Source organism: Malus sylvestris, chromosome 17 (genome assembly GCF_916048215.2).
Source record: "Malus sylvestris chromosome 17, drMalSylv7.2, whole genome shotgun sequence".
NCBI lineage: Eukaryota > Viridiplantae > Streptophyta > Magnoliopsida > Rosales > Rosaceae > Malus > Malus sylvestris.
The window spans coordinates 6,497,756-6,641,934 of NC_062276.1; the positions used below are offsets into that span (position 1 = coordinate 6,497,756).

The 144,179-nt window shown below is 36.9% G+C and overlaps 8 protein-coding genes, 7 long non-coding RNA genes and 2 pseudogenes across 25 annotated transcripts; 10 read left to right on the top strand and 7 right to left on the bottom strand.

The window, feature by feature from the left end:
• Positions 1 to 6,017: 6,017 nt before the first annotated feature.
• On the top strand, positions 6,018 to 9,350 carry LOC126610069 (uncharacterized). The gene is made up of 2 exons (XR_007618364.1): positions 6,018 to 6,689; positions 9,190 to 9,350. It is a non-coding gene; the product is annotated as an uncharacterized LOC126610069 (long non-coding RNA).
• Positions 9,351 to 24,492: 15,142 nt separating this feature from the next.
• LOC126610061 (uncharacterized) lies at positions 24,493 to 31,188 on the bottom strand (annotated as a pseudogene).
• A 1,939-nt stretch (positions 31,189 to 33,127) lies between these two features.
• On the bottom strand, positions 33,128 to 33,742 carry LOC126610064 (uncharacterized). Its single transcript, XR_007618360.1, has 2 exons — positions 33,572 to 33,742; positions 33,128 to 33,426 (listed from the first exon to the last, which is right to left on the bottom strand). It is a non-coding gene; the product is annotated as an uncharacterized LOC126610064 (long non-coding RNA).
• A 5,895-nt stretch (positions 33,743 to 39,637) lies between these two features.
• Positions 39,638 to 40,583, bottom strand: LOC126610063 (uncharacterized). The gene is made up of 2 exons (XR_007618359.1): positions 40,403 to 40,583; positions 39,638 to 40,318 (listed from the first exon to the last, which is right to left on the bottom strand). It is a non-coding gene; the product is annotated as an uncharacterized LOC126610063 (long non-coding RNA).
• Positions 40,584 to 45,305: 4,722 nt separating this feature from the next.
• On the top strand, positions 45,306 to 48,973 carry LOC126610065 (uncharacterized). Its single transcript, XR_007618361.1, has 4 exons — positions 45,306 to 45,592; positions 46,528 to 48,408; positions 48,499 to 48,572; positions 48,666 to 48,973. It is a non-coding gene; the product is annotated as an uncharacterized LOC126610065 (long non-coding RNA).
• A 16,103-nt stretch (positions 48,974 to 65,076) lies between these two features.
• LOC126610070 (LOB domain-containing protein 41-like) lies at positions 65,077 to 66,505 on the top strand. The gene is made up of 2 exons (XM_050278033.1): positions 65,077 to 65,409; positions 65,528 to 66,505. Exons 1-2 carry the CDS (start codon positions 65,220 to 65,222, stop codon positions 66,253 to 66,255), a joined length of 918 nt encoding a protein of 305 aa, XP_050133990.1. The 5' UTR covers positions 65,077 to 65,219; the 3' UTR covers positions 66,256 to 66,505.
• A 5,039-nt stretch (positions 66,506 to 71,544) lies between these two features.
• On the bottom strand, positions 71,545 to 74,835 carry LOC126610071 (uncharacterized). The gene is made up of 6 exons (XM_050278035.1): positions 74,478 to 74,835; positions 74,217 to 74,349; positions 73,601 to 73,704; positions 73,324 to 73,495; positions 73,096 to 73,227; positions 71,545 to 72,981 (listed from the first exon to the last, which is right to left on the bottom strand). Exons 1-6 carry the CDS (start codon positions 74,516 to 74,518, stop codon positions 71,767 to 71,769), a joined length of 1,797 nt encoding a protein of 598 aa, XP_050133992.1. The 5' UTR covers positions 74,519 to 74,835; the 3' UTR covers positions 71,545 to 71,766.
• Positions 74,836 to 79,514: 4,679 nt separating this feature from the next.
• On the bottom strand, positions 79,515 to 80,793 carry LOC126610072 (NDR1/HIN1-like protein 6). The gene has a single exon (XM_050278036.1). The coding sequence runs from the start codon at positions 80,512 to 80,514 to the stop codon at positions 79,783 to 79,785; it is 732 nt and encodes a 243-aa protein (XP_050133993.1). The 5' UTR covers positions 80,515 to 80,793; the 3' UTR covers positions 79,515 to 79,782.
• A 3,640-nt stretch (positions 80,794 to 84,433) lies between these two features.
• LOC126610073 (protein EPIDERMAL PATTERNING FACTOR 1-like) lies at positions 84,434 to 85,229 on the top strand. The gene is made up of 2 exons (XM_050278037.1): positions 84,434 to 84,609; positions 84,703 to 85,229. Exons 1-2 carry the CDS (start codon positions 84,516 to 84,518, stop codon positions 84,960 to 84,962), a joined length of 354 nt encoding a protein of 117 aa, XP_050133994.1. The 5' UTR covers positions 84,434 to 84,515; the 3' UTR covers positions 84,963 to 85,229.
• An 869-nt stretch (positions 85,230 to 86,098) lies between these two features.
• On the top strand, positions 86,099 to 90,534 carry LOC126610074 (uncharacterized). 10 transcript variants are annotated; one of them, XM_050278045.1, is made up of 11 exons: positions 86,099 to 86,458; positions 87,631 to 87,733; positions 87,842 to 87,934; positions 88,075 to 88,184; positions 88,258 to 88,326; positions 88,661 to 88,776; positions 88,900 to 88,954; positions 89,049 to 89,169; positions 89,350 to 89,397; positions 89,535 to 89,629; positions 90,034 to 90,225. In XM_050278045.1, exons 4-11 carry the CDS (start codon positions 88,092 to 88,094, stop codon positions 90,133 to 90,135), a joined length of 699 nt encoding a protein of 232 aa, XP_050134002.1. In that variant the 5' UTR covers positions 86,099 to 86,458; positions 87,631 to 87,733; positions 87,842 to 87,934; positions 88,075 to 88,091; the 3' UTR covers positions 90,136 to 90,225. The 10 variants fall into 10 exon arrangements, with proteins under 10 accessions (XP_050134002.1, XP_050134003.1, XP_050134004.1 ...); XM_050278046.1 differs by having other exon boundaries at positions 88,084 to 88,184; XM_050278039.1 differs by lacking the exons at positions 86,099 to 86,458; positions 87,842 to 87,934 and adding exons at positions 86,892 to 87,202; positions 90,275 to 90,534 and having other exon boundaries at positions 90,034 to 90,147.
• Positions 90,535 to 101,799: 11,265 nt separating this feature from the next.
• LOC126610076 (xanthohumol 4-O-methyltransferase-like) lies at positions 101,800 to 103,934 on the top strand. The gene is made up of 3 exons (XM_050278049.1): positions 101,800 to 102,508; positions 102,717 to 102,802; positions 103,466 to 103,934. The coding sequence occupies exons 1-3, from the start codon at positions 101,800 to 101,802 to the stop codon at positions 103,763 to 103,765; spliced, it is 1,095 nt and encodes a 364-aa protein (XP_050134006.1). The 3' UTR covers positions 103,766 to 103,934.
• Positions 103,935 to 106,561: 2,627 nt separating this feature from the next.
• Positions 106,562 to 108,763, bottom strand: LOC126610077 (uncharacterized). Its single transcript, XR_007618365.1, has 3 exons — positions 108,620 to 108,763; positions 107,791 to 108,330; positions 106,562 to 107,665 (listed from the first exon to the last, which is right to left on the bottom strand). It is a non-coding gene; the product is annotated as an uncharacterized LOC126610077 (long non-coding RNA).
• A 4,339-nt stretch (positions 108,764 to 113,102) lies between these two features.
• Positions 113,103 to 115,043, top strand: LOC126610078 ((R,S)-reticuline 7-O-methyltransferase-like; annotated as a pseudogene).
• Positions 115,044 to 115,145: 102 nt separating this feature from the next.
• On the top strand, positions 115,146 to 116,824 carry LOC126610079 (uncharacterized). Its single transcript, XM_050278050.1, has 2 exons — positions 115,146 to 115,751; positions 116,078 to 116,824. The coding sequence occupies exons 1-2, from the start codon at positions 115,238 to 115,240 to the stop codon at positions 116,104 to 116,106; spliced, it is 543 nt and encodes a 180-aa protein (XP_050134007.1). The 5' UTR covers positions 115,146 to 115,237; the 3' UTR covers positions 116,107 to 116,824.
• A 5,887-nt stretch (positions 116,825 to 122,711) lies between these two features.
• On the bottom strand, positions 122,712 to 126,554 carry LOC126610080 (uncharacterized). The gene is made up of 6 exons (XM_050278051.1): positions 125,444 to 126,554; positions 124,993 to 125,213; positions 124,348 to 124,570; positions 123,853 to 123,938; positions 123,467 to 123,558; positions 122,712 to 123,331 (listed from the first exon to the last, which is right to left on the bottom strand). The coding sequence occupies exons 1-6, from the start codon at positions 125,531 to 125,533 to the stop codon at positions 123,072 to 123,074; spliced, it is 972 nt and encodes a 323-aa protein (XP_050134008.1). The 5' UTR covers positions 125,534 to 126,554; the 3' UTR covers positions 122,712 to 123,071.
• Positions 126,555 to 135,474: 8,920 nt separating this feature from the next.
• On the top strand, positions 135,475 to 136,799 carry LOC126610082 (uncharacterized). 2 transcript variants are annotated; one of them, XR_007618367.1, is made up of 3 exons: positions 135,475 to 136,039; positions 136,123 to 136,220; positions 136,396 to 136,799. It is a non-coding gene; the product is annotated as an uncharacterized LOC126610082 (long non-coding RNA). The 2 variants fall into 2 exon arrangements; XR_007618368.1 differs by lacking the exon at positions 136,396 to 136,799 and adding an exon at positions 136,304 to 136,340.
• A 322-nt stretch (positions 136,800 to 137,121) lies between these two features.
• On the top strand, positions 137,122 to 137,421 carry LOC126610083 (uncharacterized). Its single transcript, XR_007618369.1, has 2 exons — positions 137,122 to 137,198; positions 137,269 to 137,421. It is a non-coding gene; the product is annotated as an uncharacterized LOC126610083 (long non-coding RNA).
• The last annotated feature ends 6,758 nt before the right edge of the window (positions 137,422 to 144,179 follow it).

The following is a 144,179-nucleotide window of genomic DNA, read 5'->3' on the forward strand; positions in this document are numbered from 1 at the left end:
AGAGGTGGTCATGTACATATAAGGCATAGAGGATCCACTCCCTTGGGTGATGTGGGATCTAACAATTCACCCCCCTTAGGGGCCCAATATCCTCGTCGTCACACTCACACCGAACGGCAGCGTGACTCTGATACCATTTTGTCACATCCCAGTTCCGCCTCCGCCATAACACGATATTGTCCGCTTTGGGCCCCGACCACACCCTCACGGTTTTGTTTTTGGGAACTCACGCGAGCATAACTTCCTAGTGGGTCACCCATCCTAGGAATGCTCTAGTCCATGCTCGCTTTAATTTTGGAGTTCCTACAAAACCCGAAGCCAGTGAGCTCCTAAAAGGCCTCGCGTTAGGAAGAGGTGAGCATGTACATATAAGGCATAGAGGATTCACTCCCTTGGGCGATGTGGGATCTAACAAGCTAGCTAACAACTAATTTCCTACAATCTAGTAATTTTAAATTCGTGGCTTTTTTATTAAAAATATTTATTTAACTAATTCCTCATTATCACTAAAAAAGAGGTAATTTTTTATTTCTATTGGTATATATTAATTAGTCTCTTCCTACATTAAAAATTTTCATTAATACTTTCATCATAAAACTTCATTAATTTATTAAAATTTTACATATAGTTATATAAAAAATGTGTTTAAAACTTCTGGTATATTTGAAATAAATGTACCAACTTTTAGTACGTTTAGATTCTAAATGTACCAAGAAACAAAATGTACCAAAAATCTAATGTACCATAAAACTAAATGTACCCATATTATAGGTAATCAAACGTACATATATAATCAAACAATCATACAATCAAATTTACCTTTACTATGGTTATGTATGTGATAATGAGTTTTGAACATTCTATTTAATTCACTAAAATAAATATTATTGTAACATCCCACATCGCACAGGGAAGTGGATCCTCTAAGCCTTTTATGTATATTCCCATATCTACCTAGCACGAGGCCTTCTGGGAGCTCACTGAATTCAGGTTCCATCGGAACTCCGAAGTTAAGCGAGTTCGCACGAGAGCAATCCCATGATAAGTGACCCACTGAGAAGTTCTCGTGTGAGTTCCCATAACAAAACCGTGAGGGCATGGTCGGGGCTCAAAGCGGACAATATCGTGCTACGACAGAGTCGAGCCCGAGATGTGGTAAGGGGCTGAGTCACGATGTGACAGAATGGTATCATTGCCAATCCCTGGCCAGATGTGTGCCGACGAGGACATTGGGCCCCAAGGGGGGGTGGATTGTAACTTCCCACATCGTCTAGGAGAGTGGATCCTCTAAGCCTTATATGTATATTCTCATATCTACCTAGCACGAGGCATTTTGGGAGCTCACTGGCTTCGGGTTTCATCGGAACTCCGAAGTTAAGCGAGTTTGCGCGAGATCAATCCCATGATGGGTGACCCATTGGGAAGTTCTCGTGTGAGTTCCCAGAAACAAAACCGTGAAGGCGTGGTCGAGGCCCAAAGCAGACAACATCATGCTACCGCGGAGTCGAGTCTGAGATGTGGTGGGGGCCTGGGACGGGATGTGACAATTATAATAAACAATAAAAAGTTCTAAAATTGCCACAATGAGATATGCATATAACTATAACAAATGCACAGGTAAAAGAATAAGAGAAATTTTATTTGAACCCATATAATCTATTTTTACACCCAGTTTTAGCTTTAACTATGAATTGTCTCTTTTACCCTATTGCATAATTACCATCATGTACAAAATGAAATTAACAATAAAGTTAAAATTTATCAATAAACCCACACCCAATAATTTTAGAGCTTGTTCTCTAATTCGATAATTCGGCACCAAATTGGCTTTGGAGTAAATGATTTCCTCAGCTTTGACAAAAACCAATAAGGAGCTTCTCTTGCCATTCTTTGTTCTTCTTAGTAGCAGGGCTAGGCTTTGGCAATTCCTGACACGACACGATACGAAATTAACAGGTGTTCGGGTCGACACGATAACGAATCGGGTCATTATCGAGTAACCCGATAAGCACCTGTTGATAACGGGTTGGTTCGGTTATACACGTGTGTAACACAATACACAATAAGCAGAATATTAATTTTATAATTTTATAACCTTAAAAAAATACTATAATAATTATATATATTAATTTAACAATTTTATACCCTAAAAACTATAATAAATAAATATATATATTAAATTAACTATAATAATTATACCCCCAAATTAAATTTTATACCCCTAAAAACTATAATAATTATTAATTAATATGCATCAACTATTCTACCCTTTGAAGAAAAAGGGAGGGAAAATGAAAATTATAAGAAAATGAAACAAAAAAGAGAATGAAAGATGGGAGTAAAAACTATAATAATTAATATGCATGATGATGCATCCGCCATTTGAAGAAAAAGGGAGGGAAAAATGAAAATTATAATGAAACAAAAGAGAGAGGGAAAGATGGGACCTAGTGGTATTTTGCTTGCAACTAGTAGTAGGGTGGGTTTTTCCACCGTGGTTCTCTCATTCTCAAGTGTGTACTTGTTAATTGTTATTGATAGGATAAGATCTGACAGCTGTGTTCCTGACACGTGTACATCATTTACCTCTCTCTCTCCTTTTTTTTCTTGAGAAAAGTTTTAGTAACAGGAACACAAATTACACCATATGTTTTAATAGAAGTGGTGATAAATCTTATTTTTTAAGTTATTAACTTTTTATCACACATATCCCACTATTTTTATAATGACACGTGATGTACTACTCCATGTACCAGTCAATTATACGTACAAAATAAATAGATTTAAATCAACATAATAAATATATATATATATATATATACACACACACCATTGAACTTGATGGGATGCGAATTATAGGAAACTAATTTCAACGATCCAACCGGCAAACTTGTTTGTATATGCTTCAAGATCGCATCAACAAAAAATCGCAAAAAACAAACATTCAGAGATCAAGTAACTGAACAAAACTTTTTGATGGTTATAAAACGAAAAATCACGATTTAACTGTTATTTTAACTCCGATTTTGATTATGTTTTATAGCTACACTCCTTAATCTTATATGAATACAATGAATGAATTTGATCTTCAATTTAAAATATTTACAATAGTGGATACCACAAAATCTTATGTTATACTTAATGAAAGTATAAATAAACTGTAAGTGTTAGTGAATCTACCGTTTTGATGGGATACGCATCCTATGAAACTAATTTCAACGATCCAACCGTCAAACTTATTTGTATATGCTTCAAGATTGTATACGCCAAAAATTGCAAAAAACAAACATTCAGAGATCAAGTAACGAGACAAAACCTTTCGACGGTTATAAACGAAAAATCACGATTTAACGGTTATTTTAACTCCGATTTTGATGATTTTTTACAGCTACACTCCTTGATCCTATATGAATACAATGATTGAATTCGATCTTCAATTTAAAATATTTACACTAGTGGATACCACAAAATCTTATGTTATACTTGATGAAAGTATGAATAAACTCTTAAGTGTTAGTGAATCTATTGTTTTGATGGGATACGCATTCTACGAAACTACTTTCAACAATCCAACCGTCAAACATGTTTGTATATACTTTGAGACCGCATACGCCAAAAATTACAAAAAACAAACATTCAGAGATCAAGTAATGGAACAAAATTTTTCGACGGTTATAAAAAGAAAATTCATGATTTAACGGTTATTTTAACTCCGATTTTGATGATTTTTTACAGCTACACTCCTTGACCCTATATGAATACAATGATTGAATTCGATCTTCAATTTAAAATATCTACACTAGTGGATACCACAAAATCTTATGTTATACTTAATGAAAATATGAATAAACTCTTATGTGTTAGTGAATCTATTGTTTTGATGAGATACGCATTCTACAAAACTAGTTTCAACGATCCAACCGTCAAACATATTTGTATATACTTCAAGATCGCATATGCTAAAAATTGCAAAAAAAACAAACATTCAGAGATCAAGTAACAGGACAAAATTTTTCAACGGTTATGAAACGAAAAATCACGATTTAACGGTTATTTTAACTCTGATTTTGATGATTTTTTACAGCTACACTCCTTGACCCTATATGAATACAATGAATAAATTCGATCTTCAATTTAAAATATGTACACTAGTGGATACCACAAAATCTTATGTTATACTTAATAAAAGTATGAATAAACTATAATAATGGGAAGTGTTATTGGCACTCCAAAAATCTCATTCTACACTCCTCACAAGTGTATTTTTCTTTCCCAATATAGAAAGTTTGGAGTGTAGAATGAGATTTTTGGAGTGCTAATAACAATTCCCATAATAATTATATATATTAATTTCCTTGAAGGCCAAAGTTTCAATACAATTTCCTCATGATGATCGATGTAAATTAAGGATTTTGTAAAAAGAATGACATGCAAGTTTTGAGTTCCATTGACAAGGTTTAAACTTTTGAGAAAGGCTTCACAACCTTGAAAACAAAAACTCTTTCATTTTGCATACCCTTGCACATTTAATATTTGTACTAGATTAGTAGTGTACAGGGCCGGTCCAGAGATTTTTGAGGCCCGGGGCGACGTAAAAAAAAGTGCCCTAACTTCATGTAAGAAAATTATTTATTTTCACACATAAGACATCGAAAAAATTATACTTAGAAAAACACTTCAAACTCAATAATTTAGAAACACAGAAAAACTAATTTATTTTGTATTGAGAGAGGGAAACAAAAAAACTTCGAGCTTACAAGTAGATAGATGATGAGTTTTGTTTTCCATTTGAACTTTGAATGTGTTTTTGAATAAATCTTGAGGTGTTTTTTTCTTATTTACTAACCTTGTCAATATGGGACTAAAAAATAATGATGTTTTCGAGTCTTACTAAATTAAACATTTTGATGACACGTCATATAATTTGCAAATTTGGTCTACGTATTATTCTTTGTTGAAGATTAGACTTGAATTAAAACGAATATTTAAAAATAACAATTCACATAGCTACTAGATAGTAACTAAAAATAAATTACCAACCAAACAAAAATTTGTAAAAATTGAAAAGAATAAACATGCACATAGCATTTCGAACTTAGGACCTCTTGTTAATTTTAAACAACAAAAATCATTGTTTCTAATTAAACTTCTTGATCCTTTAACCAAATTTTCTAAATTTATACTCTTATAAAAAGAAATTTGTAAAAAAAAGGAAAGTAAATAAGCACACATGGTGTTTTGAACCCAAGACCTCCTTATTATTTTCAAATGACAAACCACCACTACTAGTGTATGTATTATTTTTTTATTAGGCTCTTATTTTCAAATGTAGATATAGTACTTAAACTACAAATGTGTTTTAATGTTTTGAAGTAATATTTATGTGGCAATGTGTGGTATGTGCAAATTTAAGAAAAAATATATATTTTTCTTAACAGGTCATAACGGGTCGGGGCACTTTACCCGTTGGGTAAAGTGACCCGACCTGTTACGGACCCGTTAAGATAACGGGTGTGACACGACACGACCCGATAAAATAACAGGTGTTACACGAATATGACAGACACGACCCGTTTGTCAAGCCTAAGTGATAGGAGCATATTTATGCGACTTAGTTGGCTTGTTCTTGTGCATTTATGTCGTGTTTCCTTAGTTATTTTAATGTTTAAAGTCATTTTCGTGTGTTTTCAGATTTTATGGACAAAGTATGCAAGAAGATGCATTTTGGAGGCCTTTGGAGCATGTTTCGGGCTTGGAATGGATAGCAAATGCATGGGCCAAGTGGATGGACGAATTTGAGAACTAAAGAGGCCAATAATATGAAGAATTATGGTCCAAAAGATGAAGAAAACAGCCCAAAAATCTGTCACCCCAACTTGCATTCCTTGCCATGCAAACCACATAGAATTCCCTTTGGATTCCATGCCATGCTTGATCACTCTTGTCCCCTACATAATTTCTAATTTCATGCTTCAATTCATTTAATTATTACACTCAATTGCTTGATACATCTTGTTCCCTTCACTCATTAGATTTTAGACAACATTTACATCCATTGCATGCACCAATTGATGCTCCATCATTCACATTTGGAATCCAATGCCATGTGCAACACATGTTGTTGCACCTTTGACCCATTTGTTGACACATTTCACCTCCCTTTCCATCTCTATGCAATGTACACAATCATTCATGCTCCCTAGCTACAACACCACTCCATTTTACCCTTCACACTTTGCATCATTACTTCATTTTCACCCTTGGACCATTGCACACCACACACACAAATTGCCATGCATTTCATCCTTAACCTAACCTGATTTTCTAAGGTTTTTGGGGCCTATAAATACATGTTTACACCCCTTGGCAAAAGAACAATCCCCCATATTCATCATTTTATCACAGAAATTCGTCCATACACACCCTAGGAAGCAAAACACCCCAAAAACACCATTCTAGTGCCTAGAAAACATAACAGCCACTCCACCTTCTTCCACCCTCTTTGCCTAGTTCTCCACCACCTTCCAACCATCAAACACTCTTCCACACTCACCCTAAACCCCTCCATATCATTCCCCATCCATTCTACACCATAAATCCACCCAAAAATCTGTCCACAAGCTTCATGCCGCAACAAGGAGGAAGGGAGATCCATTGATGCACTTGCTTTCCAAGTTGGAGCATTTTAGGTGTTTTCTTTCCTTTGATTTTAATGTCTAATTTTATGTATCTTTGATTTTAATGTCTAATTTTTTGGAGAAGCGGAATGCACGTGGAAACTACTGTTAAATTATCCCAGGCTTGCCGACACGAGTAATGGAACAATGCTTTCCCAGCCATTAAGAAAATTCTATAAATGTTGAACTTCAAAGTGAAGCAGTCTCACCCAACTTTCAGCCTCACTTAACCCTTCATCCTCTCTGAAATGGCTTTCCAACAAACCCTCTCGAGTCACTCTGTATTTTTCATCCCCTGGGATACCCCTGCAAACAACCCATCCAGAGCACAAGTATTTCATATCATAAAGGCTGAGAGCACGAGTATCTCATATCATGCTTTCTCCCTGTCCTTTCTCCAGCCAGCACCTGCTCTCGAGTACTCATCATCTTGTGTTTCCGCTTCGTCTCTCACGTATAAGGGAAGTGAAGATGATACCTCGAAGCATGTGGAGACAACGTGCTGATTCATCCTCAACTAGGGACAAGGAGAAAGAAAGCAAGAGGTGGGCACTTGGAAAGATTGAAGAAAGAAACAGACTAACACCTTTCCCTCGTGCCTGCCCGTGGTGCAGAAGAAACAAGCAGAGAAGAATGCAGCTTGCACAATCATCCCAGCAGAAGGAGTCTGAGATGAAGAACTAGAAAAGCTGCCACATCTGCTTGGAGAACAAATAAGGAACTGCAACATCACCAAAGAGTAAAGCTTCGCCGTAAAATTCCAATCCAGTTCAAGTTCAAAGCTGTGGAAAGTCAACAAGATCAACTATCTCCAAAACCAGATTTGCGTTCTTAAACTCTACTCTGTCTGGTTTTTACTTTGCCATATTTGTCATGTTTATTTGTCGTTTATTATTTGCTTGTTTTTGGTGTGAGTATATGCTTGAAACATTGAGGACAATGTTTGATTTAAGTGTGGGGGGGTAACCATTGTTTTGCATGAAATTCGTAGAAATTTATCACCCATTACTTCTAGTGTTGTTCCTTGTTGTTTTAAGTATTTTTTAAGCTGTTTTGGAGTGTTTCAGTGTGTTTTGACATAAAAATCCGAAAATTCATAAAAATTTGAAAAATTGTTTTTGAAAATCCAAAAAAGAGTTGTTTTTGTGTGCTTATTTATGTCTTAGGGTACCTTCCAACACAATGATGAGGATTCGGTTTGTAATTGCATGACTGTTAAAGAGAGTTATAAACATGGATGAAAGTTTGATTTACTCTTTATTTATGCGTGGTTGTGGTTATAACTTATGAAATCACATGTAATCATAAAAGAAAAAATTAGTTTTTGTAACATGCTTGAAGGAAAGAACTCAAACTAACGCTACAACCTTGTGAGACTTGAGCTTAAACGTTTATTTGGAGAGTTAAAATCTGTGCATTCTTGTTTTCTAAAGTTGTTGCATGATCTCATTATTCTTTGCTTGGTTATTACTTAGAAGGCGTTTCATCATTTAGTTCCAAATGCTAGAACTCATGCCTATTTCATTCAAAGCATGCTATTGATTTGCATAAAACATATTCAAGATGAAGTTGTGTAGTTACCACCACCAAAGCCAAACTGCCATGTATCCCATATCGCTATATGTTTAAGTTAACCCCATTGAGCCTTGATAGCCTACATTCTTTGTTAAACCACATTATCCTTACCTAGCCTAGTTTAGGACCATCCATACCCTTGTTCTTGAAGCATAGTAAAACATGATTCAAATTGAATTTCTTTTGATTAATGTATGGCAGAAAACAAGTGTGGGGGAAGTGTGAGTTATTATGCTTGTTGAAAAGAAAAGAAGAGTTGAAAAAAAAAAAAAAAAGAGTTGAAAAATATGCGAAAAAGAGTTTTAAAGTGCTGCTTGTTGAAGAAAGGGTCCAAATCATAGAATTCGGCCCTAATTATTGCTTGAATTTTCCCTTCGTGTCTAAAAGCTGATTTCTGCAATCTAAGTGAATTCTAAGTTTCAATTTCATTACTTTACTTGCTATTGCTTTAAGAACGATTGTTATCCTTATCCTTCATTTGTTAGCCATCACCCCAAGCTCCGTTACAACCCTTAACTTCATCTTGAGTGTCATGCGTTTCAATATGTGGAGTTTGAATTTGGTATGAGCATATGGTGTCACTGGTTCTCGCATCTAAGTAGTAGCATTCCATTCATGAGATCATATCTAAACATGCTTATTAACTCCAGAAATTGCTTTCTTTGTAATACATATATGTGAGCGTTCGTTTTCATATCTACATCAATCTTCTCACATATAACTAGTATAGGGTGTGTAGTTAGAAAATCTGAGTGAAAATTGAGTGCATATCTTTGTAATACATATATGTGAGCGTTCGTTTTCATATCTACATCAATCATTCCCCATCCATTCTACACCATAAATCCACCCAAAAATCTGTCCACAAGCTTCATGCCGCAACAAGGAGGAAGGGAGATCCATTGATGCACTTGCTTTCCAAGTTGGAGCATTTTAGGTGTTTTCTTTCCTTTGATTTTAATGTCTAATTTTATGTATCTTTGTATTGCAAGAATGAGGAACTAAACCCCCTTAGTTGGGGGGTGATTCGAAACCATGTACATGCTTGCAATATGATTTGATTACATTAAGTTGTTATTTCATAAGTTGCGGATTCAATTCGTTCATCTACTTGATTGATAACTTATTTGTGTATGTTGATTGAGAGTGCACGCTTAGTTTTCATGCATGAATATGATGCTAGATTATGAGGGAGTTTCACCTAATAGTTACAATCTTATAATCACAAGTAGTGAAGGTCGCTTGAAAACGATCGTGTTGAATGAATTCTTGGCACTAGTTTCATGCTCATCATAGTAACGAATGCCTCGTCAACACTTATAGTTCTCATTGTGCTTCATGATTCTTGATTGTATCTTTATTGTGCTCATCACGTAAGGAACCTTTGAGGAATGCTTTGAATTGTTGTATGCGCTTTTCCATCCAATTCATTAACTTAAGGAGAACTTGAAGATTAATTTAAGCGTATCTAATTAACTTGGGGTGTTGAGTTTCATAATTTATTGAAAGAACAACTGAAAATCATTTTGTTTGCAAGTGTGTCATGTGTGGAGAAGAACCTCCTAACTAGCCTTTTATCCATCATTTTCATCCAAAAACGTTTTACAATCTGTGTTGTTTTAAAGTTTCTGTTTTGTTTTCAATTTTCGTCCAAAACAAATCCCCCTTTATTTTGAAGTCTTAGATTAGTTAGAAAGTGTTTTGATTCAAGTTTTCATCCAACTTCGTCCAAGTTCTTGTTAGGTTCTCAAAACTGCCCAGAAAGTGGTTTTTAGGCAGTTTTGAGTCATTAGGTTGCTGTTTTGAGTTTTATGTTTGTTTAAGTATTTTAAAGTATAGTTTTGCATTTTTTGAGTCTAGTTTAGTGTTTTAAATTTTGTTTTTATGTTTTTAAGTCAGTTTTCAAGTGTTTAGCAATCCCTCCTAATCCCCGGCCTAGAACGATCCCTACTTACATACTTTACTACAATTGATAAAAAGAGGGTTTAATTTTGTGTGTTAACTTATTTTTCACATCACTAAGCAGAGCTATGGATCTCATTTTTACAACCCTAATTGATAACTAATTAGATTGGGTTAAATTTTTTTTTCTTTCTACTTTCTGCATTTTATGAGTAGGAGAACATAATTGTGGTGTATAATGTTGAATTTTTACTTATTTGGTTTTTTTTTAAATTGTTGTACTTTGCAATATATGTTGTTTTATGGGCAGAATACATGGACTGTGAAACCCTTTGGAATGGAACTAATTATTTCGTAAAACAACCCAGTTGCTCTCAATTTGGGGTGCATAGCGAGAAGAGCTACGACGAGTCAACAAAATACTAATCCAAGGTGTTATCTGATACCCGTCACTTCCGATGTCCCTAGCGTTTCTCCTAGTGTAGTAAAAGATGCTACTCAAATGATCACACATCTGATTCACAGTATAGGCTACATTGTTCAAGTTATGTGAACCCCAATAATATGGAAGATTCATAAATAAGTAGAAAATTCATCAAATTATTTAACTTGTCCTTAGAAGTCGAACATCATAAAGCTTTCATTCCCATAAAGAAGTAGAAACTACACCAAATTATTCAATTTGGGATTTTATTTTCTAAATAGGTGTAAATATAAATTTACATTATAAATTGGGTTTCTGAGGATAGTTTAGGTAGTAAATTTGGATTTGAAAAGATATTAATTCTTTAATTAAAAATAATATAGGTGTAGAGAGTAAATTGAGTATAAAAAAATGTTATATGGGTTCAAATAAAATTTCTCAAGAATAATAGGGAAAAAAAGAAAGAAAATGAAAGTAAGTAAAAATCTTCTATTATAATTAAAAAAAAAGAATTGTTATTAGCACTCCAAAAATCTCATTTGGCACTCCAAACTTTCTATAATTAGAAAGAAAAATACACTTGTGATGAGTGTAGAATGAGATTTTTGGAGTGCTAATAATAGTTCCATTAAAAAAAAAGTTAATAATTATTAGCTGGATTATAGGTGGTACTAAAAAAAAATTCAATATTTAATCTCACACCCATCTGTAATGAAAAATAGATCTTATTTAAGGAAGAGGATTCTCTCCGGATCCACTTTGTGGGGATCTTAGGGATCTCCACATCCTAACTGTTCATTATACATCGTGCGGTCAGTTTTCGTCAGGTACTATTTGTGTTTAATTTTAAATAAAAAAAGTCAAATTATATTTTACCACACAATGCACGATGAACGGCTAAGATGTGAAGATCTCTAGGATCCCCACAATTTGGATCCAGATGGGATCCAAATCCCTTATATAGGATTATAATCTAGTTTCCTGTACCTTTATTTTGCGTCCACCCATTTAACATGGATTTCTGTACGCTTTTCTTAAGCTGTAATACAATTAACACTCTTAGACCATCTTCAAATGATATGTCAAAAATGCCACATAAACATATAACGGTAACAAATAATGTACCATTTACTCCAACTGAGATGTCAAAGATGACATGGAAAAGAAAGCTAAGATGACATGGACAAAAAGATGATAAATTTGAAGCTACCTTCAAATTGATTTTTGATATTTCCAAAGGGATTCCACTTGCCTTACCTTAAATTCTAGCATATTTAAGTATTATTTTATTATTTTTAAACCAACAACTCAACTTTTATTATTTTTGTTTTAAAAAAAAACATAAATGAAGCAATAAATTTGGCATACGGGATGAAAGGAAAATATTAACAATATGTCAAATTATCAAGTTAGCCAACAAATTTAAATTTGATGTTTTGAATTTGACGTCTCTTTTGGAGATGCTCTTAGGTCAAAATCCTAGGTGGACTGTCACTGTGCATATTTGACATTAAAAGACTTTCCAACTGAAGTGTCATCTGCTGACTGGATTTGAATGTTTTGTGATTATAGCATCTTCAAAAAAGATGTCAAAATGACCAAATCAGCAATAACAGTAATAAAAGACATCAGTAGTATTTTCCAACCGAGAAACCAAATCTAATGTGACATGATATAGAAAGACATATTTCGTCTTGCTGTCAAATTTGACAGCAGCTTCAAATATTTTAAAGTTAATTATTAAATGTCCTTTTCTTAATTTTTTATTGTTTTATTCTCTTCTCTATTTTCTCTTTCCTCTGTGCTTTCTCTCTGTGCCGATCCGGTCCCTTCCCACATCCACCTCTATCTCAATTCTCCTCATCTCAATCCCTCTTTTCGTTGCCCACCTCTTAACCTAGCATGTCCAACCCCCGTTAGAACCAACTGATTCATCTACAATATCTTTACTCTAATCTCCCATCTGCTTGCTAAGTTCCCCGCCACTTATTTCCCTGCCAAATGAAAATGCTGCGTTCCGCCCCCATCCTCGCCCGTTGGTCTCTCCGAGTCTCTTTCCACACGTGTTCAGGTGGCTGCTGTGGTGGTGCTAATCTCAGTGGCGGCAACGGCTGCTAGTTCTTGAAGGTATTTTGGTGTAGGTATTTTAGGGTTAGTGCTAATTTGGGGCTTCTTGTACTTTTGTTAAATTATTTGTATTTGTATTCCATTGTTAAATAATATGAATTTTTATTATCAATTATCTATATATGTAAAATTTTGAAATACATTATGAAAAGAAAATAGTGCAATAAAATAATAATTTAATTGGGTGGAGAGCAAAATTTTAAAAAAATGTCAAAATGTCAAAATGCCACATAGGCTGTCAAATTCAAAATTTATTTGACTCTCCTTTGGAGATGATCTTAGGAGTCAAATTTGACATTGATGTCAAATTTATTTTTAATTAATTTTAATGGTGGGTCCTTCCATTAACATTTCAACCAATAAAAAATTTGTTTCAATATTTTTTTAATAATTACAATCATTTAAAAATCTATTTTAATAAGAAAATATTATTTGACAATTCGGTTGAATAAGTAGAAAAATTGACATAAGACTTCAAATTACTTAACCATCAATTATAATTTTATTCTTATAATTTGGCATTTTTTTTGAAGATGATCTTATTTGGTATTATATTTTTTCACCAAAGAGCTGTTTTAAAGTTACGCACTAAAATATTTGGTAAAAGTAAGCAGCTTTGCTGCTTTCATAAAAAGTAGAGCTTAGCTCATTTAATAAATATTTTCAATTCCTGTAATAAATTTTTTAGTTACTTAAAAAGAGCGATTTTTCAGTATGACTAACACACGAGGTGGTACATCACGTGTCATATAAATTGTGGAATTTGTGTATCAAAAAGTTAATAACTTAAAAAATAAAATTTTACACCACTTATATAAAAATACATAGTGTACCACTCGTATTCCTATCATATTTAAAAATTTCTCCTTAAAAGACGTATATCCTTTTACACACACATTCTCTCTCTTAGAAAACAAAGTGAGCATCATTACCTACTGCTTTACACCACTACCGCCATTACCACCATCTTCACAACCACAACCACAACAACCGATGTTGCCACCCCTACGACCATTGCTGCCTCTGCATCCCCAATTACCATACCCCACATTAACACCGCCACCATAATCGCTACCACCAACACCACAACCATCGTCACAACCACCTATAACTGCAAGTCTGTAACCACCACACCAAACATGGCAAACAAGACGAAGGATTTTTTTTAAGAAAAACTAATGAAAAGGGCTTGAAAACTTTGAGTTTTAACGATAATGACAAAATAAAGGGTAAAGTGAATAGTATCATGATTGACTTTTTAGTGTAAAAATATAATTTTTCATTAAAGTGAACGGTACCGGGAGCTTTTCGTTAAAGTTCTCATTTTTTTTAGGATTGAAGTGCAAACATTATTAGAAAACACTCAAAAACACAAATATTAAAAAATTATCTTAGGAGTTCCTAGAAATTTTTTATTCTAAGTTCCTAGAAATTTTTTATTCTAACCATGCTCTTTAATTTAAGAAATTAAGTGACTACAAACTAATAGAAATATAATTTTTATTTGTCGATTAGTGTAGAATATCACTTAAAATTTAAAAAAAAAAATTAACAATGAAAGTGAGAAGCTCCTCTCACTCCTCAAACGTAAAAAACTGAATGCGATTTTGCCATCTTAAGTGCATAATAAGGTGCACGACATCGAGTGATTAGAGAAAGATTCCTGACTCCAAATCTAAATTATATCCCACGTGAACTTGATGATAGTTTTTAGGTAAAACTTTTGACATGTACTACTGTTAATCCTAAAAATTACCAAGCCTATGTGGCGCGCAAGTCGAATAATTAATGAGCTAACTACGTCATTCGGTTGTGTGCGGGGCATGCCAACTCGTCGGCCGAGCTCAGCCGGAGAGTAAAATGTGTTGATGTCGCGTTGAGCGCGCTGTTGACTTCTTGATATTGCGACTACGGCCGAGGAAGGAACACGTCTCGGCCTTCGGGTTCTAGAGCCTGAAAACAAGGTTGCTAGTCTTGCGAAGTTAACGGATCGTCGTCACCGGGTTCGGTCATGGTGATTATATTCATAAGAGTATAAGCACGCCGAACTGGCACCAAACTATATAGACACAAGTACTCAAAAGAGATGTATGTCTTGATAGTGAACGTGGTTTGGCCGTCAGAATGCCGAACTCTAAAACTTACTTGTGAATATCCAATCATAAAACAACTCGGTGTTCGATGTGCCAAGCCCAGTAATCTGTAACACCTCACTTCGCCGAGAAGACTAATGAGATGATCTCTGCCAATAAGGAATTGAAAATCCTTCTCGACCGAGACTTGGATAGATAATCAGTCGGCCTTAACGTAGTGATGTTTATCCAAACTGAAGGTGCTCCGTGGTCGGCTGATTCTACAGCAGCAGTGCTGTTTATCCAAACTGAAGGTGTTCGCCGGTTGCCTTCACAATGCTGTTTATCCAAAATGAAGATGTGTCGACAAAAAAGAAAATAAAAATCTCAAAGTTGTTGAGAGGTTTCGCATAGAGTGAGAGTTTGCGCATGTCGATTTGTGTGTTGAATTGCAGGGGCTTTCTATGTCGCACGACCTCTGTATTAATAGGGACATGCCTTAATGAACACACTATGAAGTTGTTGCCGTGGCTTAGAGTATCCAACCGAAATAAATAATATTCCTATGAATATTATTCCAAAGGAGCAAAGCCACACTTTAATAAATATCGTCCACTTTTGATAACCATGCAATCAAATCAATTTACAGGCACATGAAACTCTTCCCATAGCATTCTAAATAACCGTGCAATGTTTAGACCCATATTCACGTCCAACTACATGCATTTGGAATTACCATTCCAGATAATCTTCATTAAACTTCCACGTGGAGACCATAAAAAGCTCCTTTTTTCATGTTGTCTCATCCATGCAAACCATTTGCAAATCAAATTCTCCTCTGCCATTATCACAAATTGTTGCTGATCCTGATCACCATCATTGTGTCATTTCACCTTTATCCAATACATGCATTGATTTTAAATTAATCCATTGTATTGCCGCGTGAATCGTATCAAACATCCCAAACTCGTTTGAATTGTACTTCTAAGTTGGAAATATGATTTGCCTCATCACTTATCTTTAAACAATCAGCTGGATGTAGCTAATATTAGGCTTAGATAAGCTAATATATATCAAGAGATGATATTATGATTGAAACCATAATATTAATCCTCAATAATAATTGAGAATCATCTCAACTACTTTGTCATCAAACGGTCTAAAATTCTGCTCATTTAACGACCTCAATTGTCGGACTGATAGTGTAAAATTGGGTCCAAACAAAACAATCCACATCAGACGCGGTTTTTGTGGACACTCTCTCTAGTCTTCGCTAATAGAATTGCCCACAACAGACACCATTCTTTTGGGCACACTCTCTAGTCACCACTACTAGAAGTTCTCTCACTCCTCAAACGTCAAAACGTACTACGCAATACCTAAACGTCCACATCAGACACGGTTTTTTTTGGAACACTCTCTAGTCACCACTACTAGAATCTCCACAACAGTAATCAGACAGTTTTTCTTGGCCATACTCAATAATGGTACCCTTTTTCTTTTTGGAACACTCTCTAGTCACCACTACTAGAATCTCCACAACAGTACTCAGACAGTTTTTCTTGGCCATGCTCAATAATGGTACCGTCATACCCAACAACGGCACGGACAATGTGGTTGATTGATTCAGTGAGGGTTAAAAAATAAATATATGTGAGACCGCCATTGCAATGATTATTTTGCATTCACACAAAGGGCAGGCTGGTCCTTTTCTTGGTGGTCAAGAATGTCTTATTTTTTGTTTTCCATCTGTTTCTTTCTTCTTTTCCCACCACAAACCGATGGCCACTCAAAATCCGCGAATCACAATTCATATCTTTTTTGTCTGAAGGAATGAGTGGTGCCGTCTGTATCAAGCATGATTAGGGGTGGACACAATTTTGTTCAGTGCGGTTTTGAGTGAAATCGAAATTTTTTGCGGTTCGGTTCGATGCGGTTTCAAACGATTTCGGTTTGGTTTTAAGAAAAAATGTACAATTTGCAATTTAATATATTAATAAGCATTTCTCAGTAGCAATAGAAAAAAACATTTGTTATGTTAACAATTAGCATGTTGCATGCAGTTGTGATGTTAAAATATGTTAAAATACCGTTTTCTATGTTGCGGTTCGGTTTCAAAACCGAAACCGTTTCAAAACTGCAAAACCAAATCGTTCAGTGCGGTTTGATTTGGTTCGTGTTTCGGTTCTAAGTGCCCACCCCTAAGCATGATTCTCAATTCATACACCTTTTCAGAAAGCCAGAGTTTACTGTGCACATAGTTTCCGAGTGATCATTTTCTTTTTAAATGAATATTAGGACGTCTCTTGCAAAATCTATGCTTGTTCTCATCCATAATTGAGTTAAATTTTGCATATTGAAGATTGTAATTAAATGACGAACATAGATCATAGCTAGCAAAGTATTTTGAGTAAATTGTAGTAATGATCCCTCAATTTTAATCAAATTGGAGCAATGGTCACTCAATTAAAAATCTATTACCATTGGTCACTCAACTTATCAAAATGTGTAACTATAGTCATTTTCATCGATTTCGTCAAAATTTTGTGAAAATAAGTTATGTTGAAATAACCGTTTATATAATTAAGGTACCTCAACTCATTAAAGTGTGTAATTATGGTCATTTTCGTCAACTACGTCAAAATTTTTGTCAAAACGAATTATGTTAGAAAAACTATTGCTACAATTGAGTTAAAGTTAAGGGATCATTTCTTCAGTTGAATTAAAGTTGAGGGACCAATGGTAATGGATTTTTAGTTGAGGGATTATAGCTGCACGTTTTGATGAGTTGAGAGACTAATGGTAATGAATTTTTAGTTAAAGATCCATTACTCAAATTAAGTTAAAGTTAAGAGATCATAGATACAATTTATGAGCTAGTGGCAAAGCAATTTGTTGGGTGTTCAGCTTGAATCCCGCACCCTAGCTAGGATCCCGAAACCAAAGCATACACAGCTCAGATAAATGGAAGCAAAAAGGAAGCCCTTAGAGCATTTTTTCCAATTTTGAAAGATTTGAGTCTAGGAATGGGGTTGGGGCGGTAACTATTCATTTGAAAATTTGAATGGTGAACTGCTTTAGCCCCTCAAAAACCACTCTCCCATGCACCCATTTTGAATAGTAAGCAGCTGTTCTTTACAATTATAATTACTTTTCATGTTTGATTTAATAATTTAATAATTTAATAATTATTCAACGAAAAAGATTAATATAGAATAAGTTCATATTTTTTTTTCGCTAAATAATATTATTTATGATGAATGGTGGTTTCGGTTTTTGTTTCAAGATCATGATATCGTTCTAAAAAGGAACGACAAGACGAATCAAACTCATCACGTCGTCACGATTGGAAGATGGATTTTGGCATTTTAACTTCGTTTAGAGAGTTAAAAACAACTTTTTATTTTGTGTTATGCATATTTCATGTACTTTTATAAGTCACATCGTTAATTTCTAATAACATTTTCAGTGACTATGATTTGGCTATGTGTATATTTATCCGAAATCTTGCTGAGATTTTGAATAAGATTGAAACGTAGAAAAAAAGATATTTTAATAGAGTTTTGGTGTGAGGAATGAAGAATATAATTTAATATTTATAGAAAGAAAAAAAATGTTTTTCAAAGTATTTTTCTTGACTCTTTTTTTTAATTTTTAATTTAATTTTATTTCAAAAAATTGTGACCGTGAGGTTGAAGTGTGAAGATTGGTACTTACTATATATATTTACACATTGATAGTTTACATATTTTTATCAAATTTTTATGTATTAATTTGTTCATAAATGTTTGAAACTTCCACACATCATCCTATACGTGCATTACATTTTTCTTGTTGTCATCAAATTGGATTGGTTATCCAACCGTACAACCCCATCTCCAAACTGAGCAAGAAGGCACTTGTACTGTTGTACACTCAACTGTCGAACTCTATTTCATTTAGCCACGTGTCCATGTGTTAGGATGATATTTTACACATATTTTGTACCCTTTTTGTCTATTAAGTAGTCATGATCATGTATTAAATTGTTGAGTTTAATGCACTTTGTGTATGTATTGTAGAAACTACAGTTTTGAGAACAAAAGATGGGATTAAACGCCTAAATACAAGAAAATCCGACGATTGCCAAGTTAGACCATGCTATTATTTTGGGCTAGAAAAATAAGAGGCAAATTATGAAGTTGGACCGGTCATAGCTTCAAATAGTTGGCCCATTCGAATGGACTTGTGCAAGTTTGTCCAAGGTGCGAGTGTCCTATGAACATGTTAAAGTTCCCTATTTTTTTTTCCTAGAAGGGATTTTATTCTTTTTGTTGGTGGTAATTAAGAGACGATGAGTATTAGTAGGAGGCTGCAGCACAAATAAAAGAGGAAGGGTGGAGACCTAAAAAGAGCACAGCGCAGACACATACACAATCCGAGAGAAAGAAGAAGCAATTGGAGAATTCTAGCTTTGCTGTGGAGTGGAGAATGGAATTTCAGTTGTTTCCTTCTTTGTTTTCGAATTCTAGCGTGGTGTATTTTAATTCGATCATGAACTAAGTCTTTTTGCTAAGACTAGGGTGTACTCTCATCATGAACATATAATTCTCGTTATTTTATATTAATCTCAGTTTTTTTCCATGTTGAGTAATTTGTTATTGTGCTTTGTCGTTATCAAATAACTAGTGATTATTTGTGTGAAGAACTAAATTGTGACTGACAGGTTGAATTTAGTAGATTGCTTCTAATAACAATTACCATGAATTACATAATTGAGTAGACATATTGGTTATGATTTGTGTAGTATCGTGTAATTATCCATTTAGCTTAAAGGCTTTCGATTATCTATATCTATGGCTACACATAGCGTGGGTAGATAGTTAGAAACAATGTTAGTATATTCTGACATGAAATATTGACGAATCAAGGGATAATTGCTAGCAACATGGGAATAATTTGATGTTAATATGAATAACGGGATTAGATGTGATTGAGAATGAGGAACCTGATGTCCTAGAGCTTCCATATATTAATCTTTTATAATTCATTCACTTTTACTTCGTGTTCGATCAATTGTTATTTTTACTTTCGTTTCGTTTCTTTGCATATTTGAATTTGTCAACGTAATCCTTCTTTCATTTAAGTTTAGTTTGAAGTCAATCTCAACAGTAAATTAATTTGATCCTTATTTGAACGACACTCTGCTTATTACTATATTACTTGAACGATATTGTACACTTGCAATTATCAACAACACCATGTCCATCCAAAAGTGTACCATCTATATTACTTGGCCAACTCTCTTTTGGTTGGATGGATATATGTGAAAGTTAATATTCATCCTTTTATTGTATTTTAACTTAGTTCCTAACTCTAGTGCCGGACTTTATGTGACAATGAAAATCATTATGTTTAGATGAGAGATGTTAACCATTCAATTCTTAATGTGTGTTTTCCTTTTCCTTCGTACAAATGCATATGTGTGTAAAATAGTAGTGAAAAAATAATTGTTATGCATATGATACATTACATTTCAGTGCATCTTAATTATGTAACAAATCAAATGAAAATACTATAATTCATAATAATTACTAAATATTTCTCATCAAATTTTAAAATAGATCACCAAGCTGCAAGGTACAACCACTGCCGTATGTTTAGCAGTTTTTTTTTTTCCAACTTTTGATGTATGTACGGTACTTCTCGTAATTGTTGATTCTGCCTTGGCTTTGAAATTTTAAACAAAGTATCCCATGCTTCTCTGGATGTGGCTTTGTCCTTTATAAATTTATATGTTTAAGAACTCTGGATGGGATATAAGGCCTTGACATCCTCCTTCTTCCAAGCCTTACGTTCTTCTTCTTCTTCTTCTTCTTCTTCTTCTTCAAGAGGTTCATGGGTGCCTTTCACAATGTCCCAAAGATCTTCGGCTAACAAGTAGGTCTTTACCCGAGAACTCCAATCGTCATAATTTTTAACGGTTAAGCATTGTAGGAACAATTTTAGCTATCATGTTCAATCTGCCATTTATTCAACGAGATTTCATGTCAACCGAGCATATGTAAATAAATAAATAAATAAAGCAAGAAAAATAAAATGAAACAAAGTCAATCTGTCTAACAACACTTGAGGAGGGCTAGTGTCGTATTGGAAATCAAGCACTCTTGTGACCTTCCTCACCTATAGGTTTGAGGCTTCCCGTCCCTTTTTCCCCTAGAACCCCCACCTAACTATTGAAAAACAACGACACTACATATTGAATTGGGGCAATAAGAGTCTGCAGTTATTTTCCTCAAAAAAAGAGTCTGCAGTTATGAGCTTTCTAATTAGTAAATTGGTAATTCTCCTGCACGTTTGCTCATAGATTATTAGTCAGATGACTTCCTTTAATTGCAGCTGAAAGAAGCACTTATCACACTAAAGTCATTAATATCTCCTTGATAAATAATCGAGAACCCGATACGCAATCAAATTCAAGTATTTTGGATTCTGGGAAGATGCTAGAGTTGCTGTGTAAACACTTTTTGCAGATTGCTTGATTGTCAATTTTAATTAAGTCTTATCGAAAATCATCCCATTTTCTTTCAAATTCTTCTCATAATTAACTACAAATCAACATATAAATACTAATATGGCCTCCAAGTTCAATTGCTTAATCTGGGTATGAATCTGTTATTTTGTGCAGTGGAAAAAATCAAACTTAAATCGAGCTTCGCCACAGTGAAATCGAGCTTCAGAAACTATTGGGTGCTCTAGATACGAGCCTAATATGGCTGGATCGATTGGTTTTGAATTTTCCATCTAAAATTTCCTACCCTAATCATCTATTAAGCCTTAAAAATAGAAACTTGAGTTCTACAAATCAAATTGAGCAATTTAAAATGGAAGATTTGTAAAGAATTAAATGAGAATTATAGACGATATAAAAGTTTGTACAGGCCAATCACAAAACCAAACAAATAATCTAATATGCGGACACACTTATTTTTATTTATGGGGTGTGATTATCATCCATCTTTGAATTCATACAAACCCTTGATTCTATGTCACTAGTTAATTACACAAATTCTAATTAATGGTTAGGCAAAGAAACAACCGTCAGTACTGCTGTGCAGCGCTTGTTCAATATTCAAGAAGCACTAAGGCCTCGTTTGGCAGTTCGGACTGTACTGACTATTTCTGTCGGATAGGATAAATAGTCACCAGATAGTATTGACTAAATTAGTCTGGCGTTTGGTGCAGTATCAGACTAATGACCGTATTATCTATACTGTGTTTGGTACTTAACCGGATAAGAAAGGGGAAAATTTTTTTTGAGAAGTTTCACATCTCAAACACTGATCATGCTTCTCATTCAAGTTGTAGAACGCATTAATCTCTATCAAAAACATCTGCCTGAATTCTCACAAACTCTTTTTCTTGCTCGTGAAGATGATGAGTTTCACATTTCAAACACTGATCATACTTCTCATTCAAGTTGCCCTTCTTTCAATGCTGCTCCATTGCAGGGGTTTCTTCCCAATGGATGCCAATCTCATCACCCAAACATGCAGAGTCAATCCTCTTTCTCTTCCACTTGGTGGGTTGGGATCGAAATTACAGAAAAGGGTTTGAAGGTTTTGGATTAGAGAATCGCAGGAATTCAAGAAAAAAGGAAATGGCCTTTGAGAGATTCGAGTCTCACGTATTCGACCCCAACAACAAACCCTAAATTCGAAAATTCTAATTAAAACACAAAATTACATAATCAATTGCATAATTACAGAGAAAACAATAACTAGATTCAAACAATTGAAAGAAAATTGCAAGAAAAATAGAAGGAGCGGGAAGAACAGAGGGAGGGGCGGAACCTGGGAAGAAGAAAAAGAATAAGAAGACAAACCTGGGAACGGTGCGTCTGGAGAGGACCAGTGTGGCTGGAGAGGAAGGAGAGAACGAGAGATTTTCTTGTACCGTCTGGAAAGGAAGAGAGAGCGAGAGTGCGTTTTCAGGAGGAAAGAAAGAGCGAGGGTGCGTTCTCAGGAAGCCGACTAAATTGTACCGTGGTTTTAGAGGGGATAAGGAAACTGGTGCTTACCGTATAAAATAAGTGGGCCCGAATTATTTAATCTAGTGGCTATCTAATACGAACGAACATCAAATATCGTACTCTGTATTATTAATCCTATCCGGTGTCCCATCCGGTGTACCAAACACGGCCTAAGAGTCTATATGCAAAAATGTTCTCGCTGGAGAATTAATTTTCATATCATAAATATAACAAAATAATACACAATTTATATTTGGAAGATTTCATTTCTAATATTACCGAAGCTTTTGATAAACATAATAATATGTGATTAAGTAAAGACAATTTCAGTAACGTTGGTGGTAACTCACGCTAAGCCAAAAAGTTTATTATAGCCTTAGAGCATGTTATTCTTCCAACGCGTTTTAGGCTAGATTTATTAGGGGTTTTCAAAAAATTGCGCTAGCTCCAACTTAAAGGTATTGATTTAATGACCCGTCTTTCGAAAAGATGTGTGTTGACTCCAGTACTTTGGGCTGTAAATAAGACTGTTGTTAGAATCAATACAATGAATAGACTAGTTTTTTTTTCTTTGGAAAAAAAAAAGAAAGAAAAAAGAATAGATCAATTTTTTATGTGAAAGTCACTCGTGAAGAGGCGTGTTGGAGAATAGAGTTTGACATCGGAAACCGATGCATTTCATAATAAAGTCCCATACCAAATAATAAGTGATTGACTAAATTAGAAACAATATGAATGATATTGGTGGTCATACAAAACCTTTAGGTTAGAGCATTGTTTATTGATGCATCGTTGGTACTCTTATGTTTTTACATATTTTTTTATATGCCACCAATTCATTACAGAATATTTACGTACGAAGATTTCGGTACATTAGGTTAGTATAATATGTTTAGATACGGACAATTCGGTACACTAGTTTAGTATAATATATTTAGGTACCAGCATTTCGGTATCTTAGTTTAGTATTATATATTTAGGTAAGCAATTTTCGGTACACTTCTGTTTTTGCATATTTTGTTATGTGCCACTAATTAACTACAATACATTTAGGTAGTACAATATATTTGCGTATAGACATTTCGGTACACTAATTTAGTACAAATATATTAAGATACAGATGTTTAGGTACACTAATTAGAGGAAGTTAAATAAAATTAATGAATTAAAATGTGTATAATAATAAATTTAAAATTTCATGTAATGACATTAAATAAGATATCTATTAAATATTAAAACAAAAACATAATATGAATTTGAATTAAGTACACATTAAAGGACTAAAACCAATATCCAATCTAACACCAGGTTTTTATTAAATTTTAATCTTCTTTAGGGATTAAAGTTTAAAAACCCTTTTATTTTTTCAAAGTAGAGCTAAAGGACTTTTATTGTGGAGGGTAATAGGTAATTTTAAAAACTGAAAATATGAGGAGAAAATAAAAAGCAGCGTTGAACCAACCGTAATAAATCAACTTTTCCCAGAAATTGAGTCGGCTTCCACTTTTGAATGCAGAGCGATCACTTACCAATGTTACTAAGGGGAATTCTCTGTCGTGATTTTTAACCATGGGTAGTTGTGGGTAGCGCTGAATCAAATTCAACGCTATATCTATATATAATAGAAGTTTGAAAAACAACAGTGTAAGTATGCAGATAAAATATTTAACCAAAAAAATCACACACGGGCAAAAGAAGATATAGCTAGGGCGTCGACATTAATAATTGGTCATGTTTGAAAGTCAGTCGATTCCCTCTCTTACCAAATCGTTTGTAACGAAAGCCGAGAGAAATCAGTTGAGAGGCATCGGTAACGTGCGGTGTTTGGCGTGGAGTAACGGAATAGAGATAACGAGACATTCTTTCCCCATTTGACAAACTCCGAGCGTAGACAACTAGAGGCGTCAGTGCTGTGGACCGAATGTGTCTTGAATTTCCAAGTCTTCCTTTGCCATTAACTCCACCAATTGTTCTATATTGCGCACGCTGCAGTTGTTAAGCGGCCGGACTGCGTAGCGAAGAGCTGTACCGCCAATTGAAATTCTTTCACTTATTTGACGAAAGTTGCATGGATATCGTTTGCATTGCTCTCATGTCCTGCATGCCATATTTTATTGGGGCTTTTAGATTCAGGTCTGTTTTTAAGAGTGAGTCCAGTTATCTAATTATATGTATTTATTTCTTTTATACTCATTTAATTTTTTCTAAAAATATTAAAAATCAATTAAAATATTTTATTATTATGCATTTTCCAACTCCAAAATATCTAATTAATATCTTATAACAAAAAAATTAATATACTAACATAAATCTATTTGCAAAACATTCTACCCTAACTCAAGTAGCAAATTTATGGATGTATATTATACCTATAAGTGTCACATCCTGGCCCGGGTCCACCACATCCTGGGCCCACTCTACCACCGTAGCACGATATTGTCTGTTTTGGGCTTATAATTCCCTCACGGTTTTGTTTTTAGGAGCTCACGAGCAACTTCCCAGTGGGTTACCCATCTTGGGAGTGCTCTGGCCTTCTTCTCGCTTAACTTCGGAGTTCCTACGGAATCCGAAGTCAGTGAGCTCCTAAAAGGTCTCGTGCTAGGTAGGGATGCGAATATACATTTAAAGATCACTCCCCTGGGCGATGTGAGATGTCACAATCCACCCCCCTTAGGGGCCCGACGTCCTCGTCGGCACACTTCCGGCCAGAGATTGGCTCTGATATCATTTGTCACATCCTGGACCGGGTCCACCACATCCCGGGCCCGCTCTACCACCGAAGCACGATATTGTTCGCTTTGGGCTTACCATTCCTTCACGATTTTGTTTTTGGGAACTCACGAGCAACTTCCCAATGGGTCACCCATCATGTGAGTGTTTTGGCCTCCTTCTCGCTTAACTTCGGAGTTCCTACGGAACCCGAAACCAGTAAGCTCCTAAAAAGCCTCGTGTTAGGTAAGGATGAGAATATACATTTAAGGATCACTCCCCTTGACGATGTGGGATGTTACAATCCAACCCCCATAGGGGCCCGACGTCCTCGTCGGCATACTTCCAGCCAGGGATTGGCTCTGATACCATTTGTCACATCCTGGCCCGGGTCAACCACATCCTGGGCCCCCTCTACCACCGTAACATGATATTGTCCGTTTTGGGTTTACAATTCTCTCACGATTTTGTTTTTAGGAACTCACGAGCAACTTCATAGTAGGTCACCCATCCTGGGAGTGCTCTGACCTCCTTCTCGCTTAACTTCGGAGTTTCTACGGAACCCGAAGCCAGTGAGCTCCCAAAAGGCCTCGTGCTAGGTAGGGATGAGAATATACATATAAGGATCACTCCCTCCCACATCGCCCAGGGGACCGATCTTTAAATGTATATTCTCATCCCTACCTAGCACGAGACTTTTTGGGAGTTCACTGGCTTTGGGTTTGGTAGGAACTCCGAAGTTAAGCGAGAATGAGGCTATAGCACTCCCATGATTGGTGACCTACTGGGAAGTTGCTCGTGAGTTCCCAAAAATAAAACCGTAGGGAATGGTAAGCCCAAAGCGGACAATATCGTGCTACGGTGGTAGAGTGAGCCCGGGATGTGGTGGACCCGAGCCAGGATGTGACAAATGGTATCAGAGCCAACCCCTGGCCGGAAGTGTGCCGACGAGGATGTCGGGCCCCTAAGGGGGGTGGATTGTGACATCCCACATTACCCAGGGGAGTGATACTTAAATGTATATTTCCATCCTTACCTAGCATAAGGCATTTTGGGAGCTTACTGGCTTCTGGTTCTGTAGGAACTCCGAAGTTAAACGAGAAGGAGGCCAGAGCACTCCCAGGATGGGTGACCCATTGGGAAGTTGCTTGTGAGTTCCCAAAAACAAAATCGTGAAGGAATGGTAAGCCCAAAGCGGACAATATCGTGCTACGGTGGTAGAACGGGCCCAGGATGTGGTGGACCCGGGCCAGGATGTGACAAATGGTACATTGTGACAGCCCGTTTCTAATTTTACGAATTTATGAATTTTAGAGGCATGATTTTACGAATGTGCCCTTAAAGTTAAAGGTTTTGATTTTCGTTGATCAACATATAGTAAGGCGTATGAAATTTTGCTTTAGCGTATCCCTGAAGTATTCAACAACACGGGCTCGTAGGCATAAGTAGAAGAGGATTTGGAGTTACGGTTAAAGTTTTACGGAACTGTAAACCCAAGAAGTATTTTGGTTTTAGTTAATATTTATACTTATATATATATAAGTATTTTTATATGAGTATTGTTAGAATATGGGAAAAGAAAATAAGAGAGCCGAGGAGGAAGAATGAAGGGCAAACGAGATTGGGAAAAACTGCCCAATTTGGAAGAAAGAAGAGAAGGCGAATCAGGAGAAGAGAGAAGGAAAGGACGGCCAACCAGAAGAGGGAAATGAGGGAGAAGGAAAATGAGGAGAGCAGTTAGGTCCTTTTAACCCGCGTGAAGACCAGGTTCTATAGGGTGTTTTCCCGACGGTTTTTCGTCCAAATTTCCAGTTTTCTTCAACCTCCCATCCCCTCAAACACCCTCAAGATATCCCAGCATCCAATTTGACCCAAAAATCAACGAGTTTCGTTGTGATTTCGCAAAGAACACCCACACGGGTGCCGTGAGGTCTTTGCTCCAAATCTACCATTTCTGAAACAATTTCTTCCAATTCCCACTACCCATACACTTCCCTTGAACCTAGAAACAATGCCCAATTGTTGGTTGGAGCGGCAGAGTTGAGTAGAGGACGAATCGATCACACTAAAAACTAGGGTTTTCGATGGGTTTTGATGAAATTGGAGCCTTTCCAGGCCAAATTGACCTTGGTCACAATATGAAAGTTGTTCTACTCATTGAGATCTTCAAATCTGCAAATTTTGGTAATTTTTAGAGATAGTTAATTTTTCCGGCGAGTCGGGGCAGCCAACCGCCACCCACGGCGGTGCGTGCAGCAGCGCGTGGCCAGGGGGCCGCCAATGCTATTTTTAGGCTATATTTGATGACTTGAATTCAGTTTTGAGAATTGAATGATGTAGATTGATCGTTAGAACCAAAAGTCTCTAAGATACGTTAATAAGCCATTATATGAATTGACAATCCGACCGTTGGATGGTCATCAAACTTTAATAGGTTATTATTAATAATATTTGAGGAATATAGGAACTTACAGATTTGGAATCCAACATACGGATCTTCTTGAATTGGATTTGTAAGTTCATAAAATAAAATGTTAACCGCCACTTGGTTTTGGCAATTGGCGGAGATCCGACCGTTGGATCGTTCTGAAACTTTAGTATGTTATTCTAGAAACATAATGTGTATCCTTGGAAGTTACAGATCAGAGATCTGATTTGTAGATCTTCTAGACCGAATTACATAGATTCATGTGCGATGTAAGTTACGTATTGTATCAACGAGAATTCTGAGATATGGTTTGATAATTGGTCATAGGAGCCGATCGATTGTGACGCCTCGATGTTTGTGCTAGGAAGTTATAGCACGGACTCCAGGTGAGTGGATCTTTCCTTGCTTATCATATTTTTTTTTATGATTGATAATTCTATAAATGCTTTTAAATAAAACTGAGAAATTTATGCCATGACATATATATATATATATATATATATATATATATATATATGTTATAAAATACTATGAGATGGTTGAGTTTAGATTTCATCGTGATATATCCATATGTGAACTACGAATAGATTGATCCCTGTTTAGGGTACGTAGGCAGTCTAACGAGACGTTAGATGCAGCCATATAAGAAATGAGATTATATAATCAAGACAATATCCTTTTTTAAGGAATTGAGCAATGTGAGGGATATTGGTGAAAAATGTGGGTTTTAACTTTATGTTTTGGTGATTAATAGTTAGTACATCGTATTATATAATTGGAAATACTATGATTACTGTGAGGCATATCCATACGTATATTCATTGCACATAATTATTGTGAACGCTCTGAAGTGCAAAGGTGAACGCAGGACACACATGTAAGTTCAGGTAAGTTTAGGTAAGTTCAAGTAAGTATACGGTATTAGTTGAATTGATGGGGTTATTATATGACTACAATTATGTTTTTAAGCAACTCTGGCATTGTCGAACAGGTTGCTTATGAATCGTATATGTTGTATTAGATGCATTTAAAGCTCATAAACCTGCACCCCGGGTGATTGTGATTTAGCCAGAGATATGGTACAGGCTTGTTTATAATGTCACCTCCCACACCCTATGCTCACATTGGATCCAATTTAGGTGCACATTCTTGTCATGCAGACCATTATAGGTGGTTCCGACTCGTAGGTGACTAGAGATATATCGCACAGCTATCATGAGAGAGTAGCATTGAGCATAACTATATTACACCCAGTCTTGTGGCACAGACCCTTCCAGTGGTTCCGACTCGTGTGCAGGCGTTATGCCGTATAGGTCACTATAGGTGACTATGGCTAGATTGATTGATGAGCTATGAATATTCCGTATAGGTCACTATAGGTGACTCCGGCTAGATTGATTGATGAGATATGAATATGCTGTATAGGCCACTATAGGTGACTCCGCTAGATTGATTGATGAGCTATGAATATGCCATATAGGTCACTATAGGTGACTCCGGCTAGATTGATTGATGAGATATTGATGAGATATGGGTAAGTTGTATAGGTCACCCTAGGTGACTCCAATTCACTTACTAGTATAAGTCATTAATCGCATGATTATTTGATATTACTGATGAGATGCTGTGTTGTGGTATATTAAGATTTTTCTGGAAATTATACAGGTGTTGCAGCGAGGGGTTATAATGTTCTATATGGCTTCCATAAAAATCTTACTTACAGGGCCACTCACCTTTGTCTTGTCTTCACCCTTCAGGTTTTATCAGCTAAGCTTTCTTGTCGTCGAAGGTTCGTGGCGATTCTTAGTACTAGAGATTATTTAGAGGGTACGATTCCCAATTCACTCTTCTGTACTTACTTATGCTCTAACATCACGTGTGCATTGGGTTTATTCCTGCTCACCAATGCACTATGGTATTTAGGCACTCTTAGGTTTAAATTTATTTACAATTTTTCCACATCATCACACTTTATAGTTTCGTCACTTTCCAGGTGTTGGACAGCACAACTCGATTCGGAGTCTTAGTGGACATTTCGGGTCGGGGTGTGTCAATAAGTGAGATATGAAACCTAACTAAAAGGTAGAAAAAACATAATATATCTACAAGCAAGACACATTAATCTGTGGCAGGTTGACTATGAAAAAAATATGTCATATAGGTAGATAAATACAATTCACCTGTAATATAGGTTAATTATAAAAATTAAAATAAAATCTATAAATAGGATAAACCAAGAGGAAGAACAAGAAATAACAAATAAATAAATAAAAAGAAATAACCAAAGAGATAATTAGGAAGAAATTTGATTTTTACAATAAATTTTTTCATTGAAAAGATAATTATTGATAATAAAATAATTAAATTTAAGAAATTGAACTTATTTTATTAAATTGGATTATTCCTACTATTGACTCAAAAAATTGAACTTATATCAAGTTTCCCCTATTTTATTTTAACTTTGTTAACTGCTAACTTTCCCACGCACTATGTTAATTTGTGAGGGATCAAGGTATATATACACTACCTGCATTGAGCCCTCCTTCCATTGCGAGCTCTGGCCTAGCTTCACGATCAGTTGGGGTTGGCCCATCATCATCGGGGCTGGATACGCTTGAAGAAGTGACCTCTCATTTGAAAATGGAAATCTTGATGGTCAATGTTAGTATCAATTCTTAATTTGTCTTTTCTTTTCCTTTCTTACAAATGCCTACGTGTGTGAGAAGTTCAGCTACTAATCAGAATGCTTTATTAATCCATAATAAATACAAAATACTAGGTAATACGCCTACTAATAAGCACAAGTAAGATCCCTATTTTTTCCGATGTGGAATTCACTCTCAACAAGCTTCCTCATATGTGGTGAATTTATAAGCTTAACACGTGGACAACACAAATCGGATGACATGGAGCACGTGTGACCATTGTCGTGTGTTGATCAGCTCCATCCCTCCCCACCCCCTCCCTTTTTCTCCGCCCTCCCCTCTTCAATTGTCATAGAAAGTTAAGATTCCACCGTAAAACCAACTGGTAAATGAGAAGGCAACGCAGCTACTAAAAAGCACAAGCAAGGTCCCTCTTTTCTCCGATGTGGGATTCACTCTCAACAAGCTCCCTCATGTGAATTTTCAAGCTTAATACGTGGACAACACAAATCGAGTGAAGTGGAGCACGTAAGATCGATGGGCTTCACACATGATACAATATGCTCTGATACAATGAAAAAAGTTAGAGTTCCACCATAAAATCAATTGGCAATATGAGAGTAAACAAAAACAAAAGCGTAATCTCACCTTTGATGAGTTGTCTCTCTTTTTATGGTGTACTCGGCCACTCATCTTATCTCTTTATAAAGACATACATAGACACTAGCCTTCATGCACGCGTTCATGCGTGTGCAGAAGACATTTTTTGAATCATGACGTACTACGCGTGATTTACACATTTTAAATGTATTTATATGCGTAAATTAATAAAAGGAAAGTCAAATATTTGAAGTAAATGAATAATGTTAGATCATGCTAGAATAAACCCCTCATAAACCAATTAAAGCAGCTGAATTCATATAATAAAATCGGTCTCTATAAAATTTACATTAAGAATAGAGAAAATAATATTTAACAAACAATTGATTGAATCACATTATTGCTAACTCATTGTGAGGCTAAGCTCACCCCTCCCATTTAGTGTAGATAATATCATTTGTTTAAAAAAAAAATAATAATTTAACAATTAATTTAATCACATTATTATCCACGTGCGAAAGACCTTTTTTTATAACCTTACTAGATTTGTGCTTATAAGCACAAGAGGCTGCAGCTATGGGCTATCTAAGGTTTTTTTTTTCCCTTTATATGTTCGTTTGTAATAAAAGATTAGCAATTAAAAAATACTTGGAAAAAGACCAAGAACGATAGAAATGTACAAAATTATAAGCTTTGTAAGACAATTGTTGGTGTCAAAACTCAGATAGAATCTAAATTGAGTACAACACATACTGCTACGAGTGTTATTTTTGGTCTCAGCGTTACAGGATGGCTCGAGAGAAAGAGAGAGGCTTGTCAGTGTTAGAGGTTGCCAACAACAATGTTGTGTTCGCCCGTGTGTGAAAGTTGTGTTAAATTTAACTTCTTAACCAAAAGATTGTGTATTGAGTAGGACACTGATTTGGTTAAATTCTTTTATGTGTATCGAGCGAACAAGGACTTAAAATTCAGTGTAACTTCCTGTATGCTTGCCTAAAAAGTAAATGAAAGCGAAATAGAAACTAAAATGAGAAACATAATGCAATTATTTCATGATGAAGTCAAGGTTACAAACGTTTACAAAAGTAAAATTTAGGCAGATGAGCCAAGCTACATGACTTGAAATGTAAATTGATTGGAAATGTAAAGAAAGCAATTAAACCCTAGCAAAATTCAGGCCATAAAGAGCAAGATAATGCTAGAGTAGTCCATCGAGATCACTAGTATTAGACTGGACTTAGTACAAAACATGCGCCTTAGAGAGAAAATCATGGTGGTTGGAAATGCAAATCAATCGAATTTTATTACAGGGTGACTGAGCTGTAAAGGTTTTGGATCACAAGGATCATAGGCAATGTTTGCTTCTAAAGAAGGCTTGATATTGTAGCTAAAAAGCTAAAAAGTTTTGCTGAAGAGCAATTGGGTTTGTGCTGGAAAAACATTTGGGTTGATTAAATTTGACAAAAGTCCTGAGCTTGAAGGCATGTGGCTCTATTTATAGGCACGGGAAAAAAAAACAACCTCGATCACATTGGTAAGCTGGAGCAGGGGTAAATCGATCATTTGATGCTAACAGTGACTGTAATTTCTAGGTGGTGGTAGTGACATATCGTGTCGGATGACGTGTTTGTGACATCAACATGTGGATGATGCATGCATAGGTATTTAAGGAGACGAGATATTTTCAGACCTGGGTCGCTTGCGTGGAAGAAACACTTCGAAGAGATTTCTATTCAAGCCTTAGACATGTTGGAGTTAAGTGAGATGGTCCTCTGAGCATTGGTTTGAGCTTCGAAGTTGGTGGGCTAAAGTCATGCGACTTTCGCGTGAATAAAATGGATAGGCCTTAGCAGGCCTAATTTATGGCTCAAACAATAATCACTTCAGTTAAAAAACTGAAAGCCAAATAATTATCAAATAATATCCTAATATGTCAACCAGAGAAAGAGTTTAAACATTTTTCAAAGAATTGCTGAAATTAGATGGGTAAGCTTCTTAGAGCACGGAGACGTGTAAAGGCACAGCAATAAGATACCATGCGAGACGCCGATTCAGAAAAAGTCATATAAGGATTACCAAGCTAAGAACGAACAAGAGAAGAAATTACAGTATGCATTTTCATACTTTGAGTGATTCAGCTTCCAACTCAACTCACCTTTTAGCCAGCCTTCAGCAAAGGGTTACCAAAGAGGAAGCAACAAGATCCAAGAACGAAATCAAACCAACGCCCCGATCCGATAAGGAAGAACCTGCAATCTATAAAGAAATTCGAAAATATGTAAGCAACATGGTTAAAATACCACGTATTCAGTCCCAAAAAACTGTTCAATCTGGATAAAGAAACAAAAAAATAAACATCTACTAAGAACCAAATGAGACAACTGGGGAGAAGTTTAAGAACCTGGCAAGAAAACAAGAGAATGTTGCGACCTTGAACGAAGAGAAACACAACTACCATGACAGCTAAGAGAAAGGCCTCTGAACTTTGGTTGATTGATAAGTGTAAATTTAATCGTTGTAATCTTTATTCTAACAAAACAAAAACAAAAGCGTAATCTCACCTTTGATGAGTTGTCTCTCTTTTTATGGTGTACTCGGCCACTCATCTTATCTCTTTATAAAGACATACATAGACACTAGCCTTCATGCACGTGTTCATGCGTGTGCAGAAGGCATTTTTTGAATCATGACGTACTACGCATGATTTACACATTTTAAATGTATTTATATGCGTAAATTAATAAAAGGAAAGTCAAATATTTGAAGTAAATGAATAATGTTAGATCATGCTAGAATAAACCCCTCATAAACCAATTAAAGCAGCTGAATTCATATAATAAAATCGGTCTCTATAAAATTTACATTAAGAATAGAGAAAATAATATTTAACAAACAATTGATTGAATCACATTATTGCTAGCTCATTGTGAGGCTAAGCTCACCCCTCCCATTTAGTGTAGATAATATCATTTGTTTAAAAAAATAATAATAATTTGACAATTAATTTAATCACATTATTATCCACGTGCGAAAGACCTTTTTTTATAACCGGTATTACACGCCTCTTAAGATGTTTTGAACGTGTTTAAAAATAGAGAAAATAATATTTAATAAACAACTGATTGAATCACATTATTGCTAGCTCATTGTAAGGCTAAGCCCACCCCTCCTCCCCCTTAGTGTAATTAATATCATTTGTTAAAAAAAATTCATTTGACAACTTATTTAATCACATTATTATCCGCGTGCGAAAGACCTTTTTTATAACCGGCATTACACACCTCTTAAGATGTTTTGAATCACATTATTGCTAGCCTATTGTGAGATACTAATTATAAAAAAAATATAAATAATATAAATAAAAAAACTGTAAAAAAATTAATTATTAAAAAATACTGTTAAAATGACGAAAATACCCCTGTCTTATTTGATGCATTATTTTGGGATGCCTTTGAAGTTTTTTGTCTTGGGGGCATTTTTGTTCAAATATTTTTGTTGAAACTTGGTGACACCAAAATCACTATTCACTTTTCCATTGGCTTTATATATCATAGATAGATATAGAAGAATCTAAACACATGAAAACATGTATAAAAAACAAGGTTTAAAAAGTAATTTTGCATGTGTGGGGAAAATTATATGCCATGTGAAATTGGTGAAAGAAGTGATGAATTAAGTAAACACTGTGTCTGATATGTACAACCTAACTACCATGTCCTTGTGTTCTAGTCAATCGTTTCTACTGAAGAAAGTATCATAAAATTAATTGACAATATGAGAGTGGCTCAACCTCTTATAAGTTAAAGTCTCTTTCTATCAATGTGATGGTTATTCTCAACATCTACTCACTACTATAATGCTCCACAATTTACGTCTTGGACATATAATTGATTGTCGTGTTAGAATATGAGTCTAAACATGACATTAAAGCCTGTTATAGTGTTAGAATTAGATATGGAAAAGTCTTGTTAATAAGCTTTGAGTAATCCTAATTCTTGTAGGATTGATAGTACTAATGATAGTTTGAGTTTTGAGGACTTAAATATGTGCTCGGATTGTGTATATTCACATGTTAATATGAACTGGATAGTTGAGTCCTATGCTGATTTTAATAGGAGGTCAGTAAGGAAAACATTCAGTATATAAACACTAGTCACTGCTCTTGCAATTCTCCTGCTCGTTTCAATTCAAAGACCTATTCTTTGAGAGCACTAGTTTTATTGCTAAAGAGGAGAAGGTAAACTGTTTGAAAGGCTTTCATGACTTCATCTTCTTCATCTGGTGCTGAAGGTATTCTTCTCGTTTCATCTTTATAGTTGCAAAGTTGTTCTTATCTTTTGTGGCTCAATGGCATACCTATGGTCTATAATATGGTAATTATATACATATACATCTTACATGTCGAGCCATTAGAAATTGAACAAGGGTTGGTCTTCTCTATATGTACAATAAAGATGAATAGAGCTAAGTCCTACAGGATTCAAAAGGCCAGTCATTATGTGATAAAAGTTTTGAATACTTTTATTGTCAGTCTCTAATTGGTATCGTCTAGTAAATTTAGATTTCATATACAACATTGCTAAACAATCCCAAACTTTTTTAGACGTAGAAAATTTTGCAAGTTGCATGTCAACAGAATTGTTGATCCAAATAAATAATTTTAGAATTGTTCATCCGCCAAGAATCTAGCAACTCAACATAGTTTTTCTCCTTAGAGCAATTCTACCTCACTCAGACCATAATTGCACAACTAATTATGCAAAGGTAATTATTATTTTAATGAATAGTAATTATCCGAATGTATCTGTGCTTCAAAAATGAATAGTCAGGGCAATTGGTATTGAACTTTTTATAAACGTTAATAAAAAAATAATTTTATGCTTAATTTCAGATAAGATTTTTAACCAATCCTATCACGCCACGTGTTATTCTCCAAGAATTACAATTTTTGTGGTTTGATTTTTGATTAAATGTTCAATCAATTATGTAGCACTACGTGTTATTCTCTGAAATTACAATCTGTGTGGTTTGATTTTCGATTAGATGTTTAATCAATTCTACAGTGTCACGTGTTATGATCTTGGAATTTTTAATATTTTAATATTTTGTTCTCACCTAACTAATATGGATAGTTGGATTACATTTTTTTTTTTTTTTGGTAATCCAACAACCCATACTATTGCAATCTAACGACAGTTGGGGTGAGTGCACGGGACCCAACGCTTGGGTCTTCGTCGGCTGAATTGCCGTCAAGCACGTGTAAAGTAGATGTGCCTGACGCAAAAAAAAATTATAACGTAAATGACGTCAACTTTACATCACATACATATACTAAAGCACACACAAGAGTAGAGATTGCATGATTGCTTGATACGAAATGGATGGGCTCACGAATAGCCTGACATTTTGGGCTTGGGATGGAGAGGATTTTTTGAGTTTTAGTGGATTCGATTGCCTAATTTCCTTGGCAATTAATGGGAGCAGAGTTGCTCTTAATATCTGATGGAACGGTAACATCTTCATGTACATAACCACACATTGATTTTTCATCAAAAAAATCTTCATAACATTTGTCAAATGAGTGTAATTACTTTCATTCAGTCTCACACAAATAGCTTGAAGAGAATCATCTTTCGCACCCACCATATTCAATAGACGTTAGAAACGAACAGGTAACCGATAAAAAACTAAGCAAACATTAAAATTGAAAATGCCAGAAAAGTAGAATGCTTAGCACTCGAGATCGTGGGTGTACTGAAAACATGTACAAAAAGAGCCAAAGCCAAGATGAACCAAAAAACAAAACAAAACCAAATCAAACCGACCCTGACAGTTTGATTGTGTGAACCAATTTGACAAAACAAACAAAAAGCTCTAATCCAAACCAAACATGGGAAACCATTTCAAAACAAGGAAATGAAATTAATTAATTTGCAACTTTTAGGATTATGTGTGGAAGTCCACTCTTCGTAGTGATTTTGGTTAAGAAGTGGATAAAAATTGTGCCAGGACTTTAATTCTCCATCTGTCAACTTACATAACGTTATTTAAAAACAATCGATCGAGCTCTCCCCAAGCAGCTAATTTGTGGAGAGCTCGGGTGATGGAAACAATGGTTGATTTCTTTTATTTACTTTCAAACTTTCTTTTATTTACTTTCAAACTTCTTAGTCCTTATAGAAATAACTCGTGAATCATCCCGTTAAAACACCACTCTGAATTATCTACGTCAAATTCGAGAGTGTAAACTCTAATAATACATACTGACCACATATTGACTACATGTCCGCATTTAAATAATGTGATTAACCGCAAAGTAGAAAAACCATGTGTGCATATACATATGTTTGTGTATATTCAAGCCAAAATAGATTGGACTCGTCCTTGTTAAGCTTGCAGATATTTGCTTGATAATTTTGGAATAGAAGAGACCATATTCCAAATCTTCCAACTTCGAGGAACCCATCCGAATCAAATTCATGCTTGTTATTTCTTTGCCCCTTGGGTCAAGAAATTCAGTCCGTTTGGGTACAATATAAAACTCAAATTATCTACATGTTAGTGGCGTTTCTTTGGTACTTTCAAGGGGTCTTTGCAAATTTTTTTACTCATAATTCAGTGTTTTGGTTTGGGATTGCTTAATTTTTTTTAAAGCAACTTCTTTAAAAAGTTAAGAACCCTTAATTGTGTTTATTAAGTGAAAAAAAAAGTGCTTTCTTATTCAAAATTTTGGGTCCAAAACAGCAAAAAGCAGAAGTAGCTATACACCTAATTCTCAAAAATGTGTTTTTTTTCACTGAAGGCAGATGAACAATACTAATTAATGAAACTTTCATATTAGTAATCATAACTATTCCATCCTTTTTTTTTTTTTTTTGCTAAAAACACTTTTAGCACTATATTTTACCAAACACTTACTAAGCTCTTTTCACAGCTATTTATTCTCAATGTGCTATGGATGCCTATAGTCTCACTCCCTTTTAGCATAGATGGAGGCCAACAATTATGAACAAAAAGGAAGTTCTTTCCACTTTGAGACTAAGTGAAGGTTCAACTCAAACACTTACAAATTTCAACATGCTAGGACAGAGCGAAAACTTTAAAAACTCTAATTTTGTGGCCCGCGTTTAATATTTTCTTTACCTGTTGTATTCATAATAACACTCACTATCGTACAAACAAAAATATGCAACTCGACATAGTTTTAGACATAAAATTGAGTGAGAAAACATAATATGAAGGAAGACCAGAATTTAATAGAAATTTTGTAAATACTTGCTATATTAATGTAAAATTTTCTAAATAAAAAGGGTGAGAGGGGAACTTGAGCCTATACTTAACTTATAGATTGGATTCATTTTCGTATAACAAATAAAAATTCCTAAATCTTAAAGCCTTGTTGGGTTTGAAGGATTAGATTGAAATGGATAAGTATCTATTTTTAAAGTAGGGTGAATCTCAGTTTACTACCCTTAAGTTTTGTGGTTTTCAACATTTGGTACATGAAGTTTTTTTCGTCCCAAAGTTATACCTAAAGTGTTAATTTTGGGACGGTCTCATATATCCGTTAGTCTGACTGTTAAATCTTCCGTTAATTGATGATGTGGCACCCATGTGGACAATGATTAGGCGTCACGTGTCATTAAAGGGTCCATGTGGAAATTAAAAATTCAAGCTGCCCCACTTGGACATTAAAAAATAATAAAAAATTAAAACTAAAAAAAATTAAAATAATAATAATAAAATAATAATAAATTAAAACTTAAAAAAAAAAAAAAAAATAAAGAAAAAAAAAACTGCGGGTTTTTCCCATCCCCATCCCCATTTCGAACTTCTGTCTTCACCATTGCAAATAGGGGTGGGCATGGGCCAGGCCGGGTATTGCAAATCTGATCACTGGAACTAGACCCTCTATTTTTTTCCCCCCACCCAAACCCTTTTTCCGTCCGATTTCCCTTGCTTGTCAACTTTTGAGTAAGATGACGCTGGCTGCTCGCCATTCAATCCACCATCATAGAAAACCCCTAAATTAATAACTCTAGGCCCTAAAACAACACAATTGACCCCAATTCCCAAATCAAAAAAACCTTAACCCAACCGAATCCCCAAATTCTGAAACCCTAGAATCAAACCAACTTCTGATCCCAGGCCTTGAGATCGTACTCGGAGATCTTCTCATCGAGATTGGCGGCGTCGACATGCCGTTGTCGGCGCAATCGTCCTCGATCATGTGCTTGATGGTCTGCGATTCCAACGCCACCACCTCTTCGACCTTGAACGACTCGCCATTCGAGCTCTTGAGGGTGATCTTCTTCAACAACGACGACATGGTTGTTGACAGTGACAACGATGGTCTCGAAACAATGGTGCCAAATGGTGAGAGAAGTGACTGATGAGATTCAAGTTTGATTTCTTTCTAGTGAGAAGGTGAGGAAGAAGTGAGAGAGAGTTATGATGGAGACTGATGTACACGAGGCCCCAGCTAAAAAATAAAATAAAAAAAATTGAAATAAAGAAAGAAAACAATGAAGTATAATTGTACTACCACTCGAGAAAACAATGTAGTACAAAGGTACACGGGGCCACAACATATATTTTTGTGAGAATTGGGAGAAACGGGTCCAGCGGGCCCTCGTTTTCTCAAGCCTTTGCACCCGCCCCGCTCCTATAATTTTGAGATCCTTGCCCCGGCCCGCCCCGTTTTGTCTTTACAAATTTCAGACCCGCCTCGAACCACATGGAATCGGCTCGCCCCACAGGGCTAGGGCCAATTTGCCCACCCTTAATTGCAAATCCCCAACAACCTCCTGCTCCAAACCCTCATCATCCTCATCCAAAAACCTAACCCCATCCTCCACACCCCAAAACCCAACCTCAGCCAAGAGATGTCGCCGCATGAGTTATTCATGGAGCCCAATCCTCCAACATGCCAAGCCCAAGGCGGCATATCTTTACCTTCCTCCTCTGGATTCGGTCGAGGCCTCCAACCCTTCGCTCGAAATCCAACACCGACGTGGATCTTCCCGAATCCAACCCAGAATTCATATCGTTAGGCACTCCCGAATCGAACCCCTACCCATATCTAGCTTGGAGACCCTGACGTCCTGCAAATCCACTTGTTCTTAGCGGAGATTTGATTCTGAACTTCCTTCAAATTCACAAAAAATGGAAGAAAAAAAATTAAAAATCATAGAGGTAGAGAGAGATAGATCGAGGAGGAGAGAGAGAGTACCTGCAAGATTTGGGTGTCTTCGTGTAGAGAAGAATAATTGAAAGCAAGAATTAATTAAAGTGGGAACTAGAGGTAGAGGAGGGGACGATGGCCATCGAAGTGGGAGTTGGGAGAATTAATTGAATTTAGGGTTGGGTGGGTGGAGAGGAGAGAAATGAGGGAGGGAAGGAGGGAGTGTTGGGACTCGGGGGGGGGGGGGGGGAAGAGTAGGAGATAGCCCAGAAAAAAGAATTAATTTTAATTTTAAATTTTTATTATTTTTTAATGTCCAACTGGGGCCAACTTGAATTTTTAATTTTCACATGGACCCCTTAATGACACGTGGTGCCCATTCATTATCCATATGGACGCCTCATCAGTTAACGGAAGACTTAACAGTCAGACTAACGGATGTATGAGACCGTCCCAAAATTAACACTTTAGGTATGACTCTTGGACGAAAAAAACTTCATATATCAAATGTTGAAAACCACAAAACTTGAGAGTAATAAACTGAGATTTACCCTTTAAAGTATGTTGAAGGAAGAAATGAAAAAATTGTGATCAAAAGGAGCATGATTGTTCGAGAAATAAACCTTATATATTCCAATCATCCCTAAAATAAAAGAATAACAAGGAAGAAGTTTTTATTGTATCTAATCCTCTTATAATCTCCTCAAAATGAAAAATAGTTCCCATCTACCTTTGATATTCTTGAATTTTGTAGAATGATTTGTTCCAGTTACATCGATCCTTTATACCAAACGACTTAGAACCACACAATTTTCATACAAAAGTCCAATAGCAACACATGCATGTATGAACCAGATAAGTTGAATGCATTGAACCTTGCTTCAATCAGCACAGTCAACATGTTTTTCTAATATGTAACTAGAAGTTTTGTATTCAACAAAACCAAATATTGTGTGCTTAGATTCTATATGGCACACAATAATGTTAAGCTAGATTATGAACTAATAAACAATGAGATTATACTTTTGCAGTTGCTTCACGTTAATTTAAACACGAAGACACAAAAAGAACATATTCCACAAATAAAAATAACAGTAAATAAACAAATGAAACAAAGGCAATTAGGTTTGAGAAGCGCCCACAGATTCGATGGCGGTATTGCAAAAAGGCCTCCTGAAATTTAGGAGTTAAAATTGTGATGGAGAGAGATAAAGCAGGTGACGTTTTTCCACGTAACGTGGGTGGAGTCTGACATTCCGGAGATCAGAGGAAACGTGGTGGTCACGCGCTGTTCTCGTGGGGTTCATGGGTTGTTGCAAGCTACTCGCATTTGCATGGATGCCACATTTTCCGACCTTTTCTTCTGCGTCCTACACGTGTCATTGTGTTTCAGAAATACGTACACCACTTTTTCCTCGACGTTCTCGTGTCCATCCCCTCCTCCTCGTTTACTTTCCGCAATGGCAAGGTATGGGTTAACAATAAAGAAGAGTTTATATCTTCAAAATTGAGGAGCTACTCTTCAAGACATTTTATTACTAATTTTATGAAATTTTTATATATAATTAAAACGGTTCATATTAAGAAATTATTCTGTAATTATTATTTAAAAATTTATTTAACATAAGGTTGTTTGGCCAATTAATTGTAGCAAATAAAGAAACAATTTGTATATTTTTATTGTATCCGCCATTTTTTATACATTTCAATTATTAAAGATGTTATTTTTTATTAATTTTTTGCATAAGTGATTTTTATAGAGTAATTTTTAATAAGAATTATTTCGTCTATAATCATCAAATTCCTTCAATCGGTAACAAGAACTTATCCCCAGTCAAGTTACCTTTCTAACAATATACCCTCTTTTCTTATATATCTTTCTTTTGAGTCATGGCACATGATTATTAGTTCATCTAGAATTAATTGAGGTTATTGCCATCATTGGTTCTTGTTGTGTTAATTGAGGTTTTTAATTTACGAGTGAGACATCTCAAATTTTAGTATTTAAAATTCTTGTTGTGTTAATGAGGTTTTATTAGGTTCTAGTACTTTATAATATATATGTCGTTTTATTTTGTAATACGAACAGAGTGTACGAGGCTCGGGAACAAAATCGTCGTATGACTGACCGACGATTACTAGTGATTTCAGCTTCATGTAGGCATGTTGCAAACTACAATCCAAAACTAAGGACGGGTTTTTGGAGTTAGCTCACCCTCGCGGCATCGCAACTCTTTGTCCTAGCCATTGTAGCACGTGTGTTGCCCAAGACATAAGGGGTATGATGATTTATGTATTCCAATGAAATTATATACTTCATAAGTATAATTAGGCATTTATTTATACGTTATAATAAATTTGCTTAAATCTTCCTAGTCCGCTTCGTCCTTCGCCCAAACACCTAAACGCTAAGCGCCAACCCGCAACCGAACTAACGACCAGTGTCTTTTACAATCTTACATGTACTCATCAATTAAACTCATCCATATTGAAGTCAAATATTCCCAAATATTGTGATTCCAATTTATTGGAATCCAACCTAACAGGCCAACTGCCCTTATGTTTAATTGATAATGTATGGTACTCATCTAGTTACGTAACACATGAGTTTGTAGACCATGGATTTCTTTATTAACTCTTTCTAGCCAGCTTTTCAATCATCATCTTAAATTAAATATAACCACAGATTAATAATTGGATCGTAAACGTGTTAAAGAAATGTATTCTCTGATCCATTTATATGTAAACACACATTGTTTTATAGGTAGAGCCACTCCCAAAAGCCATCAGCCGCGAGGGCAAATATGTTATATTAACTTTGTTGTTGAGTGCCCCACGGGCTAGGCCATGGATTATAAAACCAAAACTAGGGGAATTGGGGAGTGGTATTTGAGAGTCTATCGACCATTTGGAGATGGAGAGTTGAACAAACGACTTCTACCATGGAAATTTGAGAAGTTTCCCAAAAATTTAGGAGCAAATAATGTGGATGTGGCTTGTGACCAAAATTGGAAAATGAAAATGGTCATTTTTCAATTTCACAATACTTTTTTTGCACGACCAAAACACATGGCTGAATGGGCATGCAGCCAATTATCAACTCATTGTCATTCCTCAGAACCTAATCGCCACGCGCACTGTCTTCACTTCTCGTTCCTGTCCACAACCTGTGCATGGAAGGCACATTTTAACAATGATTCTATTTATCCCACACGTACCGTGGTGCTCCAGAACCAGAAGAAGCTTTGGTGCTTTGTTTGCTGTGCCTGCCAGTGCCATCTGATTCATTTTAGATAATACTTAAAAAGAGAAATTTCAAAGGATACTTTTTGAAAAGATAAATCACCAAAATGGTTCCTGAGATTTGCATAACTCATCATTTTGGTCTCTGAGATTCCAAATCGATAAAAGTGATCCCTAAGATTATCCACCATCCATCATTTTGGTCATTCCGTTAAAAACTTTGTTAAGTGTCCAGGAGCTCTTGGCCGGAAGTTTGGACAATTTTCAAAGCTTCGTAATTCAATCGTTTCTTAACTAAATTCGACCCATAATATATCAAATGACGATAGGAAAGTGTAGAATAAGATTATACCTATTTCAAAGCCCAATGGTTGCCGGAGATTGCCAGAAAATGGCCTCAAAGTTGACTGGTCCGAGTGAAAACTTGAAAACTTGCCGGAAACTGGGTAAACTTTAAACGTTCATAACTTCTTCAATACTCAACGAAATCAAGTGATTCAAAACAAAAATCACACTTCTCAACGAGATGAAGAGAATGATACTTTTTTTTACGGCTAACTCGCTGTGGTTTGGCCGAAAAACGGCTTGAAAGTGGCTGTTTTGGTCTCAAGTTAGCCACTTTCGAACCGTTGTTTTGGCCAAAACACATTGAGTTAGCCATCGAAAAATGTACTATTCTCTTCATCTCGTCGAGAAGTATGATTTTCGTTTTTGAGTTACTTGATTTCGTTGAGTATTGGAGAAGTTATGAACGTTTAAAGTTTACTCAATTTCCGACGAGTTTTCAAGTTTTCACTCGAACCAGTCAACTTTGAGGCTATTTTCCAGCAATCTCCGGCAACCATTAGGCTTCAAAATAGGTATAATCTTATTCTACACTTTCCTATCTTCATTTTGATATATTATGAGTTAAATTTGGTTAAGAAACGATTGAGTTAAGAAGCTTTGAAAATTGCCAAACTTCCTGCCAAGAGCTATGGGACACTTAACGGAGTTTTTAACGGAAGGACCAAAATGATGGATGGTGCCACTTTTATCGATTTGGAATCTCAGGGACCAAAGTGATGAGTTATGCAAATCTCAGGGACCATTTTGGAGATTTACCCCTTTTTAAAAAAGAGTAATGTTATTCATATCATGTTTTTGTACCACATTTTCAAACCATCTTAGGTGACATTTGATGTGGACAGCTACATCATTTGAATTAATTACATTTTTAAATTTAGTTCATTATTTAATAAACTAATAATTAAGAAAAACTAATTAATTAAATTATGATTGTGGTATACGAGGAGTATTTCTCATTCCTTTCCTTGGATTTTGCAAATTTTTCAAATGATGTTGTTGTCCACATCAGATGTCACCTAAGCTGATATATAAATGTGATATAAATACATGGTATGAATAACATTACTCTTTAAAAAATAGAATTTTAACAGATTTTTTATAAACTCATATTTTTTTTTTTGGGTTGTGATTTTCACACACCCTTAATTATCTTTCCCACACCCCTTCTTATTTTTTAATACTTAATTGATATCTTACTATTTACTCTTCCATATATACCATTTTTACTTTTTGACTTTTAAAAGTTGTTTTTTATTTTTGATTTACTTGGAATGAATCTCCCCCACTCCCCCATTCTTCTCCCGCTTCTTCCCCAAACCTAGACACCTCCCGCTTTTTCCCCAAACCCAAACACCTCTCGTGGCCCGATTCCCTCGCCGTCGTAAATATTTCCACTGCTTCTTCGGAGCCTCCCACTCCCTCCGTCGAGCCCAACGAGACCTATTCTGAAATTTCCACTGCTTATTCTCTTTCCGTTCCCCTGTCCTCTTTATTACTTCTTGTGAAAAACCACAATGGATGACCTGATAATAACAGATGAAGAGCTCCAGATGGACATTGAGTTGCAGAAGATATTGGATATGGCATGCAAGGAGGATGGCATGGAAGAAATTTCAGAATGCATTCCTCCTCTTAACACTTTTGATGGTAAGTTTCTAAAGTATTTTCTCAAATTATTAAGATTGATTTTGGAATTTAGGGTTTTTGTTCTCTTCTTGCCTCAATTTGTTTTTTAGGTTTAGTTTTTTCTTTCCCTAATTTGTGGTTCAAATGTTCATTGAATGAATGAATACTGTTGGTTTAAGATAAATGGATCATGTAACAATGAAGTAACTGAATCTAGGGGAAGAAATTTAGAAAAATGCGTCAAGTAAACAGAAAATCACGAAACTAAGTTTGTAAATGTTTTTGACATCAGAATTTTTTTTACAAGAATAACGAAAAATTAGGCAATGCTCAGAGACTAAGGAGCAAAAGATTAAAAACTACCATGCTTACGTGAATGCACCGGGCAATGCCCTATAACTGATTTTTCTCTCATGTACACGGTACACATGCTATTTACACATCTAGATAAGAACCGTTAGATTGAAAATGAACACACGAGATAAAAAGTATTATTAATATATATTTTTTGTTTGAAATCTCTAACTTAAATTCTTGTGTCTTTTGCCCAAAACAAAATCTCGGTGTCAACTCTGTAATCCAAACACTTGAACTTCGAATGGAGCAAAAAATTACCTATTCCTCATAAAAACTGGAGCAAAAATGTACTTTAACTAGTGGTTTGTGTTGGGGTTTATAAAAACTGGAGCAAAAATGTACTTTTGCCCAAAACAAAAACTGGTGTCAACTCTGTACTCATAAAAACGGAAATAATAGAGAATATTGATTTGTGTTGGTTTTGGGGAAAAAATTGGAATTAGGTTTAATTGTTGTGGTTTTACCTAGGCTCCATGTTTTGGTGTAAACTTGATATAATGCATACAATGCTTTGGTATAAATTTGATACTTAAATGTCTAGCCCATTGATAAAAAGTATATATTCTACATATATAAATGTGTTGGTTTGTGATATATAGGAAGTCAACAAACGATTGATGAGCCCGATAAAATGCTCTCTTTGTTGGCGAAATGTTTTGAAAGTCGAGAAGACCTCATCGGGGAAGTTCGTAAGATAGCATTAATGCAAGGGTTTGCAACCGTTATTAGAAGATCTAAGACAAATACATATGTTGCTATTGGTTGTGATAGAGGTGGGGATTATCAAGCCTCTAAAACTTCACTAGATGAAAGAAAAAAAAAAATCAGGATCTTGCCTCATAAATTGTCCATTTGAAGTCAGGGGGCGTAAAAAGAAATGTGAAGAATTTTGGAAGCTAGAGATAAAAAGTTTATTGCATAACCATGAACTTTCAAATGACATGTGTGGACATCCTTCTTGTCGTCAATTTTCACAAGAGGAAATTTTACGAATTAAAGAAATGAGCAAGGCTGGTATACCACCACGCCAAATTCTATCTTCGCTTCGGCAAGGCAATCCTCATCTTCAAGTAGTTTCTCGAAACATCTATAATCTAAGAGCTAAGATTGTGAAGGAAAGTCTGGCTGGGCGTCCAGTTATTCAAGCATTATTAGAAGAACTTGGTGAAGGTGGTTTCACTTATAACATTGAGTATGATCATGAAGGCCACTTGACTCATTTGATCTTTGCTCATCCCTTGTCTATAGAGTTGACCAAGAGCTACCCATATGTTTTTGTGATGGATTGCACATATAGGACCAACAAGTATAAGATGCCATTATTGGATATCATAGGAGTTTCAAGTTTCAACACATCCTTTTATTCTTGTTTTGTTTTCATGCAAAATGAGAAAGAAGAGGATTATGTGTGGGCTCTAAAAATGTTTAGTAAGATTTTGGGAGTTGATAATCATCCTATGGTGATTATAACGGATAGGGAGTTGGCATTAATGAATGCTATACACATTGTCTTTCCGAGTACTTCCAATCTTTTGTGCGTGTGGCATATTGAGAAAAATATACTTGCAAATTTATAAAGCTCATTTTGAGGAAGAAGTTGATTGGATTGATTTCATTTCTACTTGGACAATTTTAATCCAATCTCCTAATGAAACATCATTCAATGAAGCTTGGAGTCGTTTTGAAGTTAAGTACGAGGAGAAGAAATTTGTTTTGAAATATATTCTTGGTACTTGGCTTTCATATAAAGAAAAGTTTGTAAGTGCATGGTCAGAGAAAGTTACCCACTTTGGTAACCGTGTTACTTCAAGAGCCGAAGGTGCACATGCAACGCTAAAAAAATATCTTCAAGTTTCAACTGGAGGTCTTCGCGAGGTAAAAGAAAAAATATGCCTTGCTATTGAAATCAATTTCAAGAAATCAAAACTCAACTTTCAAGTGAAAAAGTTAGAGTTTCACACAAGTTTCGACTTCCCTTCTTCAAAGAGGTTGTTACTCATGTATCTAGATTTGCATTGAATGAATTATATAATCAATATGAAGCCTCAAGTTCTTCTGATCTTCCATCTCAATGTAAGGGTCATTTTCTCAAGACAATGGGTCTTCCTTGTGCTCACATGATTAGAGAGATGAATATTGAAGTCTTGCAACTAAATGACATACATCCACAATGGAGGATTGATAGAAGATTGTTTGTCAATGATCGTCATGTAAGCTTGGACAATGAACAAGATCAAATAAGCGGCCTTCTATTGGAGTTTAAAGATAAGTATGAAAAGTTGCCTCTTACTCAAAAAGAGGATACCAAAAGGCAACTTTGTGAATTTATTGATACTTCTCTTCCATTAACTCTTGAGCCTAATGTTAAACCTCACAAAGGTCGTCCAATGGGTTCTAAAAATAGAAAAGAATCAAGCTCTACAAAGCGTGGTCCTTCAAAGTTTGAAATAGTGGAGAAGGCTCAGAAACGTGCTCGACGGGTATGTCATTTTTTTATTTATCTTTTAATATTGTCTACTATGGTCATGATTATTTATATATACGTATAACTTAATGTTCATTGTTTATAGGTGTGATGAGCATAATGATTTGCCAAAGAAACTTTTTGTTAATAATAGCTTAGATGTGTAAAGAACACATTAAGGTACATATATTTTTGTTGATTTTTCCCCATAAAAATACTAATTAAGTTTGTAATTTTCTTTCCTTTTGTTGACATGTTTTTATTTTCTTGTAGGTTGGAGTGCATGGGTTTCCTATCTTTTTGGTAATATTGACATCTCCTTTTGAACACAAGATTAAAGGCCAAACATAGTGTAGGCAGAATGTTAAAGCTTGTAATGATATCTGATGTATTTTTTGGGGCATGAGGTTACTATTATGGGGATTAAAGTGTATGTGGATTGCTTACTAGTATTTTGTACAATTCATGTAACTTATGCATATATGCTATATCATTAGGTAATCGTTTTATTTTTATTTATATAATAGGTGTTTTATACTTGTTTTGGGATCTCTCAGATTAGGCAGTAGAGCTTGAGTTACAAATGGGCATATACGGTTGAGTGTTAGAAAAAAAAAACAAGTTTAAAATAAAATAACAAAAGTATTCTAAAATTCCAATGGTCAAAAAGTAAAAAGGGTATATATAGAAGAGTAAATAGTAAGATATCAATTAAGTATTAAAAAATAAGAAGGGGTGTGGGAAAGGTAATTAAGGATGTGTGAAAATCACAATCCTTTTTCTTTATAATGTTTTATAATATTGATACGAAAATTAATATTAAATTGTGAGATGACAGAAAACGAATATTGCAAGGACAAGTTGATATTTTATAAACTTCGTTCGGAAGTGTATTCGTCCTGCTTGCATTACAACGAATAAGAAGTATATATAGGCAGATAACGAAATAGCTTTATATGATTATTTAACAACCAAAGAAATGAAGCAAGTTGGGTCAAGATAAAAAGATAACAAAATAACACAGGGAAGTGAATGTCCACAATGACGATTTTATGGTCATTTTCTAATGAAACACATTACACTTATTTTGAATGAAACCAAATAAATCCAATGAATAAATCACATTGGATTTGGACAAGATAGGCAGGACGCTGGTGCAAGTCTCTTTCTTCCAAATAAGGTCATTTAGATAATTATTTATTTTTTGTCATCATTTAACTGTGAAGTTAATCAGAAGAATAAATTTCCGTCTCTGGGTGGAAAAACAACCATGTGTTTTGCGTGTGTAATGTGTATACCTAGCTTTAAAAAAAAAATTGGGTAAAGAATGCGTGCATACCATGTGTAGAAGGTATAATTGGATAAGGGGAATGCTAGCAAACCTTTCGCTTAAATCTTCTTGTTTTATTTTGTTGGCTCTCTTTCTCATTCTTCAATGTTGTTGAGTTCGAACCATTTACTTTTTAGATCACCGTTTAAAGATTAACTTTGCAAAAATCAATCAAATTAGAAATTTCAATGTTTAAGTTTCTCATGGTTCATCTATTTATTAGATAATCATTAGATGACTAAATAATTTCAGATTTAGTGAATATTTTCACACATTATCTTAAAAGGGTGATCTACAATGTAGAATTTCTCAGAGCAAATGCATGGGGTTCCCTTATCATCAAGCAACAATCCAGAATAAGAATGAGAGCTAAGAAGGTAGAACGAGAAAGTATAAGTGAGAAGGTTTGTAGCATTCCTCATTATGGTAATACCTAATTGGTATTCTTATTTTACACACACACACACACACACACGTACACTCAACTAAGCTTATTTAAGGGACACGCTTATAAGCCGTAACAGATCTAAGACTCTAGCCTTATGGGGTCATAGTGTAAAAAATCCAAACATAGCATGTAAAAGTTATCCAATTTTTTGCACAAAGGCATTTAATCGAGCACTTAATAGGCATATGTCATCATTGTGCCTAGATATGTCGATGGCTTCCCAAGCCCGATGCCGAGACATGTTGAGCATCGCCTACCAATGTGTGCTTCCAAGGCCTACCGAGCATGCATCACTTGCCAAGATTTGTCAAATTATGCTGAAGAGACATTTCGTCGAATAGTTTGGAGGCATTCAAGTCCAATACCAAATGGCCATAGGGTCATCCTACAAACCTTCCCCACATATTTTCCGACTTCCATAGGGTGCCGAGATCTAGTAGAACCCTCATGGCATACTAAGTATTGTATTTCAACGATCCCAATTATGTATCTTTTAGGTACCCAAATCGAAAACCATACATATGATTGTTAGATTTAATGGTGGTCATCTTAATGTTCCTTGGAGTATCGTATTCATCTATTTGGTTGACTACAATTTGTCGTTAATGATTTTCAATTTATCTAATTATTTGCATATATAATCTATGATTAACGATATCAGATCATACTTTATACAATTCACTTGTAAATAGGGCAACAATGCTAATCACTTGTTCATATATCTATTTCTATGAGAATTAGGTAACTAAATAATTTTCGATTTGAGTGAATCTTTTACTACAATGATTCAACACAAGGACCTAAAAAATAAACTATTCGGGTCATGATATAGGGTTTAAGAATGGACCTAACTATTTATTAACATTGTATTACCTTATTAACTAGTTAGTACTTGAGCATTACTATATTACATTTTTACATAAAAGATGCTCTTGATTAGCTCTTGTTTAATTTCAATTAAGCCATGTGGGATAGTACAAGCCTGGATTATGAAATTGCATTGCATGTGCATCATCTTTCACGGAATGTATACGATCGAAAAGCTTGATAAGTAATCTTGCTCGAGACTATAATTGTGGATCAACTAACCTAAATTCATACTAGGGTTCAAAATTCAAAGGGTAGCCAAGTTGAATAAACATATTAAAGTCCTAAAGGCTCGTAGAAGTTCGAATTTTGACAAAGCCAAACTTAATTAAACTAATGCAACTATGCCATTAATCGTCCCAATTTACCAGCAATATAATATAGAATAATACTTGCATTCTTCGGAAGAATGGATGTATTCTACCTTTTGCAAATAGTGTATATCTATCGTATAAACTCTATAATTGGAACAGTTTAGTTTCTTAATTTTTATTTGAAATCCCCATGAAAATATCATTCGAATTGAACATCGTGTATGTAAACCATCATAGGTTCTTGAAGAAGAGGATTATACAGATACAAGAAAGAATGAAGAAAGAAAGACAGAGAGAGAAGTAGAAGAATTAGAGTTTAGAGAGAGAAATCAGTTATTCAATTGTAATATTCTTTTCTTATTAGTTACAATGATTTGTTACAAGCTATTTATAATAACCCTTTGGTAGCTTACACTCTAAGTCACAACATAACCAACTCAACTAACTTCATACTCATTTGACACTTGTCCATTTCATAACCATTGGATCTTAGTACTCCTAACATCCCCCCTCAAGCTCAGGGGCAGAGAATTTGAGCCTGAGATTGTCACAATGAGTCTGAAAGAGAGGAGCAGACAAGCCTTTTGTCAGTATGTCAGCAAACTGCTCGGCTGAAGACACAAAATGAACCTGCAATTGCTGTGTTGCGACCCTCTCACGAACAAAATGCACATCAACCTCTATGTGTTTCGTTCGCTGATGTTGAACTGGATTTAAAGTCAGTGCTATAGCAGATAAATTGTCACAAAAGAGGACCGGCTTTTCTATAACTGGAATATGCAGAAAAGCCAACAATTGGTTGATCCAATCAAGTTCAGCAGCTGTAGTGGATAGAGCCCGATATTCAGCTTCTGTGGAGGAACGAGAGACAGTATTTTGCTTCTTGGATGACCACGAAATAGGATTAGAGCCCAAAAATACAACCATTCCAGTGGTTGACCGGCGATCATTAGGATCGCCAGCCCAGTCTGCATCACTATATGCAGTAATATCCAGGGAACCCTTGACATAATGAATACCACAACCTTGAGTAGCTCTTAAGTACCGAAGGATCCGTTTAACTGCCATGAAATGAGAGTCCATAGGGTGCTGCATAAACTGACAAACCTGATGTACTGCAAAAGCGATGTCAGGTCGAGTAAATGTCAAGTAGTGTAAAGCTCCAACTAAACTTCTATAAAGAGTCGGATTATTAAAAGGTTTCCCATCATCTTTGAGCAATCGGTTATATGGCAAACAGGGAGTGGCACATGGTTTAGACAGCAGCATTTCAGACTTAGTTAACAAATCTGTAACATACTTATCTTGAGAAAGAAACAGGCCATCCTTCTTTTGCAAGATTTGAATCCCTAGAAAATAATGTAAAGGGCCCAAATCTTTAATATCAAATTCCTTAGCAAGTGACTGAATAACCTCAGTGATTGCTGTAGTTGCACTGCCAGTAATAATAATGTCATCCACATACAGAAGTAAAATGACCACATAATTGTCAACCAGTTTCACAAACAAAGAAGGATCAGTATAAGTAGATGTGAACCCCAAAGATGGTAGAAAGGAGGTAAATCTCTCATTCCAGGCTCTAGGTGCCTGTTTCAAACCGTATAAAGACTTATGTAATCTGCAAACATAGTCCTCATGATGAAGATCAACAAAACCAGGTGGTTGGGCCAAGTATACCTCTTCATGCAAAATCCCATGAAGAAACGCATTTTTCACATCCAACTGTCGCAATGACCAACCAAAGTGTGCTGATAAAGCTAAGACTAACCGCACTGTTGTTGGTTTAACAACCGGACTAAAGGTTTCCCCATAGTCAATCCCTTCTTCTTGATTAAAGCCTTGAGCGACCAGTCGGGCCTTATACCTCCCAATTGACCCATCAGCATTCTTTTTGATCTTAAACACCCATTTGGAACCAACTAAATTCTTATGTTTTGGTAGAGGAACCAAAGACCATGTACCCTGAGAGTGTAAAGCAGCAATCTCCTCTTGCATAGCCTCATACCATACTGGAGTCTTTAAAGCAGATTTATAAGTGGCAGGTTCCACTTGAGTCAAGTCAACACCTCCATTGTCATGAACAGCCGCAAGAAGAGCAATCTTCTTAATAATACCACTTTTAGATCTTGTCTGCATGGGGTGGAGGTTAACAGGAGGTATGGAGAGAACCACTTGCAATTGGTCAGGTTGGAATTCAGGTACCACATGGAGTATGGAAGACAAGGGCTGTGTTGGTGATGTAGCAATGGATTGACTGCAACCTGGAGATTCTGTATCTGAGATTGAAACTGTCCCTGGATGGGTAGTAGACCCTTCTGAGATTGGAATAGGTACAGTATTTAGCATGACATTATGTGATGAGGAATTCATATGATGGTTATGGTGTGGGAACACAAGAACATTATTGTGATCTGGAACTGGACTTGGGGTTTGAATGACTGATGGCAGTGTTGAAGAAGTAGAGTGATGTGTAGTGTGAAGAAACCGATAAGGAAACTTTGTCTCATCAAAAATGACATGTCTAGATATATAGATTTTGTTTTTAGTCACATCATAGCAGATATACCCTTTATACTTAGATGCATACCCCAAAAATACACATTTGGTTGTTCTAGGGTCTAGTTTAGTGTTGGTGTAAGGTTTTAACCAAGGATAACAAGAACAGCCAAAAACTTTCAGATGTTGGATCTCAGGTTTTGAATTATACAGCAATTGGAATGGAGACTGGTTGTGTAAAGAAGGAGATGGCATCCTGTTGATTAAGTACACTGAAGTTTGACAAGCAACTGACCAAAATAGGGATGGTAGAGATGCAGTTTGTAACAAAGTGATAGATGTTTCAATGATGTGTCTGTGTTTCCTTTCGGCAATGCCATTTTGTTCGGGTGTATGAGGACAAGACACTTGATGATGGATGCCTTTATCAGATAAGTATGTTTGAAATGCCTTACTAACATACTCACCACCACCATCACTTTGAAGAGTTTTAATGGAGACTTGAAACTGATTTAGAATAAAATTGTAAAAGGCCCTAAAGATTCCAAAAACATCACTTTTATTGCAGATAGGAAAAATCCAGGAATATTTGGTACAATGATCAATGAGAGTGACATAGTATTTGAAACCGTCAAAAGAAATACACGGAGCAGGCCCCCACACATCACTATGAACAATATCAAAAGGTTTGACAGACTTGACTAGGGAAGAAGAAAATGGCAATTTGCTAAATTTGCCCTCTAAACAGGTCTGACACAGAGATGGGTTTGTATCAGTAACACAGAAAACATTTGACGATGTAAGAACCTGAGAAACTATTGAATTTGAAAGGTGACCTAATCTCTTATGCCAAATACTGTGAGGAACTTGCTTTCCCAGAAAGGCTGCAGGATGTCCTGTGAAGCTTGCTGCAGGAGATGTTGAAGAGATGATGGGGTACAATCCATTGTTACACAGCCCTTTGTAAAGTATCCTCCCTGTGGCTTTGTCCTGAATCCAAAAAGAAAACGCATCAAAAATCAACCAACAATTATTATCCAGACAAATCCTATGCACAGACAACAGATTTTGAGACAATTTTGGTACATAAAGAACTGAAGTAAGTTTAATAGGCTGCTTTGAAGTTCTGAGAAGTGTAGAACCAATATGAGATATTGCTAAACCTTCACCATTCGCTGTCTGAATTGTCTCATGTGATGGATATGGAGTTGCCAAGGAGAGATTACTCAAATCTGAGGTCATGTGATTATTGGCACCAGAATCAGTAAGCCATACTTGTTGCTGGGATGGTGCAGATGGCACTGGCACTGTGAATGGAGAATATGGACCACTAGGTGTTGCAGCATGTAGAGCATTGAGTTGAGGATTAGAATTCTTTTGAAAACATGTGTCTGCACTGTGATATTGATTTCCACATATAGTACAACCAGAAGGAGCACCAGAGTTGCGAAATCTGCAAGTATCCGCAAAATGGTTGTTCTTTCCACAAATTTGACAACCCTGTACAGAGTTTGTATTACGAAAACGACATGTTGATGCCAAATGATTGTGTTTCCCACAGATTTGACAAGGTTGAGACAGAAATCCATAATTGTTTGATCTTGGTGGTGAAGTACCGAGGATTCCAGGAGCAGGACTTGAATGAAAATTCTTGTAATTGCCATACTTGGGATTGAAGTTAGGAGTGAACCGATTCCTGCCTTTGGTATTATTGAAAGACTTGTATGCAGTCGAATTCGGACTAGCATGGTTATTGTTACCATAATTCCCAGAAAAAGACTGATTCTTGGAAGGTAAACCATTACTTTGAGCCATTAATGCAGACAACACAGGTGAATGAGAACAATTTTCAAGCAAAGTTTCTTCAGCAAGTAATTGAGATCGAAGATCTTTCAGTGCTATCACACTCTCCCGACCCCTGATCACAGACCTTATGGTATTGAATTCAGCAGGCAAACCATTTAGTGTAAGAATCACAATGTCATCATCATCAAAGAATACACCAGCAGCAGACAACAAATCTCTTGCTTCCTTAATTTTCTGCAAATATAATGTGACAGAATCAGTACCCTTCTTTATTGTCTGAAGTTCGGATTTGAGTTGGAAAATACTCGTTCTTGTGACTGTAGAAAATTGATCTTTAAGACGAGTCCACAATTCTTTGGAGCTAGTACTTCCAATGACACAAGAAACTGCAGCAGGAGATAGAGTCGCAGTGATCAATTGCATTAATGCCTTATCATGCATCTTCCATATAGTGTAGTCATCAGAAGGAATCCGTGTAGACGAATCACCAGACAAAACTGCAGAAGTAGCCGAGGAATCTTGACTGAATTGAGCAGGACACGGCATTGAACCATCAACAAAACCAATGATGCTATGGCCTTCAAGAAGGAGCTGCATCTGAAAATGCCAAGCCAAATAATTCGTCTCGTCCAATTTCACATTAACCGAACTGGAAACAGACGAAATCAACGAAGTAATCGGAGACTGTAAGATCTGTAACTGAGCTGCTGTTACCATTGTTGCAAATTGTAGAGAAATTCCAAAGAATCTTGACTGACACCAAATCACAAACAGTTGGTATGCACCCTTTAACGAGTGAAGAACCAGACGAAGATTTTCAGAAAAAAAACACCCCAATATATCAGAAACACGATCAACAATAACCCAATATTCCAGAAAACCAAAGCAAAAGAAAAAGCAATCACAGTAGCGGAAGCAATCGAAACCAAGATCGACAAAACCGGCAAGCGTTTTACGCTTGTTCGGGCGATGATACCATGTAAACCATCATAGGTTCTTGAAGAAGAGGATTATACAGATACAAGAAAGAATGAAGAAAGAAAGACAGAGAGAGAAGTAGAAGAATTAGAGTTTAGAGAGAGAAATCAGTTATTCAATTGTAATATTCTTTTCTTATTAGTTACAATGATTTGTTACAAGCTATTTATAATATCCCTTTGGTAGCTTACACTCTAAGTCACAACATAACCAACTCAACTAACTTCATACTCATTTGACACTTGTCCATTTCATAACCATTGGATCTTAGTACTCCTAACAGTGTAGTCATCCAAATGTATCAAATAAATTAAGGGTCATTATGGATATGTTAGTTGATACTCACATCGTCGATTTGTTTCCTACATTTGGATGACTATCTAAACGATCTCCAATTCGAATGATTTTTTGTAAAAATAATCTTCAAATGAAGATTAAAAATTTGACCGATTCCGATTATAAAATTTATATGATAAATATACATTATTAAAAAAAAAGGATATGTGCATTCCTCCGAAACTCAAGTATCATCCCTTGAGATACATGAAGGTTTATGTATATATTAGGATAATTTATATATATTAATCTGTGTTGTTGTGCGTCCATCATTATTACAAAGAATATTGTCAATTATTTATTAAGAAAGACCATCATTAGGGTCACTGCAATAAGGTCCAAATAAGAAATGGGACGATCCAAATCTTGTGTTCGAATTCACATGAACTTTGAACTAAGTCATGTACGAATCAACATATCATAATGCAAGTTGTGGGTAATAAAACATAACATTAGTAAGTTTGTTCGCACAGATACATAGTGCTATTAGGTACCTGAATTATTCCCCCCAATAATATAAAGCACCTGTGTTTCCTAACCCAACTTGTCATCTTTTGCTTAGCAAAATACTAATACTTTTAGCTTATGATCAACTCAAATATAATGTTTAGTTGTTTTGGTTAGCTGGAGGCTTGATTTATAAGAGTAGTGTTACGGAAACCACATTTTTATGTTAAGTTCGATTAATGTTGACTATTATATACAACTAAACATCAACGAGTTAAAATATTAATCAACGTGTTATATATGTACATACCACTATCGATGGTAACACATTAATTATATGATATTAATCTTATATATGGTACTAGATTTGTGACACCATTTTTTTACACAACTTTTAACACACGTTTTTTGGGCTCACTTTGTAATGTAATGTATTTTGACGATTCAAACCGTCTATCTTTTAGAACATATTCATCTAGTATCCTTGCAAAAAATTAGACAAATCGAAAATCATTAAAACATTCATTTGTAGTGAAGAAAATAGATGAATACGATTCTACAAGAAAGAATCCTAAACCTTTAAAATAACGGTCATATGGTTTTAGATTTGGATGACTTTTGATAGACATGATTTTTTAGGGAAGACCTAAAAGATAGACAAATCAATTCGTTAAAATACATTATAAAATGAATCTCACAAAAATATGTGTAAAAAGTTATATAAAAAAATAATGTTAAGGATTCGTCCCATATAATATTACAAATACGTCGTATTCCTAAAATCATTGAATTTATAATCAATTAATCACACTTCGAGTCTTAATTAATAGTTTGTTGCAAAGTGCAAACATTTTTTAATTAGAGGAAGATAAATTTCCCAATTAGGAGTCTATGCATCCAACAAACCTTTTCCTTTTTTAGGTAAACAAACTTTTCCTTTTAAGAAGTGTATATGGCCGGATGGCCCACGTCGTTTTCAATAAAACTAGCATTTGTCTACACATTTTTTTAGAAAATGAGAAGGAGAGAGGGAGAGAGAGAACATGGGGGAGTGTAAAGTTTTTGTTTTTATTTTTATTTTTTTATAAATATTGGAGGTATTTTAACATTACATGTAGGTGAGGCTTTAATAAAAAAATGTAAAATTTGGACCTGTGAAATTACATTATTGCCCATCATTTTTTTGTGTGATGGAAGACTAATTTATCTTTTCACCATTTTTTGGTTGACAAACAGAATTTTATTAATTAGTAGAGATGAGGAGGTAGGACAGAGATTTTGCAATAGGTGGTAAATGGTTTTTTTTTTTTTTTTTTTTTTTTTTTTTTGGGAAAGATAGTAATATATTGAAATCAGCTAAGTGAAATACAAACAGGAGTCACACTTCGACTCCCAGTCCCTCAACGGGGAAGAAAAGTGTTGCCTAATAATCACACAAGGAGCATCAAAGAACTAGAAAGAAGAGGCAATTAAACATCACCATAATACCTTATAGGAAACAAAAAATAGGGGACAAGCCCCTCAAAAATTACACAATGGAGGACAGGGTAGACCGTCACGAGAGAGGACCATCACCAGTGAGGGTGGAGGCATAATTGCCCAACTCATAAAGCCCCTCCTAAACATCAGGATTGACGCTTTATCAGCATATCTTTGGGGGCTTGTGCATGTAATCGATCGATTAACTTTCCAAATGATTCGCAAGTGCATTTACCCTTTTAAATTGAGTATTAACCGTTTATATTACGGTTTAAAAATATTCTTTTTTACTTGTAAGTAAATTTGAATCACATTATTACAAGTTCATTGTGATGTTTAACCCACTCCCTTCAATGTGTGGATAAATATTTAAAAAAAAAAAAAAAGAGTATTATGTCAAAATTTTCATAGACCGTAGCCACTACTAATCGACATTAGTACTATCTTCGATTTAATTACTTGAACAATTTAATATGTGGGCAATTTTATACAAAATCATCGACATAATTAGTAGTAAAACAATTCATTATAAAAAATAAAATAAAAAAATTAACTTCACACGATTTTCAACGAAAGAGTACATATGCTTCAACATAATTTGCTCAAGAAAATAAAAATGATTACTAATTTCAACAAAGAAACTAAAAAACTAAGAAAGCTGAGGTTTTGTAAAATGAAGAGCATATCAACTTACTTATAAGATCATGTAACTTCTTTTTTTCCAACGTTTTTCATGAAGCACAATACTCAACTACTGGCCATACCTACTCAATCAATTTTCAACCAAATGAAATTGGCATCCAGGAATCTCATTAAATTAAGTTTCCTTTTTCATGATTTCGAGACAATATGTATCATGTGGTAGGAAAGTGGAATAAATTTATTTCCAATTCTTTGTAGCCGCCCACTAGTGATTGCATGCGGTGAAAAATAGATAGGACTTTACCCTTTATGTATACATGCATTTCACCTCATGCTTTTGGTATATACTAAACAAAGAAAACGACAACTATTTATCATTTTATTTACTTTGTTTCGTACACTGTATCCCTATTGCATTACGAAATTACTCACTCTTGAAGAAAGAGCAAGAATTATGATGAAACGACGTTGACGGAGGATTGGCTTTCAACCAACTTTGTCCTCGCCTCATTGCCTGCAAAAATTGATCGATAATATTTATGACTCCATCATAAGTTGGAATTATGTTCATGTCAATCACAATTAATATGTGCGTAAAAATGTATTTATGCACGCATGTTAATTTGTGGATTGACAATAGTAGTAATAATAACATAATAATGTATGAATTGTAATGGGTAGGGCAAGCATTTCAAAGAAAACTAAGAATTTCGACAGGCTAAATAAGGATTTTGTCGTTAAACATTTTACAAGATTTCAAACAGGTCTAAGATATTTTTATTTTATTTTATTATACGAAGTTTAAATCTCTAAAAAAAACCAAAACGTTAACCATTTTTGCCCAAAATAATGTTTTATTTCGTCAGATAAAGTTACTTTGTCTGACTAAAGTTGGTTCAACAGACAACATATAATTTTTGATAGTGCATCATGTACTTCTAACTCGGTATTTTCACTGGAGATGAGTATGATGACTTTATTGGAATGTCAATAGTAGCAATCAATTAATATGAAAGTACATAAACATAAAATCAATAAGACCTTTGGGTGTAACAATCAAGTTTTATTAACTAATTATGTATTACAATGTAATAGATACACGTATTTGAATACAAATGACGTTGTAATACTACAATGTATAGTATGACGCTCCCACCTAAGAATTTTCTCATAAAAACGAATTAATAGTGTTAGTATATGAATGACTTGATAACAACATGTTGATTGATGTTAAGGTAGTATGACACTCACAACCGAACATTTCTCATACAACCGGATTAAACCATTTTTTTTCGAAAAAATGGCTGAATCATTACAAGATTAATGAAGAACAATCGAACAATCGTATAAATAATTTATATTTGGCCTTTAGCCATAATAAAGTTGGATAGTTGTTCAATCCTAGAATACATTAAACAAGTATTCTTTAGCAAATTCACCTCAATCCAAAATCCAGAACAATAATCCACACTGGTACCTATCCATTTCTAACTTAGTATTGAATACATAAACCGGCTGAGTGAAATGGTTGGTGTAGTCTTTATTTTCCACTAATGAAAATGAGATTTTCTGTCGACGAAGATTGATTGAGTTGGTAATGATCATTTTCTTCGCTAGATCAAGGTCAAAGTTTGAATCCTGTTGCCGGCAATTCCTTAAAAGAAAAAAGACGACGAATTTGCTAGAAATTGACTTTTCAAACTTAATAATTCTTTAGAAAAGATAAAATGACTGAACAATTGCCAAATCAAGGAGCAGCCACATTGGCTTTTTATGAAATACTCATGATAACTGTTTAGCAGCCAAACTTTGTTCATTACTATCCTAAACTACACTAAGCTTAAGAGATGAGTTTGATTTCGGAACTAGAGGAGGATACTTTAACCACCGGTTCACGACTTGCAATTAGAATTTTTGAGGGAAAAGTATGATATTAATTGATAGAAAGTAGAATACGTACAATATTGAGGATAAGGTATATAACAATGAGCCTCGATACAAATTTTGTCAGAATTTTAACCTGATCGAAGAAAAAAAAATGTCTTGCACCGTAAAAAAGTTAACTAGTACTATCCTCGATAAAAATATCTGCAATTATATGGTTTTTTCAAACTAAGTTATACAATCATTGGAACTCAGACTAAACCGTGCAATCCTGTGTGCAATTTTGTTTGCCTACCTTTCAATTTTCAAACTGTTAAATTTATTTTTTATTTTTTTTAACAAACAATATTAGTTACACTATGGTAAGTAGAGTGGGATAAAACTCATAATGACTCAGTAATAATATGATTCAAATTCATCTTTAACAAGAATCAAATATAAGATCGCTCATTTACTAATGAAAAGAAATACTACTAATTGTAATACTAAGCAGCTGTTAAATTTGTTAAGAAGGAATAAAAAAATTTCAACAAAACAAAGAATAAAAAAATGAAAAGAAACCCAAGAAACTGAAGTTGCGTGTGGAGTGGTGTTTGGACCCAGGTGTTGGCAGTGTCTACGTAAGAAAGAAGATTATCTCCCCTTTTATTTTCATCATATTTCTTCCCATCTTCTCATGTATTATTTTTTGTTTTATTATTTATATAAAAAAATCAATATAAGATGTTGACGTAGTTAAAATGTAACCGTTCAAATAAGAGGGAAGGGAATGAGAGAGAGATTAGGAAAAAAGAGAATCCTCCTCCCTACGTAAAATAATCCAACTAGGATAATTGTTTAGCAGCCAAACTTTGTTCATTACTATCCTAAACTACACTAAGCTTAAGAGAAGAGTTTGATTCCGGAACAACTAGGGGAGGATACTCTAACCACCGGTTCACGACTTGCAATTAGAATTTTTGACGGAAAGGTATGATATTAATCGATAGAAAGTAGCATACGTACAATATTGTGGATAAGGTATATAACAATGGATCTTGATACAAATCTTGTCGGAATTTTAACTTGATCGAAGAAAAAAAAAAAGTTCTACACTATAAAAAGTTAACTAGTACTATCCTCGATAAAAATTTCTGCAATTATATCATGTGGTTCTTTCAAACTAAGTTATACAATTATTGGAACTCAGACTAAACCGTGCAATCCTCTGTGCAAATTTGTTTGCACACCTTTCAATTTTTAAACTGTTAAATTTATTTTTTATTTTTTTAAACAAACAATATTAGTTGCATTATGTTGAGCAAAGTGACTAAGCTTCACAATAGCTCAATACTAATGTAATTCAAATTCGTTTTTAATTTGAATCAAACTTAAAATCCCTTATTTACTAATGAAAAGAAATATTATTATATTGTAGTTCTAATTCTAAGCGGCTGTTAAATTTATTAAGAAGGAATAAAAAAAATTCAACAAAACAAAGAATATAAAAATGAAAAGAAACCCAAGAAACTGGAGTTGCGTGTGGAGTGGTGTTAGGACCGAGGTGTTGGTAGTCTCTACGTAAAATAATCCAACTAGGACGTCCTGCCTTATAGGATAAGCATGATATTTTAATTTCATAAACAAAAATAAAACCCAAAATAAAACAAAGCAAATGTAAAAGATTAAATACTTAATAACTACGAGGTGGTCCAGTGTTCGGAAAAGAATTTTAGATTTGTATTTTACATGGTACGTTTTGAGTTCAATTTTTATTTTTATTAAAATCGTACGATGGTGGCCTCCTAATTAAAATTCTTCTGTGAGTCTTTTCAGTTCAGCTCTTTGAAAAGGTGGATTGATACGGTGAAACCACCAACTATTCCATTTAAAAAAATAGATAATATCACATGTCATTACATAAATAGTAAGATATGTGTGTCAAAAAGTTAATAACTTAAAAAATATAATTTTCTACTAATTACATAAAAATAGATGATGTACCATCCGTGTTGTCGTCACAATTGAAAATTTATCGAGTGAGTTCAGTCGTGAGTGAGAGATCCCTCCAAAACCGTTGGCGAATAGGTCATGTACTCTCCAGGGCGCCCACAGTCCCTACCAAAACCGGAAACCGACACCCTGTTTTTAATCCCCTCACCCGGTTTTTTCCGAAACCAGTACGACCTCCCGAAAACCAGGAGCTTTTTTCACCCTTTTCTACTCCAGCTTCTTCTATAATTAATTTCCCTTTTCTTTTTTTTTTTTAAGAAAAGAAATTGAGCTGTTTCCTTGGACCCCACCCCCACTGATATGTGGCGATACGACCGCACCCTTGCACCTCAACGTGGCTGCCACGCGCCACTTCCTTTTTTTAATTAATTAATTTCTTTTTATTTTTGTTTCATTAAAACAGCGGGCTCTTGGAACCCACTCCACTGATATGTGGCGATTCGACCGCACCCTGACACTCAACGTGCCTGACACGCGCCGCTCTCTTCCCTCCTCTGGTTTTGTTCCTATTTGCATGCCTCTCCACCCTTTTCCCCACCTGTCTCTGCCTCCGCCTCCGCCATGCATTTACCATCTTACCCTCACCACGACAATCGTAAATTTTTTTTGAACTATTTAAATAAAAAGTTCTTGAGAGTAATAGATCAGTGTTACACTTACTATTTATTTGTAACATTTTTATAGTAGAGGTAGGATCCACCGATATATGTGGATCTCATCTATATCAATGATATGATACAAATAAATGATAAGAATTGTTTCAGAAATTCTCACATTTCACAATGTACACTAAACAACGAACATCATTATAGAAGTTAACTGATAAATTTATCACCTAGAAGTGAAGAGATCACTAATATTACAATGGACTACTAATGTGTCTCTAATCTTTTGTTTATGATGAGGTTCTCCACACATTTCTTTTTACATTTGACACACATCTCTTTATTTTGATTGTCGAATTTAATTCATTGAAAAATGATCAAAGTACAAACATAATAAAAATTATGTGAGACATACAAAGAAATGTGTGAATCACACTATTTTATTTAGGGTAATGTTGGAGAGACAAATGTGAGAGGTACAAAAAGTGCGAATACACTATATTTTATTTAGAGTAATGCTAGGAAGATCAAAATTTTAAACTAAAATTTACAAACCAAATGATGTATTTTCAATAAAAAATAAACACGTTAATCAACGCTTAAATAGTAATTCAATTATCAGTAACCAAATTATTTAGTTTATAAATTTAATTTAAAATTTTGAACTAAAAAATGTAATCTCCATACTATTATCCTTTTATTTATTTATAATTTCCTACCAAATATTTCAACTTAAAAATTCTTGAAATTAAAAAACCAAAGTAGTTTTCCGAACTGGACACTCATCCCATCAAAAGGGTGAATCCCAAAACCCAAGGGAAGGAAGCAAAGGCTCCCACTAATTGGGAGTAAGTTTCACGCGCTGAAATCGAGAGTGATGAAAGAAATTAGTACAATGGATTAAGCAATAATAAAAATGATTAAAATATCTAAACTAATGAATCTTAATCCTTGAGTGTGGAAACCAGTGTCTTATTTTGCACACAATTAAAAAACAGCTGCGTCCCCCACCAGCCAGTGGGCAGAGAGAGAAAAATAGTAAACCCAGCAGCTCACCCCATAAACCCAACCGCGCACCCCACTTAAATACCCCACCCTCCTCCTCCTCCAAAATCCTAAAACCAAGAACACCACTCTCTCTCTCTCTCTCTCTAAATACCCAGAAAAGCCCATCTCTCTGTTTTGAAGAAGAAGAAAGCGAAAATGCGGATAAGCTGTAATGGATGCCGAATACTCCGCAAGGGCTGCAGCGAGAATTGCAGCATCAGGCCTTGCTTGCAGTGGATTAAGAGCCCGGAGTCCCAAGCAAACGCCACCGTCTTCCTCGCCAAGTTCTACGGCCGCGCCGGACTCATGAACCTCATCAACGCCGGCCCCGAACATCTCCGCCCTGGTCAGTCCTCTTTCTCTTTTGATTTTTCCGGTTGCATGTCGTTATTTTCCGGCATTTTGTTTTCCCGAGAAACAAACACAAAACAGGGGGCTAATAGTTTTTGCTTTTGGTAATACAGCGATCTTTCGGTCTTTGCTATACGAGGCATGCGGTCGGATTGTGAACCCGATTTACGGGTCGGTCGGGTTGTTGTGGTCCGGGAGCTGGCAGCTCTGCCAAGTCGCCGTTGAAGCCGTGCTGAAAGGCCAGCCGATTACGCCGATTACTTCCGAAGCGGCGGCGAATGGGCATGGTCCGCCTCTCAAGGCCTACGACATTCGCCACGTGTCCAAGGACGAGAACTCGGCCGCGTCTAACGATCCTCAGAAGGTTAAGACCCGGTACCGCTTCAAGCGGTCCGCTGTCAAGGCAAAGACCAACAAGGTCGGTTCCGGCTCGGGCTCTGGCTGTGGCTCGGGAGCTGATGAATCGGCCAAGCCGAGTTGGACTGGCTGCTCTGCGGACAAGTTCAACCGGTCGATGAGTCACGAGTCATCGCTGAGTCACCAGTCCGAGGCGGCTGCCAACGTGGACGGTGATAGCAAGGAATCGGAGAGCATGATTTCGTCAGAGACGGCTGAGGCTGAGCTCTTTTTCCGAGCCGAGCCCGAGTCGGCTCGCAAGCGGACGGAGTCTGTTCAGGATGGGGAGCTAGCTTTGGAGCTGACGCTTGGGTTGCAGCCGCAATCACGTGCCAACCACGTCGTTCCGGTGAAGAAGAGAAGAATTGAGGCTGGATTCGGCGCCGTATCACCGGCTGACGACGGCGCGTGTAAAATGGAGCTGGGGCTGGATTACGTGGCTTGAACGGTGGAAAAAAACGGAAACGATAAAAACGGTTCAGTTTTGATGGCTCAGATCGGCTCTTTTGTTTGGCATTGAAGAGATCAAGACCCTTGCTTTTGTTCAGAGTTGTTATAAGTTTCTAAGTTTTGGTTTATTACCTTTTTACCCTTTGTGAAGCTGAGATCAGATGTACAAATGTGGTTTTAACTTTTAACCTTGAACTTGCGTATAGAAGAAGATGGTAAATGAACAGGGGGACAAAATCTCAAAATCTTTGTCTTCGAAATTTACATTTTACCAGTCTATCGGCCTTGATGCCGAAAAATCTACAAGAAAACAAATACATGATGTCGGAACAACGTTTTCATGAGAGTAGAGTAGCCTAGTAAGAACAAGTAGAGAGATGAGTAGGGTACAGTAAAGTACTAGGTGGGCATTGCATGAAGCCTGGGTTTCCCTTGGACACATGGCATTGCGCATGCAAAAGGGGGTTTTGCTTCGCCAAAGTGAAGGATAAGGATAAAAATCTCGAACGGATACCATCTTTTTCTTCTCTTTTCCATCTATTATTAGTCTCTCTTTTCCATCTATTATTTTGAGTGCTGCTGATAAGGAGAACTTGAATGGTGGGACGTCACATCGGCGATGTACTCGTTGTATAAGTTACATCGTATTATATCACTTATCTGGTTGTTAAATTGGTAAATATTTTTTATAGATGTCTATAGTCTCGTTTGGCAACTCAGACTTTTTCAGTTAGATAAGATAAATAGTCATCGGATGGTAGTAACTAAATTTATTTGACGTTTGGTGCAGTATCGAGCTAACGATTGTATTATTTATACTGTGTTTAATAATATACCAAATAGGAACAATTCAAAGTATTATTCTTTTAAGATAAAAATTGATGATTAATGGTAAACAATGGAATTTTTTTTTTTTACACATTCAAGACCATAAAGAGCAAGTCCACCGGGGCTTGATAGCCCGGCACCCAGCTAAAACTCTACAGCCCAACCTAATAGGTTGGCACCCAGCCCAAGCCAAGCCATAGGCCGCCCTAGAATCGACAGACCAAAGAGCTGGCCTATATGACGTCATGTTGACACCAACGTGACGTCGCTAGGCATTTGCAATTTTTTTGCGTTAGGCATGTGGGAAGCATGTGCGACTGGGCATGCGTTGCTGACAAGAAATCAGAGGCGGGGCCTGCATACACAAGCGCACTCACCGATCAGATGGGGAGGCCACGTGGCCCTTTCTGGGCTGTTGAATTTCCAATGACTAGTTTTCTGCTGTTGGATTTCCAACGGTAAAAAATTTTTGATTTTGAAATCCAACAGCTAAATAATGTGGCGCGTTTTGGGCCGTTCAATCCAAAGATCAACGGTCCACGATTTTCGGGCTTTAAAAAAAACCCAACTGTCAGAATTGTTACCATTTGCCACGTGTCATACTTTAGGCTGTTGGATTTGAATCTTTTTTCAAATCCAATAGTCCAGATTAATTCACTTAATAAAATTATTAAAAATTGTTAAAAAAACAGAAAAAATTTAAAATTTTTTTTCCTATAAATACCTAACCATCATCTTTCACCTTACACCATATTTCAATATTTTCAACACTTTCTACCAAAAGCCTTCATATACTTTTTGTGTGAAAAAAAATACCTAAGAACCTCATCCTTTTTTTTTTGTCCATATGAACCCTACATCCCTACATCCATCCTCACACCAAAATCAATCCTTCTTTTTAGCTCAGAATCATTCTTCATTGTTTTCAAATCTTGAGTTCTTACAATGTTTTCTTCAATGAGAGTGTATAAACAGTTTGAGGAGCAACAAAAAAAATTGTTGGCACAACAGGAAGAATTGGTCAATCTCGAGGAAGGTGGAGGTGGAGATGAGGAGGATGAGGATGATGACCATAGAAGGCAAAGGGCCTTACATTCTCGCCGTGTCATGGAAGTTGTGGGTTAGATATCCAAACCCAGATGTGCAGCAAACTTTGATAGAAAAAGGGAAAAACGAGATACAAATCTGTTGGAAGATTATTTTATCCCCAACTGTGTATTCTTTGATCATGTTTTTAGATGTTGTTTTAGAATGCAACAAAGTTTGTTCGACAAAATCATGAATGCTATTTGCAACCATGATCAATACTTTGTGCAAAAAATTGATGTTTTTCATGTTCTAGGTCTTCTTCTTGAGCAAAAAGTTATTGCTGCCTTGTTGATGCTTGTATATGGAGTATATGTAGATCAAGTGAATGAGATAACGAGGATGGGAAAATCAACTTTTCTGGAGTCCCTGAGGCGGCTTTGCTCCGCAATCGAAGCCTTCTATACGAGTGAGTACCTCCGGAAACTGACGCATAGGAATCTGCGAAGGCTACAGAGGAAGGGTGAGATGCGAGACTTCCCTGACATGATTGGAAGCATCGACTGCATGCACTAGACCTGGAAAAACTGTCCAAGTGTGTGGCAAGGAGCGTAGGACGACAGAAAAGGAGCCAAAAGTATCATTTTGGAAATGGTGGCTTTATTTGATACATGGAGTTGGCATGCATTTTTTGGTGTTCCAGGAGCTCAAAATGATCTGAATGTCCTTGCCCAATCTCCAGTCTTCGACGAAGTGCTGCAAGGAAAAGCACCAAAAGTCACATATTCAATCAATGGCCATACATACGACGGGTGCAGATGGCATTTACCCAAAGTGGACAACGTTTGTCAAAACAGTCCCACATCCACAGAGTGAAAAAGAAAAACACTTTGCAAAATGTCAAGAGTGGTGTAGGAAGGATGTAGAGCGTTGTTTTGGTATCCTGCAGGCTCGTTAGGCAATTTTCAGGTCAGCTGCTAGAATGTTTGATGTCGAGGTACTTCGATCCATCATGATGACGTGTATTATTCTCCACAACATGATTATGGAAGATGAGTATGATTATGATGCCGTCAACGAATACGAGCCGAACACAATGAACAACTCAGGAACACGTATTTATTGTGCTCATGATGGCACCGAAGATCCCGTGCAACAAGAGCCATTAGAACTGGATGGATGTTACAATCAATTGATCGCTGAGCGGTACACTTCATTGCAAGAGCCATACTGGCATTGTACCTATCAAAGTGACTTGATTGAGCACCAATGGGGATTGCAACAAGGTCAAGATAATTAAAAGGAGCTTGTGGTGGAACAATAAAGTTCTTAGTTTATTTAGTGTGTTTTTTTTTTCCAGTTTATTTGATGAGTTTATGTAATTTTATTTAGTGTGTTTTTTTAAGTTTATTTGATGAGTTTATGTAATTTTATTATGATAATGACATATGGTGTGACGAGGTTGGTTAAAAATTCTATCCGAAATTAAAACTATTTATTTATTTATTATTTTATAAAAAAAATTAATAATATTTTAAATGGGCTAGGTGCCATCGCATTTTATAGGTGTGGAGATCGTTTGTGCCAGCGTATTTTTTAGGGGTGAAGATGCATTTGGCCTATTACTGTTCATTGAAGTCTATGACTATTCACTGAGTGGATTAAATGAGCTGGGTGCTGATACATTTTTTTTAGGGGTGGACTTGCTCTAAATGGGTCAAATTAAAAAAGAACAAAATCTTCCCTTATTTAAATCAAACTTAAAATAAAATTAAAAAAAATATTGAAATCATCTTTTCAGTCTCGTCTTCCCAAAATCTCTTCACCACTTCATCCACAAAACCTTCGCTTAATCAAATATAGAAGTGAGAGATAAAGAGAGACAAGCTCCATGGACTGCCATTGCCTTCTGGTCTCATCTTTTTCCCTACCCCCATACCCCAAACCAATACCTCTCACCAAAACTCCTCCCTTCCTCCGCCCTCTCTTCTTCCTCCTCCTCCTCCCACCTTTCACCCACTGACGATGATGATGAAAATGATAAAACCCACAAACCCAATTTCAATTTCCTCAAGCTCTATAACTCTCACCGTAATCTCCATCTCCCTCCCCTAAATCCCCACCGTCGTCACCGCCATCAAGGAGAAAAAGCGCGCGGCCAAGAAGTTTACCCCAAAAAAGTCCGAAGCTTTATCTCCCCAAGAACTCGAGTCATGGTCCCATGGACTCCCCGTCGTCTCCAATTGAATTCCGTACACCCAGCTGTTGGCGCTCAATCAGATGTCGTGGAGAACGAAGTGCGAGAGAGAGGGAAGGGAATTGAACTAATAATCCACTCTTTTGGAAGGACTTATTATGCAGGTGTATACCCTACTAAATAAACTAAATTAATCCGGTGACTATTTAATACGAGAGAGGATATCAAACGACTAGGTCGTATTATTAGTCCTATTTGGTTTCTTATATGACCCACCAAACGAGGCCTATGAGTATATCATGTAGGTGGGTTTAGAAGTACCCGTTGCTTTTGTCTTGATGGTTAATACAAGTGAAAAGATCTTAAGTTTGATTCTCGTTAAAAGTGAATTTTGAACCACATTATTACTAGTTCGTTATAAGATTTAGCCTATTTCTCTACCATTTTAGTGTAAATAATATCGTTTGTTAAAAAAAGTTGTACAGTGAGGCTACAATGCTCTGGTGTATTGAATATTTTGTCATTTAAAGCCTTTAAATCCACGTCAACGGCTTTTCAATTTTCTCTGGCTACAATATTGTAAAAATTTGCAAGTTGTGAAGTGTTTTGTTGTGTGTGTGTGTTTGTGTTAATTGTAACACTCTTTGAATTGTTAAATTTTGTTGTCTCCTATTTTGTCTGTTTTTTATGTTGATATTCAATACTCTGGATACTTCGCTGCTTTGAGCCTTTTCTTTGACAATTATGTGATTGGATCTAATAAGGCTCTAAGTGACGGAGTAATCAACACTTCAGAGTTATTATAAATTTTCGTAAGCTGTGAACTACTTTTCGTGTATGTGTTAATTATAGCATTGTTAAATTTTGTAGTCTCTTATTTTATTGCGTTTCGTTCTTTAGTCTCCTTACATTCTGCCTATTTGTGACGATAAAGTGTCGTTCCTTTAGCACCAAGGTTCAAATTTCATTTGATGTAAAATAGAGTATTTTAGAATAGAACATCGCCTTGTTAAAAGGAAAAACCACATAAAACCCCAATTCCCCAATTTTTAAGCACCGTTTCGTCTGAATTGTATGTAGAAATTATGGGACTAGTGAAATACCAAAACTTTATTAAGAATTGGCCACTGAACCAAAACAAATGGAGGAAAATGACGGAGGAGGATAGTGCGACACTGACCAATTGGGGTTTGAAGGCCCAGCTCACACATAAATCAATATCAAATGAGTAACTGCGTCCCAAAACTTAGAGTAGTAATATTGCTCATAACAAAAATGAAGATTAACCATAAGAACAAGTTGTTCTAAACGTTGTCTAACAAGAGAAAAAAAAAATTCTACTTTCTATTACATGGAAATTCTAAAGAAGAAATCCTCAGAGACTTGAAATGTGTAATTGAATTGAAAGATTACAAAGCTAGGGATCCTATATAGTGAAAACTGCCTTGTTCTAAGCTAAATTTTCTGGTTGCTGCAATGAGGCTTATTTTTCAGACGCTCTTTCTTTAGTGCCATGAATTTAGCTGCTATGTCATCATAGTCAGGCAGCTTGGGGTGGACGTGAGTAGGATACTGGAAGGCGTTGGAATATGATCGTTGGAAGTCGTCTTTGTGATTGTCCTTGGCTCTTTCAGGCGGCATTGTCACGGTTCTGAAATAAGGAGGCACCGTTTCCTTTCTTGCACTCCAAGAATTAGTCACATTTGGAGATGTAGGACTATATGAGGCACGCCTGCATCGAAAATGCGATTCCTCCACTCTTCCTTTGATCACCTTGTTTTGCATATTGGGATGCTGATGATCCGGATATGTGAAAACATTGTACAGCATAGCTTCATTGCCATAGTTCTTCCTCCTCATTCGCTCTCGAGGCACTGCACTCCATTCGACTCCCCTGTTCAATTGTTCATGTCCATGAGTTGGAAATCCAACCCTAGTTGTAATCCCTCTCTTTAGCTTCCACGGTTGAACTTCACAATCAATATTTTCGTCGTTTCGGAAGGAAAAATAACATGGATTTCCCAGGGCGCAGCCACAGCTTAATATCCTTGTATCAGTTCCACACCTACTTTGATTTTTCAGATGCTTTCTGCCATAGTAACTTTGACATTCATTATCCTTCAACCATTGATTTTCCTGAGAAACCGATCTCTTCCTCAGTCTTTTCCCACTTCCCTTCCAACTTGATCTCCTAGGGCTTTTTGACTCGGAATTCTCACTCCACGTCTCATAACAATCCACATAGCTGAGATCACAACTGCTTACGGGAGTCTCTTTCTTCGGTGCTATAGCTTTGAATTTGAAGAGTCTTTGGTCCTGGGAGTCTGCATCTCTTGTTGTAGAAAACTGAACCTCTTCTATGTCATCAAGGTAAATCACAATATCTTCATCTCTTGTTGTAGCATGACTTGTGCTGCCAGAAGTACTGCCCCGACTTTCTTCAGTGCCCGGGGTAGATATATTTGGAGAACCAACTTCAGAAAAATTCCCTTCAATCAGTGGCGTAGCTAATGAAGAACTAGCAGAAGTTCTAGATACAATAGAATCAGCATCTACGGGTTCTCTTTCGATTTCCTCAACATTTAAAATTTTCCTTTCAGATGTTTCGGTTTGTTCATAACAAGTCTGGACATATGCATCCAGTGCTTGATGTCCACTGATTTCCTTCACCTAATGTGCATTGAACAAGGGACTCAAATTCGAAATTTAAGTATGATAAAAGCTATATAATGGCATAAATGCTCTATACATATATATTTATTGAAGTGTGTAATTTGTAATTACCTTTTGTTGCCATTCTGAATAGTACTCAATAGCTAAAACCTCTGGTTTGATGCAGTAATTTCTTGCTATTTCACTGACCAATATATGCTTCATATCATCTGTTACCAACTTTTCGGAGAGTTTCTCTATTACCTGTAGTTTTGGATTTTGTTAGTTCACACCCTTATGAGATCAACAGAAACACCCTTTAAAAAATTTGTTGCAAAATCGTTAAACTTGACATTGTACCTCACGGTTCACCAGATTCCCAGGGAGTAGTTCAAGAGCACTCATTTTGAATTTCTGCCCGTAACGTTCTCCGAATAGCTTCCTGATCCTCCTAAGCTCAGGCAGATCCCCACATCTTGCAGAAGCATATATAAGACTTGAGACCGCCTCATTTATGTCATTTGGGCAGTCCCTGAAAAACCACCAAATTGCAGCACAAACACAATTACTTGAGATCAAGTGGAGGAAAACACAAAAACTTAGGAACAAAATAGGAAAAATTCAGATCAAGGCATACTTGCGTCTGCGGATGTAAGGAAAGTGGATGAGGATGAATTCACAGAAATTGTCCAACAATTCATACAGTGCCTCTACGGATTCGTCTTTGATTATCTGCTCAACCTGAAAAGGTGAGGAATGTGATATTAATTTTCCAGGCAGCAGAAATTCTCCAACTTTGGGTAATAAAATGGCCCAACCTGTTAATAGTAACTTGTAACACAAGCACATCTAAAGTGTTCATAGTAATTTGGCATAAGTTTTTCTTGGTAGCACTTTAATTTAACCGCACCACTTTTGTCACCCAAAATTAGAGAAATGAAATCAACGAGAAAGAAAAGTAAAAGAATCCCAGAAAACACAGAATTGTTGGCAGCACAATACTATCAAGAAATTCCAACAAACGCATATTTTCTGGTGGTTGTACTTTTATGTTTTAACTAACAACTTTCTTAACCAAAAGTGCTTCTGGGGGAATCACGGAATTCAGAATCATAAAAATGGTAACAAACTCAGCTGCCAGATTAGTTCAACCAACTATATTGTACTATGAAATAATTAACTAAAATATTCATGACGAATTAAATGAGAAAAACAGAGAAGATGTCACGGGGTTTCAACTGTTACATTCATACCCTGTTGAAGGCCTTGTCTTCGTGACCATGTTTGATCAGCTCCGCAACATCTTGGCGTAGTTGCCTCACAATTGTTTGCCTCTTGGTTTTTAGCAACTTGAGCCGGCACTGTACCTCTTTGATCAGGCTCTTGCTGTAACCGAAAAAACAAGCAGACACAAAACAAAACAATGAGTTTGGTTTATAGAAGACGAAACCATGATACAGTTCCAACAAAAAACATAAAACAGCTTCAAAATTGCAAGTTTTGTAGTAAATTACCACTTCGAAGCCTTTCGCCACCCGAATAAGATGTCAAACATTTCTACAATCGCAGAACAAATTTTGGGCTGTTTTGAAGGTGAAAGAACAAAATGGTAGCAATGAAAACCATCTTCATTTGCAGCTAAAGCTTGGAGGAATAATGGGAAAGAGAGAAAATGTGAAGGAGAGAAGTTGAAGAACTAGTAACCACCATGACAGTTGGGTTGATCACTTTAGGAGTGGGTTTGAGAAGGTTTATAGAGAGAGAGAGAGAGAGAGAGAGAGAGAGAGAGAGAGAGAGAGAGAGAGAGAGAGAGAGAGAGAGTGGAGGCACGAGACAGTTGTTGGTCTCCTTGAGAAACTGCTCCCACTGCAAGTCTTTCGGGACACTTGTGAGGCCACTACGGAAATCCTCGTTAATAGAGACTAGGCAACTGGACATGGGGCTAATTTTTTTTTGCAAAAGTCCCCTTTTTAATATAATTTTGATAAGGAAATTGTTATTGACATTCCAAAATTCTCATTCTATACTTCAAACTTTCTATATTTAGAAAGAAAAGTACATTTGTGATGATTGCAGAATGAGATTTTTTGAGTGCTAATAACGCTTCCCTCTTGATAATTGTGTGTTGAAAAGGAAAAAGGCTCATTGTTGATCACTGAAGAGACAACCTAGGAAAAAAGATTGGATAATGATGACATTTGATGACTCCAAGAGGACACAAAATGAGAAGTAAAAAAAACCCCAATTGAAGCTTCTTGATCAATGACTTACTATGGATTATAGTTTTGATTTATTTTATTGATATGCACACTAAATAGACAATAAAACATGTTATAGACTTGTTTGAAAGTGCTTCCTACAACAATTATTATTCTTGCAAGAAGCACTTTAAGAGATTTTCTAAGATTTACTTGCATTTTTGCTAAAATTTGGTACCAAAAACATTTTTACTTTTCAACTATTTTAAAAGCACTTCCAAACATAATAATAGTAAAAAAGATTTTAATTTTAATTGTAAATTTGTTCTTTTTAGCAGAAAAGGTCCTATTTAAAAAAAAAAAAAAACTTATCTAGGTATATTTCCTTGTTTTCTTTTTAAAACAAAGAAATTGTTGATCAAACCAAATCACAACAATCTCTGAAAATTCATCTTGAATGAAGTCAGCTGGCTCCAAGAAACCAGAACAACGTGGTCATGAATCAATTAGAAAGTGGCAAAATCACAGAAACACAAAAGCTATATAAACACGGGCTGAAAAGAAAAAAAAAACGAATTGGACGAAAATTGGTTACAGAAACTTCGATAGCAGAAAGTTTATATAGCCATTAAGATTCCAAATTTCAGATAAAGATGAAAATATTGTGTAATGAAATTGTGCTCTTTAAATGGTAGGTGTTTATTAAAAATTCTCAGGTTTGACTCACATGAAAATTTAAAAAAGATGTAGAAGTTGTGCTTTTGGCCTATTGTGTGGCTTAACTTAACTATGTGTATCGTTCTAATTTTATCGGATGTTCCAAAAAAGACACTTAATGACTCTCTAATACATTAAAATATCGTTGAAAAAACATAAAAAACATAAAAATAAAATGTTCCAAGTGTGAGTTTTTGTTTTTTTCGTTTTTTGAAAGAACAAGAGAAATCTTTTAACCGCGAATAAAATGTACAATAGAAAGAGGTATTACTCATAACATTATTGAGCCAAAAAATTGGTATGGTTGGGGTAGTTTGTGCACTGACCCTTGTAATTTGTATAAGTTGAACATTATTGTATTTTGGGCACAACCTTAACACACACGCATTGACATTGGACCCCATCTGCTCATTCTCCTCCTTGTCGGATAAAAGTGATAAAAGAAAAATAATATGTAAACGCAGAAGCTGCTTCACCTAAACAAAAGCACAAAATGGCTGCGTGGTTGGTTGTTTTCCAGGAATAGGTAATCAAACCCACCTCTCTCTCTCTCTCTCTCTCTCTCTCTCTCTAAAACTAGTAATTTATGAGTAAATGTTGAGCTGGTGACCAACTGATGCCACAGGGGCATACTGCATACATGATGAGAGATGGCATGCAATAAGGTGCAGACCTGCAGTGTTGAGTTGGGGGAGCAAAGCATGGCGTGGTGGATAAAGGCAAAGCTCCAATGATGGATAATGATGCTCAATATATAAGATAACTAAAAAGGTGGCTTGCTTACTCTCACAACATTCTTTTTGTAGTGTTTCTTTTTTTGATAATCATTAGTGCACTCCGCACATTGGAATGGATTCCATTCCTCTTTTCTTCTTTCTTTTCTCTTCATTTCTCATATCCTTCAACGTAGTTGATATAGTATCGGTAGCAGTCATGGTTTACGTTATTTTGATCTCGTTTGCTTGCAAATAGATTGAGTTTTCCTTCTGTTCTGTGAATTTGATTTGCTGATTTCTTGTGTAGTATCAAGTCTAACCAACTTTGTTGTAGCATGTACGTAACAGTAATGTTTGCAAAGGTCCACTTCCCCAGTTTTTATTTTATTTTTATAGTACATTTGAGATGTAAAAGTCATATTTACATCTTATTTTACATTTTCAGAAAAAGTTGCATATGAGTTTTGCTCCAAAGGAGAAAATATAAATTTGGTATCCGATGTACTTTTTTTCCATTTAACTAGTTGGGTCCAGCTCATAAAGATGTAAGAAAAATAATTAAATCTACATGTTCCAACCAAGATGTGTATTTTATATCTCATTCATTGAAACGTTTTCCGACAAACAAGAAATGTAACCTTGCACTTACAAGCGGTAAGGTGGACTGACCCGACTACACAAGGATCTCCCAAACATGAACAAACAACTAAACCAATCCCAGCAAAAAGAAAGAAAAATAAGCTCCACAAGTTGATCCAAAAATGTCTTTAGTTATGTTGTTTTTAAACATCGTGTTGTCTGAATGTATTTTTTTAACAAACGATATTATCTATACTAAGAAGAGGGGGTGGGCTAGCCTCACAATATGCTAGTAATAATGTGGTTCAAATTCGACTTTGATGACAATTGAACCTAAGACCTCTCACTTACAAGTGAAAAAAAAAATTACTAAATCATATTATTAAAGGGATGTGATATCCACATACCCCATTTTACTTCTCACACACATTTTTAATTTTCGGTCGTCGGATCGGATGAATTGAAGAAGATCAATGAATATAAATTATCAAAAGGTGTGTGAGAAGTAAAATGAGGTGTGTGGATAGCATATCCCTTATTAAATAGCATCGGAATGTATTGTTTACTATTTGATAACATAAACATATCTGACAATAAGGACAATACTTATATACACATTTCTTTTGGGAAAAAAAAAAAATATATATATATATATATCTCACATATTTGTAGGATCGTTAATGGTTTGGGCCGGGCTTTCACCCATCGAGTTCCAGCCGACCGTCTGCAGCCCTACAACCAAATGATGACCCTTACGTGTGTGTTGAAAATTATTGATGAATCCCAATAGCTAGGGAGAGGTCAAATATGACGTTCATCATAACGAGTGTTTTTAAGTAGAACAACGTGGATTAGATGTTAAGTGAGAAGGAACTTGGTGGGGATCGAACCCGCATATTCAAATTTGACACAAATAGGTTATTGTATATGGTTTACAATCCGATTGATCCAATCCCTGTTTTCATGATCAATTTCCTCTCGATTTGAAGGGAAAAAATATGTACAAAACTATTCATGATCTGTTAATTAATTACATGTTTCTGACCCCATGAGCCTTCCTACATTAGTGCTGTAACACTTATCTATACCAATGCATGCACCCACAGAGAGCAAATTAAAATTTGGTCAAGGTGGTTCTTGAACAAAAGCACCGATAAACCATGCACGTACGTCCAAAAAACGTATTTGCACATGGAAAAATTAGTATCTAATCCTTATTTACTAGTGTCTATTGACTAAAACCTTATTAGTTTTAATATTTGGTCGAAATCTCCTATCCTTAATGTATTAATGAATTTACATGTAAGTTACATAATTTTTTAAAATAAAAATTAGTAATTTGAAAAAAGATTAGTAACTGGTATAGAGTTTTAATACCCACACCTCTATTAAACTCCCAACTGGTATATGCCCACACAAAAAGTGTGTGAAATTTCTACTTCTATTTTTACAATTGAAGGAGAGAGGAAGAAGTGAGAGAGGACGTGGGAGTGGGAGAGAGATTGTGAGAGGGTTTTTTTTTTATTTATTTTTTTATTTATTTTTATAAATTAGAGATGATAAAATTACCTACAGGTGATGCCATAATTTTGCTTTGTGAAATTATGTTAATGTTCTCAACTTTTTTGTTATGATAAAAGACAAAAATGTATTGGCACCCTCTTTTGATTGATAAAGTGAGTTTCGTTCATATGTAGTTTAGATTAATTTTCAATTCAAAACATTTCCAAATAAAAAAATAAATTAGAATAAGTTTGATAAAGTGAGTTTCGTTATAAAAATATTTTAATCTTAAATGCACCTTTTCATACAATTTTTTTAATCTTAAATGTACCATTTTTAAATATATTAATTTTTTATATGTAAAATGTATCATTTTTTTAAATATAAAACGTACCCATGTTTTATATAAAATCAATTAAATTTTTTTCTAAACCATTTTTTTAACTTATATAGGTACATTTTATTTCGTTGATTTGAGAATGTATCCACTACTATCCATGTCAAGTTTAATCGCAGAAAATTAATAATGTTATTAAACCTAATATCTTTTTTTTTTATGGGTTTTGAAAAATGTACCCATGTTTTGGTACAATATTTTTTTGGTTAATTTTGATGAATGTACTCATGTTTATATATAGATACAATACATTGGAGAGCATAATACCTTTAATATTTTTAATCCCACAAATTACCCTTATGAGTTTAATTTAAAATCTCCTTAATTAATATAGTCAATTACAAATTTCAATTTTTTATTTAAAAAATATAATAGCCTACTTAGAAATACACTATTACATTAATATCAAGGGCTTCAATAAAAAACTGAAAACCAACAAGATTTCGGTTAAAGCTAGGGACCACATTCAAAGTCTCTCTTTACACAAACTCTTTAAACATGAAATTTTCTTAATTGATATGCAATTTATCTACATTTGAAAGAAAAAGGAGGGAAATTTTGTTGTGTGCAAGAACCACACATTAACTAACCATATAATCGATCTTCCCTCGGCAGAAATTAAGCAGCTAGCGAGCTAGTAAATAACTTGCCTAATGCTTTACCTTGTACATTTTTTCTGAAATCAAGGTTATGACATTTATGTGGATTATCATTTTTTGAACTTAAATCCAAAATTAAAGTCATATTTAGTGTCTGAAATCTGTACTTTCTTATCTGGCTGGGACAAATTGTTGACAACCATGGAGGCATCGACGTAAATCCCGATTGGATTCAGCAACATATTGTAATTCCCAAGCCCTACATTGACCGGTACCCTAACTGAAACAGTCAAAGGGACCCTGCCACTCTTGATTTTCTTCATAAGTGACTCCCCTATGGATCCCTGAAAGTCACTCCCTTTCAAGTCTCCGTTCAAATCCACGTTGATCATGATGGTATTGCTCGTCGGTTGACGAAAATGTGGGACCACCCCGGTACAAAGCTTCATCCCGGAATACTTGAGCTGCACGGTGCTGCCCTTCTCATATATAATGGAGATTTTTTTGTTGGGATTCACAGCTTTTACCGTGACCATAAATTGCGCGTGGAGGTTGAAATCAGGGGTGACGTTGAATGCCTTGACAGAGAAGTCATTAATACCGTATTTGGGCACACTGGGATTGATAATTATTAGGCTGATGACCACGGCTGCAATGATCACCACTAGGGTTATGAAGATGCAACAATAACAACAACAGTAGCATCTCAGACAACTGCTTTTGCGGTGCCCATTGGGACGATATTGGCCATTAAAGCGAGGAGGATTGCGGCCATGGGGACCTGGATGGCCTTGATCTTGGAGCATCACGTATGGCGGAGGGTGATTGGGGCCGGGGTGCATAATATATGATAAATTTCGATGGTACGACTACCTAGGTTGCGATAGCAATTGAATCAAGTACGTATTACCTACTTAACCCTTCAATTACTTAATGTGCACGCATTTGCATGCATAGATTGGACGTACAACCTAGGTAAGTTTGGAGATCGAAGAAAAAAGAGAGGTACTTGATCTTTCTTCGTCTTCGATTGAATGATGGTCGGGTGGATGATGGCTGGAGACCGAAGGTGGACGTCAATGTGAGGAAGAGGAGGTGGGATTTTCGTAGGGATATATATGGTGATTTCGATTGGTTAAGGACATCGTTATGTATGTGTGGGCATCGTCAAACATTTGACTCCTGCTGGCCTTGTATTGTAATTGTGCGTCAAAACGGGTTTTGTGGGTTTCACCTACCAATTTTCTATTTTAGGCTCAAAATAATCCGCTAAATTTACTCCCTTTTGTTGTAACGAATGCAAATGTTATTTGAACTGGATAACTTCATTGTTAGTTACAATTAATCAAAATTAAATACATAAACCAAATGATTTTCCTATAATCCAAATAGCGATTTACTACATTGGTGGAAAACAATTTATTATAACATACATAAACCAAATGATTTTTCTATAATCCAAATAGTGATTTACAGCATTGGCGGAAAACAATTTATTATAACTGTGACTTGTTATTTTTCTTCAATTAGAAAATAGTAGATGATTTCTTTTTAATGTTTGATGTGTTATGTTTTTTTTTTTTAACAAACGATATTATCTACAGTAAAGGGCGGGAGAGTGGTTAAGCCTCACAATGGGTTAGCAATAATGTGATTCAAATTCGCTTTTGGTGATAATCAAACCTAAGATATCTCACTTACAAGTTAAGAGGGATACCAATAGACCACAGTACTAAGTGGCGTGTTATGTGCTTATTAGCATTTGTGGTTATTAGAACTAAACATTTATTATGTTTTTAGTGAAGTACAGCTGCCCACTTAAAATTTCACTTAAGGGCGCCTAGTATCCATCGTTTACAGCTAGGGTTATTGTGGTATCTAATCCCATTTGCTCCTCTAACTTTCGTCTCTTAGTGTCAATGTCGGCCCAGCAAGATGCTTTTGCCTTTGGTATTCTTTTTAATCTATACGCATTTCACTGTTCCACCGAAATTCCCTCTACCCCCTACCATACTCCAGTTTAATTAGTAGTTTCCACCACCTGTCCGGGATTAGCTGCCAACATTTTGGTTAGAAATGGGACAGGTGGCTTTTAGGTAGATTACGGTATAGTTTAAAAAAGAGAGAAAAAAAGGGTAGAAAGCAGCGGCCTGATATTAAAGGAAAAAAAAAAAAAATTGTGCTGTGCAAAAGTACTACCGAAGTTCTAATCAAGTCTGTAAGCAAAACTAAATTTCAGTTAGGGTGCATGTAAGCTTTTACAGAAGGATTATAAATTTTGGGATATGACAACAATAATATATATCTAAGAAAGTTTAACGAAAAATATCCGGTACTATTCACTTTAACGAAAAATTACATTTTTACCCAAAAAAGTCAATCTTCATACTATTCACTTTACCCTTTATTTTGTCATTTTCGTTAAAACTCAAAATTTTCAAGTTATTTTCATTAGTTTTCCTTAATATCTATGTACCTTGGTGCGGGTCTGATATCCACCAATTTCCTTCTCCATTAACATTTAACAATTTAATTCATTAACGCTATTATTTGTCAAAAATAATCTCCCTACTCTTCGAAATAACCAATTGCCAATGAATTTTCAACCATCTCTGATAATTAACACGTAATTAATATATGAGTAACATTCACTTAAGAAACACTTCCTACAATGAAGCCGGTGGTACTCTGGATTTATAACTTCCAGATGTAAGAATACTTACTCTAGTAGTCGAGATTCCTAATTACCCCAATTTCATACCATGAAAAAAGAAAGAAAAGATTTAATTTCTCCGCGGATTTGGAGAGGAGGCGCGGATGGCCTGACGACAGTTACAAGATCGGTAAGCTCCAATTCGAAAGAATGACGACACGAACTTCACCACAACAGTCTTAACCTTACGAGCCACCATGTTTACCTTCATACATCTTGAGCGCTGCGATTTATCAGGTGATTCAAACTTGTAGGAGTTTAGGAATATCTGGCGCTTTTGCCTGGCTCGATCCTCATTATTTCTCAAAGGAACATGTGCCACCTTCTTACGCTTAAACGACATCGATCTCCTCCTTCCAGCACCATGCCTGCTTGCAGTTCTCTTCAGTTGATCCAACGGCTCATAATTATAAACATCAAACCGCCGGCTCATGCTGGCGGTGGCGCTGCGGACTAGGCCGTCCATGGCTCTGTATATGTGCTTAACTGTGGACGCTAATGATGAGATTAATTGTTGAGCCGGAGAAGATTTTAGGTTGCTCTTGCAGTTCACTTGGTCTTATATACAAGAATCAGTAAAGAATTTTATCGTTGATTTTACACGTTTTCTTATGGTTTGAATCAATAAAATAAAAGTAACCGTTGACTGCTCCTCATTTTTTCGTTTTTGGCTGGCGCCACCACCCTCTCCATAGCAAAGCCAATTGTAACGTTTGAAACAGCAAGTCAAAACTCACAACAACCACCAGGAACTTTTAGTAGTATTTGTACTACCACAGAATTACACGTGGCACACACCTATTGTTTGTGAGCCACCATTTAAGAATATATAGATGAGAATCCTCTTTGTGGGATTCTAGGGATCCTCATATCTTAACCGTTTATTATACATCATGCGACCAGTTTTCGTTAGGTACTATTTGTGTTTAATTTTAAATAAAAAAATTCAAATGATTTATAACCGCACGATGTACGATAAATGATTAGGATGTGATGATCCCTACAATTTGGATCTTGATGGGATCCAAATCCTATATTATTAGTATTCTAAAAACCTCATTCTACACTCTTTACAAGTGTATTTTTTTCTTCTTCTAATTATAGAAATTTTGGAATGCCAAATGAGATTTTTGGAATGTTAATAACAATTCCCTATATATATATATATATATATATATATATATCTCATTCACACTGTTAATTAGCACTCCAAAAGTCTCATTCTACACTTCTCACAAGTGTATTTTTCTTTCTAATTATAGAAAGTTTGGAGTTTCAAATAAGATTTTTGGAGTGCTAATAATAATTCTCTATCTAAATATGCCAATGTTTTTTGTGACAAAATAAAAAACCTACTGGGCTAGTATGCAATTAAGTTAAGGACATATCAGTGTTGAACTATTGGCCCATGTCTTTGAAATTTAACTACTCTTTCTCCTGTTTGGCGAGATTTGTACAGGTCAGTCCACATATTGAGACGAAATATATATACAAGGATATGCAGTACAAGCCACCACCAAACAAAGGGGCTTTACTTGAGACGGTCCATGAAGAACAATAGAGTAGCTTATCAAGTCCAACAAATATAGCAGCTACCTATCCAGCAAGCGGAGGAAATGTTATTAATGGCAGTCACAACAGATCCACAGTGCAAAATTTATTATCAATCTTAAGCCTTCAATTTTCATTTTTACAATAATACATTAATTAATAAAGCTTGCATTTATGGCTATGTATGCGTTTCCAAAGTCCGAGTCAGAGTAGTTCACGTAAAAAAAAAGCACCATTTTAATTTCGTAAATTCTTGAGCAATTAGCCATATCACCATTCTTCCATCGAACCACAAAAGGCAAAGCTTGATGAGTCCTGTGACTATCTGCTACTGTAAGCATGCAATCTTGTATCTTTCATGTGACCTTTTCTTTTCGTACCACTTTTCTCCTGTGATATGCTTCAATACTTTCTTCTTAATTTTCTCATTTCTCCAATCCTTAATGCCCTCTATATATTCATCTCCTTCGACCCTTTTCTTCTTACCATTCTCTCAATCTCCCAAAAGCCTCTCTAGCTTGCAAATCCCTACGATTTTCCGAAACGAAAGAAGAAAAAAGAAGCAAAATTACATAATCTATGAAGGGTTCAATTTGTGTAGCTACATTTCTTGTTCTTCTTCTTTTACTTCCACAAACCATGTCCGCAAGGCGCATAGCTCGGCCTCATTCACGTAAGATTACTCTCAATTAAACCTTTTTGTTGTAAACTGTGGTTAATTCTTTTTTTACATTTTTTCTGATTAAACATTAATCTTCTCATGCAGGTCATCATGGGCGCCATCTGAAGAGTACAATTAGAGAAGGATTAGTGGATAAAGAGTCAATTAATTATAAAAGAGTTAGGGGGCCAGATACACTCCAAGTGGCAGGGTCGAGCTTGCCAGATTGCTCCCATGCTTGTGGATCTTGCAGACCATGCAGACTAGTGATGGTGAGCTTTGTTTGCGCGTCAGTCGCTGAGTCTGAGACATGTCCAATGGCTTACAAGTGTATGTGCAATAACAAGTCCTATCCTGTTCCTTAGTTCACTTGTCATTCAGTGTTTTTCAATGTCAACTAATCTAGTCAAAGTTTCCTTCCTTTTTGGACCTCCAGTTTCTTTGCTAGGTAGAGATTTTGTGTAATCAGAGTTTTGTTTACTGATGTTGAATATTATGAAATCACAAAAGAGTTGGATTTTCTTTGTTTAGTGGGTTCAAATTATCTGAGTTACAAAGAGCCTTTAGTGTTCTCGATTTTGTATGTAACAAGTTAAAATTTGTTAAGCATACGAGGACACTTATGAAAATAACTCCAGTGATGGCCTTTTTATAGTCACTATTTATGCAGTTTGTTAGTAATTTGGAGTGGCCAAACCTCAAATTTGGGTTTGAATTTCTTTTACCACACCATACTATGTTACAGTTTTTATTTTTATTTATTTTTGAACAAACCTCAAATAATTGAAATTGGTTAAACTTACCCGTATATGAATCGTTCAATTAATCGTCATTAGAATCCTTGAGTCATCCCAAGTTCATCATAAATATTTAATGTGAGATTTACAACCTATATGGACCTGTTCATTTGAAGAGTTATTTGAAAACTTAGAATTACGCACCATAAAGGTCAAAAAGAAACCAAGGGCCAAAATTACACCATTACTAGATATCAAACTCAATACATATATGTACATACAAGCCCTTTATCAGAAGGGATCTCTATTTTTTGGGTAAAAATGGGGACTAGTTGTAGGCCTTACTTCACGTTGAACTTCAACGATCCAAACTGTCTATTTTGTAAGTCTAGAATCATATAGATCATCTTTGCAAAAATTCAATTTAATCTGAAACCATTTGCCTATTTAATCATCATGATGAAATTTCATTGTTTCTTGTAGAACGTTTCTTGTAGAACAAAGTGTTTGTCAATTTGTTTGAACTCAATTAAATGTCTCAAATATTTTCAATTTGGCTAATATTTTGAAGAATGATTTATGAGGTCCAATTTGAAAAATAGACGATTCAAATGGTTGAAGTTCGATGTGATAAGACTCCACAACTAATTTTGTCCCCTTAAAAGCCTCCTATGTATATATATAGTTCGTACCGTCATATTTATTTATCTGAGCGGAATAATGTTGGTTGGTACATATAAACCCTTCTCAAAGTAACGTATTTTGGCTCGTGCGAGGCCACAAGGAACAGAACAAACCCGCCAAGGCCAAAAGAGAAGCACCGGAGGAAGAGCTAATATCTAGGCTGGTATGCAGGAAATTGACTGGTTTGAGTGCCACTGACAGATTGAGACAAAACTTCCCAAAACAAAACAATGCTTTTTTTTGAAAATGCAAAACTGTTGATTCTAAAAAAACAAAAAAGGGATAATGTCATTCTTCTTCCTCCTCCTCCTCCTCTTCCTTCCGTATCATTCATGCTCCCACGACCACGACCACCACTTTCTTCCAGTGGGCCCCGCCGTGACACCATCATCTTCAACAGAACCTCCACCGCCAACATGTCTCCTCAGATGCCATAGCAGGTACTCTCTCTCTCTCTCTCTCTCTCTCTCTCTCTCTCTCTGTCTGTCTGTCTGTATTGTATGTTGCAATGCAATATTTGTCTTGTATGTCAATACTATGAGTGCTTGGGTACCCACCTCACCTATTCAGAAAAGTTCAGAAAAGTTTCAATATTTGATCATAAATTATGAAAAAGGAAGCCCTTTAAATGTGCAATTAATCTTTTCCCTGTAAAAAGTTCCCATCTTCATAGCTTTTGGGGCACCATGCAATTATGCCATTATTTCATTCCTTGACTTTCTGTGTCTTTCCATAGTGATTTGGGGTAGAAAAAAAAAGAAAAGGAAAAGTTGAATAATTGTGAGGTTGAATTATTGGGGTAAGGTTTATATCTCTTTTCTTGTTTATGTATTTTTTTTCTTTTTTTTTTTTTATTATGAGAGATTTGGTTTATATCGTCCTGATTAGGTGTAATTTTTTTCGATATCAATAAGGTTCTCATTTGTACTGTCGAGGTTTTCTCAAAACAAAAAAAAAGAGGCGAGGTTGAATTATAGGAGAATACTGAGCATGAGTTGTTGGGTGCAATCATTTTGCCTTTGCCACAAATTTCTTTTCCCAATCCTTTTTGTTTTTCGCCTTTTTGCTTTCGGTTAAGGAGGGTGAAAGATGCTCTCTTTCTCTTCCTCTCTCTGGATTTTGGCCTCCTCATGAGATTAAGGAAGCGTATACAATGCTTTCCTTCTTGCTCTTCCCTTCGCAAAGTAAGCTCTTAATTAGTCCCATCTCTCTTGTATTCTGTTTGTGTACCGAAGATTCATGTTACTTGAATTTTTCTCATTGATATTTACTTAGAGCCTTCTAATGATTCATGATAGACTTGCTGGTAATCTGAATTCATTTTTTACAATTTGATGCTAGATTGTCTATCTGCTACCTTGTTTTACTTTTCCTCAGAAAGTGTTTGTATCAGTTGAAGGCTCTTATTTTTGTGTTGTGTTTGCCACACTTTTGTAAGGAGTTAGAATTTGCTTTTCCTCTGTGTGCTCTGCATTCTATGTTAGCTTCTAAATGTTTGATGTTATGGAATTAGACTAGAGGTAAATGGATCGGTCCATAATTTGAAACCTTTTCTATGCTATCGTGTGTTATCCGCAACAATTTATAAGTATTGAAATGCCACCAAATGTAGGTTGATGAGGATGAGAATTATAGGAGACGGAAAAAGTGCGATGAAGAGTTGGAATGGCCACACAATTCAACTCATGTCAAACCGCAGTTAGCTCAATGTTTTAGTGAGTAGAGTATTTCTCTTCCATTCAATTCATCTTTTGGCTCCCAACAGAGGAACGTTGTGTCTCATGTATTTTTCTCTCAATAACTATGGTGACGGCATTTACTAGGAAATGAGGAACAGAACACCTTTAGTTCGTGCACACATTTCATCTGTTATATCGGATGCATTTTGACGGCTTGAAGCAAATCTCTCTCGAATTGTAATATCCCTTGTATACACCGGGACCAGTGCTACACTGATCATGTTCTTGTTAAACTACCAAAAGTTTATAATAAAATGTGCACCTATGATCCTATTACACTCTGTTCAAAATTTCTTATCTCACTAACGAGTTTTTAGTCGTTGTAGTTAATGCTATGGTTGGACCACGATCATGGACAGGACTATTTACCCGCTCAAGTAACAAACGTAATGAGAAGCCAGATGACTACTCTTTGAGTCCTCTTCAGGTATACAGTTGTGGTGTTCTCCTGCCAACTCCTAAAAACTTGTATAGTTATAATTCTCAACTTCTATGTACAGGAACAGAGACTTTTGAGGCTTCAAGCACGACTACAAGTACCTTTTGACGAGAATCGCCCTGATCATCAAGTATATTCTTCATGCTGGTTCTAAACATTTTCTTATTATTACTCTGGTCCATTTGTCTTGGTTTAATTTGGTTAAAATAAGTTACGATAGATTTTGATGATCGTTCATTGTTTATTTCATTATCTGTGATTTGTGTCTGCTAGAGAAACAACTTGCTATCATGACTGCACCATTTGATTGCAATTTAGTTTTTTCATGCGGAAACTTCAATTGAAGTACAGGATTTAAATCTTGTCTTGTTACCAGTATGCTTCAGGAAGCCTAAACCCCTTTTCATTAGCTATTTGGTTCTATATCATTGAATGAATAAGACTGTTATTCCATTTAACCTCAGGAAGCCTTGAAAGCATTGTGGCATGCTGCCTTTCCAGATGTTGCTCTGCGAGGTCTGATCTCCGAGCAATGGAAAGAGATGGGTTGGCAAGGTTGTAACCCCTCTACTGACTTCAGGTACCATTTTGTCCAATTGACACAAAGTTTGTATGACAGTGTGAATTTGAATGACTTCATCTTACTAGACTGTACTATTGCAATTCCACAGTTTATTCTCTTATAGTGAAATGCTCTCTTCAGGGGCTGCGGTTTTATCTCCCTCGAGAACTTGCTTTTTTTCGCCAGGATTTATCCAGTATGCCTTCTTGACTGTTGTGTAGCTGCTGCAAATAATCATATCTTCTTTTTCTGTGTCTTTAGCTTACTAATCATATAAATTCAAAATGAAGGCATCTTTCCGTAGGTTATTGTTCAAGCGAGACGGGAATCGAGCAACTTGGGAATACCCATTTGCTGTTGCTGGCATAAATATATCATTTATGTTGATCAAAATGCTGGATCTTTGCTCAGGTTTGTAAAGAAGTACCATGTATAGCTTTTCCTATCATGTTTAACTCTCACATTAAATTGAAATCAGCTTCTTTCTTGAAGCGATAGTTTCAATATCTCTACCATCTGTTTCACACAAAAATTTACAAAAGGAAAGCTAATTGTTCTTGAATCTTCCTCGTCTCCTCATCTACTTTGCAGAAAAACCAAGGTGTCTTCCAGGAATAAATTTCGTGAAACTATTAGGAGGTAAATGTACATCTCAGACAAGGTTATGCTCAAATGTCTTCTGTTTGGTTACAGATCGAACGTCTTAAAGAGTTAGAGAACAGCTAAAAAACAACACAGGTTACTGACGACCCTCATGAATTATGATTTGCTTGCAGAAGATGAAGCCGCCTTTGATGTACTGTACTGTATAGCTTTCGAAATGGTTGATGCTCAGTGGCTCGCAATGCATGCGTCCTACATGCAGTTTAATGTAACTCTCTCGCTCTACACATGCACGTACGCAAACATGCACATTGACACAAGCACACGCACACAATTTCCTAATGTTCCAAGTCCTCAGAAATCATGCCTTAAATTCCACATATTCTCCTCGTTTGTAATAACTTCTTAACAAGATATCCTTCCACTATCCCAAAACGCGCACAACTCATCTATTTATTTTAAAATGTGTTCGTAAGTTAAGGATGGTTTACATTTGTTCACTTGTTTCTTATCTTATCTTTGAAGACACAACTTGATAATTTCACACTCTTAACTATTAGAGTTGAACGTTCACTGCATCACAGCTTCTAGTTAAACTTAGGTCAAGTTGGCTTGTTTCTTCTGATCAGCTCTCCAATCACTAACCCTTCGTTTCTGCTTTCAATCCTTCAGGAGGTTCTACAAGCAACAAGGACACAGTTGGAAAGAGAGTTGTCTTTAGAAGATACTCAAAGAATACATGATTTACCAGCTTACAATCTATTGTACCAGTAGCTAGCTTTAGAGGTAGTACAAAATCCCTTTGAAAAATCACCTGAACTCCCAAAAATTTCCGATGAATTAAAAAGTTTGCGTTATATATAATTGATGTCCATAAAACAGGGTAAGATCTTTCTTATGGTTTCATCTGCAGATGAAAAGTACAGGTAATCTTAAAGGCATTAGGTGCGATTGATACAATTGAAAACAACTGAAAACAACCTCATGCTTGTGCGGCAATGCTTTTGAATGGTTGCTAGACAGAAATGAATAATGATGATGTAACCAAGATTGCAACAATTTGAGTACCTACAATTATTTGTTCGAGAAATTGTAATACACGGGTTATGGTTATGATGGGAGATGAATGACTGCTTCAAGCCGAGTAATAACTACGTTATTTTTCAAACTTTATTTGCCCCACATCTAGTGTGCAAAGTGCATATACGAATCAAAGTTTTGCACACCTCTAAAATAAACCAAGCATAGTAAGAGAGACAAAAATACTCAAGACAGCTAAAACCTAATAATGCATAAAATTTCTAGAGGCTTTTGTGTTATAACAATGTTTAGATGGAACACGCATTTTTCTAGAAGTCTAAATATAATAAGAATTTGGAGTGTCTTCTGGATTTGGATTTGGATGATTTCAAGACTTGGATGCATTCTTTTGCTTATTTTCGGACCTGTCTTGCCCTTAAGTCCACTAGTACAATGACAATTAGTTTGGCTAAGTTGGCCTTTTATGTTATGCTAAAGTCTCTTTAGATTGAGGACCTATTGAGTTTTATCTAAAATGTTTTGTTTGATGTTTGTATCAATTTTTAATATTATACGAAAACCAACTATCATATAGCCTAAAAAATATATATAATTATAGTTAGTATAAAAAAGAAAAGAAAATTGAGAATGAATGATATCTTTAAAAAAGAGTTGAGGACAAACCTCTTTTATTTATTTTTTATTTTTTACCTAACGATAGTATCTAGATTAAGGGGGGGGAGGGGAGTGGGTTCAGTGGCGAAACCAGGCATTGTTGGAGGGAGGGGCGAACTTAAAAAAGGTTAAAAACAATGGCAACAACTAAATCCTTTTATATAGTAATGTTTTCCCTAATTTATCAATACAAACAAATTACAATTGTTGCCCGTGAGGTTTCATGTCATGAAAATATTGCATAATAGACTCATTATCAATAAAAGCAAATACATTTCTCTTAATGTAAACAATCAAGCTATCACTCATCCATTGATCTCCCATTTTGTTATGCAATGGTGTTTTCACAATTTTCATAGCAGAAAAACTCTCCACTGAAGCTTCACATTATTACCTCTATTGCTTGATTTCAACGATTCATCGTGCCCATGAAAAAGCATACCTTGTAGCAACAACCATCTTGTGCAATCAAGTGCTCCACTTAATAAAGTGTGATAATTAATGTGAGCTTCATTGATTTGCTTAATCACAAATGTTTTAATGTGTTGCTTTTGTGTCCTCAAATCTCTAGCTTGTTGTAAAGATTTATTATGAAGACTTCCAACACCTCCCTCATGAACTAGAAAATTTTCAGGTCATTTCTTCCAATTTGTAAACCTTTTCTTAGTGAAGACATCACTTCCAGTACTACCCGCTTTATCAAAAGCACATTTGAAAAGATAGCAATAACAACCAAATGTAGCAACTTTTATTATACTATAATCCAAACACTTAAAATTATCAAACTAACCGGTGGTAAAACATCGATTGTTGCTAGCTTTTCTTAGCATGATGTGGTCTTTAGGTTGACAAAGATCATTTTGGAGATAGTGTTTATGAATTGCTTTGCGATAAGAAGGTGGATAATTAAGCATTCGAAGTCTATATCTAGGGTCTACATGAAGATTAGCCAATATTTCATCAAACTCAGTGGCCTCACTTTTTTGTGAACTATCCGGAATATTCGAATGATGACTACTTGGAATATTTGAAGGAGGAGGATGACTACTTGGAATATTTGAAGGAGAATTTAAGCACCATTTCTTATAGTATCATTCCATTAAGTAACTGTATAATGGAAAAAGAAAATTCTAAGACTCTTAATGTTGCAACATGTCCTTAATTTTAATATGTTTAATTTTCGTAAAATGTGAAATGACCAAAATGTCAATGGAAGGGTAAATGTTGACTTTTGTTGTAACAACCCGTTCATGAAGTATCGTATTTTAAATTCTCAATGTGGAAAATTACCAAACTACTCTAGTGGTATGTGTGTATTTGTGTTGACTTTGTAGTCGGAACATGTATGTTACTCGTTAATACGAACACATGAAGCAAGCTGAACAAAAATTGAAATTAGAAAGAGAAAGTTAAGAAACACTAAAGTTAAGGATATTTTAATAATTTTAAGAATAAGGGGTAAGTTTAATAATAATAGATAGAATTTATAAATAAATAGATAATAATAAAATAAAAGAAAGAAGGGAAAAAGGCAGGAGGAATCAAGAGGTGGGGAAGGAAGGGGAGGACTCCCCACAAATAGAAAGGGATCCTCTCAGCATCCCTTTCTCCTGATCTACCAAATTAGGGAATTCGTGTTATTGAAATTTGATCTAACGGCTACAAACAGGGGTTCACTTTAAAAGTTATAATAACTTCAGCCGTTTGATCAATTTTCAATGACACAAATTTCTTAATTTGGCAGATTAGGACGAAGGGATCCGGAAACATCCCTTTCCTCACAAATATATTCCGGATCCCTTTCCCCGCAAATATCCCTATGGGTTCGTTTGGATGTGCTTTTAAAATGACTGAAACCGTTTTTGGTGAAAATGTTTTTGACACCAATTCTTAGTAAAAATCTAAGTGGATCCTGGAAAAGCACTTTAAGTGCTTCCTGTAAGAAGCACATATCTGGTGCTTCTTCCAAAAAGCACTTAAAGTGCTTTTGGAACTCAAAATCAATTTACCCAAAAGCACTTTCAGACATTTTAAAAGCACATCCAAACAAGCCCTATATCATTTGTCATGCTTACTCTATCTCTCTTTTTTAAGTTTCTTTCTCTCCAAAATCATGAGGTTTGCAATTCTTCTATTCTCTCTCTCCCTCTCTCTTTTTTTTCCCTCTTAGATTAAATGATGAATTTTGTTATTTCTTTTAGATTTTCATTATACTGATCATTTGTTTGCGTAATTCACTTAATGCTGATAATTTCAACTATCTGATTTGGTAATCATTCTATTTTCCTTTCGTTGTTTTCTTTCTTGAATGTGAGTATTTAGAAATTAATTGTTTGGTTCAGTTGTTCGTTCCGATTATACTCAGTAAGTTCGAGAGTCTTTTACCATTTACATAAAGGAGATATATATCATATTTGATCATCCTGTGTAAATCCAATAATTGATCGATTTCTCTGACAAACTAATGTCGAGAAAAATATGATGAAATGCATTCAATTTTCGCATGGTTCATTAATAATTAATATACATAATACCTCCATGACTAAGAAAAGTTTATTAGAGTTAAAATTTAATGTTATTACAGCTTGGTGGCATTACTTTTGATAACTCGAAGAAAACCACCAAAAAAAAGGAAGAGATTAGTAACTTGACGAAAAATCATAATTAAGGAAAAGATTAATAGTTTGATTAAAAGTAGTGTATTTAGCACTTTGAAAATGTCTTTTGCACTCCAACCTTAGTGTATATAATAAAAATATGTACGCAAGTGAATGTGGGTTTCAGACATCGCATTTGGAAATTTCTGAGTCCCATTTTCAGTAATTTTAGTAGTAATCGATTAGGTTGCTAAATAAAGGTTGTGGAATTTTGGCTGTGAATGAATAGAATTAGCTGGTGGATATCGGCAATTGTGGTTTTTATTAAAAGAATGAATAGTATATTGCAGGGCTATGGAAAATGATAAGCTGAATAGTTTTCGTGTATTATTGCCAAAGTAGAAGTACAATACAATATATATATACACAACAAAGTCAACTAAATATCTTTACAATAATGCCTAGGAGATCACATCCCTCTTTTAATGGGATTTCACAACAGCTACTTTTAGGAAAACATATTATACAATATATTACACGAACTTTTCTTAATACTCCCCCTCAAGTTGGAGAGTGAATATCATGAAGTTCCAACTTGTCGCGCAATTTCATTCATTGATCTTTCCCTAAAGCCTTTGTGAATAAATCTACTAACTGGAAACGTGTAGGTACATGTGAACGACTAATCATTCCAGCTTGCAATTTTTCTCGAACGATGTGACAATCAATTTCAATATGTTTCGTTCACTCATGAAAAACAGGATTAGCTGCAATATATAGAGCAGCTTGATTGTCTCAAAATAATGGTGTGAGACCGTTTTGTGGAACCTTTAAATCTTGCAATATATAGCGTAACCATGTTAACTCTATACATGTGTTGGCCATAGCTCAGTGTTCGGCTTCTACAGATGATAGAGAGACATTATCTTGTTTCTTGGATTTCCATGAGATGAGGGAATTTCCAAGAAAGACACAATACCCAGTAACTGACCTTCTTGTGACACGACAACCGCCCCAATCGGAATCACAAAAAGCCTTTAATTCAAGATTGTTGGAGACAGGAAATAAAAAACCTTGACTAGGACTACGTTTAATGTACTTGAGAATTCGTAAAGTTGCATCCCAATGAGGTTTGCGAGGCTCGTGCATGAATTGACTCAATGTGCGAACTGAAAATACTATGTTAGGCTTGGTGACAGTAAGATAAATCAATCGTCCGACTCGTCTTCCGTACCTGGTGGGATCATCCAATAATGCTCCGTTGGTGGGAGTGAGTTTCAAATTTTGTTCCATTGGAAACTTGTCTGGGTGTGTCCCTGTAAGACCATAATCCTGCAAAACATCTAGTGCATATTTCCTATGAGACATAAATATGCCTTTCTTAGAATGAGAAAATTCAATGCCCAAAAAATATTTTAAATCACCAAGATCTTTGATGCGGAAGTGTGTGAGAATGAATGTTTCGAGTCGTTCCATCTCTTTAAGATCATTTCCTGTAAGAAGTATGTCGTCTACATAGATGAGGACTGCAATGAATGAGGTACCTTGGGCCTTTGTAAAAAGAGAATAATCAGTTTTTGATTGTTGATAACCAACTTTCTAAATGGTGACTGAAAAAGTGGAAAACTAGTTTCTGGAAGCTTGTTTGAGTCCATATAGGGTGCATTTGTTGCACCGGACTATCTCGGACTGGACTAGCTTCAAGGACTAAACTGGCTTAGAATAGACTAAGCTGGACTAACTTAATGAAGTATTTGATGCAGTGTCGGACTAAGAAGAATAAACCTTATTTGAATTATCACAAGAAAAGAATTCGATACTATGACATCATAAACTAACCAACCTGAACCTACAATCAAATCTCAAATTATAGAAGAAAAATTGAAATTAACTAAATCCACTTTTCTATGCCAACACCCAATTCAAACCAAAACCAAACAATTTCTCAAAATTAAAACATAATAATAAATTTCTCCCAAATTCAACAAAAAAGGGGGAAGGGGGGTGGAATTGTATTGCAATCAATCCTTTTGTCCATCGGCATCTGAGGCTTTGAAATCTAAGCCCAGAAATTGAATTGCGCCACAGAATGGAACGACGACGGCGCCACAACCACAAGTCCACAAATCCAACTGACAACACCACAAATTCATCTTTGTCACCTACGGGCAGTCGTGGTCGACCACAGCCTTCAAGTAGGCGTCTTCCAATTCAGCCTTCGAACCCAACCTTCAAGGTCTTTGAACCCAACCTTCGGGTCATCGCCGTCGACCCCAACCCCCAGCCAATTGCAATAATCAAATAAACTTTCCCTTTTTAAATTGATTCACCACCCAAGAAGTGTTTTGTCACCTTGGCAAAGAGGAGTGGATGTGCCGACATCAATCTGAGTCTGGGTTATCAGTGTAAAGAGATATAGCAAGGGGCAGAGAAATGAAGCGACGTGTAAGAACAGATGCATCTTAGCAGTCCCATGGTTTTGCGGGGGTCTCACTAAGACCTGCTAACGAGGCCCTTAGTTGAGGCGTATCCGGGCTAATACCATTAAAGCTAATCCGTGGGAGTAACAAACATGGTACTGGACTAATCTTTAATCTAGTCTAGTCCAGTGAAGGCTAACAAGTGCAAACAAACGCCCCCATAGAGATTTGTTTAGCCGACATACAATGTTCTCCCCATGTTGGCGAAAACCAAGAGGATGTTCCATGAAAACAACCTCATGTAAATCACCATGAAGGAAAGTGTTCTGAACATCTAATTGATGAATGAACCAATGATGGGCACTAGCAACCGCCAGAAGGTAACGAAGAGTGGTGAGTTTAGCAGTAGGAGAAAAAGTTTCCTGATAATTGATACCCTTAGTTTGAGTGTAGCTTTTAGCAATGAGATGGGCTTGTACCACTCAATTATGCCATCAGAGTTGTACTTCATTTTATAGACTCATTTGCAACCAATGGGTTTATGACCAACAAGCAAGGGAACCATGGTCTATGTATTGTTTTGCTGCAAAGTCGTTAATTCTGCATGCATGGCAGTGCGCCATTTGGGATCAAGGATAGCTTGAGCATAGGAGGTGGGTTCGGCGGGACCTGTAATGTTAGCTAGAAAGGCACAATGGGCAGAAGAAATGTGTGAATAGGAAAGGAAGTCAGGGGATACCGAGTACCTGAGGAAGGACGAGGCGCAAAGGGAGATTGACTGACTTGGTTTGTCACATGGTATTCTTTATGCCATGTTAGAGGGTGCCTGGGACTAAGTGAATGACGCGGGAAGAGTGGGAGGGAAGGTTGGGCTGATGTGGGGTTGGATGGATAAGATATGTTGGGTGAGAAGGAGGCTGGCGTGTTAGGGATGTGGAATGGGGGGTTTGACTTGGGGAAGGAGAATTAAGAGAGGGTGGTTGCGTGTTAGTGAGGGGTGGGGTAGGAGAAAAGATGGTAATAAGATTAGGGTGAAGTGGTGGGGACCGTGGGCTAGTGGGTTGAGGTGGGGAAATGGGGTCACTGTGATGGTCACGGTGATTGATGGGGATATCGCAACTGATGGATGGAAGGGGCAGTGATAAGGAGACATTGTGATGGTCGGTCAGATGAGGTTGGTTTTGTGAATGGAAGGGAAAATTGGTTTCGCTAAATTTAACATCCCAACTAACAAAAAATTTGTTTGTTTCTAGATCATATAGTTTGTAGCCTTTTTTACCAGTGGGATACCCAACAAATACACAACGTCTAGCACGAGAATCTAATTTGTGTGTAGGGTGAACAATAGTAGCAAACACACAAACTGCCAAAAACTTTTAAGTGATCAAATGATGGTGGACGTTTGTACAATAACTCAAGAGGGGATTTATTGGACAACAAAGGAGATGGTAAACGATTAATTAGGTAGACAACGGTTATGACACATTCGCCCCAAAATGAAAGAGGGACCTGAGATTGGAAACGTAAACTTCGTGCCACGGCGAGAATGTGACGATGTTTACATTCAACAACGCCATTTTGTTGTGGAGTATAGACATATGTGCGTTGGTATTCAATGAGAAAGTAACAAAAGATTTTAGGAGGTGTTGAGTTTCAGATATATGTTGCATTAAGAAAACCCATGTGCACCTAGTAAAATCATCAACAACAGTGAGAAAGAATCGAGCTCATGAATGCATGGGAACTTTGTGAGGACCCAACTATCACAATGTAATAAATCAAATGGAGCATGAGTTGATATCACTATTCTAAAAAATGGCCTAGGCGCTAGGCGGTGGAAGCTGAGGTGTTTTCTTGCAAATCGGTTGGAAAAATCAGATCGGTTCTAGGCGGGGCTAGGCGGTTTTTTTTTTAATGAAATTAAAAAATAAAATAAAAAATCCTATATAAGTGTAAGTGGTTTAAAATTGTGAACTTGTTGTACATTTGTCATCTTACAATACTCTTCACTATGGTTATATGGCATATATGCTTAATGTGTTTTTAAATTTTGGACTTTGAATACTCTTTTTGCATTTTATCATTTTTTTTTATTATCTTATCCATGGATTTCATACAAGTATAATTTTTTGTAAGTGTCAATATGCACTTATTTACAAGATATACAAGAAATTTACCTAAATCTGCCTAGGCCGCCTAGGTGCCCACCTAGATCCCGCCGCCCGACTAGCGCCTAGTGTTTTTTAGAACCTTGGTTGATATAAAACTTAAAGGAAATGGAAGTCTAGTTTGTTTGGCCATAGGACAAATGGTACAAATATTATTAGTATACAATGAATTAAATACTAATTTGAGGTGGGTTGAAGAAGAATGTCCAAATTGCATATGCCATAAATTGGGGGAATGAGAAACTTGACAGGAGACAGATGTCTGCGGCAATGGTGACATGTAATAAAGGCCACCACATTGCTTACATGATCCAATCATCTTCCCTGTAGCCAAGTCATGCAAGACACAGAAAGTGGGAAACAAAATGGCGTAACAATTTAGGAGTCAGTGACTTAACTGGCAGACATGAGATTTAAGTGAAAAGAAGGAACACATAAAACATTGTCTAATGTAATGTTTGAATTGAATGATATGGTGTCAGTGGAAGTAATTGTGGCTAAAGAACCGGTGGGTAATTTAACAGTGAATATTGGTGAAGATTTAGTTGTGGTAAAATTTGAAGAATCTGATGTGATGTGATTGGTAGCCCCACTATCCAAAATCTAAGGTTGAGAAAATATAGAATTAACGTAGGCAACAGTAAAAGATGACAGACCTGCAGCGTTTGCATACGCATTGTTATTACCATTAGGAGGATTTAAATTCATTAGGGACACAACATGGGCCAATTGCTGAAGCTGTTCTGTTGAGAGGCCTTGTAATGGGTTCGGTGGAGACTGCTGGGACCTTTGTCGGTGCGTCAGATTCGATGGGACATTGTTGGCAGCTGCTACGTTTGCAACAGGGTGAAAACCACCAGCTGCTACGTGGGCAGCATGAAAATTTGGAAATACAGCACGTGGGTTGCTGCTGCCTTGGGACCCGCGTGACATGGCTTTGTTATTGCCCTAATTTCCTCCATTTGTTCCATTTTTAAATCTACATCTATCTTTACTGTGACTTCTCTTATCACAGAACTTGCAATGGTACTTCTGAGTCCTACAATTGTTAATTGTATGGCCATCTTTATCACAGAAGTCACAGTGAAGATTTTTGGAATTGTTGGAAGAATGGTTTGGTCGAGTTTGAACAACATCAGCAATTGAGAAATTTTCGGTTGACCCTGATGACATTTGTCGTTGTATTTCGTCCTGAATAATGAGTGAGTAGGCTTGACGAACTTTAGGCAATGGTGTCATCATGAGAATATTACTACGAATTCTGCTGTAGATGTTGTTGAGACTCATAAGAAATTGCATCATCTTATCTTCTTCTATTTGTTCATTATGTGCCTTTGTCTGGTCGCAGATGAGAAGTGGACAATATGTCTTTAATTTGTCCCAAAGACCTTTAAGCTTTGTAAAATAAGCCGAGACTGTCATTGAGCCCTATGTGAGAGATGCGATGGACTTTTGGATTTGATAAATTGTTGGTGTGTTCTTTTATGAGAACTGATCTATGAAATCTTCCCACACTTGTTGGGCACTTTTGGCATGAATAACTCCTTTGGAAAGATCACCCTTCACAGATTGAGCGAACCATGATAAAATCATACTGTTGCACTTATTCCAGAGAGCATATTCTTTGGGTTGATCTATTGTTAGGGAGGCTGAATGGAGGCATCAACAAAACCAAATTTATTTTTGGCAGTGAGAGCATGAATCATGGATTTACTCCAAGATGGATAGTTGGATCCATTCAATTTTTTCTGAAACTAGCATATGACTAGGACTGTCCGAATGATGAACATAGTATGGGTTTGATGAGTCCATACCTAAAGTGTTTGAATTTTTGGTTTTGGTTTCACTGTTTGTTTCTGACATGATTGTTTTAGGAATGGGGTCAAGTTTGAAAACGCAGGCAATAAGGTTAGGCTGGAAACACAGGCAATAGGGTTAGGCTCTGATACCATATTAAAAGAATGAATAGTATATTGTAGGGCTATGGAAAGTGATAGGCTAAATAGTTTTCGTGTATTATTGCCAAAGTAGAAGTACAATATATATACACAACTAAGTCAACTAAGTATCTTTACAATAATGCCTAGGAGATCACATCCTTCTTTTAATGGGATTTCACAATAGCTACTTTTAGGAAAACATATTATACAATATATTACATGATCTTTTCTTAATAGTTTTTTATTGCACGATGTACGATGAACGAATATGATGTGAGAATTCCTAGGATTCCCACCATTTGGATCCGGATGGAATCCAACGAACTTGGGTTGGGGGTGTTGCTGCAGCCTGGCTTTTAGTGATAGCTGGGAATTGGGGCACTAATAGAAAAGGGGTATTTGTAGTGTTTGGTAAAGTGGGAGAGATGTAAAACTCAACGGGATGGGAGAAGATCCTCTCCGGAGCTGGTTCCACCGGAGCCTCCGGATCCCCCTCCTTCCTCTTCTTTCTCTGCAGATTTTTGGCCCCCGAAGTCGGTGTCGTGGCCTCCTCGGAGCTAGTTATTGGCAACATCGTAGTAGTCATTGTCGACTGTGTGGTTTTGAAGTTTCCCAATAACTAGGTCCGAAAAGGCCACCACGCTGACTCCGGCCGACACCCACTCCGGGGGAGCACGATGCCAACTTCGAAGGTCGAAAATCTGTAGAGAAAGAAGAGGAAGGAGGAGGATCCGAAGGCTCTGGTGGAACCCGCTCTGGAGAGGATCCTCTTCCCAAAGGGACAGTGGTTAATGGGGACCAGTGGTCCCCCCAGTATTTTAATTTTTTTTAATGAAGTAGTAAGACGATGTCCTTTTACTCGAAATAAATATTTTTTATTTTTTATTTTTGTTTTTTGTATAGAAACAAACCCTGTTACGCGCAGGGAAAGCTGCACAACAGCAAAGGCCAAAAAATCACCATATTTTCCAGTTTCTGGTCGAACTAAAGGGGCTTAGGAGTCTCTCTTGGGCTTGTTGACAGCTTCACAACTGAGTGAGTTAGGTCTCACACTGGGTTAGCCATAATAATGTTCTTCTCTTTTTAATAGTGTGATCACTGAACAATATTTTACCCAATTTATTGAATGAAATCAAATATAGCTAGAAAAAGATAAGGACCACCCCTATGATTAAAACATAACAAGAAAAATATAAGAACTACCCTAAAATTTTGAAAAACCAATCACAGGGCCTCTCAAACTAAATGTGCAATCTTAAACAGTAATCTGTTGTACACTTAGGTTTTGTCATATTTATTAGAGCAATGTTGTTGTTTTTAGCACATGCATTTAAATTTAGTGAAGATGAGTTTAGTGTAAATGACCTCATTGTTTTGTTTAAAATACAAATAGCAGTAAATTTCTGTGCTGCTTAGTGCTTGTGCATTAGAAGATTCTACACACCTACACATTGCCAAAAGTTGATTTCTTCAACTTTAATCACTACCTACCTACTCCACCAATTGAGTATTACACTTTACCAAAATGTTTCAACATTATTGATCAGATTATATAATATATGTTTCCCTTCTTTATATAACTCATGTAATTAGCACATTTTTCAAAAGTACTCTATAGATGGAAATGCAAGAAGCAACAGAAGTTGAGGCAAGCCTAAGAGGCCAAGCAGATATATGGAAGTACATGTTTGGTTTTGCTGATTCCATGGCCTTAAAATGCGCTGTGGAGCTACGCATAGCCGATATCATACACTCCCATAGTCCTAATGCTGGTGCCTCAAACTCAAAGCCTATGATCACTTTGTCCCAATTAGCCTCATGCATAGCACCCTCCCTAGAAATCACATGCCTCACACGCATCATGAGACTTCTTGTCCGCCGAAATATATTCATTGTTCATCACCCATCCGATGGTGGGGAACCTCTCTATGGGTTGACACACTCATCAAGATGGTTGCTACATGATGCTGAGCTGAGCCTAGCTCCAATGCTTATGATGGAGAATCACCCTTGCCTAATGGTTCCTTGGCATTATTTCGCCCAATGCATCAAAGGAAGAGGTCCATGTGCCTTTAAGATGGCCCATGGGCTTGAGATTTGGGACTATGCGTCTCAAAATCCAGAGTTCAACAAATTATTCAATGATGAAATGGCCTGTACGGCTAGGGTTGTGATGAAGGCAATACTCACAGGTTATGAACATGGGTTTGATAGTATAGGATCGTTAGTGGATGTAGGTGGTGGGACTGGAGGCGCAGTGGTTGAGATTGTCAAGGCATATCCCAATATCAAGGGTTTCAATTTTGACATGCCGCATGTCGTAGCCGGATTTGGATCCTCTCCTGAGCTAATGGAGAGGATCCTCCTGACCAAGTGTTATGGGCCGTTGGATTTTCATCCAACGGCTATAATTATATTAACTTTAAAAGGACCCACCTGTTTGTAGCCGTTGGATTTTTATCCAACGGTCCATAACACTTGGTCAGGAGGATCCTCTCCATTAACTCAGGAGAGGATCCAAATCCGTCGTAGCCATGGCACCGGTGTACCATGGTGTGTCACATGTAGGTGGTGATATGTTTGAGGGCAATATTCCAAATGCTGATGCAATTTTTATGAAGGTAAGTCACTTATTACATTCAAGTTACGGTATGATCCATTAGGATGATTGTAGCCTTGTGGGCATTGTTTTAAAAATTTCCGTTTAGCGTTGTTTATGCCTCACTTAGATGCTAGACGGCTACCATTGCGATTAATGCTTAGATTGAAAATTAAGAAATTGTGCCTAGACCTACCTCCACGAGTCTCACTTAGCAGGCTTTCACTTTATATTTTATTTTTTCAATAAATTGTAAAAGATTTGTTGAATACTTAGATAAACACTCATTATATTTTGTTCTCCACATTTTCAATTTGTTCTAATACTTCATAATTTATATGTCATTTTATTTTGCAATTAATGTATCCTAATACAATTACGTATTTTTTTTAAGTATAAGTAGACATTTATTTATATGTTGTATAATAAATGTAATTAAAATTAGAAGAAAAAAAAAACCACCTACACTCCCCTTAGATGTCTAGGTGCTAGGCTCCTACTCGCCTCTCGATTAGCGTCTTTTAGAACCTTGCTTATAGGTATGAATTTTTTTCAATTTTTTTTGTCACCTCGAATATGGAGATCTAGTAGTTTTTTATCTGTGAAGAAACATTGTTAGTTAGACATAATAGCAGTCTTTGTTAAAAATTGAAATGACAAGCTAATTAACTTTTGATTAATGCAGTGGGTTATGCACGATTGGAGTGACAGTGATTGCATCAAGATTTTGAAGAATTGTCGAAAAGTAATACCAGAGAAAAGTGGGAAGATCATTATTGTTGATATAGTTCTAGAGCCAAATGGTGAAGGGATTTTGGATGACACAGGATTGGTCTTTGATTTGTTGATGATTGCACACGCGTCAGGTGGAAGGGAGAGGACTGAGAGTGAATGGAAGAAGATATTGGAAGGAGGAGGTTTCCCTCGCTACAAAGTCATCAAAATTCCAGCTATAGCATCCATTGTTGAGGCCTACCCTATGTGAACTAAATTACCAGTATGATGCAAATGTTGTAGTTATTATGGAATGCCAATAAAATGATGCTCAATCATGGTGACTCCAGCTGGTTTAAGCACTTCCATTAGACCCAACTTGTTTGTAACCTAATCCTCAATATCCAACCCTTTTTTTCGCTCTAGTAAAGTAAATAAATACAATGAGCCAAAAAAGAGGGCAAGGCCTAACTACAACCAAAACAAGTTTACCCAGACTAGCAACAGTGCAAAAAGCTTGTATTTTTTTTTTAAACAAACGATATTATCTATATTAAGGAGAGAGCTGGACTTAGCATCACAATGGGCTAGCAATAATGTCTTTCAAATTTGCCTTTGGCGAGAATCGAACCTAAGACCTCTCACTTACTAGTGAAAAAGAATACCACTAGACCGTAGTACTAAGTGGCAAAAAGAAAAAAAAACTTGTAATTTATGTAGTGAATATGATCATTTATCTGTGTGTTTGATTCTCTCTCTCCACACATGATAGCACTAATGGGTTGAATTATTAGTTGTTAGTGATTAATGGTTCTATCATTTTAAGAAGGGTTCAAATGTATAGATTTGTAGTTCTGCAGTGGAGAATATGTCACATGTTTTCTCAAGCTATCATGATGTTATATGGGTCTGGAGAAATATTTATGTTCCACATTATCCTCATTGGAACCAATTTGGTTCCTTCCTTGGTTGTGTGGAGGCAAATTTAAAATGCAATGATCTGCATGAGCTTGGGTTACCTTGGAATCTTGTTTTTGTTGTAGCCTTATGGTTCTTATGGTTCTTATGGAAGTGGAGGTGTTGTGCTATATTTTGTCCTAATTTTATTAAACCTCCTAATCCAAAGAAATGCATCTTGGAGTATTCTACTGAATGACTCAAAGCTAATATTAGCATCTCTAGTAAACACACCGTGTGCAGGTTCTCTTGGCTTAGGTTCTTCCTCCGTCTAGGACTTTTAAGTTAAATGTGGATGGTGCTAGGCTTGGTTCTAATATGGTGATTGGAAGTGGAGGACTAAATAGAGACTGGCACGGTAATTGGATCACTGGCTTTATTGCTAAAAAAGGAGTTGGGGAAGTTCTCCATGCTTAGCCTTTGTTTTATGGGATGAAGATAGAAATTTCCCTCATCTTATTGTGGAGACTGATTATGCTTTGGTGGTCTCTCTCATTCATGGTTCACCTAGCCTTATTAATCATCCTCTCTATGGTCTTGTCTAGGAGTGCAGAAGTTTGATCATAGAGAACTGAAGTTGTAATGTGCAACATATTCATAGATAGCGTAATCTTGCAGCTGACGGGTCAGCCAAATTGGATTTAAATAGCGAGATGGAGTTTCAAGAGCTTGCCGAACCTCCTCCTTGTTTAGTTCAAACTCTTTCGGATGACTGCTTTGGAGTTGCTATAGCTAGATTAGTTGTTTCTTTGTGTTTTCTTTTTCTTCTCCATGTTACCCGAAAGAAAAGGGTTCAAATGGATGAATTTCTCTTTGAGTAATCCATCTCTTAGTTTCAAATTGGTTACAATTCTTTGACAACTTGATGGAAAAAATCAAATGTGTATTACAAGTTTTTTCCCTCTTTTCGGCAAATATTTAGTTTTAGTTCTAACGTGGGGTACATTAATAAATAATAGGCTTTTTAGTTAAAATGGTCCCTGAGATTTGAAATCAATAGAATTGGTCCCTGAGTTTGTCCACAATCAATCATTTTGGTCATTCCATGAAAAATCTCAATAAAATAAGGGTAAAATGACAACAATATCCTCAATTTTTGTCAAATCATTTTGGTCTATTGTTTATTAAATTAAGGTTAATTTTGTCATTTTGATCATTATTTAACATAATGTTTTTTCCCAAGGACTAAAATCATTGATTATGGACAAACTCAGAAACAAATTCTATTGATTTCAAATCTCAATGACCAAAGTGAGGAGTTATGCAAATCTCAGAGACCATTTTAGCTAAAAAGCCTAAATAATGATGATACATAGTGAACACATAAAATATTAACAAATCATATGATTGTGAATTGTATTAATTACATTGAAAAAGAATCAAAGAACAATGAGGAATGGAGGAAAATGAAGAATTAGAGAGAGAAACAACTCAAGAGAGAAAGAGTAAACTATATGAATTGTATTTCAGACTTAATGAATTGGATCCTCACAATTACAGAGCTTATATGCACACGTACATCTAGCTTAAAGCTTCCTTCTTATACTTCTAACGAACTAACTAACTTCTAAACAACCTAACATCTTTAGTATGACATGTCAACCTCACTAACTAACCAATGCTGAGTTGTCATTTATTGATACTCAACAAATTGATGATATAATCTTGCTTAATTATAGTACAATCATGTCTAATGATTTTTTTATTGCAAATGTATACTGATTATTTAGGTACGGATAATGTTATTCACACCCTTATTTTTACCTTCCATACACTCTTATTTATTTTTTGTCATTGATCTTTTTCAAAAGCGGCCAAAACTATTAAAGAAGAAAGTAAACCACATTACCAATTATTTAGATACAAGACAATACATGACAAGACTAAAGAAGAGGCCAAACCTATTGAAAAAATAAGGTAAACCTTCATTACTAGTGATTTAGGTACATGACAAGACTAAGGAAGAGCCCAAACCTATAAGAAGGTAAACTTTCATTACCAATTATTTAGGTACCTGATAAGACTAAAGAAGAAATTAAAAATATTGAAGAAAGAAGGTAAACCTTCATTACCAGTTATTTAGGTACATGACAAGACTAAAAAGAGGCCAAACCTATTGAAGAAATAAGGTAAACCTTCATTACCAGCTATTTAGGTACATGACAAGACTAAAGAAAAGGCCAAACCTATTGAAGAATGAAGGTTGTTGATGCACAAAACTGGGTTGGCTTTAGAGCAACTTAAAGTGTCAAGGTGTGACCTTTCAAAATGTTGCTTTAGTCATAATATGTACAATGATACGAGGTAAAGGGAGCAAACAAAAGATGTGCGTGGTTCTCCTTACGTTGAGCTACATTCACGAGGGTAGAGGAGTTCTCATTAGTAATGTAGAGTTCACAAGATGCAAAAGTTTAAGCATAATCAATATCATAAGTGAGTTTTGTTGATGCACAAAACCAGAAGGTCCTGGAACAACGTAAATCTGACCGTGAATCTGCAAGAAAGTAAAGAACACAAGATGTATCGTGGTTCACCCCAATGTTTGGGCTACGTCCACACTGATGTTGATATTGTTTCACTTTGAATGGTGAATATACAAGAAGGCTAGAGGCAGTGTGCTCTCTAGCCTATTTTCTGTGATTGCTCTCTCTGAGATGTTTTCTCTCTTCCCATGGCCTAAACCTTGACCCCCCTAATGAGGAGAGTGAGGAGTCCTTTTATAGAATAAGGGCTCCTCACTTATTACATATTTGCCCCTTCATTTATTACATAATTACATTTGAGTCCCCCGAGTATTTATATGAAGTCTAAATACGGATGCCCAAAATATGGTACAAATAAGTTCTAATAATTGCTTAAGTAGAATAACGTCATCATGGATCAATTGCGGGTGAATGATTTCTTTTTATAGTAGAGGTGAGTCTTTTGTTATCGTCCGCAGTCGATGTGGGACTCTAGGAGCTTTATTCAGGTGGGACTCTAGGAGCTTTATTCAGGTGTTGACACGTGTCACCTTGTGTTTGGTTTCTTGATTGAAGAGGAACTTCTATGCTTCGGCAGGGGTGTCTCTGCACGAACCCTTCAATAGGTCTTCGAAGGTATTTAGTTGACCAGTACTCGATAGATTCAAAATTAAGGAGAGAGTAGGAGTGAGTGCAATCGTACCCGCCTCTGTAACCGGGGCAACACCTCCATTAGCTGTGACAATACTATCCTGTGGTGGTGATGTTGTAGAGTTAAATAAAGTACGATCATAAGTCATATGATCAGTGGCTCCAGAGTCAATGATTCAACCTATTTCAAGATTAACAGATGCAATTAAGGCTTTGCTCATGTTACCTGGATCATCAGATTACTCTCGGGAAGCAATCAAATTTAAAAGTGAACGTTGCGGGCCCAGATTATCTGGATGAGTATGCTCACGTGTTGTTGCTATTGGTGGGACAAGTGGGCGTGCTGCAGCCTTGCTGTCAATGCCAGCACGTGCTGGACTTGCTGGATTGCTAGTGACAGTTTGGGCTTCAATTGTCAGCCCACTTGTGGAGTCCTTGGTAGTCGATGTGACTAGCCCACTAGCAGGTTTGCTGGTGGTCAGCACAAAAAACACAGGGCCAGCTTCTAGAACCGTGGCCTGCGCATAATCTGCAACTTTGGTATGCGTAGTATGGCTTTCATCCATTGAAGGCCACGGTTTTGTGGCTTTGTTTTGTATGTTTTCTGGGTTTGGGTTGTCTGTGGAAGTCTCTTGTCTCGAGACTTTCTAGACGCAGTCGGCAGTAAATCAAAGGAGTCTCACGGCTTTCTGCAGTAGGACCAACCAAGAAATTCTCACGCTGGCAATACCTGGAATTAGGATTTGAGGAAGAGACAGACCGAAACCTGCTCTGATACCAAGATAAAAGTGTTTAGGGTTTGAATTGTATTCCGTTATTCTTCTCCTTCGAGGAGCTAAATATAAGATACAACTTGTAATACAAGTAATATTAAAAGAATTATAACCAATCTAGGAAATATAATTATATTCCTAATCTAATTTGGACTCACGCCAACAAAAATATATTAACCATAACACAGAAAGATACAAAATAACTTCCAAAACTAACTACAACACAAGTTATAAATTAAAATATGAAACCAAAAAACATAGTTTTTATATGTTGGATCTTACCCTAGGCATAACATGGAGTCCAGTTGCATTGTTCGAACAAAATTTTGATATGTTTCTAATTGCAGCCCTTTTTTTTAAGTGGTCACGCCCCTTTTCCTTCTAACCCGGAATTTGCACTTCAATACAATCTGCAAGCATAAAGAAGCCAAACTTTTGCTATTTTATTTTATGTTGCAGGCTGCTTATACTAAATATATATAATATTTATTTTCAGTTCGGCATTGGATTACCGAAAATTTGAGTAGACCATATTGAATCTAATACCGAAATTTCGAGATCGGTTTGGTATTTCATCCCGAAAATTTCGAGAATTTTGGTTTGTGATAGGGATTTTTTTTTGTTTGGTTCAGGATTTTTTTTCCAACCCTGATCCCTGATAACATTATTCTACTTAAGCAATTATTATAACTCAATTATGATATTGATTATGCTTAAACTTTTGCATCATGTGAACTCTACATTACTAATGAGAACTCCTCTACCCTCGTGGATGTAGTCAACTTAGGGAGAACTACACACATCTTGTATTTGTTTCCCTTATCTCTTATCATTTTACATATTATGACTAAAGCAACCTTGTGAAAGGTCACACCTTGACACTTTAAGTTGTTCTAAAGTCAACCCAGTTTTGTGCATCAACAACCTTCATTCTTCAATAGGTTTGGCCTCTTCTTTAGTCTTGTCATGCACCTAAACAACTGGTAATGAAAGTTTACCTTATTTCTTCAATAGGTTTGGCCTCTTTTTAGTCTTATCATGTACCTAAATAACTGGTAATGAAAGTTTACCTTCTTATAGGTTTGGGCTCTTCCTAAGTCTTGTCATGTACCTAAATCATTGGTAATGAAGGTTTACCTTCTTTTTTCAATAGGTTTGGCCTCTTCTTTAGTCTTGTCATGTATCTAAATAACTGGTAATGAGGTTTACTTTCTTCTTTAATAGTTTTGGCCGCTTTTGAAGGAGATCAGTGACAAAAAAATTAACAAGAGTGTATGGAAGGTAAAAATATGGGTGTGAATAACACTATCCGTACCAAAAAAATCATTACACGTTTGCAATAAAAAATCACTAGACATGATTGTACTATAATTAAGTAGGATTATTTGTTGAGTATCAATAAATGACATCTCAACATTGGTTAGTTAGTGAGACTGCCATGGCATACTAAAGTTGTTAGGTTGTTAAGAAGTTAGTTTGTTATAAGTGTACAAATGAAGCTTTAAGCTAGATGTATGTGTGCATAAAAGCTTTGTAATTGTGAGAATCCAATTCATTAAGTCAAAAATACAATTCATGTAGTTTACCCTTTCTCTCTTCAGTTGTTTCTCCCTCTAATTCTTCATTTTCCTCCATTCCTCATTGTTCTTTGATTCTTTCTCAATGTAATTAATACAATTCACTGTCACATGATTTGTTAATATTTTATGTGTTCACTGAGCCTAAATAATAATGATACATAGTGAACACATAAAATATTAACAAATCATGTGACAGTGAATTGTATTAATTACATTGAGAAAGAATCAAAGAACAATGAGGAATGGAGGAAAATGAAGAATTAGAGAGAGAAACAACTGAAGAGAGAAAGGACAAATTATATGAATTGTATTTCAGACTTAATGAATTGGATCCTCACAATTACAGAGCTTTTATGCACACATACATCTAGCTTAAAGGTTCCTTCTTACACTTCAAACAAACTAACTAATTTCTTAACAACCTAACAACTTTAGTATGACTTGGCAGCCTCACTAACTAACCAATGCTAAGTTGTCATTTATTGATACTCAACAAATTGATGATATAATCCTGCTTAATTATAATATAATTGTTGATGCACAAAATCAGTGAGAACTTTGGTACAACAGAAAGTGTTAAGTTTGTGACATTCGCTAGATTGCTCCGGTCACTAGTGTGGATAAGTATGTAAATGGATAGAGACAGGGAAGCAAACACAATATGTATGTGGTTCACCCAGATTAGCTACGTCCACGGAGTAGAGGAGTTCTCATTAATTGTGAAGGGTTTACACAAGTACATATGTTTAAGCTCTCATTTAGTGAGTACAAGTGAATGATTTAGTACAAATGACATTAGGAAATATTGTGGGAGAATGATCTCATTTTATAGAAGAGTTTCTAGCTTTGTTCTGACATTGACATGTGTCATGTTGTGATTGGCTTCTGATGTTGACACGTGTCGCACTGTGATTGGCCTCCTGGTTGGAGGGAGACTCTTCTAGATCCTTGACGGTATAACATTGACCGGTGCTCAGTAGTTTCGGGATTGGTTAAGTATGGTACAAACAACAATCATGTCTAATGATTTGTTATTGCAAGTGTATAATTATTATTTAGGTACAGATAGTGTTATTCAAACCCTTATTTTTACCTTCCATACACTCTTGTTAATTTTTTATCATTGATCTTCTTCAAAAGCGGTCAAAACTATTAAAGAAGAAAGTAAACCTCATTACCAATTATTTAGATACATGACAAGACTAAAGAAGAGGCCAAACCTATTGAAAAAAATAAGGTAAACCTTCATTACCAGTGATTTAGGTACATGACAAGACTAAGAAAGAGACCAAACCTATAAGAAGGTAAACTTTCATTACCAGTTATTTAGTACCTTATAAGACTAAAGAAGAAATTAAAAATATTGAAGAAAGAAGGTAAACCTTCATTACCAGTTATTTAGGTACATGACAAGACTAAAAAGAGGCCAAACCTATTGAAGAAATAAGGTAAACCTTCATTACCAGTTATTTAGGTACATGACAAGACTAAAGAAGAGGCCAAACCTATTGAAGAATGAAGGTTGTTGATGCACAAAACTAGGTTGACTTTAGAACAACTTAAAGTGTCAAGGTGTGACCTTTCACAAGGTTGCTTTAGTCATAATATGCAAAATGATAAGAGATAAGGGGAGCAAACACAAGATGTGCGTGGTTCTCCCTAAGTTGAGCTACATCCAAAAGGGTAGAGGAGTTCTCATTAGTACTGTAGAGTTCACATGATGCAAAAGTTGAAGCATAATCAATATGATAAGTGAGTTATCAATAGCAAGTGAATGATCTCTTTTTATAGTAAAGGTTAGTCTTCTGTTATCGTCCGCAGTCGATTTGGGACTCCAGGAGTTTTATTCAGGTGGGACTCTAGAAGCTTTATTCAGGTGTTGACACGTGTCACGTTGTGTTTGGTTTCTTGATTGAAGAGGAACTTATGTGCTTTGGCAAGGGTGTCTCTACACGAACCCTTCAATAGGTCTTTGAAAGTATTTAGTTAACCAGTACTCGATAGATTCAGAATTAGGGAAGTATATAAAAAATAAATAAAAACAGATAAACATTCATCACCAATTATTTTGGTACATGACTAAAGTTTGAGTACGTATTTACAAAGATACACAGAAATTGGGTTACATTGTGTTTCATTTATCTAAAGTTTTATCATTTCGATTTCTGACCTAAAACGATAAATTATAAGCATGCGAGTTCATGTTAGTTATAACACAAAGCCTTTCTTGATCAAGTGGAACTGAAAAGAAGGAAAACTTAGAACTGAAAAGAAGGAAAACATGGTTGAGAGTATGAATTTCACTCGGAGAAAGAAGAGATGCGCTTATAAAGAGTTAAACTACTTCTCATATTACCAATTAGTTTATGGTGGAACCTCAACTTTCTTCATTTATCAGAATATCTTGGCCTATGTGTGAAGCCCAAATGCCACGGAAAAGGATCCTCGCCAGATCCTTTTCCTAGGGATCCTAGGGATCCCATGATCTCACCCGTTCATCGTATATCGTGCGGTCAGTTTTTGTTAGGCACTATTCATATTTAATTTTAAATTTTAAATTTTAAATTTTAAAATAATTTCTGACTGTACGATGTATGATGAATGGGTGAGATCACGGGATCCCTAGGATCCTTTTCCAAATGCCACAACCTAATTTTTATTGTCCACATGTTAGGCTTGAAAATTTCTCTCATGTGAGAGCGTGTTGAGAATATAAATCCTATTCAGGAAAAAATAGATCTTGCATGTGCTTATAAGAAGTTGGACTACTCCCCATACTGCCAATTATTTTTATGATAAAACCTTAACTTTCTTTCGAACCCTGAGATGAAGTAAGGCATACTTATTATCGGTTAGTTTTTATTTCCTCGTGATTAGGCATTAACATAAATTTATTGTTTCTTTTTTTTTCAGGTACATGATTAGGCTCTAGCACAAATTTCCCATGGATTCAAGCTAATTATGGGGATCTGCATGATTCAGCTAGATAAACAAAAGGACAATGCTATTTGTATACATAGAAAACTGAGGTAATTAGCTACATGATACATGGAGGCTAATGTGGTTTATAGATAATAGGCTCGATGACGGTACCAATATCACTATAAATACATAGTGTATACGTCCACCACTTTTTACGTACATCGATCGGTGGTGATCCGAAAAGAAATTAAGGGAGGGAGATCATGGCAATGCCAGAACTGAAAGAAGAGGAAGGAGAAGCCATGTTCCAAGGCCAAGTTGATATTTTGCGTTATCACATATAACTTGGTTGAAAGCACGGCCTTGAAATGTGCATTGCAGACATCATAAACTCTGAAGGCCAAGGCCAACTCATCACCTTGTCACAAATTGCAGCTAAAATTGCATCCCCTACCACAAACCTTGATCATTTATGTGGCTTTTGAGCAATGAGGAGCAAAGCCTTGCCCCACTAGTGCTTATGGCCAATCAGCCCCATCACATAGCCTCCTGGCATTGCATAAGCAAATGTATAACGGAAGGTGGAAGTGGGTTTTAAAAGGCAAATGGGTTTAGCCTCTATGATTTCTCAAGTGAGATATCTGAATTGGGAAACTACTTCAAAGAGGGTATGGCATGTACGTCTAGGATTGTCATGAAAGCAATATTGTCCAATTATAAAGATGGGTTTGAGGGAGTTGGATTGATTGCTCATGTTGGAGGGAGTATAGGGGCAGCTGTGGCTGAGATTGTAAATGCACATCCACATATAAGAGGCATCAATTTTGACCTACCAGATGTGGTGGCTAGGGCACCAAGGTATCCTGATGTGACCCAATTGGGAATTGGATCCCCTCCTGAGCAAATGGTGGAGATCCTCATGACCACACAACACGGGCTGTTAGATTTTGATCAAACGGCTACAATTATTATTACTTTTAGAGAGACCCCCATGTTTGTAGCCGTTGGATCAAAATCCAACTGCCCGTGTTGTGTGATCATGAGGATCCCCACCATTTGCTTAGGAGGGGATCCAATTCCACCAATTTGGGGGGTGACATGTTTGATGCTATTCCCAATGCTGATGCCATTTTCATGAAGGTAAAATAGATCAATAACAACTGACATGTACCGTAGCATCATCAGCATTCAAATATGTCACAATATATAGGGACACATGCATTATAGATGCGTGCGTGCATGCGAAATATGTTTTCAACTAGACTGTAAATCTTATAAGAATTGTGCTCGATAGTTTGAGCGTATTGTATTAATGTTTATATAGAGATTACAGGTAGAGTTTGAATGAAGAACAAACTCTTCAAAAACAAACTTAAGATAATTTACAGATAATACAATTAACAAATAATCTATTTGAATTCAAAATCATTCAACAGCCAAAGGATTGGACTATTGGAAGTCGGAAGTTGTCCTGTCAACTTTTTCCTGTCAACCTTTTCCCTTAATTCAAGGGGTTGTTATTTATTTTCCCTAAGCCAGACAACTTCCTTAATTCAAGGGTGTCAACTTTTTCCTGTCAACTTTTTCCCTTAATTCAAGGGGCTGTTATTTATTTTCCCTAAGCCACCTGTTGTGGCGTAAAGCAAGAGGTTAATCCTCTTATATATTGTTGTACAATTGTAAAAGAACTCATGAGAAAAAATAAAATTCAATCCTTGAAAAACAATATGGTATCAGAGCAGGAAAATTAACCTGTGTCTGCTATACTGCTATCCGAGCGTGTTCAACCCTCAAAATGTCTGAAGACAATCCGTTAATATCCGAAGCTGAAAGCTCACTGGTGTCTTCCTCCATGAACGTACATGAGGTGGACGTCAACCCAAATCAAAGATTAAGCTCAGTCGTGTTGAATGAGTTTAATTACTTACCTTGGTCGAGAGCTGTGTCTTTGGCGCTAGGTGGAAGGTCCAAGCTAGGGTTCATAAATGGAAGCATCAAAGTACCTGATGCTTCCTCACCAAACTATGAATCCTGGCTTAGCAAGGATCAGCTGGTTATGTCATGGCTCTTGAATTCCATGGAACGTAAATTAGCAGAAATATTCAGCTACTCAGAATCCTCGTACCAGCTATGGGAAGCGGTCAAGGAAATGTATGGCAGCCAAAACAATGTTGCACGGGTCTTCCAATTAAAGAAGGACATCTCCGATCTGCCGCAAGATGGCAAACCATTTGTGCAACTCCTAGGAAGCATGAAAAGCATGTGGAATGAGTTGGAAATCTATCGCCCTCATATAACCGACGCAGCACTGTTACGAAAGAGAGCAGAAGAAGACAAGATATTTCAACTCTTGTCCAGTCTTGATTCAACGTATGAAGACCTTCGATGTCACATACTCATGAACACTGAGCTTCCTTCCTTCACCAGTGTGTGTGGGACGATTCAACGAGAGGAAGTAAGGAGGAAAGTCATGAACATGGGTACAACGACTAGTGTACCTAAGGCTAGGGCATATATAACCAACGAAAAGAGGTACAAAGGAAAGCATCCGAACTTGAAGTGTCAACACTGCAATAATACGGGTCACGTCAAAGACACATGCTGGATTTTACACCCAGAGTTAAAGCCTGAGTTCATGAAGGACAACAAGGGTGTGCAAAGGATGAACCGTACTCCACATCGAGCGAATCATGCGTCTACCTCCACCTCCAATGGGCCAGATCCACTCAAGAACTTCACAGCGAATCCAGCTGAACTCATGAACGAGTTTATGTCGTATCTTCAAAGCAAGAAAGGAGATGCTGGAAGTGATCGTGCTGATAGCATAGAAGAAGGGAACTCGACGGCATTGCTCGGTAAGTTTGCAGGGTTCTTGGCAGACACGAAACCCGTACCCCAAGAGGACATGCAAGGTATCATGAAAGCCTTTAAAACTGCTCTTAAAATAAATATGTTGCATGATTTTTGGGTTGTAGATTCGGGTGCCACAGATCATATGACCAACCATGTGTCTAAGTCTCAAAAATTTGAAAAATTTGCAAACCCTTCTCAAGTTTCAATTGCAAATGGTGAGAATGTAAAGGTCTTAGGAAAGGGAAAAATAAAATTAATGTCAGACGAAATTGAATCAATGGCTTTATATGTTCCTTCTTTTCCATTTCAACTTCTATATGTGGGAAAGATCACAAATACCTTGAATTGCTTAGCCATTTTTTCTCCTCACAATGTTATCTTTTAGGATTGTGCCACCAAGAAGACGATTGGTGAAGGGTTTTATTTAGATGGTCTCTATTACATATCAAAAAGCAATCCGAGAGGATTTCAAGCCAAGCTCAACCCCATTCAAGATAATCAATTGTGGCATCAACGTTTAGCTCATCCTTCTTCACTCATTTTGTCAACTCTATTTCCAAACTTAGGAAAGGATGCTATTTCATGTGAAACATGCCACTTGTCTAAATCCACTCGACTACCTTTTAACTCTTCCTTGTCTAGAACTAGTAAGTGTTTTGAACTAGTTCATTCAGATGTATGGGGACCAACTAGTGAATCATTTGATGGCTATAAGTATTTTGTGATTTTTGTGGATGACTTCTCTCGAGTCACATGGTTATATCTCTTAAAGTCTAAGAATGAAGTTATGGAAGTTTTTAAGGACTTTCATAACCTTGTTAAAAACCATTTATCCTCTCAAATTCAAACCTTATGGTCTGACAATGGCACCGAATATATGTCACATATCATGAAACAATATTTGAGCACTCATGGCATCATGCATCAAACAAGTTGTGTTGGAACACCTCAACAAAATGGTGTATCCGAACGCAAAAACCGTGACCTACTTGAAAAAACAAGAGCACTAATGCTACAAATGAATGCACCAAAGAGATTTTGGTCTCAAGGTGTTATGGCAGCTGCATATATCATCAATAGATTACCCAGCCGAGTCTTGGAATTCAAGTCTCCACTCGAGGTCATGAAAGGAAGGAAAATTGACCTCTCACATCTTAGAATGTTTGGCTGCATCTGTTTTGTGCATGTTCAATCTCTTTACCGAGATAAATTAGATCCTAGAGCTGCCAAATGTATTTTTCTTGGTTATTCATCTACACAAAAGGGATATAAGTGTTATAATCCCCAACTAAAGAGATTGATTATGCCCAAAGATGTACGATTTCATGAAACTAACCATTTTTTCAGCAAGTCAAGTGAAATCACAGCCCAAGGGGATGGCATCTTGGATGTGTTCCCACTACCAAGAATTGAACTGGAGGGACCACAACAATGCGAGCTCAGTTATGTCAACGTTGATGCTTATCCCAATGAAGATAGCAATGAAGGGTCTCACTCTGAGGATACACTGCATGACAATTGTGACAATCAAGATGATGCGAATGAGTGTGAAACAACTCTTCCAGCTCCTCGACGCAATCCAATGCGTGTTAGAAAAACTCCCATAAGACTTCAGGATTTTGTCATGTACAAACCCACACATCCTATCTCCAATTGTGTGTCATACAAGAGAGTGACACCGGATCATGCTGCATTCCTAAGCACTATATCCAGTTACCAGGAGCCTCAGAATTTCCACGAGGCCAACAGCCAAGAGGTGTGGAAAGAGGCAATGCAAGAAGAATTTAAAGCTCTAGATCAACACAATACATGGAGCATCACCAAACTTCCAACAGGCAAGAAAGCAGTGGGTTGCAAATGGATTTATAAACTTAAATTCAAGTCAGATGGTTCAATTGAGAGACATAAAGCAAGACTGGTGGCTCAGGGATTCACTCAAACATTTGAGGTGGATTACAAAGAAACGTTTGCACCTGTGGCCAAAATGAACACAGTAAGAGTGCTATTGTCTGTAGCTATAAACAAAGGATGGTCCATGTACCAAATGGACGTGAAGAACGCATTCTTGCACGGTGATCTTAAAGAAGAAGTCTATATGAAATTGCCACCAGGGCATCCACAAAGCAATGAACCGAATGTGGTGTGCAGATTGCACAAAGCCATTTATGGCCTAAAGCAGTCCCCACGAGCTTGGTATGCCAAACTGAGCTCAGTTCTCACTAGTGTTGGTTTCAAAAGCAGCAACGCCGATTCCTCACTATTTGTTCGCACAGGAGCTGTGGGCACATTGGTTGTGCTGATTTATGTTGATGATCTGATAACTACGAGTGATAATACTGACGAGATCTCCACTCTCAAACAGTCTCTTAGACAAAGATTTGCAATTAAAGACCTTGGGATATTGAAGTACTTTCTTGGTATAGAAGTGGCAACCTCACACAAGGGACTGTTTCTTAACCAAAGAAAGTATGTCTTGGATTTGCTCAAGGATGCTAACATGAGCGATGCTAAACCAGCCACCACTCCTCTTGACAGTAAGCAAAAACCTAGCTTGAAGGGCATGCCACTCACTGATATCACCCATTATCAGCGATTGGTTGGAAAATTGATCTATCTCACAATCACTAGACCCGACATCACCTATTCTGTAAGTCTTGTGAGCCAATTCATGCACTCCCTGACTCTTGAACATTTGACTCTGGTTAAACGGATCTTACGTTACTTAAAAGGTTCAGTGGGTCGTGGTATCATCATGCGGAAGAATGACAACACTCAAGTTGTAGGGTATTGTGATGCTGATTGGGCAGGCAACGCAATCGATCGTAAGTCCACCTCCAGCTACTGTACATTTGTCGGTGGAAACTTGGTCACCTAGAAAAGTAAAAAGCAAACTGTTATCGCCAGATTCAGTACAGAAGCTGAGTACCGTGCAATGGCTTCCACTACGTGTGAGTTGATCTGGCTCAAGGGTCTTCTGTGTGATTTAGGGTTTCCTGCAACTCTTCCTATGTCCTTATTCTGTGACAATCAGGCAGCCATGCATATAGCATCTAACCCCGTGTTTCACGAGAGAACGAAACACATTGAGGTTGACTGTCATTTCGTTCGGGCACAGGTGCAGTCGCAGGTAATTCAGACACGGTATACACGAAGCTTCGACCAACTGGCCGACATTTTCACCAAGCCATTGGCTTCTCATCAGTTTCAACGGCTTCTGTCCAAGCTTGGATCCATAAACCTTCTGGATCCAGCTTGAGGGGGAGTATTGGAAGTCGGAAGTTGTCCTGTCAACCTTTTCCCTTAATTCAAGGGGCTGTTATTTATTTTCCCTAAGCCAGACAACTTCCTTAATTCAAGGGTGTCAACTTTTTCCTGTCAACTTTTTCCCTTAATTCAAGGGGCTGTTATTTATTTTCCCTAAGCCACCTGTTGTGGCGTAAAGCAAGAGGTTAATCCTCTTATATATTGCTGTACAATTGTAAAAGAACTCATGAGAAAAAATACAATTCAATCCTTAAAAAACAATATGGACTGTTGAGAAGTTTTAGCTAAGCCTTCCTGTTGACTGATTCCGTTGTGATCTCCGGTGAGTTTTTTGGCGGGAAACTTTGATTTCAAACTTGGTTTATCAAATCTGAACTAAACATAATTAATCAAATAAGAATCAACAAGGCGACAGGCTAGGCAAACTATAAACAAATACTAAAATAGGTTTTCGAACAAGGCAACAGGCTAGGCAAACAGCCACATCAGCATCAAAGTACAAATTTACCTTTAAGTTTTTCCTAATCCCTTGGAGATGCTATTACACATATGCATGAGATGACAATTCTTTTGTGTTTCAGTGGATACAGCACAATCGGGTTGAGCCAGAAGCCGCCAATCAGTTCATTAGGCTCGGGTAGGCTTTTATCAAGGGTATAAATATGATGGGCTCAACCCACTAACCTGCAGGCTAAAAGCCTTACCAGGCCTCCCCGAATTGGGTGATTTATAGGATAACATAGTCCACACTCCAAATATAAGAATAAGATGTTCACCTATGACTATCTTAGACATTATTCTGTGGATTACAAAATCAAAAGCCATCTTTTGGAAACCAAAATTTAATTATATAGTAGCTCAACAATTTTCGGTAAAGCGCGCATGTGAAACTACGATACAAGAGAATAAAAACGAAACAAAAAATAACAATTCTATATTCCACATTGAGAACCGGGAAGGTACGAGTTGTGATTAACTACTCACCTAAAATTATTAGGATGTCCTACTACCCTGAGTAATTTAAAGCGTGCTTAATGTGACCTCATATATTAAATTATGGAGAAAATTAGAACACACTCATTTACCCAGTTAACTTAGACTCCATTACACAATCAATCACTTTAATATCCGTTTTAGTTATACAAGGCTTGGTAGGAAGGTATGAGATATATTATACATATAATGTATGAAATTTGATACAGCAAATGGATGGAAATTCTCAACTTAATGGTTGTAGTTTCTAGCTCATGCACTCTTGATATCGGAGGTCTTTAATTTGTAGCTAAAAAAATTAATTAAGTGGTGATAATATCCCACTTATAGCAAATTGCACTCAAATACTTACAAAAACAAAGAAACTTATTCGCATTTGTTTATTGTCATATTTATTTTCTATATAAATGCTTATGTCGTCATTTTATTAATCTAAATTACAAATTTAGATATGAATTTACTGAATTAATAGTCTAAATTTACAGTTTGACAACTTTAACATGAAAACATTTTCCTTAAAATTTATCCAAATGATAAGGCCAGCTAGGAAATGGTTTAGATTTAGCTATATTAAGATTTTGATGACATCCAATGTATCAAAACCATTTATGAATTTTTTTTATTAGAAAAATCATAAGAAGAAGAAAGAAAAAGAAATTATCTTAGCATGGCATGTGGCAAGCTATTATTAATGTCCAAGTGGATTATCAGATTGAGTGAATTTCAAGTGCAATACAGCAAATCCATCCATGATCAATGTCTCTAGACCCACAAAACCCAATGGCAAATGCCCATGCGTGGTGCAATTTTGGTGTTTGTGGATAGTTGGACTCCAAAAGTCCTTGTTATTTATATCAGTTCATACGCATGTTACAATATGTGGTTGATGGTTGCACTTTTGAGATCAAAACGACGTGATGTTTCTCTCTCTATAGATAAAATAGGAAATTTGGGTTTTCCCCACTGTTCAACCAAAGCCATAAGTGGATCACATAGTCGGTTGCACTCAAAAAGGAGCTTACAGATTTGTCAATGGGATTGTCTTAGAAACCACTAACATTCTACAAGCGCAGTAATGAATGACATGGGCAAGAGATAAGTAATTGAGCACTAATGGGATTCAAAAACACTCAAATCCTGGAATAATTTTTTATCCTTCTAGAGTGAGTTCTTCCCCATCTTGAATGTTCAAAACCAATCTATAGAGTCAATACTAACACTCATGTATTTTAACTGTAGATTAGTTATAAAATTATGTGCGCACTAGGTTTATCAAAACTAAAGATGATTTTTTAAATTGCCGGCACAAGGACACCACCATGGACAAAAATTTTACACGTCTTTATTTTGTTTGCGCAAGGATGTTATCGGGGTGATTTACCTGTGTCATGTAAGTTCTTCTCGCTTTTTAGAGAGAGTGATAGACCTCCGGCATGCCAACATTCCTTGTACACTGTAGGCTAGTTAGAATGTTTTGGTCTCAATCCAATAGGCAATAACTACCACTTTATACTATACTATTAATTAGTAAGGATGCATAGTAGCGTTCAAAGATCACTCTTGGGCCTTTAGACTCACTTCAACGACTTCGCCCTTTAAGTGACAAGAGGGACGGTGGTAAGGAGTAGTGTAAGAGTGGTTCGGTCATCAACATGCCTCTCCTTATTCATTCTATAGGGCAGGGCTACGGACTAACAATTCAGCAAAAGGGCTTAAAAGCTCCTTTATCAAACCTTCCCCTTTGAATAATAATAAGGTAAGCTCGCACCATTCTCATTTCTAGACCCATATATATATTAAAAGGTAGAAAAGAAAATGTGAAGATTTCTTGTATGGGTAAATACTTAAACTAAAAGCCACTTGTACATGAAGTTAGCATATAAAAATTTCATCAAACGCATACCTAATAGTTCACACCTATGTACCGAAAATTGCTTTTGACAAAACCCCTTTTTTTTTCTTCACTCGAAGCCCAAACAAAGTCTTGAAATAGTAGTCAAATATCTTACATGTTAATCTTAAACCTCCACAAAAAACAAATATCCTGATAACAATTTAAGTAAGTGATTTTCAGTCAACGAAAATAAGTGCGAAAGAAGAAAACCGAAATATGAAAATCGTAACCATAATTCTTTGCATGTCTCAATTACACGGTGACAGCCAACATTTCATTGCGCGACAATTAAAGCATGATTACTGGGAGAGTTATGATGACTCTAATCCCAAATATTATAAAATAACTTTGTGCAACCAATCTAGAAAAAGCAATAACTTATGGCATGTGGTGGTTCGGTTTGACGCGAGCACACAGAATGATATAGCATTGCACCAAGTCCAGGACTGAAGGAAACCCAAGGCCATAAGGTGTTTTGGTTGGTCGTTTTGTTTTGGAATTCCATGTTTCCAACTGACAAGATGAACTAGTCAAAATACACAGAGCTTCCCATTAGTGAGGTTTTGGCTGATGCATGAACAACCAATGATCCACTTCTCTAGTTTCATAATTTATATCATGATATTATCCACAAAATCCCTTAAATAGGCTTATTCCTTAGCAGCGGTGTACTTAAATAGGCTTATTCTTAACAGCAGTGAACTCCTGTCATATAAGCATTTTAATCATGTTATAAGTATTATAAAGAGTGGAATATACAGTCGAAAGAAACATCCACTTCCAGTATGTTGACCACCCAACTGTGGTCAACATTGATGACCATATGTTAGGGTTTGGAAAATCGGAAGAAAAATATTAAAATAAAAAATTGCAAAATCAGAAGGCAATTTATCCTTATCTCCCCAGAGTTCCATAAAACGGTCAAGAGAATATAATAATTTACACAAACCACTATAAACTCATGATTCAAAGAGCCTTTCTCTAACCTCACCCATCTCTCAACTACATACAAAGTCCCAACAAAAGGAGTCAAAGTCATTCATCACATACTCTCATCTACTGACCTCAAACATGAGCTCAACACTAAAACACCCTAGCAAATAACCACAATCCTAAATCAGCTTCATCGGCTAATTAAACTCCAAAACAAAAGGTTAACAAAAACCAAATTATCCCAAGAGAGGAGTTTAGCTGTCAATCACTTTCATTTTCAAGTGAAGGAGTTCTTTTAAAGGTAGTGGCACTGGCCACGCCTAATAGTTGTGAAGTAGTTGAAGTCATGGTGCTGGACCTTAAGTTGCTTTAGCCAAGAATCCGCCACGCTCAATAGCGACATGAGCCTCTCTTGGTCCCTTCCACAGTTGCCTGAGACCCACACACTCCCTTGCATCTTGTAAGTGGCCAAACCAAATGGAGGGAGAGAGATGCCTTCCCCTTTCTTTCGCTTCCGTTGCTCATCGTTCTCAATATCGTCCTCAAGGTCCATGTCTACATTGAGTGCATACCGGACGTGTAAGTAAATATCGTGCATATACATAGCTATTGGAGAACTTAGATATTTATGGTGAAAAGGGCCTGAGCATGGAAACAAAACCAAGTGAACTGGACGTGGAGAATAAATACCTTGAAATGAAGATGAAAGGGTGTGGTATGTGAGGAAGGATGTGGACAGATCCTTTATAGTCCTTCCCATCGGAATGTGATAAATTGGGTACCTGAAAATAATCACATCAAGAAAGTTAAATTAAATTCTGCTTTCTCCTAATAAGGAAGCATTCGCATCTGTGTAATTACGGTCATTTATAAGCAGTATTTATTATCCACAACGTGCAAAAATAACTGACATCTGAGTGATTTTCCAAAAATGTTGCACATTCTGTGTTTTTCATAAGCAACAAAACAATAAAGTTTAGTAACATGCTCAAGACAGATTGCACGCTTTACTCTGATTCTATTTAGGTAATTATTTGGGTGTCACGTGTTAAGGCGCGAAAGAAAGAGAGATATACCAAGAAACAGCCATCCAACTAGCTGGTGAGAGATCAACACTCCTTAATGACATCAACCCTGGGTATCGTTGCGCTAATGTATTGATCTGCAAGCGCATAACGAACAAAGTGTCAATCAAACCAACATACTTTTATTATGCGGTAATATTATGGAGCCTGATAAACTAATAAGCATAAGTTGTCCCGATCGTCCAAAAGTTAGAACCTCATATCTTTAAGGGAATCATATATTTTCCTTCTTAAACAGAGAGTCAAAAAGAGAAGAACAACTAAACAAGAACATATTCTCATGAAGAGAGATGTGGATGTTAACTTATCAAGGTCAAAAGTTCAGATACCAAAACCGGAGAAAGTAGTCTCATGACTATAACAAAACCATTAATTTAAGATTACAACCAAGTTTAATCAGATGAACTCAAATCGAATCGAAAAAAGCAAATTAGAAAGGCACAGAGTAAGGTTTGCATAAGAGGAAAATGAACTACAAAAGGATACCTTATCCATGAGAGGAACTCTTCCATAGGGAGTTGATCTCTCAAAGTACTCAAAATATCGGTACCCTAATCTATCATTCACATGCAAGAGATTGTCTTGCTCGTACCCGCCATCTTCTGAAGAGCATCCATCCCATCTCCACAACTTATCATTTTCGCTCTCAAAGCTGCACGAATCGCTAAACGAATCCCTAGTCTCGCAGTCACCCGACTCAGGCTCTTCCCTGAAAAATTCATTTGAATGTGATTCTGCCATTTACAGCAACTTAACAAAGACAGATACCATTATTCGATTGTAAATTACACGTGATTCTGCCATTTACAGCAACTTAACAAAGACAGATACCATTATTAGACTGTAAATTACACAAAATTGCAGTAAGTAAAACTGATCAGATGGGCATAGAATCACCAAATCAATGTAGTCCAACTAACCCATATCAGAATCTTAGCATTTCAATTGTACAACAAATCACAACCAAAACTTGGTTGATTCCATATCGGTTTTAAGGCAATCAAAAGCACCATTTTACAAATTCGGTCACCGGAACAATCAGATTCCAAAATCCAAGCAGACACAGCTATTACAAATGCAATTTTGAACCTTAACACAAGAAATATTACGTGTAAAATCTGACATTTATACCTGAAGCTGTTCACAGATGAATTGCTAGTGAAAATTTGGATCGCAGAGAGGTAAGGCACATAGTACTGCACAAGAGTCTCGCCGCCGTCCATGACGATTGGAACTCCGGCGCCATAAGCACTCCATTCATCATAGCAATTCCAGAGATCACTCAATGTGAAATACTCAACCTTTTCTCTCTCCCATGGATGCCATAGCCGATTGAGGTTCCTCATCTCAGACTGCAATACAATCAGCAGCAACACCAAACATTAAAAAAAATATATATATATATCAGCATGCAAATTGATAAAAAACCATTGATTTAAAAACAACCCAGAAACAGAAAATCAGACAGCAGCAAAATCAGCAACACCAAACATTCAAAAACAACAACATCAGCATGCAAATTAATGAAAAAGTATTCATCCAAAAACAACCCAGAAACAGGAAACTGAAGAAAATTTCAAACCTTGGGTAGGAATTGGGGTTGGATCACCGGGGTTGTAGAATGGAGGAAGCAGTCAAGGTTTGATTGCATTGACCCTTTGTCTAATATCATTTCTTTTTCTTTCCTCTGCTATTCTAGAGAGAGACAGAGATATGAGAGGGGGAGAGAGAGGGGGAGAGAAAATTTGGGTTTTCGCTCACCCTGAATCAGAGAGAGAAAAATGTTTCTCTCACCCCAACCCGGAAAACAGAACGAGCCTTATAAAAGAGAGAAAAAACAGAAAGAGAGAGGGAGAGAGAGAGAGAGACAGAGGAGAGGAGAGAGAGGGATAGAAATTAGAAAGAGGGGAGAGACTGAATGTCGGGATTCGATTTCCCTTGAAAAGTGAGACAAAAATGCGAAATGGGCCTACGAAAGAGTTCTATTTTTTGGAGTTTGGACACAGCAATTCACGGGCGAGTCTTCGCACCTCTGTTTTTTTTCCTTCACAGATAGATTCTTCGCTGGCAATGCTATCAATTCCCAACGGATTTCAGTTCGCCGGATAGTTTATATGCCGGTCAAAATTCCCCGGACACGGAATTCTCTCCCTCTTTTTCCGGGTTTTTGTAATCGTGTTTCCTTCTTCACCAACCTTAAAGAAAACTCAACCCTGATCAAAGTCACGAAAATTCAACGTTAAACCTTCAAGCTACATCAAGCCCAAAAATCAAAATTACGAGAGAACCCAGAAAAAAAAAAAAAACTGGCTTTCAATCGAATTTTCCCGAGAAAATGACAGAAAAATTTTGAGAAAAAAAAAAAGAGAGCTGAAACCCTAGTTTTCTGCGCGAGAGATTTCTGGGTTTTGTAGTTTTACAAACAAAGACACGATTTTCTAACAGAATTGCGAGAAAAGGATTCAACTTTCCCGGAAAAACAGAGAAAGCAAAGGAAAAAGTAACAAACAGAGAGTAACGGAGGAAAGAGGAAGAAGGAGAGAAAAATATCAATGGAGGTTTTTGTTCTAGAAAGAGCAAGATTTTGCAGAGATAAAAAGCAGAGAAATGGATTTGAATATCAACAATAATTAAGGTATCAGAGCACCAGAATTATCATTTATGAGACTCATCTGTCTCAATCAAAGGTCCCCTCCTCCCTCTAAAAAGATAAACTATATGAATTTATGAATTTCTTTTTCTGCTGCTACTGTTTTTAATTTCCCTGGATATTATGATATTTTTAAATCCAATAGGAAGATGCAGGCAGCTGAATATTTTTATTTATTTGTTCTTTAACTGGATGAGACTTGGTCCATGGCCTTGCTTGGTAAGTAGAATAATCATCTTTGAATTCTTCATTCTCTTTTCAACACTGCAATTGTCAGAAGGAAAATTGCAGAGGAAAAGGAGGGGTTGAGGAATCGTTCTTAATTTGGTTCTTAATATTGCCAAAAAATGTTGAAACTCTTTATCTTATTTTAAACCGAAAATTAATATGTTTTTAACTGAAAAACAGTTTTAACGAGTAGAATTATTGATTTATTTTTTTACTAAAGGAGGTGGATTTAAATAAGATTTAAAAGAATTTTTAAAGAGTTTACAAATTCATATGTATTTAATCAAAATTTTAATTGAATTTATGGAAATGGAAGTTTATGGGTATTTAATCAAGATTTTAATAAATTTAAAGCTTTTTTTTATAATTTTTTCAAGCTTTAGGAAATTAGAACTCTCTCTAATATTTATAATAGTGTCGGCTAACAATCACATAGTCTAAGAAACTTCATTAGTGGCCAATATCTACCTAGGAGTTTGGATTTGCGTTTTCTTTTCTATGATTTATAAAGTTAGTCAAAAGAGTTGGTTTATGTTTCAGATTCTTCTCTTTCTATATCTATTGAGTGTCACCAATTTTTTTTAGAAAGAAAAAATATTAGATAAACTCCAATTGCGATCAAAGACGTCTGGAAAACATCAAAGATACATTTGAAATTTCACCAACTCGGTGAACTAATTTCTCTAATCTCACCTTGCATTCTTTCTTATTTTCCTTAAAAAATATCTCACCTTTGATTCATATCCAAAACCATTTACAACTTCTAAAATTATTGACTCAAAATGTACAAATATTCCATCTCTTTTAGCAATCACATATTAGAATTGCATGAATAATCGTTTTATTTCCTCATTTGCGCTCTCCTCATTTGTAACAACTAAAATTTTGCTCTCCTAAACAAACACAAAAACTAATTTTGCATTTGAATAAAGCATATGCCGATTAAATAAATAAAATAAAAAGGTAGTATTTTTGCGAACGTGAGGACAAAGTTTCATATCAGTGTAGGACCAAATCATGCAAAGACTTAAAAGGAATTAGGCTACTCCCTATACTACCAATTGATTTTATGGCGGAATTCTAACTTCTTAATGGTATCATATAGTAGGTTGACATACATGTGAAGCTCAACAACCACATCAACCAATTTGTGTTGTCTACATGTTAGACTTGAAAATTAGTCACACGTGAGGGGGCATGTGAGAATGTGAGACCAAAGTCCTACATTGGTAAGAGACCAAACAATGCAAGGGCTTATATAGAGTTGGACTATTCTCGATCTTCCCAATTGATTTTATAGTGGAACCCTAACTTTTTTTAGTATCATCATATGGTCCCTAACACAATAAAAAAAATAAGCTAGCCCAATGCCTTCTATTTTAAATCATCGTATCATATTAAATATGGTTATGGTGCCAACAACAACATGTGACTTTCGTTTATAATGTGAAGAAATTGACAAGAAAATATAGATTTTAGGCCTAGGAGCAAGACTCTACATTTTTTTTTTTGTAATTATCTTATTAATTACTGCTGTTGTTCCGTAGCTGCAAAACATTAACTGGTTAATTTCACTTATTAATAATATTATCTCATATCACAGTCATGTTCATAGCTGCGAGGAGAAGAAGCAAATCTTGGCATTTGGGTAACCGCGTGAACGTAACAACAATAACACTGCCACAAAATAAGTAAAATACGGCGACGTAGAATGTCTGTAACTCCCCTTCCCCCTTTAATATACAGAAGCAATCAGCTTTGAGTATATACATTGTTTATCTGGTTTTTTTTTTTCTTTTCTCAAGTAATTATTCAACGGTATGAACAAGTAGATAGATATCCAGTACGGCATGGAACAGGATAGTGTTGATAAGCGAGTCGATGGAGTGGTCCCTTCCGGTTTGACGGTGGCATTGTGTTTTTGGGTTTTAGCTGCAATGATTTTTCTTTTATTTATAATAGTTGCACATTTGACCTCACTTTAAAAAAATTGGTTTTTTTTTTTTGTCAAATATATATGTGAAATGTTCATATTGCCCTTCATTAATTAGAAAGGGGGAAAAAATGCAGCGACGTCCTAACGAAATTCAACGACACACTCCTCTTTTCGATCTTGAACCACCGATCAAATAACAACATCATGATGCCATAATTAGACACTAACAATTTTATTGACAACCAAAAACTCATTTTCAATGAACCCTATTTAATTAAAAAAGACTTACATTTCAATTTGATTTAAACCAAAATTCTTAAGATTTCAAACCACCATTGCAACAACAATAATTTGATGTCACCACAACAATAGTCCCCTCCAAATCTTCGTCCTTCTCTCTCCGCTCGCACTTTTTATTTTTTCTTTCTCTTTCTATAAGAGCAAGTCCACCCTTACAGACTTTGTGCCAGCACCCAGTGCATTTATCCACTTAAATGAACAGTAATATATCCCAGTGAACAGTAATAGGTCAAATCATCTTCATCCCTAAAAATATGTTGGCATCCAGTCAATCTAATATTATATTATTTTATTCATAACAATTAATATTTTATCATTTAATTTATTTTTTCTTCTTTCTTCCTTTCACTCTATGGTCCTTTCTTTTTCTCTCTCTCTTCTTTCTTCCTTTCACTCTCTGGTCCTCTCTCTCTCTCTCTCTCTCTCTCTCTCTTATCTATTTTTTCTGCCTCTCTCTTTTCCAGCTCACTCCCGTGAGCTTGCCTTCTTCTTCCTCTTCAAAATCTTCAACAAATCAAACACAAAATATTATTTTTGTAATCCCTGGAGCTCAAGGAACCCAACCATGGCCTTGCATGCGATATCGGTGCATGGTGCGAGGTCCTACCATTGAAGCCGAGAGCTTGAGCTCTCCTCAGATCTCTCTCCCTTTGTTCGCTTTTGCGGGTCCAAGGGTTTCGGTGCTGCTAGATCTCTCTCAGCGATTCGAATCCCTCTCCGGGTTCGAACGCTCTCTCTTTGTCTCTCTCTCTCAGCGATTCCATCCCTGATGTCTCTCCGGAACGAGACACGAATCCTTGACCCCGAATAAAAGAAAAAAGAAAAAAAAAGTGTCTGACACCACGCTGGCGTCAGCATGGCATCAGATGACCCGGTCCCCAGGTCTGTCAATTTTGGGCTGGCCTAGAGACCAGCTTGGGCTGGGTGCCAGTCAATCCTGTGGGCTGGAGTGAATTGGTTGTGTGCCGAGCCAATTTTTTGACTGGGTGCTGGGCTATTCCACCTCTGGTGGACTTGCTCTAAAGGAGTCAACACAAGATGTTGGTATAACTTAATCATGACCGTTCAAATAGAAAGAAAGGAAAGAGAAGAGAAAGAAAAAAAAAAGAGGAGAGAATCCTAGGCCAAGATTAAGACACTTATTAATTTACTTCCTAAATCTTAAGTTTAGACGACAAATTTTTTGGGGTGAGATATGTCATTTGGGCAACATCTTTCACGCTTTCCATGTTTCCTTTTAATATTGAAGCAAAATAGAAAGACTATTTTCTCATTTATACTACTTGAAACCTAGCTTAATTAATCTAATGGGTAGTTCCCAATGGCGATTTGATATAGTGACACTTAATTTTCATTTTGCTAAAGAAAATGTTAACTACTGAGTTACCAAGTGAATTTATAACTATGCTGAGTAAAATTGTGATACAGACTAGTTAAAAGACACTTGAGTGATGTGGTTTTCATTTGTTTGGAAAATTTATTGGGAATGTCACATTAAGCACTACTTTGAGCGCTTGGGTAATTAGGACGGCACAACTCCCATCCAATACGTGGGTCAGTTGCAAATCAACTCAATTTATCTTCAAGAAAATCTTCAGTCTAAATCATATAAACGATCATTATAACATGAATAATGAACAATTCAAAAAACCTCATTGCATGGGTAGAACTCTCAGGTAAATAAAAATATATATATAGGATCAGGATCGAGAAATACATGTTTTGACACATATTTTAATACACATGTTGAAGAACTATTACCATTGTTCTGACTGAAGTAAAAATGAAGATCTGTCACACTTTAGGTGTCAACGAACTTATACAGTAATTACTGAATTTCTATGCAAAATTTTTGTGACATGTCAATATATACATGCAATATTTGTCGTTGTCACAGAAGAAGAAAATGACGCCAGGGATGTTTTTATGTTTACAACTGCAAGCTAGTAGTGCCACATTTATTTTCTGGCAATGGCACTGTAATTGTTTATGCATGTTTTCAGGTACCTCCTCCATCACTAAACAGTATTAGAAGCAAGCAACCTACTTCAAAAGGGACCCGTCTGCAACTTATTTTTTCTGCATATTTATTTGACGTGGTCTTACCTATATATATATATATATGTATCACGATAATAATCTGGAAAGAAAACAAACCCTAGTTGCCCCCACTTCTTGAATCTGATGTCTGCTAGCACTTAAAGTGTAGCCGAATTGTTTGAAACTGAAATACACAAGTAACCAAATAAAGTGTTGCCTATAACAAACACTGGCTAACAAGAACAAGCTACTTCAGCACTGTTTTGGGAAGTTAATTAAGGGATCCTAGATGATAATTAATTTCTGAAACTATATATATTACAAAATATATAATTAAAATTTGGATGACAAAGACTTACAACTTAATTGTTTCAATCGTGTCATCAATTTTGAAATGGGTAGATATGTGTAACTGTCGATGTTGGTATTGCTAAAAGTTGATAGGAGAGTACATTTTCGCTCAATTTTTTCAAGTAAGAGGTTGCATTAATTTTCCATACCAAATGGGTTTTACTGTTTTCAGTGCTCTCGGAAATTAAATAAAAACCATCATTGGAATTGATGTAATTACATGCATTTGCCTAACTCAATTATTATATTTTGACCAGCTAAAATATTTGATCTAGTGGTATTTTTCTTCAATTTATCTTAAGATATATATATATATCCCACATTCAAATATGTTGGAAAATATTAAAGTTAGTCATTTGGTTTATTTTTATGCTAACTTGTTTGGTATTCATATATTAATCTTTTAGTAGGATAATGATTTTGATTACTGTTGATGCACAAAATCAGCGAAGACTTTGGTACAACAGAAAGTGTCAGGTTTTATGACCTTCGCTTGGTTGCTTCGGTCACTAGTGAGGATAAGTACGTAAATGAATAGAGACAGAGAAGCAAACACAGGATGTACGTGGTTCACCCAGATTGGCTACGTCCACGGAGTAGAGGAGTTCTTATTAGTAGTGAAAGGCTTACACAAGTACAAAGGATCAAGCTCTCAATTTAGTGAGTTCTTGTGAATGATTTAACACAAAATGGCATTAGGCAATATTGTGGGGGGATGACCCCTATTTATAGAAAAACTTGTAGCTTTGTCACATTGACATGTGTCATGTTATGATTGGTTCTTGATGTTGACACGTGCTGCGCTCTGATTGGCTTCTAATCTTGACACGTGTCGAGTAGTGATTGGCCTCCTGGTCGGAGGGGAACTCTTCTGGGTCCTTGACAGTATAGCGTTGGCCGGTGCTCGGTAGTTTCGGGATTGGTCAAGTATGGTACAAACAGTGCTCCCCTAAGTTCCCGAGTGAGGGAAACTCCTCGGTTGGGGACTTGCAAGATCCAATCCCTTGAGTAATCACGAAACTTCTAAGTACCGAAGTGTGGTCTGATCTTCATCTGCCCTTCTCTGGAAGTACCTTTCCTCCATCCGGGAATGGTGTATTTAGCTGATGTTGACGCACAAGGTAATGTATCAATTTCACTTGAAGCTTAGTTGTAGTTTCGGGCTTAGTCAAGTGTGATACAAACCCTATAGTAGGAGTCCCCCAAGTCGCCGAGCTAGGAGATCTGCCGAAAGAGGTGACAGACAAGGTAAGCAGTCAAACTTCCAAGTAAGCAACCCAGGATCAGAGGTTTGACTTCGGCTTCCGGTTGATTGTTCTCATTCTCCTTGTCTCTCATTCAACTGCGAGGATAAGGAGAAGCAAATGGATAAGAGATGATATGAGATACTTTTGCTTTTGAAGAAGTAACTTTCCACAGGCTTATTCTTGAACTGTGCTGGAGGGTTTTCTGGTGCCCTTCAGAGTATAAGGCCGACTCAAAAATTTGAGGGTCAAAACAAGTCCATCAAATCTAGAGTACGTTCGACCTTGATGATATGGGATACTTTTGCTGTTGACGGAATAATGAATGTGGTATGGAAAGGTGTCGTGCTGTAGTGATCTGTTTCAGCTCACCGTTGAACCTTCTGCTTCAATCTTTTGCATGGCAGAAGTGGTGTGCAACCTTTGCATTTAAATGGTCATTCAGAACATTCCTTCATAGTGACTCATCCACGCTTGGCAGCTTCAGTGTAAAGTGCCAATATCTGATCAACTGTCATGAGGTATTTGCCGGTGGAATTCGTGACCTTGACAGCAGTTGAGGATGAGTACTCGAGAGCAATGCTAAGTAAGCAACCAGGCAAAGGCTCCAGGCAGTCAGTTCTAAATTGGAGGTTTGATTTCAGGTTCCGACTGATTGCTCTCTTTCTCATTGTCCTGCAGGTGTGGACAAGGACAAAGACAAAGACAGGGAGAAAGCATGATATGGGATACTCTTGCTTTCGACCCTGATGATATGGGATACTCTTGTTCTTGGTGTGGCTTATTTGCTGAGGTATTATCAGGGGGAAATAAAGCTGAGTATTTCGAGAGGTTATGTTGAGGGTGCCTTTTCGAATGCGAGAAAGGGTTGAGCATTTTTGCAGGTTTTTCTGTCCGTTGAGGAGGGAGGTCAATGTATATAGGGATTTCCCAATAACAAGTAGTAATGCTATTCCTTTACCCTTCTTGGTCACAGCAATGTAGTGGGAGCTGCCAGCTTCACGTGTTTTAATTTTGTCAGAGCACTTTGAAAAAGTGGTATGTGGTATCTGGAAAGCTGATGTTACGTGTGAAGATTACAGATAAGCTTTATCTAAGGAAATTTGGCTCTCGAAGTTCTGAGAGTTGTGCCTCTTCGGTTTTCGAACAAGCAATCCCGTCGAGGATCTGACTCTCGAGATTCGGAAAGCGGTGCTACTCCGGTTTTTTAGAAAGTAATTATGTTGGGAGTCTTTTCTCGAATGTGAGTAAAGGTTGGACGTTCTTGCCAACCTGTCTTGCCGCAAAACACGGAGGTCGACACATATAGGGACTTTCCAGTTGTCAAGCAGTGGTGCTGTTCCTTTACCCTTATGGGTAATAGTAGGGTAGCTGGAACTTCGAAATTCTCGTGCCTAAACTTTGTCAGAGATCTTTGACAAAGTTATATGTGGTACCCGATGAGTTGATGGTGCATATGGAGAGCGGTGATTGAACAGTAAGATTCACGTGCTTTCTACTTCACCAGAAATCTTCGACAGAGTGCCCGTAATTTCCGCAAAGCTGATTGTGCATGTGACAGGTGCTGACGAGGCTGAAAAAGCAGGTGCTTCTTCGATTTCTGAGATCGGCCCTCGTGGTCTCTGAGCAGCCCAGCTTTTGAGAAAGCAAACGCCTCTTCGATTTCTGAGATCGGCCCTCGTGGTCTCTGAGCAGCCCAGCTTTTGAGAAAGCAAACGCCTCTTCGATTTCTGAAGCTCCGTCGAGTGCAGATTTTTATAGAGGCTGACATTAAGTTCCACAGCACACTTGAATCTCTACCAGTAGAAGCTCATTTTTTGCACTTCTAAGATCTTGATTTGTCTGACCTCTTCCTTCTTCAACACATTTGAAAATGTCTGGACCCTCCGACCGTCGTTTTGACTTGAACCTTGGAGAAGAGACAGCCACGCCTTCTCCAGACAACATATGGCGCCCATCCTTCATATCCCCTACTGGTCCTCTTACCGTTGGGGATTCTGTGATGAAGAATGATATGACCGCTGCAGTGGTGGCCAGGAACCTTCTCACTCCCAAAGATAACAGACTACTTTCCAAACGGTCTGATGAGTTGGCTGTTAAGGACTCTCTGGCTCTTAGTGTTCAGTGTGCAGGTTCTGTGTCTAATATGGCCCAACGCCTATTTGCTAGAACCCGCCAAGTTGAATCATTGGCTGCTGAAGTGATGAGCCTCAAACAGGAGATTAGAGGGCTCAAGCATGAGAATAAGCAGTTGCACCGGCTCGCCCATGACTATGCTACAAACATGAAGAGGAAGCTTGACCAGATGAAGGAATCTGATGGTAAGGTTTTACTTGATCATCAGCGGTTTGTGGGTTTGTTCCAAAGGCATTTATTGCCTTCGTCCTCTGGGGCTGTGCCTGGTAATGAAGCTTCAAATGATGAACCTCCAATGCCTCCTCCTTCTGGGGTTTTGTCAAGTACTGAGGCTCCGGATAACCACCCTCCGGTGCTTTCTCTTTCTGGGGCTCTACCGACTGCTGAGACTTCCTCTAAGCAACCTTTGTGAAGGCTCCCTTTTGTTTGTTTATTTTGACTCATGTATATGTACATATTTGTGGCTTATCGAAAATATTAATAAATAAGTTTTGCTTCATTTCAACATATTGTGTTAAATACACCAAAGCCTTCTTCATAAAGTTCTTTGAATTTTTGCTTTTGTTGAAACCTGTATTGTTGAAGCTTTGTGAGTGAAGCATGTAGTTTGAGGTAGTGTTCCCTTAATTTCCCGAGTGAGGAAAACTTCTCGGTTGGAGACTTGAAAAATCCAAGTCACTGAGTGGTTGTGAGACTGCCGAGTATCAAGGTGCAGTAGCATATGGTGGGAGTCCCCCAAGTCTTCAGGCGAAGAGAGTTGCCGAATGAGGTGTCTCGCGTGTTACTAATTTGTCAAAGTAACGAATTCTTGTTTCGATGTCACACATTCGTATATGCTTTATCTAAAAATATTTCCAACTTTTGTGTGTTTGATGCTGCATGCTATTGACTAGACAAGATCAAGTGCAATTAGTAGCTTTTCTCTCTTTTTCATCTTTTCTTTGGTGGAATTGCTTTTCGTTTCCACTAATCAGCCTGAGTGGATGCAAGATAACACCTTTCTCTATAGCTCAGATTGCAAAGTCGTCTTCATGAAAGTTTTTCCTTATCTTGTGAACTACAACATATCCAAATTTGAGATCCATCGGAGTAGTACAACTTCAGAAATTCAAGTATGATGAGTAACTGTTCATCAATGTTCTGTTAATCCGTCAGACTTGTTGTGAGCTTCGAAACTCCATTTTCTCTTGTTCAGATCAACATACTTTCTTGATCGAAGTTGTTCCTTAACTTGTGAACTACAACATATCCAAATTTGAGGTCCCTCGGAGCAGTATAACTCCAGAAATCCAGGTATGATGAGTGACTGTTTATCATTTGTCTGTCAACCCGTCAGATTTGTTGTGAGCTTTGAAACTCTATTTTCTCTTGCTCAGATCAGCATGCTTTCTTCATTGAAGTTGTTCCTCAGCTTGTGAACTACAACATATCCAAATTTGAGATCCCTCGGAGCAGTATAACTCCAGAAATCCAGGTATGATGAATGACTGGTTATTATTTTTCTGTCAACCCATCAGATTTGTTGTGAGCTTCGAAACTCCATTTTCTCTTGTTCAGATCGGTATGCTTTCTTCATTGAAGTTGTTCCTCATCGACTCTTTCATAACATATCAAAAATTCAGGATGAACTAACGGTTAAATATTTCCAGATCTTCGAAACATCACAACAGCTTCGAAATCTGCAAGAAGCCGACTATCATGTTTGGAGCTTCAACACTTTAATTTCCGTCGCTCAAACAGAAATGGTTCCTTCTTGAAAGTTGTTCATATGCTCAAGAACTATAGGGTGTCCAAAATTCAGCTCCATTGGAGAAGAGCAGAGGTTGCAGAAATTTGATAGATGAAAGGAGGCGGAAGAGGGAGAGAGAGAAAAAGTCTCTTGGGTTGGATTTCTATTTTGGGGCAGATTCCAATTTTTGTAGCACCTTCATTATTGATGAATTGCTTGTACTTTTGTCCATTATGAAACTTGGGACTTTGGCTTGTTGTTGGATCTATTATAATATGTTTGGGAACATATATAAGTGAATAAATAAGAAGGAAAATTTTGGGCCCTTGTGGGTGTAAAACAAAAAATGTTTATGTTTACCCAAGTGTTTTTGTACAAGTTCAAGGGCATCTTGGGTTTTGTGAACAAAATTTGTTTATTTGGAGCAAGGTTTTGTGTTGAAGCTTTGTAGGTGAAGCTTTGGTGTTGAAGCTTTCTAGGTGAAGCTTTGATGGTGAAGCTTTGTAGATGAAGCTTTGTAGATGAAGCTTTCTAGGTGAAGCTTTGATGGTGAAGCTTTGATGGTGAAAGTATGTAGAGGGAGCTTTCTAGGTGAAGCTTTTTTAGGTGAAGCTTTGTAGGTGAAGCTTTTTTAAGTGAAGCTTTTCGGGTGAAGTTTTTTTTTTGGGTGAAGCTTTGTGGGTGAAGCTTTTTAGGTGAAGCTTTGTGGGTGAAGCTTTGGAGGTGAAGCTTTTCGGGTGAAGCTTTTTGGGTGAAGCTTTTTAGGTGAAGCTTTATGGGTGAAGCTTTGGAGGTGAAGCTTTTCGGGTGAAGCTTTTTGGGTGAAGCTTTTTAGGTGAAGCTTTGTGGGTGAAGCTTTGGAGGTGAAGCTTTTCGGGTGAAGCTTTTTGGATGAAGCTGTTTTTTTTTTTTTTTTTTTTTTTTTTTTTTTTTTTTTTTTTTTTTTGGCGCTTGACACGGTCTTCATTTGCTTGTTTTGTAGTGACTGTGGAAGACGGATTGCTTTCTGATTGAGAAGGGTTCCGGCATCGCTTGCTATGAATGTAAAAGAGTGAGGGCTGAGTTGGCTAAATTACCTCTTTATTGAATTCATTGCCAAATGGCCTTCATTACATAGGATGCCGAACGGCTATAGCTCAACACTTGTACATCGTGAGTCTATTTGTAGTAGTACTTCAAGTGATCAGCGTTCCATGGATGGCCAAGGGTCTTGCCATCGGAGCTTCTAAGTGTGTAAGAGCCAGGGCGACTGATGCCAATGACTTCATACGGTCCATCCCAGTTTGGACTAAGTGTGCCTTCACTCGGGACTCTGTCGCAGAGTAATCTTTTCTTTAAGACCCAGTCTCCTATTTTGAAAGAACGAGGTTTGACCCTAGAGTCATAATAGTTGGAGATGCGCTGCTTGTAGGCGACATTCCTTAAGTGAGCTTGGTTTCTGTGTTCCTCGACTAAATCCAAGTTGAGGGTGAGTTATTTGTCATTTTCACTTTGAATGTAGTTCTGGACTCGGAATGTTGCTTGCTCGAGCTCAACAGGGACAACCGCCTCTGTGCCAAAGGCAAGTGAGAATGGAGTTTCTCCTGTTGAAGTCCGATATGAAGTGCGATATGACCAAAGAACTTGGGGTACAAATTCTGGCCAACAGCCTTTAGCTTTGTCCAAGCTGGTTTTCAAAGTGCGCTTGATTATTTTGTTGATGGCCTCAACTTGTCCATTAGACTGGGGATGAGCTGGAGAGGCAAAGCATAAGTTGATGTTGAACTTAGAGCAGAACAACCTGAACCTCTTGTTGTCAAACTGTCGCCCATTGTCAGTGACTATCGCATTGGGAATGCCGATTCTACAAAGGATGTTCTTCCACACGAAGTCTTCTATCTTTGCCTCAGTAATGGTTGCCAAGGGTTCTACTTCGGCCCACTTTGTGAAGTAGTCCACTGCAACGACTGCGTAACAGACTTTGCCCTTCCCTGCCGGCATTGGGCCGATCAAATCAAGTCCCCACTGGGCGAAGGGCCAAGGGCTGATCATAGGAGTAAGAGGCTCTGGAGGGGAATGAGGAATGGCCGCATATCGTTGACATTTGTCACATGAGCGGGATACTTTGATGGCATCCTGGTGGAGTGTTGGCCAGTAATATCCTTGGCGAAAAGTCTTGTGTGCTAGGGACCGAGATCCAGCATGATCTCCACAGACTCCCTCATGTATTTCCCGAAGGACGATTTCCGCCTCGGTAGGCGTAAGACACCTTAAGTATGGCAGGCTAAAACCTCGCTTATAGAGTTGATCATTGATGATCAGGTAGCGGGTAGACTTGTATCGAATTTGCTTAGCCTGGACTTTATCATTTGGGAGGGTGCCATGAGCAAGGAAATTATAGATCGGGGTGATCCAACTATCCCCCTGTTGTAAGTTGCATACTTCTGCGGCCATGGTGCTTGGTGTTGCCAACAGTTCGACATGAATTTTTCTTCCAATCTTGTCTTCCACAGCTGAGGCGAGGCGAGCCAGGGCGTCTGCATGACTGTTTACCGCTCGAGGAACTTGGGTGATCTGGTAGTGGAAGTGCTTGAGCAAAAGTTGTGTTTGCGCAAGATATGCTGCCATGGAGCTGTCCTTAGCATCAAAGTTGTTGGTAACCTGGTTGACCACTAATTGGGAGTCACTGAAAATATCAATTTGTTTAACCCCGAGGTGTTTGGCCAAACGTAATCCTGCTAGAAGGGCTTCATACTCGGCCTCATTGTTTGATGCCTTGAATTTGAAACGAAGAGCATACTCCATTGCTACTTTGTCGGGCGTAGTCAAGACTAGTCCCGCTCCACAGCCCTGTTGGTTGGATGAGCCATCAACATACAAACTCCATGCTGAGGTCGTTGATTCTACCTTCTGAGCTTCCGATGGTAATGAAGCTACTGCTTCAGGTGTAGAAGCAATGTCAACAGGATATGTGAAGTCGGCGATGAAATCTGCTACTGCTTGGCCTTTTTTGGCTGGTTTTGGTTGGTAGGAGATGTCAAACTCACCCAATGCTATCGCCCATTTGATCATTCGTCCAGACGTGTCAGGACTCTGGAGTATCTGTCGAAGAGGGTGATTGGTAAGCACGATGATGGCGTGTGCTTGGAAATAAGGGCGAAGTTTCCGAGCAGACATGACCAATGCTAGAGCTAATTTCTCAATGTTGGAGTATCGTGTCTCCGCATCTTGTAGGGCCTTGCTAGCGTAGTAGACGGGCCGTTCGACACCACTGTCCATTCGAATAAGAACAGAACTGACTGCTGAAGCCGAAACCGATAGATAGATGATGAGAGTGTCACCAACTTCTGGTTTGGAGAGCAGAGGGGCTTTACTCATGTACTCTTTGAGGTTCCTGAATGCCTTGGCATATTCCTCCGTCCATGTAATGTACTTCTTATTTCCCTTGAGTGCTTTGAAGAAAGGAGCACATCTGTCTGTGGCCTTAGAAATGAACCTGGTTAAGGCTGCCACCTTGCCAGTAAGGCTCTGGATGTCCTTTGAAGTTACCGGTTCCTTCATGTCGAGGATTGCTTTGATCTTCTCGGGATTAGCTTCAATGCCTCGTTGGCTAATCATGAAACCTAAGAATTTGCCAGAGCCTACGCCGAAGGCACATTTGTTGGGGTTTAACCTCATTCGATACCTCTTCAAAATAGTGAAAGTTTCAGATAGGTTGGTGATGTGTTGGTCAGCATGTTTGCTCTTGACTAACATATCATCAACGTAAACTTCCATGCTCTTCCCAATCTGCTCGGCGAACATTGAGTTGACTAGTCTCTGATAAGTCGCTCCTGCATTCTTTAGGCCGAAAGGCATGACTTTATAGCAGTATAGTCCTCTGTCGGTAGTGAAGGCTGTGTGTTCTTGATCCGAAGGGTTCATGAGGATTTGGTTGTATCCTGAGTAAGCATCCATGAAGCTCAGGAGTTCACACCCGGCCGTAGAGTCTATAAGTCTGTCAATAAAAGGAAGAGGGAAGCTATCTTTGGAACACCCTTTGTTTAGGTCGGTGTAGTCAACACACATTCTCCACAAGACCTTTTGAAGCAAAAGACTTTCTTTGGTCGGATTTTTCTTAACAAGGACCACATTTGCTACCCATGTCGGGTAATTGACTTCGCGGACAAAGCCTATGCCTTTGAGTTTTTCAACTTCTGCTTTCATTGCCTCGTATCGTTCAGCGTCATAAGATCTTCGCTTCTGTCTCACCGGCTTGATCTTGGGGTCAATACTCAAACGATGACAGATGACATCGGGAGAGATGCCTGGCATGTCCTCGTATGACCAGGCGAAGACTTCAGTGTTCTCTTTCAAAAAAGATATCAATGCTAACCGAAGGGGTGGTGACAATGTGGTGCCAATCTTCACCATGCGATCTGGATAATCTCTTGAGATAGGTACCTTCTCCAACTCTTCAGCAGGTTGGGCTTGCTGGGTGAAAGAGTCATCTCGAGGATCATCGGGTTGATTGTTGCTATCAGGAAGATCCAAGTTCGCTTCATCTAGGCTGGTCTTTGTGACTTGGTCATGTACAGACAGGGTTTCCTTGGGTCCGGGCAAGTGTTGTTGCTTAACTGAAGTGTTGTAACATGATTGTGCACTAAGCTGATCTCCTCTGATGTAGCCGTTGCCATGGGGGGTTGGAAATTTCATCAACAGCATATGCGTGGATACCATAGCCTTGAGATCATTGATGCATGTGCGCCCAAAGATGACATTGTATGCCGTTGGGCAGTCAACCACTAGGAAGTTAGTGGTAATGGTAGCCGTGTAAGGGCCTGTACCAATAGTAAAGGGTAAATGTATGCTCCCTAAGGGTTGCACGATATCATCGGAGAAGCTTATCAGAGGAGAAATCGAGCGATCGAGCAAGTGTTCAGCTACACTGAGTGCCCTGAAAGCTTCGGCAAACATGATATTGACCGAAGCCCCTGTGTCTACGAGGATTCGTCGAACATCAAAGTTGGCTATGTGAGCCTCCACGATCAATGGGTCGTTATGAGGGTAGATGATGCCTCTTTCTTCCTCAGGGTAGAAACATATCGGATCCCAGTTAGGCTTTTGATACTTCCCTCCCCTGATGTCTTCCACGTGAAACACTTGGTGACCAGGCCTCAGAATTCGTTCACTGTTTTTCATGGCCCTATTGGAAGATTCAGATATGGGTGTGCCGCCGCTTATGGAATATATGACATTCACCTGGCGTTGGTTACGGTTATCCCTTTGAGGGTGAAGGAGGAATTGATCAATTTTTCCTTCTCGTGCCAAAGCTTCAATACGATCACGGAGGATGATACATTTCTCGCTATCATGGCCGTTATGCTCATAGTAGCAACAAAACATGCCCGCGTTATTCGGGGGCGTGTAATCTGGGTGCCTCGGCTTTGGCTTTGGTATCAGGTGAGCTATGCTGGGGTAAATGGCCGCGCATGTGGCATTCAAGGGCGTGTATGTCTCATACCTTGGGGTAGGGGGTATCTTGACGCGGGTTTGACCCACTGCATTGACTGCCTGGGGGCGAGCGTTATTGTGGCGATACCCTTGGTTATCGGGATAGTGTCCCTTACTCTTTTTACTGAAATGAGAGTGGTGAGGATGGAAATCCTTCCTCTTGCCTTGAAATTGATATGTCTGTTGATTTGGCGAAGCATTATGCAAGGCATGGGGAGGTGCCACTGCTGTTTGGAAAGTCGAGGTCTTCTCATTTAGGTGAGTCTGGCTTCCACCTCCCACTTGTTGATAAAGGATGGTTGTAGGGGGTTTCTCCTGATATGTCTTTGCCTCGGCGGAGGCATGGTTATAAGCTTGCGCCATCACCTCAGAGTAAGTCTTCCAAGTATTGGCATTGATCATGTATTTAAAGAAACAATCACGTAGGCCTGCCGTGAAGGCTTTGAGGGCAGTCTTGTCGTCTGCCTCGGCACACCGGGAGTATTCATGGCTGAAGCGGCCAGCATACATACGTAATGACTCGTCTGGCTTCTGGCGGATAGTGTACAGGTCATCTGCAGAGTGCAAGCGATCGGTTTGGAAAATGTGTTGGGAAACAAATAGTTTCCTCAATTCCTCAAATGAGTCTACCGTCTCAGGTGTAAGACGACAATACCAATTTAGAGCTCCGCCAGAGAGGGTGGAGGGGAAGAGAAGACATCGCTCTTCGTCGGTGTGCATCCGGTATGCCATGGTGGACTCAAAGAGGTTAAGGTGCTCAATCGGGTCCTCTTTTCCAGTATAAAGTTGCAAGCCAAGCTTTTGCTTTGTCTTTGCTTGAAGGGGGGTGTTGAGGATCCTCCTTGTAAGAGGGCCAGGCCTGTGTTGGTTCCAGTCAGGTATTTCAGCCTGACGTTCAGCCTTCAACTTGTTTACTTCCTCAATAAGTTGTAGGACAAGGGGGTCCTGAGCGGAGTTATGTGCCACTGGAGCTTTCTTTCGTAAATCTCCATCTCCTCTTGGAATTAGGAAGGTTTGATCAAGGGCATGTGATTTTTCCCTGGACTCGTTGTACTGGCTTCCAGGGTATGTCTGTCGGAACACCTCTGAGTCCCCTGTACCCTCATGTCTCTCTAGGACTTGTTGCCCCTTCCCCAAATTGGTGGCCGGCTCGGGCCGTGGCAGGGGACCGAGTCTCTCAGAAATCCTTGGGTCATTGATCTTTGAGCTTATATGGATGGAATTCTCTCGACGTTGCTTCAGGAAATCCCGACAATCGCGAAAGACGGCTTTCGATCCTTCTGCCCCTTCAGCAAAGAGGTGTCTCCCTCCACTTCTCATGGTTCGGGTCGAAGCAACTGGGTTAAGAGAAGCCTCATGTTGATTATCAAGTCGAGGGGTAATCTGTTCCCTATCAGGGATATCTATGTCGAATGCATGTGACCCTCCATGTTGGAGGGCACCCAGTTGATGGTTGACTTCCACGGGGGCAACAAGCTCGCGTGTCTGAGCTTGCCTAGCTTCGTGGAGTGTCTCGAAGAGCTTCTCATATTGCTCCTGGAGGACCTCATTCCTCATTGCTATCTTGTTGTTCTGAGCTTCCAACTCATCGACTTTAGCTTGAAGAAGAACTCGTTTTCCTTCCTTCTTTCGTTGCTTCGCACTATGTGCAAGGGGGGTGTCATTCTGTGTGCTGTGGCTTCCTTCGCTTCCCATGTTGGAGAGGGATGCCTGGTCAAAAGAAAGTGTACGAATGATAGAAACCAGCTTGACACAGCTGAAGAGAGTAGGAATAAGTGTCGTTTCCCACAGACGGCGCCAAATGTTGATGCACAAAATCAGCGAAGACTTTGGTACAACAGAAAGTGTCAGGTTTTATGACCTTCGCTTGGTTGCTTCGGTCACTAGTGAGGATAAGTACGTAAATGAATAGAGACAGAGAAGCAAACACAGGATGTACGTGGTTCACCCAGATTGGCTACGTCCACGGAGTAGAGGAGTTCTTATTAGTAGTGAAAGGCTTACACAAGTACAAAGGATCAAGCTCTCAATTTAGTGAGTTCTTGTGAATGATTTAACACAAAATGGCATTAGGCAATATTGTGGGGGGATGACCCCTATTTATAGAAAAACTTGTAGCTTTGTCACATTGACATGTGTCATGTTATGATTGGTTCTTGATGTTGACACGTGCTGCGCTCTGATTGGCTTCTAATCTTGACACGTGTCGAGTAGTGATTGGCCTCCTGGTCG

Excerpts from the sequence above, each read along its gene's own strand:
- LOC126610070 (XM_050278033.1), top strand. The coding sequence starts at position 65,220 with ATGCGGATAAGCTGTAATGGATGCCGAATACTCCGCAAGGGCTGCAGC. Across the intron at positions 65,410-65,527 it reads CCCCGAACATCTCCGCCCTG|CGATCTTTCGGTCTTTGCTA; the intron begins GTCAGTCCTCTT and ends TTGGTAATACAG.
- LOC126610071 (XM_050278035.1), bottom strand. The coding sequence starts at position 74,518 with ATGTTTGACATCTTATTCGGGTGGCGAAAGGCTTCGAAGTG. Across the intron at positions 74,350-74,477 it reads TGGCGAAAGGCTTCGAAGTG|CAAGAGCCTGATCAAAGAGG; the intron begins GTAATTTACTAC and ends TTTCGGTTACAG. Across the intron at positions 73,228-73,323 it reads GGAATCTGGTGAACCGTGAG|GTAATAGAGAAACTCTCCGA; the intron begins GTACAATGTCAA and ends CCAAAACTACAG.
- LOC126610072 (XM_050278036.1), bottom strand. The coding sequence starts at position 80,514 with ATGCACCCCGGCCCCAATCACCCTCCGCCATACGTGATGCTCCAAGAT.
- LOC126610073 (XM_050278037.1), top strand. The coding sequence starts at position 84,516 with ATGAAGGGTTCAATTTGTGTAGCTACATTTCTTGTTCTTCTTCTTTTA. Across the intron at positions 84,610-84,702 it reads CATAGCTCGGCCTCATTCAC|GTCATCATGGGCGCCATCTG; the intron begins GTAAGATTACTC and ends CTTCTCATGCAG.
- LOC126610074 (XM_050278039.1), top strand. The coding sequence starts at position 87,149 with ATGAGATTAAGGAAGCGTATACAATGCTTTCCTTCTTGCTCTTCCCTT. Across the intron at positions 88,327-88,660 it reads AGAATCGCCCTGATCATCAA|GAAGCCTTGAAAGCATTGTG; the intron begins GTATATTCTTCA and ends ATTTAACCTCAG. Across the intron at positions 89,170-89,349 it reads AATGCTGGATCTTTGCTCAG|AAAAACCAAGGTGTCTTCCA; the intron begins GTTTGTAAAGAA and ends TCTACTTTGCAG.
- LOC126610076 (XM_050278049.1), top strand. The coding sequence starts at position 101,800 with ATGGAAATGCAAGAAGCAACAGAAGTTGAGGCAAGCCTAAGAGGCCAA. Across the intron at positions 102,509-102,716 it reads CATGCCGCATGTCGTAGCCG|TGGCACCGGTGTACCATGGT; the intron begins GATTTGGATCCT and ends CCGTCGTAGCCA. Across the intron at positions 102,803-103,465 it reads CTGATGCAATTTTTATGAAG|TGGGTTATGCACGATTGGAG; the intron begins GTAAGTCACTTA and ends TGATTAATGCAG.
- LOC126610079 (XM_050278050.1), top strand. The coding sequence starts at position 115,238 with ATGAACACTGAGCTTCCTTCCTTCACCAGTGTGTGTGGGACGATTCAA. Across the intron at positions 115,752-116,077 it reads ACCCCAAGAGGACATGCAAG|GATTGTGCCACCAAGAAGAC; the intron begins GTATCATGAAAG and ends GTTATCTTTTAG.
- LOC126610080 (XM_050278051.1), bottom strand. The coding sequence starts at position 125,533 with ATGATATTAGACAAAGGGTCAATGCAATCAAACCTTGACTGCTTCCTC. Across the intron at positions 123,939-124,347 it reads GAGTTCCTCTCATGGATAAG|ATCAATACATTAGCGCAACG; the intron begins GTATCCTTTTGT and ends ATGCGCTTGCAG. Across the intron at positions 123,332-123,466 it reads CCTTTCATCTTCATTTCAAG|ACATGGACCTTGAGGACGAT; the intron begins GTATTTATTCTC and ends CACTCAATGTAG.